Below are 144,179 nucleotides of genomic sequence, written 5' to 3'. Positions count from 1 at the left end.
TTTTGCTAGAGTAGAGCTGTGATTATCTAAAAGCTTTTAGTCTTGTTACTCTGCTCTTTTCCTGGTTTCATAGCTAGAGAGATCAGACTTTTCTTGGGGCATTTTTTTTTATTAGCCTACTTCTCCAGTTCCCAGTCTGGGACATGTGAAACAGAGAGAATACTCAGGGAACTCAAGGCCATATTTCTCCTTGGGTTCCAAGCTCCTTAACTGGTCTGCTTTCTTGCCACCTTTCAGATTCCTCTTATGTTTGTTATACCTAAAACGTCCAGGCTTTTCAGCAATACTTGGCAGGAAGAATAGGGAAAAGTATGACTACTGTATCTTTCCAGAAGCAGATTTCCATTTAAAAATTCATCTTTGATGCTATTTCAAAGGAAAAGAACGTCTCATTGGTATTCCTGGATGTCTTGCCAGGTTTTCATAAGTTCTTGGAGATAGTGTGCTTGTTGGGTTTTGGTTATTTTTTATTTTTTATAGTAAAAAGCAAGGAAAATTGGGGTAGGACCTTTTGCTTTGACAGGCTATAAAAATAATTTATATTTACTGGTGGGCTTGGGTGTGGGGATATAGTTATATATGTGTGTATGTGTATATATATATGTATATATATATATAATTTAATATATATTTTAGGATTGAAAGTTGCTCGGCAATAACACAAATACTATACACTACCATGTAAATGAAAATCTGGAAGCTAGTGCACAAATCAGTTCTTTACTTACTAATTGATGGAAGCAGTGGGAGTAACTTTAAAATCTCGATGCCATAAGCATTTCATTCAAAAGAAGCCATCTAATGTGTAATCTAAGTAACCCTCAAGACTAAAACATGTGCTGCTGAACTGAAACTACAGTTACGTTTGGCACATGACTAACTTTATGCTATAATGATTCATGCTCAAGACTGTTTTTAGCCTTTGTAGACAATAAAGAAACTAGTATTTTTCAGGACCAATAAAAAAGTATTTGGTAAAATGAAAAAAAATCTTAAATAATCCTGAAAAAATGTTTATACTTGCTATTACCTCACTTGCTGATGAGTTGGTTCAAACTAAAGTTGAAAATGTTTGCTGCTGAGAGATGTTCTGCAAATGGGATTTATGGAAAATGAATGTTAAATGATTCAAACAGACAACAAAAGATAACTCTCTCTTAAATTACTTTTTAGCATTTATGAGACCAGTACAAACAGCCCAAGAGGAAGATGCCTGCAGTTGCCGGTTTCCAGAAGAAGAGGAAGGAGTGTGTGAACTGTGAAGAGGAAATCCACAGATGTGTTGGAACTCTCTTGAGAAGAATCACAGGAGAAATATGAGGGATCCCACTACCGTACCTTTCAAATTTAAAAACTCCATACTGGATAATACCAATGGTTACCCTAACAAGTTTTTTTTTTTCTAAATGCTAACGACTTGGCCTTTCAAGATGTACCACTTTTAACAGAACAGAAAAATGGGACAGAAATGGTGGTAAAAGTGATATTTTCTAGATACTGCTTAAGAGGTTTGGGCTAGTTTTCTTGAAATCCAAAGAGAATTATATTTTAAATTTAATCATGTAGGCTAATCGTGCAGCTAAAATTATAATCAAAATCAATTATATATATTTTTTGGTGCTAATATGACATACAGCAATAGCCATAAGATGCAGGCACTATCCCCCATCAAATTTTCCATGGGTTCAATCATTCAACACAAGACATCCTCCATTGTCAGGGGAGAATGAGGACAGTCATCGTCATTGCCCAAGTTTGGGGTCAAGAGCAAAAAACTAAAAAATAACAGACCTTGGGACTTCCCTGGTGGTCCAGTGGTTAAGACACCTCACTCCCAGTGCAGGGGGCACAGGTTCGATCCCAGGTCAAGGAACTAAGAGCCTACATGCTGCACAATGTGGCCAAAACCAACCAAACAAACAAATGAACAAAAGAAGAAAAAGCAGACCTTGAGGAACAGTTTTGGAAAGAGTCAAATGTCCCTGCATATCTTTGGTCCTCTCCATCTTCCCATCTTCTGCCTTTGTCCTACTCCCCTCTGAGCCACAGCTTACTTTTTATTTTATTCTTAAAAACTTTAGCAGTAATATTTTATATACATAAACTAGTAAATGAAACAGGAGTGAAGACCCATGAACACATAGCCCAACCCGAGCGCTAGAGCAGGAGTTGCCAAACTCCCATGGGCCAAATCTGAGATGCCATGTGCCTTCATATAGTTTATGAGCTAAGGATGGTTTTACATGTTTAAATAATCAAAAACAAATCAGAATAATAATAATACCTCATGACGCATAAAATTATCTGAAATTCAAATTTCAGAGTCCATAAGTAGTTTTCCTGGAGCACACAAGGCACCCTCAGGTGGCCTTTGCATTGCAACAGCAGAGTTGAGTAGCTGTGACAGAGATTGTATGGCCCACAAAACCTAGAATATTTAATAACTGACCCTTTATAGGGTCAAAGTCAGGATCAGAGCATCCATCTGTGTGCTGCTTCCCTCCCTCATCTCCTGTCTACCTCCCCATGCCAACTCCAGGCAACTTCTCACAGGAATGTTGTCTCTCATTTCCTTGCTTAAAAGAAAACCATGTATCATATAATTATGTACCGCACAACTATTTTACTTAGTTTTGTTTGTTTTTGAGCTTTATGAACATGGTATTATGCTGTATGGAGACTTGTGCTTTAATCACTCAGAAGTATATTTGTAAGACATTCATGTTATTGTGTGTAGCTAGCTAGAATGCACTCATTTTGACTGCGGTACAGCTTTGCAAATATACCATTATTTATCAACCCACTCTGAATCAAAGGACACTTGGGTTGTTTCCAGGTTTTTTTTTTTCAATTATGGAAAATATTGCTATGAATGTTCTTTTATATGTTTTCTATTTGAGAGTGTCTCTAGGGAAACTTCCTTAAAGTAGAATTTCTGGATCTTAGGGCGTATGAATGTTCAACTTTATGAGCTAGTCCCATGTCAGTAAGGATATGCTAAATTATGCAGAAATGACAAATGAGCCCCCCCCCCAATCTTAACAGATTACAACCACACAACAGAGGTGCATTTCTGGATGTCATTACATGCCTGTTGAAGGCTGACTTTGACTCTGTCCCATGTTATTTCACTCCGGGATTTAGGTGGAGAGAGCAGCTTCTACTTGGGACATTGACCATCTTGTGGCAAAGGAACACACCCATATGTAGTTGGCTAGATTCTAACTTTAAGAAAAATTCCTGCAGCCAAGCTTGGCAATAATAGGGCAGAAAGTATAATCTTCACACAAGGAGGGGCAGCAAATATTTCTGAACAATAAAAAGTCTACTGCAGGGCTGAACTGCTTTTCAGCGTGGTTGTTCTAATTGGTGCTCCTGTCAGCTGTGTACAAGCATCCCACTGAGTCCCATCCTTGCCACCCTCAGGCATTTTCAGACTCAATTTTGCCAACCTAGTGGGTTTAGGGTGGCATCTCACCATAGTCTTATTTTGCATTTCTGTCACGTTTTTATATATTTTGTGTTTCTTTTTTGAGAAATGCTTGCTCGTGTTTTTTAAACCAATTTTAAAATTTGGTTATTTCTCTTTTTCTTATTGATTCATAAAAGTTCTTTATGTAGTCTAGATAATAATCCTTGGTTACTTATATGTGTTATAAATATATGTTTGCAATTTATTTTTTCTCTTTTTAACTGTGTCTCTCTTTTTCTTTGTGGTAATAAGAGGAAACGGTCTTAATTTAATATGGTTCAGTTTACAACTCTTTTCTTACATGGTTAACATTGTTTTTGGTGTACTGATTAAAGAAATGCTTCTCTGCCCCAATATCATAAAGATATTTCCTCACATTTTATTCTAAAAGTTTTGAGTTTTGTCTTTTGTATTTAATTCTAACCTATCAGGAATCATGTTTGTGTATGTCGTGAGTAATGATCCAATGTTGACTTTTGTTTGTGGATAACCACTAGTCCCAGTACCATTTATTCAATGCTCCCTTTTTTCCCTATGGATCTGCAATACACCTCTGTCATTTATCAAATTTCCATCTATCCACAGGCGGTTTCTAGGCTCTCTATTCTGTTCCATTTGTCAGTTTGTCTGTCCGTGTGCCAATATGCACTGTCTTTGTTACAGTAGCTTAATAATAGCTCTTGATACCTGGCAGGACAAATCTTTAATGTCCTTCAATAAAGTTTCATATAGTTTCTCCAGAAGTTGTACATCTTGAGTTAGATTTATCTCTAGGTTCATTGTTGTTGCTTCTTAAGCAGTTTCTTTTTGTTGTCGGAGTAGAGAGATGTCGTTGATTTGCATATATTGCTTTATAGCCTGCCTCTTTCCTAAGCTTCCTTTTATTTTCTAATAGTACGTATGTGGATTCTTTGGGGTTTTCTATATACACAATCATGGTATTTGTCATAATCATAGTTTCTTGCATTTCTAGTCTTTTGTCATTTATTTCTTTGGCTTGGGGTACTGCTTGACTTATTGTCAGGACCTCCAGTACAATGTGATAGTCTGTTTTTTATCCTATTTATAGAGGATAGTTTCAGGGTATTTTTTTGGTAAATATACTTGATCAGCTTAAGGAAGTTCCCTTCTATTCCTGGTTAGTGCAGAGGGCTAGTTTTTCATTTTGTAATCATGAAAGAGTGTTGAGTTATAGCAAATGATTTTTCTGGAAGAAAACAAAAGCATTTGATTACAGATGACAGTTAATTGTTCTATCACATTGACTTGGATCTACACTTCGGTCAGATTCCAAGAAAATTACTGCCGGAAAGAAATTTAATGCAATAACGAGTGTAATAATAGGTATTCCTCCCTCCCCCTTGAAGGAAGCTTTGGTGTATGATATAATAATGTGTTCAGAAACATTTTTTGTTTTAATTTAAATAGATGAAGTACCTCCATTTGGCTCTTTCTTTACTGTTTTGATAAGAGTTTTATTTATAGTAAAAGATGAAGGTAATATTTATGGAGGATTTTTTGAAACTTTCTAGCCAATCTCACCAAACACATGAAAAAGTACGAATGGGCATGATTACTTTTCCAGAACAAGAACATTTGAGATTTGACTTGAGCACTTTGACCTTCTCCGAATGGCTCATATGCGGTCTCTGGGTGGAGCCGGTTGATATTTTGGGAGCCTGACCAGGAGGTTTCAGGCAAAAATTCTGTTAACCTGGTATTCTGGTAAGAATAAGAGAACAGTCATTGGTGCTACAATCCTTTTAAAATAAGAGGCAAAGCAAAGCTGAGGGCGTTCACCAGTGCTGCTTCAGAACAGAGCTAGGTATAACTTTTTTCTCCCTTTTCCAAACTACAGCACTAAATTCCAACGTGGCTTTCGCTCTCAGCTTTGGACTTTTGATGTTTAATTCTCTGTTGTCCATTATCCACAAACACAAAGGGACCGGTCATGCCCCACAGGCTTGGGTCACCCAGGCTAATTCATTTGTCCCAGATTATAAACACAGAAAATCCACCATTTATTCTGCTTATCTGACAGAGGCTATGTTTATTACACAGACTGTACCATACTCTTGTCATAGTATATTTTGGTATAATGTCTAAATGTTATAAATGAAAAACACAGGAACTTGGGGGTATGAGTCACCTTTCCCCCTAAATGACAGTTAACAAAGAATGAAAATCAAGACAGAATTAAATGGTCCCCTTTGAGGATTAATTTAGGAAATCCAATAATTAAGTTTAATAGAAATGCATGGAAATTTCTCTGATCCAAATAAATGAACATATTTAGGGATGTACAAGTTGCAAACAGTTTTCTAAATGCTGCAAAACAAGCTTCAGTTACTTCTGAAGCAAATTTGGATTTTCGTCTTTGGTGGAAGGTATCACTCTGGTGGAAACTTTTGATACGAGGGGCCTATGGTGGCTGAAGTGGGTGTCTCCCTCCTCTGCAGAGCCGATCTTTCCACTGTGGGTGAGGTGTGCTCACGGACCACAGAGAGTGTGAGTTATGTGTGGTCTGTGTGTGGTAAGGCCAGAAGAGCAGTCATTACCTCTTTTTTTTTTTTTTTTTTGCGGTACGCGGGCGTCTCACTGCTGCGGCCTCTCCCGTTGCGGAGCACAGGCTCCGGACGCGCAGGCTCAGCGGCCATGGCTCACGGGCCCAGCCGCTCCGCGGCATGTGGGATCCTCCCGGACCGGGGCATGAACCCGAGTCCCCTGAATCGGCAGGCGGACTCTCAACCACTGTGCCACCAGGGAAGCCTTACCTCTCTTTTTAAAAAAACCTCTATAATAAAACACACATTGATCATTTCACAGAAAAAAAAGAATATCTAAGAAAAACGCTTATTTTTTAAAAAAGTTCTATTCCTGTTGCAATGTCAAATCATAAAGGCTAATTAATAGTGAAATAACGTGCTATTCTTTGTAAACGATGGAAACAGACTTTAGTGCCTAGGTACGAGAAAGATTTCAAGTCTGGGATTTCTTTGTCTCCCAACACCTGACTTTTTAGTCACATACAAACATGAATGCTGTTTATTATATCAATATTGATTCAGATAGCTGTATTTCAAATTGTCACTGAAGACTTTCAGTTAACACGTCTTTCACAAATTCATGGAAGAGGCTGATTCTGACAAACCCACTGAAGGGATGACTCTGAAATAGACCTCTTCATTGGACCGACATCCTCTGGATGCTCTGATCAGCCCCATGCTAAGACCCGAAGACAACGGACCCACCTCCCCCCTGAGGGCTTTGAGGCCAGGGGACTGATAAGAGACACAATGTTACCAGGACCTACTATGTGCCAGGAGTAGACTCGTGAAGTAGGAGGCAAGAGCGCTGATCTCCTGGAACTTCCAGCCTGGTAAAGAGACAGCAGTGCATTAGGGTGCCTGCGTGTTTGGTGGGGAAGGGGGAAAAGCACACACAGCAGGGGTGGAGGGAGGACTTCCTGGGGACGGTGAGGACAAATGGGAGGAGTAGGTGGTATCTACTCAGGCTGTGTGTTTTCCAGAAGAAACGAGGGTCCCAGGCAAATGGGAGTGAGCGTTGGGTTCAGGGAATGGAGGGGAGATGAAGGGAGCTGCAGGGTCAGCAGGGACCAAATCCTCAGAGTTTAGAAGCTAAATTTAGAAGCTCGGATTTTAAACTGTGGACACTGACTGGGGAGCCAGGGAAGGGATTTGATGTGATTTGCATTTTCAAAAGATCTCCCTGACTACAGTGAGGAAAATGGATTAAAGGGATGGGGGGTGTTCCAGGAGAGACACATCTGGGGATGGGGCACAAGGCCCTGGTTCCTGGCTTGGGCAGTTGGGAAGACAGTGGTACTGTCAGCAGAAGAAAGAAACCCTGGAGGAGGAAGGGGCAGGTCCAGTGTCAGCCCCAGACCCTGTGGTATACCCCAGCGGAGGGGCCACATGGTGCAGGGGGTTGGGCGGGGAGATGGGGGATGCGGAAAGGGGCATCGCAGAGGCCAGGGCGGGGTCTCCAGAATCCAGCAGATGACGGTAGAGTCAGGACCATTCAAGGCCACCAAGATGCCAGGAGAGTTGACAATAAAACAGATACTGGGTTTAGCTACAAGGTATTAACCTTAATGGGAACTCTTTCAGGGGAAAGCCAGGCCGTGGGAATGCATGGTAAGAGACAGCAGGCGAACTCAAACCTTTCAAAAGTTAGATGGTAAAAGAAAGGTGATGGCGTGGGAACCGGGGAGCCACCTGGGGTCCTGGGGTAGGGTTATCGAATAAAACACTGCACTCCCAGTTAAATTTGAACTTTAGAGAAGAAATGAATAATTTCTCAGTATAAATAGGTCCCATGCACTATTTGGGACATGCTTTTACTGAAAATTGTCTGTGGTTTATCTGAAATTCAAATTTACCTGGCGTCCTGTTTTGTTTTGCTTTTTTTTTTTGGCTGGGCCATATGGCCTGTGGGATTTTAGTTCCCTGACCAGGGATTGAAGCCGGAGCCCCTGCAGTGAGAGCTCAGCGTCCTAACCACTGGAACGAATTCCCATGGGCGACCTGTATTTTTATTTGCTAAATTTGGCAAACCTCGTTAAGGGGGAGTATTTGGTTCTCTTTTAATCAGAGAGACTTGAACAAGGTGAGATGCAGATGTTAAAGGGAGAGTCTAGGGACTTCCATGGTGGCGCAGTGGATAAGACTGCGCTCCTGATGTGGGGGGGCCTGGGTTCCATCCCTGGTGGGGGAACTAGATCCCACATGCATGCCGCAACTAAGGAGCTGGAAAGCCGCAACTAAGGAGCCCTGGAGCCGCAACTAAGACCCGATGCAACTAACTAACTAAATAAATAAATAAATGAGAGTCTATAACGAGAATCAGGTTGGGGGTTGGGGGTTGGGGGGTGGGCAGGCGGGCAGTGCCTGAGGGGTGGACAGGGTGTGGCTGGAGCGCAGGGAGTGAGGGTGGAAGTATCCATGGGGGCCAGACAAATGCAGGTGTTGGGCTAGATGGAGGGAGGGGGAGCTGCCTGACAGAAGGTTCTCTGGGATCCTCTGCCAGTGTGGAGGGTGTAGGGGAGGCTGAAGGATGGGAGATAAAGAACTCATTTCATTAGAGGGTTGGCGAGCTCCTTCCAGGTAAGAGCTTCACCCTGCAGGGGCGGTGGGTCCTGATCCATTAGGGCCGAGCTTCCTGCAAGGTCTCAGAAGACACTGAGTGAACTGCCCACCCCCACCCCCCCGCCCCTGGGGCCGGGGTTTTCCAGGAGGGAGTGACAGAGGTCAGCGGGAGAAGGAAGTTGAAGATATTGGCAAGAGAGTTGCAAAAAGATTCCAAGTTCAGATTTTACCCGCGAACTAGGTACTTTCTATAAAGGCCGTTATAATACATCATTCAATGTTTCTGAAGACAGGTTACCAAAAACACGTAAACTCACAGGGTAATGTTAGGGCTCCGGCAGCAGCATATAGCAAAACAGCCTCCTCTAGTGCATGAGAATTTCAAGGAAGAAATGGATGTCGGCAAGGGAAGGAAGCCAGCTGAAAAGTGCTGTCCTTCCTCTTTCCCCACTTTCAACCTCCCACTCCGCCCCCAGCCTGCATGGGATAAGAAGAGCTCAGAGCCTTTGGTACCAGAATATGGCTTTGACCATGACAAAGGCTGGGTGCACAGACTGTTGTATACATTGTGTACTGGAGAGAACTCACTGTAACCAGACATCATCCTCACCACCTAACATCACGTTGTATGTTTCTTTCTTCTTTATTGTCTGGCAACCACTGAATTTCTGCTGTGACCCTTGGAAAGTGCCGGTAACTGTTGGTTGAATGAACGAGTGAATGAATGAGATCAAGAAGGCACACTGAGAGCCACCCGCTTTTTGCATAATTTTCAAGAAAAAATTTCTGCAACACCAACTCCTTTCATTTATTGTAATAAGATCCCTCCAAATTCTCTTCTACCTTTTACCCAGTGAAGACGGAGGTTGGGTGAGTTGCTCTCTGTGGTTACTGAGAGCTTTAAGATTGATAGTGGTTTATTTTCTTCCAACTTTGGTCATGATTGCTGGTCTTAGCAGGGAGAAGGATTTGTAAGAAGGCTGAGCAACATATAAGTGTTCTTTTCCACTTTGGGGTGATTGGGGGAAAAGTTAAAGATTTTATCTTCCATTTGGGATGCATATCATTGCATCCTGATTTTGCTTCTATTCAGAGGATCTGAGATGGGATTTCATTTTCTGCTCTTGGTGTTGGCAAGATCCTGTGAAATAAACAATTTACCCCAGTGTGGAAGAGACAACCTGTCAAACACAGAGAGCTGAGATGAGGTGGCATTAGACCAGCACATGCTGGCATATATGAGAAATCCTGGGTTGCGCTTTTTCAAGATTTCTTTTCACTCTTATTCAAGTCACATAACAAGCCAGAATCTATTGAGAACTCTTCCATCTGATACACCTACTAAGACAGCTTGAGGTCATATAGTATTTGGGTTAAGTTCATGGGTGTTGGACTCAGCCAGTTTGAGGTTTGATGACTGCCGTCATCCCTTGTGGCTGAGTCAACGTATCCTCTGAGCCTCGGTTTCCTCCTTTGTAAAATGACATGGGGCAGTTGCTAAGATGACATAAATAAGGCCTGTGGCACCGTGTCCCTCACAAGCCAAGCACTCAAGAAGCCATCTTATCATATTCTTATTAAATAAGCATGTACAATTCTATGGAGCAATTTAACATTTCTGATTGCAACAAATGCTGTTAACTCAGTGTAATTATAATCACACATCCTGCAATTATGGTGTTTCCAAATATAGACACTGGCTGGTCTGGTTCTAAGAGGCCCCAAGAAATCAATCCTAGCACAGCTGTCCGATGTGGGGATGCCTGCTTACCTCCTGTGCAGTCTTGCAGTCTGATAACCATGGCTGTGTTCCAATTCTTCCTTCTTCACTGAAAAAAAATACAGGAAGTTGAAATAGCAGGGACTTCCATCTAAAGTAAAACATTCCATGTATTAAGCTTTACAAGTGAATTCTGTGTATATGTTTGACACTGGAACGATGTTCCCTTATTTTAAAAGACAAATTCCTTCATGGCTTATGTAATGTTAGTGAATAAATATGTTTGGTACATGAAATTACCCTACGCTGTGCTTATTCCCGTGTCACAAGAACACTTTTCAAAAATAGAATTCTTCTGGCCTATAGATCTCAAATATGAAGCATTCTTAAAATAAAATTAAATGCTCATAGAGAATACTATGGAAAAATACTGCTCTTTTAGAATTTTTAGGTATCAGTGCTTAGCCTTAATAATTTTTGAGATATAAATTTTAAATAAAGATATAGAATAAGAGCGTCAAAACTGCCTCAAATGATAAATGCTTAAATTGCTGCAAATAATTCGTAAAAACAAATTTGTTTTCCATGATGCATTTGCGATGATATTTTAAAATTAGGCCATACCACTCTACCGTGACTTATTAATTATTAAGTTGAATTTTTTTTGTGCTATTTCTTAATATATATTTATTTATTATCTTTTACTGTGTTGGGTCTTCGTTGCGGCCTGTGGGATCTTCGTTGAGGCATGCGGGATCTTTCATTGAGACGCATGGGCTCTTTGTTGTTTCACGCGGGTTTCTCTCTAGTTGTGGCGTGCGGGTTTTCTCTTCTCTAGTTGTGGCACGTGGGCTCTGTAGTTTTGCAGCCCGTGGGCGCTCTCGTTGAGGCGGGCGACCTCAGTAGTTGTGGCGTGCGACCTTAGTTGCCCCGTGGCATGTGGGATCTTAGTTCCCAGACCAGGGATCGAATCCACGTCCCCTGCATGCACGACAGATTCTTTACCACTGGACCACCAGGGAAGTCCCTAAGTTGAATGTTAATAGAGCAATGAATTTCTTCTTTCATGCTTATGAATAGAGCTCTGGAGGTGAACCTGCTGGACTATAGGGCATGTGAATTTAAAATGTCCATAAGTACTGCACAGCACAGGGAACTCTACTCAATACTCTGTAATGGGAGAAGGATCTAAAAAAGAGCGGATGTACGTATACGGATAACTGATTCACTTTGCGGTACAGCAGAAACTAACACAACATCGTGAATCAGCTATACTCCAACAAAAACTAAAAAACAGGGCTTCCCTGGTGGTGCAGTGGTTGAGAGTCCGCCTGCCGATGCAGGGGACACGGGTTCGTGCCCCAGTCCGGGAGGATCCCACATGCCGCGGAGCGGCTAGGCCCGTGAGCCATGGCCGCTGAGCCTATGCGTCCGGAGCCTGTGCTCTGCAACGGGAGAGGCCACAGCAGTGAGAGGCCCGCGTAACGCTTAAAAAAAAAAAAAAAAAAAAAAAACTAAAAAACAAAAATCATATAAAAGGTATGCAAGGTACACATATAGGGAAAAAAGTGAAGGAAAGCCATATTTTCTGATAAGAAAAAAGTAATATTTTAAAATATTTACCTGTAGATTCAATGAAATTCCATTCAACTTTCTACAATTTTGTGGTTTTCATGGTATTTAACAAAAATTTTCTGAAAGGTATTTAGAATACCAAATAACCTGGCATATCTAAATCATTACTTTCAGAGAGACCCTCTTCCATGTGCTATCCAGATTTATTATAAATATGGATGAATTGAGAGGAAATAGCTACTATTTGTTTTATATTTCAATACATGTTCCAAATTGATTAAGACAAAAATCAAAATATTTTGCATTTTAAAATGAAATAAAATAATATGTTTACAGGCGTTGCAAAATTGTCCTTTAACAGGGACTGGGGGTAAGGATGATGAAAAAGTTCAGGAAATAGTGGCAATGGTTACACAACATTGTGAATGTTCATTTTTTTCCCAAAGTTTTCTAATGACATGTTTATAATACAGTTTCTTGTAATTCAATCACTTCCTTTTTACTGAAATATAGTTGACATGCAAGTGTACTCCATAATGATCTGACATTTGCATACATTATAAAATGATTAGCACAATAATTCTAGTAACCATCTGTCCCCATACAAAGTTATTACAGTATTATGGACCATACTCTTTATGCTATATATTATGTCGCTGTTGCTTATTTATTATATAACTTGAGGTTTGTACCTCTTACTCTCCTTCACCTATTTTGCAACCCCACCAGTCGCCCCTTCTGGCAGCCAACTATTTGTTCTCTGCATCTGTGAGTCTGTTTTTGTTTTGTTTTTTAGATTCCATGTATAAGTGAGATCATACGGTATTTGTCTTTCTCTGTCTGACTTATTTCACTTAGCATAATATCCTCTAGATTCATCCATGTTGTTGCAAATGGCAAGATTTCTTCTTTCTCTTTTTTTTTGGGGGGGGCTGAGTAGTAGTCCATCGTACATATGCCACATCTTCATTATCCATTCATCTATTGATCGATGCTTGGGTTGCTTCTACATTTTGGCAATTGTAAATAATGCCGCAGTGAACATTGGGGTACAGATATCTTTTCAAATTAGTGTTTTTGTTTTCTTCAGGTAAATACCCAGAAGTGAAACTGCTGGATCACATGGCAGTTCTATTTTCAATTTTTTGAGAAACCTCCATGCTATTTTCCACAGTGGCTGCACCAATTTTCATTCCCATCAACAGTGCACAAGAGTTCCCTCTTCCCCACATCCTTGCCAACGCTTGGTATTTGTTCTTTTTAATGATGGCCATTCTGACACGTGTGGGGTGATATCTTATTGTGGTTCTGATTTGCATTTCCCCAATAATTAGTGATGTTGCACAGATTTTCATGTGTCTGTGAACATCTGTATGTCTTCTATAGAAAAATATCTATTCAAGTCCTCTGACTATTTTTTAATTGGGTTTTTTTGATGTTGAGTTGAATGAGTTCCTTGTATATTTTGGATATTAACCTCTTATCGGATATATTGTTTGCAAATATCTCCTCCCATTCAATATGCTACCTTTTCCTTTTGTTGATAGTTTCCTCTGCTGTGTAAAAGTTTTTTAGTTTGATGTAGTCTCATTTGTTTATATTTGCTTTTGTTTCCCTTGCCTGAGAGATAAAACAAAAAACATTGCCAAGAATGACGTCAAAGAGTGCTCTGCCTATGTTTTCTGCTAGGAGTTATATGGTTTCAGGTCTTAAATTTAAGTCTTTAATCCATTTTGAATTTATTTTTGTATATGGTAAGAGAAAGTAGTCCAGTTTGATTCTTTTGCATGTAGCTGTCCAGTTTTCGCAAAACCATTTATTGAAGAGTCTGTCTTTTCCTCATTGTATTTTCTTGCCTCTTTTGTTACAGATTAATTGCCCATATATGTATGGGTTTATTTCTGGGATCTCTATTCTGTTCCAATGATCTATGTGTCTGTTTTAGTGCCAATACCATACTGTTTTGATTACATTCACCTTGTAATATAGTTTGAAATCAGGGAGCATGATACCTCCAGCTTTGTTCTTCTTTCTCAAGATTGCTTTGGCTATTTGAGGTCTTTTTTTAAAAAATAATTTTATTTATTTATTTATTTTTGGCTGCGTTGGGTCTATGTTGCTGCATGAGGGCTTTTCTCTAGTTGTGGCAAGTGGGGGCTACTCTTCGTTGCCATGCACGGGCTTCTCACTGCGGTGGCTTCTCTTGTTGTGGAGCATGGGCTCTAGGTGCACGAGCTTCAGTAGTTGTGGCTCATGGGCTCTAGAGTGCAGGCTCAGTAGTTGTGGTGCACGGGCTTAGTTGCTCCACGGCATGTGGGATCTTCCCGGACCAGGGCTCAAACCCATGTCCCCTGCACTGGCAGGAGGATTCTCAACCATTGTGCCACCAGGGAAGCTCCTTTTTGAGGTCTTTTGTGTTTCCATACACACTTTGCTTTGAATTTATAGATTGCCTTGGGTAGTATGGTCATTTTAACAATATTAATTCTTCCAATCTATAAGAAAGGTATAACTTTCCATTTGTTTGTGTTGTCTTCAGTTTATTTCATCAATGTGTTATAGTCTTGCGAGTGCAAGTCTTTTACTTCCTTGGTTAAATTTATTCCCAGGTATTTTATTCTTTTTGATGCAGTTGTAAATGAGATTGCTTTCTTAATTTCTCTTTCTGATTGTTTTTGGTGTATAGAAATGCAACAGATTTCTGTATATTAATTTTATATCTTGCAACTTTAGTGAATTTGTTTATTCTAATAGTTTTTTTGTGGTGCCTTTAGGATTTTCTATATATAATATTTCATCATCTGCAAACAGTGACAGTTTTTCTTCTTCCTTTCCAACTTGATTACATTTTATTTCTTTTTCTTGTCTGATTTCTATGGCTAGGATTGTTGAATGAAACTGGCAAGATTGGGCATCCTTGCTTGTTCCTTGTCTTAGAGGAAATTCTTTCAGCTTTTCACATTTGAGTATGATGTTATCTGTAGGTTTATCATATATGACCCTTATTATGTTGAGGTATGTTCCCTCTATATCCACTTGTTGAGAGTTTTTATCATAAATGGATGTTGGATTTTGTCAAAAGCTTTTTCTGCATCTATAGAGATGATCATATGATTTTCATTCTTTGAAAATGAATTTGTTAATCAATTTGTAAATGTGATGTATCACTCTGATTGATTTGCAGATATTGAACCATCCTTGCATCTCTAGGATAAATTCCACTTGATCGTGGTGTGTGATCCTTTTAATGTATTATTGAATTTGGTTTGCTAATATTTTCTTAAGGAGTTTTGCATCTGTGTTCATCAGTGATATTGTCCTGTAATTTTTGTGTTTGTAGTGTTTTTGTCTGGTTTAGGTATCAAGGTGATGCTAGCTTTGAACACATTGGGAAGCATTTCTTCCTCTTCAATTTTTTGAGAACAACTTGAGAAAGAAAGGTGTTGTCTCTTCTTTAAGTGATTGGTAGAATTCATTTGTGAAACCATCTGGTCCTGAACTTTTGTTTATTAGGAGTTTTTAAAATTATTATTATTGATTCAATTTCATTACTGGTAATCAGTCTATTCATATTTTCTATTTCTTCCTGATTCAGTCTTGGGATACTGCACATTTCTAGGAATTTACCCAATACTCTAGATTGTTCATTTTATTGGTGTATGACAGTAATCTTTCATGATCCCTTGTATTTCTGTGATATCAGTTGTAATGTTTCGTCTTTTGTTTCTGAATTTATTTATTTAGACCTTGTTTTTTTCTTGATGAATCTGGCTAAAGGTTTATTAATTTTGCTTATATTTTAAAGAATCAGCTCTTAGTTTTATTAATCTTTTCTATTTTTTAGATGATATTTTATTGATCTGATCTTTATTTTTTTCCTTCTACTAACTTTGCATTTTTCTTCTTTTTCTATTTCTTTAGGCATAATGTTAGATTATTTATTCAAGATTTTTCTTGTTTGCTGAAGTAGGCTTGTATCACTATAAGTTTCCCTCCTAGAACTGCTTCTGCTGTGTGCCATAGATCTTGGATTGTTGTGTTTCCATTTTCATTGTTCTCTGGCATTTTTAATTAATTAATAATTTTAACATCTTTATTGGAGTATAATTCCTTTACAATGTTGTGTGAGGTCCTACTGTATAACAAAGTGAATCGACTGCATGCATACATATATACCCATATGTCCTCCCTCCTGCATCTCCCTCCCCCCCACCCTATCTCACCCCTCTAGTGCTCACAAAGCACCAAGCTGATCTCCCTGTGCTATGCAGCTGCTTCCCACTAGCCATCTATTTTACATTTGGTAGTGTGTATATGTCAATGCTACTCTCTCCATCCCAGCTTACCTTTCCCCCTCCCCATGTCCTCAAGTCCATTCTCTACGTCTGCATCTTTATTCCTGTCCTGCCCCTAGGTTCATCAGAACCAATTTTTTTATGTTCCATATATATGTGTTAGTATACGGTGTTTGTTTTTCCCTTTCTGACTTACTTCACTCTGTATGACAGACTATAGATCCATCCACCTCACTAAAAATGACTCAATTTCTTTTCTTTTTATGGCTGAATAATATTCCATTGTATATATGGGCCACATCTTCTTTATCCATTCATCTGTTGCTTCCATATCCTGGTTATTGTAAATAGTGCTGTAATGAACATTGTGTTACATGACTCTTTGAATTATGATTATCTCAGCGTATATGCCCGGTAGTGAGATTGCTGGGTCATATGGTAGTTCTATTTTTAGTTTTTTAAGGAACTTCCATACTGCTCTCCATAGTGGCTGTATCAATTTACACTCCATCAACAGTGCGAGAGGGTTCCCTTTTCTCCACACCCTCTCCAGCATTTATTGTTTGTAGATTTTTTGATGACGCCCACTCTGACTGGTGTGAGGTGATACCTCATTGTAGTTTTGATTTGCATTTCTCTAATGATTAGTGATGTTGAGCATCCTTTTGGCAATCTGTATATCTTCTTTGGAGAAATATCTGTTTAGATCTTCTGCCCATTTTTGGATTGAGCTGTTTGTTCTTTTTATATTGAGCTGCATGTGTTGCTTGGATAATTCAGAGATTAATCCATTGTCAATTGCTTCATTTGCAAATATTTTCTCCCATTCTGACGGTTGTCTTTTTGTCTTGTTTATGGTTTCCTTTGCTGTACAAAAGCTTTTAAGTTTCATTAGGTCCCACTTGTTTATTTTTGTTTTTATTTCCATTTCTCTAGGAGGTTGTTCAAAAAGGATCTTGCTGTAATGTATGTCATAGGGTGTTCTGCCTATGTTTTCCTCTATGAATTTTATAGTGTTTGGCCTTACATTTAGGTCTTTAACCCATTTTGAGTTTATTTTTGTGTATGGTGTTAGGAAGTGTTCTAATTTCATTCTTTTACGTGTAGCTGTCCAGTTTTCCCAGCACCACTTATTGAAGAGGTTATCTTTTCTCCGTTGTATACTCTTGCCTCCTTTATCAAAGATAGGGTGACCATATATGCATGGGTTTATCTCTGGGCTTTCTATCCTGTTCCATCGATCTATATTTCTGTTTTGTGCCAGTACCATACTGTCTTGATTACTGTAGCTTTGTAGTATAGTCTGAAGTCTGGGAGCCTGATTCCTCCAGCTCCGTTTTTCTTTCTCAAGATTGCTTTGGCTATATGGGATCTTTTGTGTTTCCATACAAATTGTGAAATTTTTTGTTCTAGTTCTGTGAAAAATGCCATTGGTAGTGTTATAGGGATTGCACTGAATCTGTAGATTGCTTTGGGTAGTATAGTCATTTTCACAATATTGATTCTTCTAATCCAAGAATATGATATATCTCTCCATATGTTTGTATCATTTTTAATTTCTTTCATCAGTGTCTTATAGTTTTCTGCATACAGGTCTTTTGTCTCCCTCGGTAGGTTTATTCCTAGGTATTTTATTCTTTTTGTTGCAATGGTAAATGGGAGTGTTTCCTTAATTTCACTTTCAGATTTTTCATCATTAGTGTATAAGAATGCAAGACATTTCTGTGCATTAATTTTGTATCCTGCTACTCTATCAAATTCACTGATTAGCTCTAGTAGTTTTCTGGTAGCATCTTTAGGATTCTCTATGTATAGTATCATGTGATCTGCAAACAGTGGCAGTTTTACTTCTTCTTTTCTGATTTGGGTTCCTTTTATTTCTTTTCCTTCTCTGATTGCTGTGGCTAAAACTTGCAAAACTATGTTGAATGATAGTGGTGAGAGTGGGCAACATTGTCTTGTTCCTGATCTTAGAAGAAATGGTTTTGGTTTTTCACCATTGAGAATGATATTTGCTGTGGGTTTGTCATATATGGCCTTTATTATGTTGAGGTAGGTTCCCTCTATGTCTACTTTCTAGAGAGTGTTTATCATAAATGGGTGTTGAATTTTGTTGAAAGGTTTTTCTGCATCTATTCAGATGATCATATGGTTTTTATCCTTCAGTTTGTTAATATGGTGCATCACATTGAATGATTTGCATATATTGAAGAATCCTTGCACTCCTGGCATATACCCCACTTGACCATGGTGTATAATCCTTTTCATGTGCTGTTGGATTCTGTTTGCTAGTATTTTGTTGAGGATTTTTGCATCTATATTCATCAGTGATATTGGCCTGTATTTTTCTCTTTTTTTGACGTCTTTGGTTTTGGTATCAGGGTGATGGTGGCCTCATAGGATGAGTTAGGGAGTGTTCCTCTCTCTGCTGTATTTTGGAAGAGTTTGAGAAGGAAAAGTGTTAGCTCTTCTCTAAATGTTTGATAGAATTCACCTGTGAAGCCATCTGGTCCTGAGCTTTTGTTTGTTGGAAAATTTTTAATCACAGTGTCAATTTCACTGCTTGTGATTGGTCTGTTTATATTTTCTATTTCTACCTGGTTCATTCTTGGAAGGTTGTACTTTTCTAAGGATTTGTCCATTTCTTCCAGGTTGTCCATTTTATTGGCATAGAGTTGCTTGTAGTAATCTCTCATGATCCTTTGTATTCCTGCAGTGTCAGTTGTTACTTCTTTTTCATTTCTAATTCTGTTGATTTGAGTCTTCTCCCTTTTTTTCTTGATGGGTCTGGCTAATGGTTTATCAATTTTGTTTATTTTCTCAAAGAACCAGCTTTTAGTTTTATTGATCTTTGTTATTTTCTTTTTCATTTATTTCTGCTCTGATCTTTATGATTTCTTTCCTTCTGCTAACTTTGGGGTTTTTTTTTTTGTTCTTCTTCCTCTAATTGCTTTAGGTGTAAGGATAGGTTGTTTATTTGAGATTTTTCTTGTTTCTTGAGGTAGGATTGTATTGCTATAAACTTCCCTCTTAGAACTGCTTTTGCTGCATCCCATAGGTTTTGGATCATCATGTTTTAGTTGTAATTTGTTTAGGTATTTTTTGATTTCCTCTTTGATTTCTTCAGTGATCTCTTGGTTATTTAGTAGTGTATTGTTTAGCCTCCATGTGTTTGTATTTTTTACAGTTTTTTTCTTGTAATTGATATCTAGTCACATAGCATTGTGGTTGGAAAAGATACCTGATAGGATTTCAATTTTCTTAAGTTTACCAAGGCTTGATTTGTGACCCAAGATATGGTCTATCCTGGAGAATGTTCCAAAAGAACTTGAGAAGAAAGTGTATTCTGTTGTTTTGGGATGGGATGTCCTATAAATATCAATTAAATCCATCTTGTTTAATATGTCATTTAAAGCTCATGTTTCCTTATTTATTTTCATTTTGGATGATCTGTCCATTGGTGAAAGTGGGGTGTTAAAGTCTCCTACTTTTATTGTGTTACTGTTGATTTCCCCTTTTATGGCTGTTAGCATTTGCCTTATGTATTGAGGTAATCCTAAGTTGGGTGCATAAATATTTACAATTGTTATATCTTCTTCTTGGATTGATCCTTTAATCATTATGTAGTGTCCTTCTTTGTCTCTTGTAATAGTCTTTATTTTAAAGTCTATTTTGTTTGATATGAGAATTTCTACTCCAGCTTTTTTTAAAATTTATTTTTATTTTTTATTTCTGGCTGTGTTGTGTCTTCATTGCTGTGCATGGGCTTTCTCTAGTTGCAGTGAGCAGGGGCTACTCCTCATTGTGGCATGCAGGCTTCTCATTGTGGTGGCTTCTCTAGTTGTGGAGCACGGGCTCTAAGTGTGTGGGCTTCGGTAATTGTGGCACATGGGCTTCAGTAGTTGTGGCTCGCAGGCTCTAGAGCACAGGTTCAGTAGTTGCGGCCCACAGACCTTGTTGCTCCATGGCACGTGGGATCTTCCCGAACCAGGGCCCAAACCTGTATCCCCTGCATTGGCAGATGGCTTCTTTTTTTTTAACCTCTTTATTGGAGTATAATTGCTTTACAATGGTGTGTTAGTTTCTGCTGTATATCAAAGTGAATCAGCTATACACATACATATATCCCCATATCTCCTCCCTCTTGTGTCTCCCTCCCACCTTCCCTATCCCACCCTTCTAGGTGGACACAAAGCACTGAGCTAATCTCCCTGTGCTATGTGGCTGTTTCCCACTAGCTATCTATTTTACATTTGGTAGTGTATATATGTCTAGGCCACTCCCACTTCACCCCAGCTTACACTTCCCCCTCTCCATGTCTTCAAGTCCATTCTTTATGTCTGCATCTTTATTACTGTCCTGCCCCTAGGTTCTTCAGAACCTTTTTTTATTTTAGATTTCATATATATGTGTTAGTGTATGGTATTTGTTTTTCTCTTTCTAACTTACTTCACTCTGTATGACAGTCTCTAGGTCCATCCACCTCACTACAAATAACTCAATTTCGTTTCTTTTTATGGCTGAGTAATATTCCATTGTATATATGTGCCACATCTTCTTTATCCATTCATCTGTCGATGGACATTTAAGTTGGCAGGTGGATTCTTAACCTCTGCGCCACCAGGGAAGCCCTTCTACTTCAGCTTTTTTTTGACTTCCATTTGCATGGAATATCTTTATCCATCCCTCACGTTCAGTCTGTATGTGTCCCTAGGTCTGAAGTGGGTCTCTTGTAGATAGCATATATATGGGTCTTGTTTTTGTATCCATTCAGCCAGTCTATGTCTTTTGGTTGGAGCATTTAATCCATTTACATTTAAGGTAATATCAATATGTATGTTCCTATTACCATTTTCTTAATTGTTTTGGGTTTGTTTTTGTGGGTCTTTTCCTTCTCTTGTGTTTCCTGCCTAGAGAAGTTCCTTTAGCATTTGTTGTAAGCTGGTTTGGTGGTGCTGAATTCTCTTAACTTTTGCTTTTCTGTAAAGGTTTTAATTTCTCTGTCCATTGAATCTGAATGAGATCTTTGCTGGGTAGAGTAATCTTGGTTGTAGGTTTTTCCCTTTCATCATTTTAAATATGTCCTGACACTCCCTCTGACTTGCAGAGTTTCTGCTGAAAGATCAGCTGTTAACCTTATGGGGATTCCCTTGTGTGTTATTTGTTGCTTTTCCTTTCCTGCTTTTAATATTTTTTCTTTGTATTTAATTTTTGATAGTTTGGTTAATATGTGTCTTGGCATGTTTCTCCTTGGATTTATCCTGTATGGGACTCTCTGCATTTCCTGGGCTTGATTGACTATCTTCTTTCCCATGTTAGGGAAGTTTTCAACTATAATCTTCTCAAATATTTTATCAGTCCCTTTCTTTTTCTCTTCTTCTTCTGGGACCCTTATAATTCGAATGTTGGTGTGTTTAATGTTGTCCCAGAGGACTCTGAGACAGTCCTGAATTCTTTTCATTCTTTTTTCTGCTCTGCTGTAGTTATTTCCACTGTTTTATCTTCCAGGTCACTTACTCATTCTTCTGCCTCAGTTATTCTGCTATTGATTCCTTCTAGAGAATTTTAAATTTCATTTATTGTGTTGTTCATCAGTGTTTATTTGCTCTTTAGTTCTTCTAGGTCCTTGTTAAATGTTTCTTTTATTTTCCCCATTCTATTGCCAAGATTTTGGATCATCTTTACTATCATTACTCTGAATTCTTTTTCAGGTAGACTGCCTATTTTCTCTTCATTTGTTTGGTCTGGTGGGTTTTTACCTTGCTCCTTCATCTGCTGCATACTTCTCTGTCTTCTCATTTTGCTTAACTTACTGTGTTTGGGGTCTCCTTTTTGCAGGCTGCACGTTCAAAGTTCCCGTTGTTTTTGGTGTCTGCCCCCAGTGGGTGAGGTTAGTTCAGTGGGTTGTGTAGGCTTCCTGGTGGAGGGGACTTGTGCCTGTATTCTAGTGGGTGGGGCTGTATCTTGTCTTTCTGGTGGGCAGGACTGTGACTGGTGGTGTGTTTTGGGGTATCTGTGAACTTATTGTGATTTTAGGTAGCCTCTCTGCTAATGGGTGGGGTTGTGTTCTGTTTTACTAGTTGTTTGCCATAGGACATCCAGCACTGGAGCTTGCTGGCTGTTGGGTGGAGCTGGGTCTTATCGTTGAGATGGAGATCTTTGGGAGAGCTCCTGCTGATTGATATTACGTTGGGCTGGGAGGTCTCTGGTGGTCCAACGTCCTGAACTTGACTCTCACACCTCAGAGGCTCAGGCCTGACACCCGGCTGGAGCACCAAGACACTGTCAGCCACACAGCTCAGAAGAAAAGGGAGAAAAAAAGAAAGAAAAAAATTTTAAAGTAATAATAAATAAAAACTTATTAAAATAAAGAAATAAAATAATGATTTTTAAAAGACAGCAACCAAACCAATAAACAAATCCACCAATGATAACAAGCACTAAAAACTATACTAAGATAAACATAAAAATCAGAAACAGATCAGTCACAGACAGCAAACCCCAAGTCTACAGTTGCTACCAAAGTCCACTGCCTCAATTTTGGGATGATTCATTGTCTATTCAAGTATTCCACAGATGCAGGTACATCATGTTGATTGTGAGAATTAAATCCGCTGCTTCTGAGGCTGCTGGGAGAGATTCTCCTTTCTCTTCTTTGTTCGCACAGCTCCTGAGGTTCAGCTTTGGATTCGGCCCTGCCTCTGCATGTAGGTTGCCTGAGGGTGTCTGTTCCCCACCTAGACAGGACGGGGTTAAAGCAACGGCTGATTAGGGGGCTCTGGCTCATTCAGGCCGGGGGGGGGGAGCAAGGGGTACAGTAGTTATAATTGGAATGCGGTGCGAGCCTGTGGCAGCAGAGGCTGGCGTGACGTTGCAACAGCCTGAGGCGCGCTGTGTGTTCTCCCTGGGAAGTTGTCCCTCGATCACAGGGCCCTGGCAGTGATGTGCTACACAGGCTCCCAGAAGGTGTGGATAGTGACCTGTGCTTGGACAACAGGATTCTCGGTGCCTGCAGGAGCAGCCTTAGCATTACATGCCCGTCTCTGGGTTTCGAGCTGATAGCTGGAGTTCACGCCCATCTCTGGAGCTCGTTTAGGTGGTGCTCTGCCTTCCATGGGCAGACAGGGAAGGAATCCCCTCTCCTCGTGCACCCCGAAAAAATGGTCTCTTGACAATTAGGCAGTTCCAGACTTTTTCCCGGACTCCCTCCTGGGTAGCTGTGGTGCACTAGCCCCCTTCAGGCTGTGTTTACACCACCAACCCCAGTCCTCTCCCTGGGATCTGACCTCCAAAGCCCGAGCCTCAGCTCCCAGCCCCCATAAGCCCCCATCAGCAGACAAGCCTGTCAGGCTGGTGAGTGCTGGTTGGCACTGTTCCTCTGTGTGGGAATCTCTCCACTTTGCCCTCTGCACCCCTGTTACTGTGCTCTACTCTGTGGCTCTGAAGCTCCCCCCCGCCACACTCAACCCCCATCTCCGCCAGTGAAAGGGCTCCCTAGTGTGTGGAAAATTTTCCTCCTTCACAGCTCCCTCCCAGATGTGCAGGTCCCGTCCTTATTCTTTTGTCTCTGTTTTTTCTTTTGCCCTACCCAGGTACGTGGGGGATTTTCTTGACTTTTGGGAAGTCTGAGGTCTTCTGCCAGTGTTCAGTAGGTGTTCTGTAGGAGCTGTCCCACATGTAGATGTATTTTTGATATATTTGTGGGGAGGAAGGTGATCTCCACATCTTACTCCTCTGCCGTCCTGAAGGTCCACTTCAAGAGAAAATTTTTGAAATCTCTATAACTCTGCCTAGTGCAGTTTTTGCTTTGATAATTCCTATCCACATGGAAAATGAGTTATGTCCCACAGGATTCCACTGGAGGTGCCACTCTCGCAAGTCACAGGTAGAGAGAGCTGGCTCATTGATCAGTGATCTTTGATGTTGCTATTGCAAAAAGATTATGACTTGCTGAAGGCTCAGATGATGGTTAGCATTTTTTTAGCAAGAAAGTTGTTTTTTTTTGGCCATGCCATGTGGCTTGTGAGATCTTAGTCCAGAGATTGAACCCAGGTCCTTGGCAGTGAAAGCTCAGAGTCCTAACCGCCGGACTGTTAGGAATTCCCAAGGAGGTATTTTTTTAAATTAAGGTATGTACATTATATTTTTAGACTACAGTATAAACATAACTTTTATATGCACTAGGAAACCAAAAAAATTTGTATGACTCACTTTATTTGGATATTCACTTTATTGCAGTGGTCTCGAACTGAACCTGCAATATCTCCAAGGTATGCCTGTAATATGGATTGACTCTATAAACTATAGAACTTGGTCATATAATAAGAGAATACTATGAAGAGCATTATACCAGTAAAGCCACTTGGATTCAGGGCTTAATTTGATGAAGTTTTTATCTCTGTTTTACTTAATTTGTCTAGAACTGATCTCTATGTTTGGTGTGAGGTAGGGATTCCATTTCATTCTTTCTTCTACATGGATTGTTGCCCAAACTTGCTTTCTGTTTACCAGTGCCAAGGAGAAATGTGGAGACAGTGTGCTGGGTGAAGTAGAAAAGAGTAGATTTATTGCTTTTCCAGGCAAAGGGGGCCACAGTGGGCTAGTACCCTCAAGACTGTGTGTCCCAGAAGTTCCCTGGTGGTCTAGTGGTTAGGATTTGGTGCTTTCACTGCTGTGGCCTGGGTTCAATTCCTGGTGGGGGAACTGAGATACCGCAAACTGTGCGGCACAGCAAAAATGTGCTTGGGGTCAGCATATAGTTAATCTCTTCCACCTGGTGGGAGTGTCAGTATCTGCAAAACAGCTTAAAGGACATGGCTTAGAATATTATCTGTAGTCCTTGAGGAAAAACTAAATGTTCTTGACTTGTTTAATGGCTAAGTTATTATTATTTTGTCTTGATTGACTGTTTCCCTTTTTTCATGCATTTTCTCACTTCTCTGATTAAATTTATTCTTTGGCTAAAGTTTTTCTACAGACAAAAGGCAGGCGGAGGACATGGGTGGGGGGGTCTATTCTGGGAAGGCCTCATAGGGTCCTGCTTGGTTCCTGGATGACTAACCTTTCCCTACTTAGCTGCAATGTCGCTTTCAAAAACTCAAGTATCTAATTACAGATGAAGTGGAAACACAGTTTGGGGGCTTAATTAACACATTAAAATTCAAATAAAGCCTAGAAAAACATTCCACTAAGCACTTGTTATATTTCCCTTAGAAGGGGTTTTCAGAATGAATTGAAATGAGGAAAGTGGCAGTCACTCCACCACCACCCCCACCACGTTTCTTGTCTGGATGGCAGAACACAGAATGTCATTTATCTCAAGCACTGATACAAAAATCTCTGTTGCCCTTGATATTTAGCATCTCAAACACTGGCCTGAAAAATGGAGAGAGCATCCTGCAATGTACATTCAACTCTTTTATTTCAGATACAAAATGAAATTCCTAAATGAACTCTAGTGATTCTTGAATAAGAAACGATGGTTGGGCAATTCATGCCCTTGTGTGACTCTTATTATGGAGGATTATTTCTCAGTTTTGATCGTGTCAGATGATAGTTGTCTTTAAATTAATCATTGACAACTTACTGATTCTAAGCAGCATTGCATTGCTCCTCACCTTCTTTTTTATAGCATTAAAAAATTTTAATGTCGATTTATATCACAATAAATTTTTAAAAAATTCACAATAAATAAAAATAACAAAAGGAACCTGTTTCATCAGTGTAACAGTCTGTTCCAGAATCATCCTCTATTTTAAAAAAAAATTTATTGGAGCATAGTTGCTTTACAATATTCTGTTAGTTTATACTGTACAGCAAAGTGAATCAGCTATATGTATACATATATCCCCTCTTTTTTGGATTTCCTTCTCATTTAGGTCACCACAGAGCACTGAGTAGGGTTCCCTGTGCTATATAGTAGGTTCTCACTAGTTATCTATTTTATGCATAGTATCAATAGGGTATATATGTCAATCCCAATCTCCCAATTCATCCCACCCCTTTCCCTTTCCCCCTTGGTATCCATACGTTTGTTCTCTACGTGTGTGTCTCTATTTCTCCTTTGTAAATAAGATCATCTATACCAATTTTTTCAGATTCCACATATATGCATTAATACTTGTTTTTCTCTTTCTGACTTACTTCACTCTGTATGACAGTCTCTAGGTCCATCCACATCTTTACAAATGATCCAGTTTCGTTCCTTCTTATGGCTGAGTAATATTCCATTGTATATATGTACCACATCTTCTTTATCCATTCCTCTGTTGATGGACATTTAGGTTGCTTTCATGTCCTGGCTGTTGTAAATAGTGCTGCAATGAACACTGGGGTGCATGTGTCGTTTTGAATTATGGTTTTCTCTGGGTATATGCCCAGTAATGGGATTGCTGGGTCATATGGTAGTTCTATTTTTAGTTTTTTGAGGAAACTCCATACTGTTCTCCATAGTGGCTGTATCAATTTACATTCCACCAACAGTGCAAGAGGGTTCCTTTTCTCCACAACCTCTCCAGCATTTATTGTGTGTAGATTTTTTTCATGATGCCCATTCTGACTGGTGTAAGGTGATACCTCATTGTAGTTTTGATTTGCATTTCTCTAATAATTAATGATGTTGAGCATCTTCTCATGTGTTTGTTGGCCATCTGTAAGTATTCTTTGGAGGAAATTCTATTTAGGTCTTCTGCCCATATTTTAATTGGGTTGTTTTTTTTTGATATTGAGCTTCATGAGCTGTTTGTATATTTTGGAGATTAATCCTTTGTCAGTTGCTTTGTTTGCAAATATTTTCTCCCATTCTGAGGCTTGTCTTTTCATCTTGTTTATGGGGTTTTTTGCTGTGCAAAAGCTTTTAAGTTTCATTAGGTCCCATTTGTTTATTTTTGGTTTTATTTCCATTGCTCTAGGAGGTGGGTCAAAAAAGATCTTGCTGTGATTTATGTCAAAGAGTGTTCTGCCTATGTTTTCATCTAAGAGTTTTATAGTGTCTGGCCTTATGTTTAGGTCTTTAATCCATTTGGAGTTTATTTTTGTTTATGGTGTTAGGGAGTGTTCTAATTTCATTCTTTTACATGTAGCTGTCCAGTTTCCCCAGCACCACTTATTGGAAAGGCTATCTTTGCTCCATTGTATATTCTGGCTTCCTTTGTCATAGATTAGGTGACCATAGGTGAGTGGATTTATCTCTGGGCTTTCTATCCTGTTCCACTGATCTGTATTTCTGTTTCTGTGCCAGTACCACACTTCCTTGATTAGTGTAACTTTGTAGTATAGTCTGAAGTCAGGGAGTCTGATTCCTCCAGCTCCGTTTTTGTTTCTCCAGGGTTGGGCAATTCACTCCCTTGTTTGACTCTTGTTATGGTGGACTATTTCTCAGTTTTGATCATGTCAGATGCTAGTTTTCTTTAAATTAATCATTGACAAGTTACTGATTCTAAACAGCACTGCATTGCTCCTCACCTCCTTTTGCCAACAGTGTCTGTTCTGTGAATTTCAGCAGCCGCTTCCCTGTTCCCAGACTTGAGCTTCTCTCAGGTGTGTTCTTCCTTCACGAGTACCTGGGGCTTGGAAGGTATATGGATCACGCAGGAAGGAAACACTTGGGGGGATCATTCACTGAACATCTTGTCAGAGCAAAACCAGCTATGGGGTCCCTGGACATCCATCTCTGGACTCACACAGGTAGATTTGGCACCAAACACTCAGTGTTCCACGTTGGTACACAGTGCTGTTCTCTCAATGAGCTATGCCCCATCAGTTTGCCTGTCATTCATTCCTAAAGTTGGTGTTGTAGAGGCAGCCAGAGCAGCGTGGTCAAGAACAAGATTCTGCTTGAGTTCAAACCCTTCTCCCTCCTTCATTGCTGAGTCCCGGACCTGCCCCCTCACCTCGCTGTGCCCATGTTCTCATCCATTGGATGAGATAAGAAGGTAGGGGCTGTCATGAGGATGCATGAGTTAACGTTTGCAAAGAGTTTGATGCACAGTGAGAGCCAGGTTCAATGTTTATTAAACACACAATTTTAACATTATCAAAATGTAAAGGAACATGAAATACAAATTTCAGATGGGTTCTCTGAGAGCTTTCAGATGGTCCTGAGCAGGCTCTGGTGTCCCAGTGTCTTTCCTTCGTCAATAGTTCTAGGTGAGCAGCGCATCCAAACCGCACTGCTGTTTGTCCCCTGGCATCCCTGGCAGAAGGACCAGTGAGCTGATTATCCACCAGCCTTTACACTAAGAAATCAGTGAAGAGGTGCAAACCCAGAGACCAGTCTCTAGGCGGGATTCAAATACCTCCTTTTATCTGGGCTGGCTGTGGGTAGAGGGCAGCCCTGTGATGCACTACAGAGAGCCTGTCACAGCAGCCAGACACCAATTTTATCTTTATCTCTGCCTCCAACTCACTCTACAGTTTTTTTTAGAGAAGGAAGAAGCCATCATTTCTAATTGTAGAATAGAGTGAATAATTGTGTTTTTTTCCCTTTCTTTTCAATGTGAAGGATAGCAGGATGGTCATGTTTTCGTAGGTTGTAAGTTAATATAAAAACTTCAATAAAATATACTTTTATCATGGAAGCAACCTAAGTGTTCATTGGCAGATGAGTGGATAAAGAAGATGTGGTACTTATATACAATAGAATATTACTCAGCCATAAAAAAATGAAATATTGCCATTTGCAGCAATATGGATGGATCTGGAGATTATCATACTAAGTAAAGTAAGTCGAAAGAAAAAGACAAATATTATATGATATCACATATATGGAATCTAAAAAATAATACAAATGAATCTATTTACAAAACAGAAACAGACTCACTGCCATAGAAAACAAACTTATGACTACCAAAGGGGAAAGGGATGAGGTGGGGGGATAAATTAGGAGTATGGGATTAACAGATACACACTACTATAAAATAGATAAACAACAAGGACCTACAGTATAGCACAGGGGACGATATTCAATATCTTGTAATAACTTATAATGGAAAATAATCTGAAAAAATATGTATGTATAACTGAATCAGTTTGCTGTACACCTGAAAATAACACAGTACTGTAAATCAACTATACTTCAATAAAAATATATATACTTCTTTTTTAATTTAAAATTTTTTTTAAGTTTTTAAATTGAAGTGTAGCTGATTTACAATATTGTGTTAATTACTATCATACAGAAAAGTGATTCATATATACACGTATATATAACTGAATATATATATGTGTGTGTGTGTGTGTGTGTATATATATATATATATATATATATATATATATATATACATTTATACATTATTTTAAAAATATTCTTTTCCATTAAGGTTTATCATAGAATATTGAATATTGTTCTCTGTGCTAAGACCTTACTGTTTATCCATTCTATATATAAAAATTTACATCTAGTAACCCCAACTTCCCACTCGATGCCTCCCCCAACCCCCCTCCCTTGGCAACCACCAGTCTGTTCTCTATGTCTGTGATTCTGTTTCATAGATAGGTTTATTTGTGTCATATTTTAGATTCCACATATAAGTGATATCATATGGTATTTGTCTTTCTCTTTCTGACTTACTTCACTTAGTATGATAATCTCTAGTTGCATCCATGTTGCTGAAAATGGCATTACTTCATTCTTTTTTATGGCTGAGTAATATTCCATTGTATATGTACCACATCTTTATCCATTCATCTGTCAATGATCATTTAGGTTGTTTCCATGTTTTGGCTATTGTGAATAGTGCTGCTATGAACATAGCGGTGCATGCATCTTTTTGAATTATAGTTTTGTCTGGATATATGCCCAGGACTGGGATTGCTGGATCATATGGTAATTCTATTTTTAGTTTTCTGATGAACCTCGGTACTGTTTTCTGCAGTGGCTGCACTTACATTTGGTGCATGGCTGAACTTACATTCCCATCAACAGTGTAGGAGGGTTCTCTTTTCTCCACATCCTCTTCAGCATTTGTTATTTGTAGACTTTTTACTGATGGTCATTCTGACTGGTATGAGGTGGTGCCTCGTTATAGTTTTGATTTGCATTTCTCTAATAATTAGCGATGTTGAGCATCTTTTCATATGGCTATTGCCATCTGTATGTCTTCTTTGGAGAAATGTTTATTTAGGTCTTCTGCCCATTTTTGGCTAAGGTTGTTTGATTTTTTTATTGTTGAGTTTTATAAGCTGTTTGTATATTTTGGAAATTAATCCCTTGTCAGCCGCATCATTTACAAATATTTTCTCCCAGTTTGTAAGTTGTCTTTTCGTTTTGTTTATGATTCCCTTTGCTGTACAAAAGCTTGTAAATTTGATTAGATCTCATTGTTTATTTTTGTTTTTATTTCTATTGCATTGGGAAACTGACCTAAGAAAACACTGGTATGATTTATGTCAGAGAATGTTTTGCCTATGCTCTCTTCTAGGAGTTTTATGGTGTCACATCTTATGTCTTTAAGCCACTTTGAGTTTATTTTTGTGTATAGTGTGAGGGAGTGTTCTAACTTCATTGATTTACACACGGCTGTCCAGCTTTCCCAACACCACTTGCTGAAGAGCCTGTCTTTTCTCCATTGTGTATTCTTGCCTCCTTTGTTGAAGATTAATTGGCCACAGGTCTATGGGTTTATCTCTGGGCTCTCTATTCTGTTCCAGTGATCCATATGTCTGTTTTTGTGCCAGTAACATGCTGTTTTAATTAGTGTAGCTCTCTAGTATTGTCTGAAGTCTAGGAGGGTTATGTCTCCTGCTTTGTTCTTTTTCTTCAGGATTGCTTTGGTGATTCTGGTCTTTTATGGTTTCATATGAATTTCAGGATTATTTGTTCTAGTTCTGTGAAAAATGTCATGGGTAATTTGATAGAGATCATATTAAATCTGTGGATTGCTTTGGGTAGTATGTACTTTTTTTGGGGGGGGGGGTCTGGCTTCTTTCACTCAGCAAAATGCTTTGGAGATTCATCTGTTTTGTAGCATATGTCCATAGACCATTCATTTTTTTAATGGCCAAATAATATTCTGTTGTGTGGATATACCACTATTTGCCCACTCACCTGTTGATGTACATTTGGGTTTTTCTCCAGCTTTTGGGTTTCACAAATAAACTAACATGAACATTTGCATGCAGATCTTTGTGTGGATATATGCTTTCTCTTTTTAAAATTTTTATTGGAGTGTAGTTGCTTTACAATGTCATGTTAGTTTCTACTGTACAGCAAAGTGAATCAACTATACATATACATATGTCCCCTCTTTTTTGGATTTCCTTCCCATTTAGGTCACCACAGAGCACTGAGTAGAGTTCCCTGCTCTATGTAGTAGCTTCTCATTAGTTATCTGTTTTATACATAGTATCAATAGTGTATAGATACATGTTTTCTCTTGAATAACTATCTACATGTAGAATGGTCTGATCACATAGTAGGTCTATTGTAACTTTTTGAGGTATACATAATATGATTTTTAAAAAATATATTATTGAAGTATAGTTGATCTACAATGTTGCGTTAGTTTATGGTGTACAGCAAAAATATTTCAAAAACAGTCTTTACTCAACGATAGGCTGTATCTTTCTATGTCAATATCTAATATACTTCACCATGTGAATGTTGCTAGAAACATCTTTGCAAATACGTTGCTGCATACCTTCTGATCACCTCTTTGGGATGTATTCCTTGAAGTGGAATTGTTGCATCATATATGATCTACTTTTTTTAATTAATTAACTTATTTTTTTGCCTCACCACGTAGCATGTGGGATCTTAGTTCCCTGACCAGGGATAGAACCCATGCCCCCTGCAGTGGAAGCGAGGAGTCCTAACCACTGGACTGCCAGGGAAGTCCCTCTGGAGCCTCTTTATAATCAAAAAACCCATTGCCACCACCATCATTATCACACCTAACACTTGTTAAGCACACTTCTGTATTAACACCTTTAATCCCCGCGCCAGCCCTAGAGGTGAGCACGGTTCTCATCCCCAATCTGCCGATGAAGGAACAGAGAAGCAGAAGGAAGTAACATGGCCAGAGACAGGGCAGGATTCCCGCCCTGATAGTCTGCCCTGAGCCGCATGGATGAAGCCTCAGAATGTTAGCAAATGGCCCCTCTGTCCCTTCAACCTTCCCACAGTTGTCAACTCAATTATTCCTCAATCCAAGAGGTGGTTTCCAGACACCCAGCCATCATCTGGACCCAGTTCGGTCAGTCAGAAGTTACGCCTAAATCCTACACTTTACACGTGGTCTGATGAGGCAGAAGCCCAGCCCTTTCTCCTCCATCATCTTGCACACCGTGTCTTGAATGAGATGCCAGGGCATTTGCAGTAGCCAAGTCCTCCTTTTGGCTCTGGCAGCAGATGGAAACCTTGGAATAGAGACAGCACTGAAAATGGAGAAGAGTAGAGACTTTTTGGGGGAAGAATTACCTCCACCTTGTTATTGAAAGAACAGAAGAGCAGTGACTCACAGATGATGCAGCAAAGATCAAGGCTGGTCGCTGTGGGTGGGGTTGGGGACAGGGAGACAGAGCCTGCCAAAGGGTGCAGAGGAGACAGCAGACACTGCTGGGTGCTCTCCTGGAATTGCTGTGTTTCAGGGTAAAGCGTCATTTATGTGAAAAAGAACTGTGTGCTAGAAACACATTTTAGGTGAAAAAAGGGATTAAAGAGAAAGCTATGGATCATACACATAGACGTACGAGCTAAAGATAAACTTTAAGGATAGCCTGACAAAGCAATGAACAAATCCAGGAGTTGGGGCTGTTCTGGTCTATTCATTGGATGGAGAGAAGCAACTGTTTAACATTTGAAGCCCTTAAATGTGCTCATTTCCTCACTGATCCCCTAAATTCCTAAGCCACTTATGCTTAAGCAAGAATTCTTAGCATCTTCTACACACTTTAGGCTGCTTCTGTGGAAGGTCATTTCTGCCTTTGAGCCTACCTGAACGTCAAGCTTACAGAACATTAATCTAAGTGACTTCATTTTTTAAAAAATGATCACCAATGAATATCCCGAGTTCACTTCTAATCTGTCTTAAATTTCAGGTATTTTTAAAATAATGCGTTTATTGCTGCAGATAGACTTAATGTTTCAACTTGTTGCTGTACGTGATCACATTTATTATTAGGAAGAAGAATTTCATCCTTCGGCTTCCTTAATCTCTGCTTTAGCAACCAGATTGTAAGTATGTCCTCAAGCCCAAATGTAATGTAGTAGTCCCTCTGGACACTGACACCCTGCTATGTGACACCCTGTGCTATGGAGTGAAACACACTATGGGGTGTTGTTGGCATGTAAGGCCACTGCAGGGCACCCCAAATGGAAAAGGCCACTCCAGCAAATTAATTCCATAATGGAATCTCATAAGAACTGGAAAAAAAAACCAGACTGATGATTTTTGTGATACTGTCACGGTCACGGTGACGGAATCCTACCACCTGCTTTTTGGCAGTCAAGAACAGGGACAGCACAGACAGAAAGAAATACAGGTTGACAGCCTGCGAGAGTGGCCAGATTTGAACTTTAAAGCCACAGAAGAGTTACTGTATAATATAATGGCTGTATTGATGTATTGAACTGAAGCCCAAAGTGAGAGAAGGGCAAGAAAAAATATGCTCTAAGGTTAATGCCAAAGTGTTGAAGATGTAATTCAGTCTTTGGTAGCTGAGTAGCTCCTTTGTGAGATGTCCGTTCTTCTGCCACCTGGCAGCACCTGCTCCTAAGTCCATCGTGAAGCTCTGCCTTTTAATAGAAACCTGAAACTCTACAACGACTGCTGATTTCTCCAGATCTTTTTTTTTTCTGTACGCGGGCCTCTCACTGTTGTGGCCTCTCCCATTGCGGAGCACAGGCTCTGGACGCGCAGGCTCAGCGGTATGGCTCACGGGCCCAGCCGCTCCGCGGCATGTGGGATCCTCCCGGACGGGGGCACGAACCCGTGTCCCCTGCATCGGCAGGCGGACTCCCAACCACTGCGCCACCAGGGAAGCCCCTCTCCAGATCTTTAAGAAAGTAAATGCTACTGCTTTTCTTTTCTCAAAGGTAGGATGTTCAGTAACTGCTTCTGTACTGTGTTCATGGTGGGACCAGCCCACCATGGCTGCAAGGTGGTTTCCTCAGGGTTCTCACACGTGTGATAATTCTATATGGGCTTTGGGACCCCTAGCGGTGGTGTGTGGATTTGTTAAAAAATAGAATGAAAAGAAAGTTAAACTGTTCTGGTTAAAAAACATTTCTTTAAACTACTTTTGAATTTAATAAAACTTGAGTCTGTCAGCAATATCCATCCCAAGCCTGTTGTGTGAAGGAAGCCAACCTAGGTTTTGTGAGATTTCCTCTCTATGGAGTGTAGAAGATAGAGCAGCCACTATGTTAGATGTAGTTATTCTGTAAATATTCAAAGGGACAAAGGAAAGTGCCAAAGGAGCAGATAAAGAGCTGGAGAAAATCCACGGAAAAAGCAACCTCTGGGCAATCACTGGAGGCTGAGTCTGTATGGAATGAAAATTGATCTGTTCTGGTTACTAATGCTGTGTAACAAACAGCCCCAAAATGTAATGGCATAAGATAATCGTTTTAATATATTCATGATTATGTGGGTGAGGAATTCAGACAGAGATGACTTGTCTCTACTCTACAAAGCCTTGACCTTTAGCTGGAGAGATTCCATGGCTGGACGTGACACAACAGCTGGGGCTGGGCTTATCCAGAATCATCTTCACTCACATGCCTGGCAGTTGATGCTCGTTGTCTGTGGAATCCCAGCTGGGGCTGTCAGTCAGAACACCTACGCATGGCTCTCCATGTGGCCTGGATTCCTTATAACACGGTGGCTTCAGGGTGGTAGCTTCTTACATAGTGACTCAAGTTTCCAAAGTTGAGTGTCCCAGTGAACAATGAAGAAGCTGCATCACCTTATATGATCCAGCCTCAGAAATCACACAGGGTCACTTCCCCACATTATGTTTGTTGCAAGTCACAGGGTGTAGTGGTTTTTTTTTTTTTTTTTTTTGTAGTGGTTTTAAATTATGCCCACACATTTTTTGATATGCCTCCTTTCCAAGGGTGGAGTCTAGTTCTTCTCCTGTTCAGAATGGCTATACCTGGTGACTCACTTATCATGAATAAAATATTGTTGATGTGATGGTATGTGACCTCCAAGACCAGGCAATAAAAAGGCAGTTCTCTCTTTCTCATCACTGAGTCCAGCTGCCATGTCATGAAGACACTCAGACAGCCTACAGAGAGTTCCTCATGGTGAGGAATGGAGGCCTCCTGCCAATAGCCCTGTGACCCAGCCATCTTGGAAATGGGTTACCATAGTCTCTTTGGCCTGCTATAACAAAAATACCATAGACCGGGTGGCTTAAACAACAATATTTACTTCACACTGTTCTAAAGGCTGGGAAGTCCAAGATCAAGGTGCTGGCAGATTTGATGTCTAGTGAGTCCTGTTTCCTTTCCTGGTTCATAAATGGTCATCTCACTGTGTCCTCATATGGAAGAAGGGGGTGAGAGAGATTGCTGGAGTCCTTTTTATAAAGGCACTAATCCTATTCATGATGGCTTCACTCTCACGACCTAATCACCTCCTAAAGGGCCCCACTTCCTAATACCACCACACTGGGGATTAGGTTTCAACATAGGAATTTGGGGCGGGGGAATAGAAACGTTCAGTCTACAGCATGGATCAAGACTCAGGTGACTACAGCCCCAGTGGACATCCTGAGCAACATGAGATCCTAAGCCAGATAAGACATTCTCAAATTCCTGATGCCCAGAAACTGAGATAATAAATGTCTGTTGTTTCAAGCTTCTAAATGTTAGGGTAACCTGTTACACAGCCATAGAAGACTGATACACAGGGTCAGCCCAGATTTAGGAGAAGACAGCACACACCCCATCTATTAGTGGGAAAAGTGTAAAAGAATTTGTGGACATGTTTGAAAACTGTCCTAATTCACAAGGAAACAATAAAGACTTATTTGCCCTCCCCCCATCAAAAAAAAGGAACCACTCTCTGGAAGCTTTCTAGCAAAGCCTGTCTCATTATTTGTTCTTCTTAATGTCATACCGGCAACATGTGTTAAGAACCTTGGATCCTGACCTGGTCAAAGAAAAGAGAGTTCCTGAAATTGGCCTTCCACCATTTACTTTATTGAAAATAAGATTCCTTTCTCCAGAAGCTCCTTGCACATATTGTGCTTGCATTGACCGTTGACGATGCTGGTCCTTACCCTCTCTTCCAATTCCCCTTAGTATGGAACTAACTCCTATTCATCCTTTATATCCCAGGCTAGGAATCCACCCTATCAAGGAATACAATCACCGAAAAAAGGCTGGGTGCCCACTGCTGCCTGTAACTTCCAGGCACTCCTGTCTCTTATGGCATTCACTACCCTGCCCTGTTCATGTGTCTGTCTTCCCCATCAGGATGTGCTACAGGGATTGTGTCTTATTCTGCACGTTGGTACCAGAGCACTGCCTGTCCCTAACAGTGATGATGGTGATTATGTGCACATCTGGAGGACAACACTAAGAGCTGACATTTGCCTGGTGCTCACTACATGGCATACATCATGCTAAGCACTTTTCTACGTCATCTCTTTTAATCCTCACAATGACAAGGACGACCACAATGAGAAAACTGTGGAACAGAGAGATTAAGAAATTGTCCACGTTACCCAGTTGGTGAGACTGTTACCGAACTCAGGGCTGGCTGCTTGCTGCTCAAAAATCAATATTTGAGAGGCAAGTGTTGGTAGAAATGGAAAACGTTGGTTTTAATCAGAAAGATGGCAATCTGGAGAAAAAGCAGACTCATGTCCCCAAACCAGCTTCAAAGATTCTGCTCAGCCATAGAAGTTTTTAAGGGAAAAGGGGAAGTAATCTCAGTTAATCTTTGAAATAGGGGATCAGACTGGTTGCCATCTCCCACTGTGTCTAGGCTTGCTGTCCAGTTTTCCCAGCACCAATTATCGAGGAGACTGTCTTTTCTCCATTGTATATCCTTGCCTCCTTTGTCCTAGTTTAGTTGACCATAGGTGCATGGGTTTATCTCTGGGCTTTCTATACTGTTCCATTGATCTATGTTTCTGTTTTTGTGCCAGTACCATACTGTCTTGATTACGGTAGCTTTGTAGTATAGTCCAAAGTCAGGGAGCCTGATTCTCCAGCTCTGTTTTTCTTTCTCAAGATTGCTTTGGCTATTCAGGGTCTTTTGTGTTTTCATACACATTGTGAATTTTTTTGTTCTAGTTCTGTGAAAAATGCCATTGGTAGTTTGATAAAGATTGCACTGAATCTGTAGATTGCTTTGGGTAGTATAGTCATTTTCACAATGTTGATTCTTCCAATCCAAGAACATGGTATATCTCTCCATCTGTTTGTATCATCTTTAATTTCTTTATCAGTGCCTTATAGTTTTCTGTGTACAGGTCTTTTGTCTCCTTAGGTAGGTTTACTCCTAGGTATTTTATTCTTTTTGTTGCAATGGTACACGGGAGTGTTTCCTTAATTTCTCTTTCAGATTTTTCATCTTAGTGTATAGGAATGCAAGAAATTTCTGTGCATTAATTTTGTATCCTGCAACTTTGCCAAATTCACTGGTTAGCTCTAGTAGTTTTCTGGTGGCATTTTTAGGATTCTCTATGTATAGTATCATGTCATCTGCAAACAGTGACAGTTTTACTTCTTTTCCAATCTGTATTCCTTTTATTTCTTTTTCTTCTCTGATTGCTGTGGCTAGGACTTCCAAAACTATGTTGAATAATAGTGGTGAGAGTGGACATCCTTGTCTTGTTCCTGATCTTAGAGGAAATGCTTTCAGTTTTTCACCATTGAGAATGATGTTTGCTGTGGGTTTGTCATATATGGCCTTTATTATGTTGAGGTAAGTTCCCTCTATGCCCACTTTCTGTAGGGTTTTTATGATAAATACATGTTGAATTTTGTCAAAAGCTTTCTCTGCATCTATTGAGATGGTCGTATGGTTTTTATTCTTCCATTTGTAATATGGTGTATCACATTGATTGATTTGCATATATTGAAGAATCCTTGAATCTCTGGGATAAATCCCACTTGGTCATGGTGTATGATCCTTTTAATGTGTTTTTGGATTCTGTTTGCTAGCATTTTGTTGAGGATTTTTCATATATATTCATCAGTGATATTGGTCTGTAATTTTCTTTTTTTGTAGTATCTTTGTCTGGTTTTGGTATCAGGGTGATGGTGGCCTCATAGAATGAGTTTGGGAGTGTTCCTTCCTCTGCAATTTTTGGGAAGAGTTTGAGAAGGATGGGTGTTAGCTCTTCTCTAAATGTTTGATAGAATTCACCTGTGAAGCCACCTGGTCCTGGACTTTTGTTTGTTGGAAGATTTTAAATCACATTTTCAAGTTCATTCCTTGTGATTGGTCTGTTCATATTTTCTCTTTCTCCCTGGTTCAGTCTTGGAAGGTTATATCTTTCTAAGAATTTGTCCATTTCTTCCAGGTTGTCCATTTTATTGGCATAGAGTTGCTTGTTGTAGTCTCTTAGGATGCTTTGTATTTCTGTGGTGTCTCTTGTAACTTCTCCTTTTTCATTTCTAATTTTATTGATTTGAGTCCTCTCCCTCTTTTTCTTGATGAGTCTGGCTAATGGTTTGTCAATTTTGCTTATCATCTCAAAGAACCAGCTTTTAGTTTTATTGATCTTTGCTATTGTTTTCTTTGTTTCTATTTCATTTATTTCTGCTCTGATCTTTATGATTTCTTTCCTTCTGCCAACTTTGGGTTTTGTTTGTTCTTCTTTCTCTAGTTACTTTAGGTGTAAGGTTAGATTGTTTATTTGAGAGTTTTCTTGTTTCTTGAGGTAGGTTTATATAGCTATAAACTTCCCTCTTAGAACTGCTTTTGCTGCATCTCATAGGTTTTGGATCATCGTGTTTTCGTTGTCATTTGTCTCTAGGTAATTTTTGATTTCCTCTTTGATTTCTTCAGTGATCTCTTGGTTATTTAATAACATATTGTTTAGCCTCCATGGGTTTGTGTTTTTTTCCCTGTAATTGATTCCTAATCTCATAGCGTTGTGGTCAGAAAGATGCTTGATATGATTTCAATTTTCTTAAGTTTACGGAGGCTTGATTTGTGACCCAAGATGTGATCTATCCTGGAGAATGTTCCATGCACACTTGAGAAGAAAGTGTAATCTGCTGTTTTTGAATGGAAAGCCCTATAAATATTAATTAAATCTATCTGGTCTATTGTGTCATTTAAAGCTTCTGTTTCCTTATTTATTTTCATTTTGGATGATCTGTCCATTGGTGTAAGTGAGATGTTAAAGTCCCCCACTATTATTGTGTTACTGTCGATTTCCTCTTTTATAGCTGTTAGCAGTTGCCTTATGTATTGAGGTGCTCCTATGTTGGGTGTATATATATGTATAATTGATATATCTTCTCCTTGGACTGATCCCTTGATCATTATGCAGTGTCCTTCCTTGTCTCTTGTAAGATTCTTTATCTTTTTTTATTTCTTTATTTTTTTCCGGTACACGGGCATCTCACTGCTGTGGCCTCTCCCATTGCTGAGCACAGGCTCCGGACATGCAGGCTCAGTGGCCATGGCTCACAGACCCAGCCGCTCTGTGGCATGTGGGATCTTCTCAGACTGGGGCACGAACCCGTGTCCCCTGCATCAGCAGGCGGACTCTCAACCACTGCACCACCAGGGAAGCCCAGATTCTTTATTTTAAAGTCTATTTTATCTGATATGAGTATTGCTATTCCAACTTTCTTTTGATATCCATTTGCATGGAATATCTTTTTCCATGCCCTCACTTTCAGTTTGTATGTGTCCCTAGGTCTGAAGTGGGTCTCTTGTAGACAGCATATATATAGGTCTTGTTTTTGTATCCATTCAATGAGCCTGTGTCTTTTGGTTGGAGCATTTAATCCATTCACATTTACGGTAATTATCTATATGTATGTTACTGTGACCATTTTCTTAATTGCTTTGGGTTTTTTTTTTTTTTTTTTTCTTTTTTTTTTGCGGTACGCGGGCCTCTCACTGTTGCGGCCTCTCCCGCTGCGGAGCACAGGCTCCAGACGCGCAGGCTCAGCGGCCGTGGCTCACGGGCCCAGCCGCTCCGCGGCATGTGGGATCTTCCCGGACCGGGGCACGAACCTGCGTCCCCTGCATCGGCAGGCGGACTCTCAACCACTGCGCCACCAGGGAAGCCCTGGGTTTGTTTTTGTAGGTCCTTTTCTTCTCCTGTGTTTCTCACTTAGAGAAGTTCCTTTAGCATTTGTTGTAGAGCTGGTTTGGTGGTGCTGAATTCTCTTAGCTTTTGGTTATCTGTAAAGCTTTTGATTTCTCCATCAAATCTGAATGAGATGCTTGCTGTGTAGAGAAATCTTGGTTGTAGTTTCTTCCCTTTCATCACTTTAAGTATATCATGCCACTCCCTTCTGGCTTGTAGAGTTTCTGCTGAGAAATCAGCTGTTAACCTTATGGGAGTGCCCTTGTATATTATTATTTGTTGTTTTTCCCTTGCTGCTTTCAATAATTTTTCTTTGTCTTTAATTTTTGCCAATTTGATTACTATGTGTGTCAGCTTGTTCCCCCTTGGGTTTATCCTGTATGGGACTTGCTGTCCTTCCTGGACTTAGGTGGCTATTTCCTTTCCCATGTTAGGGAAGTTTTCAACTATAATTTTTTGAAATATTTTCTTGGGTCCTTTTTCTCTCTTCTCCTTCTGGAACTCCTATAATGTTAATGTTGTTGAGTTTAATGTTGTCCCAGAGGTCTCTTAGTCTGTCTTCATTTCCTTTCATTCTTTTTTCTTTATTCTGTTCCACCACAGTGAATTCCACCATTCTGTCTTCCAGGTCACTTATCCATTCTTCTGCCTCAGTTATTTTACTATTGATTCCTTCTAGTGTAGCTTTCATTTCAGTTATTGTATTGTTCATCTCTGTTTGTTCTTTAATTCTTCTGGGTCTTTGTTAAACATTTCTTGCATCTTCTCGATCTTTGCCTCCATTCTTTTTCCGAGGTCCTGGATCATCTTCACTATCATTATTCTGAATTCTTTTTATGGAAGGTTGCCTATCTCCACTTCATTTAGCTGTTTTTCTGGGGTTTTATCTTTTTCCTTCATCTTGTACATAGCCCTCTGCCTTTTCATCCTATCTTTCTGTGAATGTGGTTTTTGTCCCACAGCCTGCAGGATTGCAGTTTTTCTTGCTTCTGCTGTCTGCCCTCTGGTGGATGAGGCTATCTAAGAGGCATGTAAGTTTCCTGATGGGAGGGACTGGTGGTGGGTAGAGCTGACTGTTGCTCTGATGGGCAGAGCTCAGTAAAACTTTAATCCACTTGACTGCTGATGAGTGGGGCTGGGTTCCCTCCCTGTTGGTTGTTTGGCCTGAGGCAACCCAACACTGGAGCCTACCTGGGCTCTTTGGTGGGGCTAACGGCAGACTCTGGGAGGGCTCACACCAAGGAGTACTTCCCAGAACTTATGAGGCCACTTGTCCCCACAGTGAGCTACAGCCACCCCATGCCTCTGCAGGAGACCTTTCAACACTAGCAGGTAAGTCTGGTTCAGTCTCCCCTGAGATCACTGCTCCTTCCCCTGGGTCCCAATGTGCACACTATTTTGTGTGTGCCCTCCAAGAGTGGAGTCTCTGTTTCCCCCAGTCCTGTCGAAGTCCTGCAATCAAATCCCACTAGGCTTCAAAGTCTGATTCTCTAGGATTTCCTCCTCTTGTTGCCACACCCGCAGGTTTGGAACCCTGACGTGGGGCTCAGAACCTTCACTCCAGTGGGTGGACTTCTGTGGTATAAGTGTTCTCCAGTCTGTGAATCACCCACTCAGCAGTTATGGGATTTGATTTTACTGTGATTGCACCCCTCCTACCATCTCATTGTGGCTTCTCCTTTGTCTTTGGATGTGGGGTACATTTTTTGGTGAGTTTCAGTGTCTTTCTGTCAATGATTGTCCAGCAGCTAGTTGTGCTTCTGGTATTCTCACAAGAGGGAGTGAGAGCACGTCCTTCTACTCCGCCATCTTGTTTCCTCCACCTAGGCCTGATTTTTAAAAAACTGTTCATGTAAGGAAAGTGTTTCCTTGAGTGCCCCTACTCAGAGGGGCTGAAGCTGGTCTACAAATTGGACAAAAGAGGTTGAGGTTGTGTGTCGTGTACTCATTTGTGTTTTGAATGCAGATGTTACTCTTTGAGGATTGGCAAAAAATGTGACATTGAGACATCTTTGAAAAAAAAAGGGAGGAAAAGCACAATTTTTAGCCTAACAGTGTTCTTATTTAGATAGAGTCTCAACTCCAGTGACTATTAAGTCCTCTTTAATAAGCAGCCCATCTTGAAGGGAAGAAATCAAAGTACGAGGAGCAACTATTTGAGACCTCTGAAAAGTAAATGATAGGAGATGGACTGGTAGGGAAATCAAACTTGAAGGAGGGGCAGGTGAGTTTCTGGTTGTTTTTCCCCATTTCTTTCCTGGCTTTGTCCTGAGGGAAACCCCAGTCATAGAACAGTGCAGCTCCTTTGTTTTTGTTTTTTTTTTGGAGCCAAAGAACCAAGAAAAGGGGCCTACACAAACCAGAGTGTGGAAGAATCCCTGATTTGTTTTTCCTTTCTTTTTTAAAAAATTTTTTGGTTGTGGAGCATGGACTTCTCAGGGTGGTGGCTTCTCTAGTTGTGGAGCATGGGTCCTAGGCACATGGGCTTCAGTAGTTGTGGTGCGTGGGCTCAGTAGTTGTGGCTTGAAAGATCTAGAGTGCAGGCTCAGTAGTTGTGGTGTATGGGCTTAGTTGCTCTGTGACATGTGGGATCCTCCCAGACCAGGGCTCGAACCCACGTCCCCTGCATTGGCAGGAGGATTCTTAACCGCTGTGCCACCAGGGAAGCCCCTGTTTTTCCTTTCTATCTCTCTCTTTTTTTTCTCTCCAGGCCTTGCTCTGAGAGAACCCACAGTTGCAAACCTACAAGGTGACAAGGAAACCAACTGCAACTTGGAGAGAAATTCTGGCTTTCTGGCCAGAGGACTGGGAAGCGGGTCTATGGGAATCATCACATAGAGGAGAGAACTGGAGAAGTGATCTCTTAAGTCTGTGTATGAATGGGTGTAAGTCCTCAGCTTGGTCTTTAGCTGTACACGGTCAGGACAAACCCAGAGCAACATGGCAAAGGTTCTGAGAACCACTGCCCATATCCCAGGCTAAGCTCTGGATGGTACATGCATGGGACAGACAAAAAAGAACACAGCAAAGATTTTAAAAACTGAAGTAACGTTGGAGCCATCACTCACAGAAGGAAAAACAGAACTTGTGGTATCAACTTAACCAGGTGGTTGCCTGCTAAACAACAACAACAATAACAATAGCAACAACAAATCAACATTCTCTAGAGGATTTTAACAGGACACAGAGTCTCACAAGAACATCACTAAAATGTCAAAAATTGTTCAGCCTACAAAGAACCAGGAAAACATGAACAATTCTCAAGGTAAAAGAAAATCAATAGATACTAACCCTGCATTCACCTAGATATTGGCTTTAACAAAGGCTTTAATTTGGCTATTATAACTATGCTCCATGGGGTAAAAGTAATACACTTCAAATGAATGGAAAGAAAAAAGTTCTCAGCAGAAAAAAAGATACTATAAAAAAGAAATGAGAACCAAATGGAAACTTCAGAACTGCAAAATACAACACCTGAAACAAAATAGTAACATGGATATGACAGAGGAATGAGTCAGTGAACTTGAAGATAAATCAAAGGAAATTATTTAATTTGAAGAACAGAGTGAAATATGATTAAAAAACAATTGAACAGAGCCTCAGGGACTTCTGGAGCAACATCAAAATGTCTAACATTTATGCCATTGGAGTCCCAGAAAGACAAGAGAAAGATTGGTGCAGAAAAATATTTGAAGAAATAGTGACCAAAAACTTCCCCAATTTGGTAAAAGATAAAAACCCACAGATTTGAGAACTGCAGTGAACCATCAAACAAATAGACTCAAAGAAAATCAGGCCCAGATACACCATAGTAAATGAGTGCAAACCAAAGAAAAAGGAAAGATCTTGAAAAGTGACCCATTGTATATAGAGGAATAATTGGAATGACTGTGAAATTCTCATCAGAAATCATGGAGGACAAAAGACAGTGAAACAACATTCTATATTGTGTTGTCATTGTCACAATAAAGACATTTTCAGATGAAGGAAAGCTAAGAGAATTTGTTGCCAGCACACTTGCTCAAAAAGAAATACTAAATGAAGCTCTGTAGGCTGAAGATAAGTGATACCAGAGAGAAACTTGGTATTTCAGGAATAAAGGAAGAGCAGTAGAAAAGGTATATATCTGACTAAAGATAATAGACTATTTTCTTTAAGTTCTTTAAAGTATATTTACTGCTGAAAGAAAAAATTATAGCATTGTCTGGAGGCACTTTCAATGAATATAGGTATAATACATAGGATCACAATAATATTATAAAGGAGAGGGTAAAAGAACTTACATGCTTATAAGATTTGTATATTTTACTTGAATTGGTAAAACATTAAACTTAAGTAGACTATGAAAAGTGAGCTATGTAAATTATAATCTCTAGAGCAACTACTATAAAATAATACTAAGATATGGGCCAAAAAATGGATAGATAAATTAAAATGAAGTACTAAAAGCATTCAAATAACCTAAAAGAGTATGGGAAAGGGGGAACAGAGGATCAAACAACGGTAGGAACAAACAAAAAAAACAAATTATAAAATGGGAGGCCTACGCATAGCACAGAGAGATCAGCTCGGTGCTTTGTGACCGCCTGCAGGGGTGCGATAGGGAGGGTGGGAGGGAGGGAGACGCAAGCGGGAAGAGATATGGGAACATATGTATATATATAACTGATTCATTTTGTTGTGAAGCTGAAACTAACATACCATTGTAAAGCAATTATACTCCAATAAAGATGTTAAAATGAAAAAAAAAAGGGAGGCCTAAATCCAACCATATCAATAACTACATTAAATGTAAATGGACTAAACACACAAATTAGAGGGGGAGGGATAAATTAGGAGTTTGGGATTAACATATACACACTCCTGTGTATAAAATAGATAAACAAGAAGGTCCTACTGTACAGCACAGGGAACTATACTCAATATTTTGTAATAACTTATAGGGGAAAATAATCTGAAAAAGAATATATATATATTAGAATATATATACATATATATCTGAATCACTTTGCTGTATACTTGAAACTAACACAACATTGTGAATCAACTATACTTCATTTAAAAGTAAATAAATAAATAAATGAATAAATAAACACACAAATTAAAAGAGATTGTCAGATTCGATTAAAAACACAAGCCCCAGGGAACTCCCTAGCTGTCCAGTGGTTAGGACTCAATGCTTTCACTGCCATGGCCTGGGTTTGATCCCTGGTCGGGGAACTGAGATCCTGCTAGCTGCATGGCATGGCCAAGAAAACAAAACAAAACAAAAACACAAGACCCAAGTATACATTATATTTAAAGAAACCCACTTTAAATATAATGACAGAGATAGGTTAAAAGCAGAAGGATGAAAATACTAGTTAAAAGAAAATGGAGTGGCATGGAAATATATAAAGTACCAAACATAAAATAGATAACTAGTGGGAAGCAGCTGCATGGCACAGGGAGATCAGCTCGGTGCTTTGTGACCACCTAGAGGGGTGGGATAGGGAGGGTGGGAGGGAGGGAGACGCAGAGGGAAGAGATATGGGAACATATGTGTATGTATAACTGATTCACTTTGTTATAAAGCAGAAACTAACACACCATTGTAAAGCAATTATACTCCAATAAAGATGCTTAAAAAAAAAGAAAGAAAAGAAAATGGAGTAGTTATATTAACATAGAATAGACTTCAGAACAAGAAATGTAACCAGGGATGAAAAAGGACATTACGTAATGATAAAAGCGTCAAATTACCAAGAAGACACACCATTTCTAAGTGAGCATGTATAGCAAAAGAGCTTCAAACTACATGAAGCAAAACATGATAGATGATGAATTGGGAGATTGGGATTGACATATATACACTAATGTGTATAAAATGGATAACTAATGAGAACCTGCTGTATAAAAATAAAATAAAATAAAATTCAAAAAACAACATGATAGAATTAAAAAGGCAAATTCATAATTATTCCTGGAGATTGCAACACTCCTCTCTCAAAACTCAACAATTGAAAAATGCAGAAAATCAGCAAAATCTACTTGGCTTGAACACTATAAATCAACTTGGTCTAACTGAGATTTACAAAACATTCCACCCACGAAATAGAATACACATTCTTTTCAAGTGCACATGGAACATTCATCAAAATAGAGCATAATTTGGGTTATTAAACAAACATTAACAAGCTTAAAAGAAAACTATGTGAAGTACATTTTCTGATCATAATGAAATTAAACTAGCAATCAATTCCAGAAAGATATCTGGAAAACATTAAAATATTTTGAAATAAAAATACACTTCTAAAGGCAAATATCATATGATATCACTTATATGTGGAATCTAAAAAAATGATACAAATGAACTTATTTACAAAACAGAAATAGATTCACAGACATAGAAACAAACTTACAATTACCAAAGGGGATAACGGGGCGGAGTGGGGGTAGATAAATTAGGAGTTGGGATTAATTTATACATGCTACCATATATAAAACAGGTAAACAACAAAAACCTACTGTATAGCACAGGGAACTTTACTCAATATCTTGTAATAACCTATAATGGAAAAGAATATGAGAAAGAATATATATATATTATATATATATAGCTGAATCACTTTTCTATACACTTGAAACTAACATAACATTGTACGTTAACTATACTTCAATTAAAAAAAAACACGTATCTACCTGGGGTGGAGGGGGAATACACTTCTAAACCTAAAAGTCAAGAAGTCACAAGGAAAATCAGAAAATATTTTGAACTGAATGAAAAAATATATAACATATCAAAGTTTGTGGATTCTAGCTAAAGCAGTACTTCGAAGGAATCTACAAGATAATTCTAGAACTAATAAGTAAATTTAGCCAGGTCACAGGACATGAAGTAGTATACAAAAATCAAATGTATTTTTATACGCTAGCAGTGAACAATTAGAAATAGAAATTACAAGGGAAGGGAAAAATTAGGAATTTGGGATTAACAGATACACACTACTATCTATAAAATAGATAAACAAGGACCCACTGTATAGCAGTGGGAACTGTAGTCAGTGTCTTGTGGTGACCTATGGTGGAAAAGAGACTGAAGAAGAATATATATATATATATATATATATATATATATATACACACACACACACACATATATACACACACACACACACACATAGCTGAGTCAGTTTGCTATACACCTGGAACAAGTACAGCATTGTAAATCAGCTATACTTCAATAAAAAAAAACCCAAAAAACAAGCAAACAAAAGAAATAGAAATCACATAGACAGAGCCATTAATAGCACCAAAAATATAATCATTCTCCCAAGTGAAAAAAAGTTTAGATCGACACAAAATTTGTATGCTGGCATTTATAGCGGTGTTATTCATAATTGCCAGAGACTGCCCTTCAAATGGTGAATGAAAAAACAGATTGTGCAACACAAGTAAGTGGAATACTACAAAGTAATAAAAAGGGCTGAAATATTGATTCCGATGAATCTCAAATGCTTTACGCTGGATGAAAGAAGCCAGACTCAAAAGGTTATGTACTACATGATTCCATCTAGATGATATTCACCCAAAGGCAAACTTTAGGGATGGGGAAAGGGATTTCAAGGATATGGGTGGGAGGAAGCATTGACCACAGGGGGTCAGCATGAAGGAATTCTGGAGTGTGGATGGAACTATTTTGTATCTTGATTGTGATGGTGTTTACACAACTATGAACTTGTCAAAACTCATAGAACTGTTTAGCAAAGAGTGTACACTTCACTGCATGCTAATTTAAAATTAGATAAGTGAGAAACTAACACACCATTGTAAAGCAATTATACCCCAACAAAGATGTTTAAAACAACAACAACAACAAAAATTAGATAAGTGAAAAATTTTTAAATAAAGAAATCCACTTTCATCTGAGTCCAATCTGAGCTATCAGTCCAGTTTCAGAAGATGGTGGGATTGCAAAGGAAAAGTTCTTAATCAACAAGGACACGAGAGGAAATTCACGTTCGTTGTTGTTTTATTCTGATAAAATAGAATAAAGAAGGGAAATAAATGTGCTGTATCATGTTATTAAAATAACAACATAGCCAACAACTGTCAGTGAATTTTTTTAAATAGGAGGATATTTCCCTTCAGAAGAAACATATTGATGCGGTCCATAAAGTGACATCAGGCTTCCTTATATGACATTTGCATAATCAATTTCTTCCTCCAGAATGTTCTCACCTTTGGATTATTCTCCCTATTTTTTGTTTCTTCCAGGAGGGCTACTGAAATCCCTACCTTCATTCCTTGTGCCTGAAATAAAAATATAAAAAGTAAAATGTAGGTCAAATGCAGAAATAAGATTTCCATATTGTCAGACAACTCCATCTTCAGCAGGCTATGACAGTCACGTCAAAGCATATTTCACTTTTTTTCTTTGAATGCCACACTGTTGTTAGATTATCATTTATTTTGGAAACAAATTCGATGTGAATTTGTTCAGAGGAGTGTCATGTACCTAAGGCTTCCCAGCAGGGATGACCATTAATTGGTCTGCAGCAGTGTCCAATTTTGCGTGAAAAAATAAGTCCATCAAATGGCACAGAACATTAAGAACAAATATTTCTCAGGACTTTGTAAATGGGAATACTTGCAAATACTGGTTTTTTGTTGTTGCTGTTTTTGTTGTTTTGTGGTACGCGGGCCTCTCACTGTTGTGGCCTCTCCTGTTGCGGAGCACAGGCTCCGGACGCGCAGGCTCAGCGGCCATGGCTCACGGGCCCAGCCGCTCCGCGGCATGTGGGATCTTCCCGGACCAGGGCACGAACCCGTGTCCCCTGCATCGGCAGGCGGACTCTCAACCACTGCGCCACCAGGGAAGCCCAATACTGTATATTTTAAAAATTATGTTATAACAGTGCCTTTTACCAAAAAGCAAAACCATAAAATTTTCTTTAGCAGTTTCTCAAAAAGAATTTTTATTTCCATGTTGTGACTCAAAAATGTTACTTAGGTGCAAAAATACAACTAAATATCAAGTATAAAAATTCTTTAATAAGGCAAAAATACATCCTTCTGTAATTCTGACTGTGAAATTAATCCATTTTAATTTACCTTCAATTATAGGAGCCATAGAGTACAATTATGACCATATTTAACTTCTATTATAAAATCCAGAAATGGGCTTCAGAATTAACTTTCTAAATAATATTGGTTTAATTCCTTTCAAAACGTTTATTTACGATAAAACTATGGTGTTGGTTAAAATCTGATATAAGGAAGCCCTATTAGAACACATTTCTTTTATTTTGTGTATTCCGGTATATGACACGTCATTTCACAGCCCTAAATCTGATCTAGTATTGACTGATCCAGCATGGGTTTGCATCCTATGAATTAACATAGAATGAAAATAATTTTTGTTACATTTATTTAAAATTAACACTAGCTTGAAACCATGTTGAGCATCCCCGTCTGAGTTGGATAGGGCTACCTAGAGATGGTAAAATCTTTCTTTGTTCCAGTTTGATAAATATTAGTCATTTGCGTCACTTGGGGCCAATTGCCATCTGTTTCCTCAGCCTGGGCAGAGATGCGTTTGGAGCGAGCGATCTGGACGGCAGGAAAGGGCAGAGGCCTGAAAGCCTCTGAGGTCCCAGGGACCCGACGTGGGCAAGGAGCACTTCGTGTCAGACCTGCGCGAGGAGAGCGCAGGCCCACAGGGACAGAGACTTACATCTGTGCATCCGGGATACCTTATACCTTGGAACAGGTGCCGAGCCGGTGACTCCTGATGGGCTCGAGAGACTAGATCCCTTGATCTCAGGGTTGGAGCAAGAAACTGGGGCCCATCTAGCCCCACCAGTCAGGGGCTGAGATTCCACACCTCCCGGGGCTCTGGCCCCCTGAGCTCCTATCCCAGGTGTCTGGCTCTGCCCACACAGTCCTGGGAGGCCTTGTCCAGCCTTGACTTGGTGCACCTAGCTCCGCACCACAGCTCCGCACCACCCACCAAGGCCTTGACCCTAGCCGCGCCCCTTTCCCCCCCGTCCCTGCATTGGCCCGCCTCTTCCACCCGGGCCACTCCCCGATCCTGCAGAGCCTTGGCTCCGCTTCTTCTCTTCCATCTCCTCCCGACCACTCCCGACGCCGCCTGGACTTGGCCGCGCCTCGCCGGGCTCCGACACGCCCACACACATCGACACACCCCCCCGGACACGCCCACCCCAGGCCGTGCCCCACCCTGGCCTAAGAGAACCCGCGTCGGGGGCGTGTGATGGATTGGCGGGTGGTGTAGGAGGTGGCGCCCCCTTGCGGACCCCGAGTCTACCCTCCGAGCCCTGCCCCCGAGGTCGCCCTATGCCGGGTCTTCTCCTGCACTTCCAGGGCAGCAGGACCTCGTACTTAACGAGGCCGGAGTGAAGCCCGGTCTCAGACCACCAGGGTCCGCTTCCCAAACCCAACGGCCCAGCCCAGGTGTTAGCCAAGCACCTGACAAAGCAGCACTATGGACACACAGGGACTGCCCAGGACGAGGACACACGGACAAGGAAGAAACAAGAAAGGAGAACTTACCTTTGGGAAACTTTCCAAAGATGTTCACTTTCTGAGTAAGAATGATGTACAAACCCCTAAAAGCTATAAGTAGATGGATGGATGGATGGGTGTGTCAATCTTAAATTAAAAAATTAAAAAATGTATATTAATAATATTTTATTAATATAAAATTATAAAAGCAGAGTCGAATTTAATTGGGAATAGCGGAGGAATTACAATTCGGGACAAAAAAGCTGTTGGAGAGCCATAGGCCAGTCCGGAGAGGCAAAGGGAAGGTTAGCTTTTATTAGGTTTTAGGAGGGAATAGTGGAGGGTTGCTTTGAACAAAAGTTCACTGGAGAAGAACAAGAGTTGTGACGGTTTCTCATTGGCTGCAATTGGGCAGGGAGGGATCTCCCTTCCTTCTCTTTAACAGGAGATGAAATTCCTATGTGAAACATGTCCTTCCTGGTCAAAATAACTTATCTTCTGTCTTCCTTTTGGTTATGTAGTTTTCCATGAGTGTACTTGCATGAGAGCTCCCCATTCAGGGCTTCCTGACTCCATTTTAAATGAGGTTTCTTTTATTTTCACAGATGGATGGGGTGCAGATGGATGAATGGATGGTTGACCGTTGGGTGGGTAGATGGATGGGTGCATAGATAGATGGGGGGGATGAATGGATGGTGGATGAAGAGAGGGTGGATGGATGGGTGGGTGGAAGATGGATGAAGAATGGATGGGTGAGGGGATGGATGGGTGGCTGGGTGGGTGGATAGATGGATAGGTGGTGGGTGGGTGGATTGATGGATGGGTGGGTAGGTGGGTGGATGGATGGCAGATGGATGGGTGAAGTGTGGGTAAATGGTTGGATGTTTCGATGAGTGGATGGATGATGGATGGTTGGTGGGTGGGCAGATGGAACTACTCGTAACTGTCTTTTGAAGAGTGGCCCCAGGGATCAGGACTTTGGAACATTCCACTAGAAAAAAAAAAAACAGGTGTGCTTTGGCCAGGCATGCATTTATCATACAGATATGTTCTTTAACTAATGGGCAACAAGTATTTAGCGACCACTTGCTGTGTTCCAGGCAGTGAGGATACAGGAAGGAACAAAATAGACAGCCCTGCCCTTATGGAGCTTACAGACCCCAAATAAACCAGAGGTAAGTATCCCCACAGCATGTTGGAGGGCTGTGGAGAAAAGCCATTGCAGGGTGAGGGGCATGGGAGGTGAGGGAGCATTTGATGAAATGAGTTCCTGCTTGTAAATCACAGAGAGAGGAAACGTATTCCATATTTGAGGAAACTAGTACCTGGATGAATGGCAGGAGGAAATGGACAGTGGGGTGGCCTGGGCCTTAGTGTCCTTCTGCTGAACATCTATGATTTCACGGAACACCATCAGACAGGGCATCCTGCGTCCATGCTGGACCAAGACAAAAACAGGAGCACCCCGAGGTCACCTCTGCTCAGACAAAAGCAAGAACATTGTGAGAACCACAAAAGTGATCCAACACCCTGTATCCTGGCTAATATGATAGACGGCTGCTTCTTTTCCAATTACGGGTTTAGCCTCCTGACCTTCCGGATAAGAATTAGGATATCCAAGCATAGACTCATCCCTGCTTCCTGACAGCATCCAATCCAGAGCAAAGCCTTGCTTCCTTGGACAGCCACCCGCCCCCCCAACCCCGTCACCCAACTCAAATCCTTAAAGCCCTTTCCAATCTCTTGTGGTTCTCATGGTGTAGGGTTCTATGAAACGAATCAAAAAATGCAACGTTTTCTGGCCGCAGGTGTATTTTTGGTGGTTGTTAGCAAGAAGACGTTTACAATAAAGAAGTAATCAAAATGAAATTATTTGAACTGGAACAATAATTTGATATTCTGTGGTTTTTGAAACTTGAGGAGAGATCTTCTCCCCCTTTCTTTACCCAGGAGGACTCGTGTAAACTAAATTCTGATCTCAGAAAAGGCTAAAGGAGAACTTTGGAAATCAAAGCTTAGTTACTGTTCCGGGGGACAAGAGGGTTTTCTTGCCTGAAAAACCCAGTACTTCTGTGAATCGGGGACTCTGAGGCATGTGCAGAATTTGGTTTTGATGATTAGATTTGAAATGCAATGGAAGGGACTTCCCTGGTGGTCCAGTGGGTAAGACTCTGTGCTCCCAATGCAGGGGTCCCGGGTTCGATCCCTGGTCGGGGAACTAGATCCCGCATGCATGCAGCCACTAAGAGCCCACATGCCACAGCAAAGATCCCGAGTACCACAGCTAAGACCTGGCACAGCCAAAATAAATAAATAATAAATAAATAATTAAGTTTTAAAAATGAAATGCATTGGAAGTATCAAGAGTATAGCCTGCCTTCCATTACATATGAGTTAACGATGGAAAGTAGAAATAATAATCATTAAGTGAAGTCACCCAGTTGGTTCAGTTCATCTCAGCACCGATTCTCCTCATCGACCTATCCCCTGCGGATCTTTTCACTTCCACTTAACTTCACACCGAGCTCTCAGTCGCGATTAATATCCTCTAGCTGAAAGTCTCCTCTAATATCAGAAATATGACAAAAATGCTGGCTGAAGACCTTTGGGCATCATTCAGGAGACACTTGAGTCATTCTCTTGAACCTCTCCTAAACAAGCTTCCTGTGTAATTGGATGAATCAAATCAATAAATAGAGTGTATCTTTATCCATCACCCTTCCTCTTCCGCCATCACTCGTGGGCCGTGACGCATGCCCTAGTGTGTTAAATCCAGACCCAGAGCGTCATTACTTTGGCAGCTCATCCTTCTTTGAGAAGTGGTTTTCTAGGTCACAAGGATGGAGATGGACGTCTTTGCTAGAAAAATGATGCCTGAAAGAGAAGCATCAGCCCATCTGTTGCTGCCCACAAGGTCCCATAGAAATGTGTCATTTTTAAGGCAAACGTATGGACTTGTTTCTCAAAGTGCTTTATAAAAAATCTAGGCCCACTGAATTGTGCTCTGATCTTTGGGAATGTAGCCATTTTCTCTTGTGGTCAACCCCATTTCAGGGCAGGAGTGGGCAAGCCACACTGGTCCAATTCCACAAAACCTGTCCCCCTGGCATCCTGCAGCGGAGGGACCCCTGAGTACCCAGGCCTCTCCTCGAAAGGGATTGGCTACATACCCCCCACTTCCAACAATGTCAGGGGTGAGACATTCAAGGGATGTCAAATACAGCAAGATAGCCCAGCCAGACCTGGGTCCCCCTGGCAGTCTCAGTGTTGACCAGCTGTGGGAACTTGGGCAGCCTCACTTCCATCATCTGAAAAGCAGGGATGCCACTGTGGCTGTGTACCTCCCTCCCGGACACTTGGGCATATGCTGTCCACAATGCACAGAGCCTGGGACACCTGCATAAATCTTGCCATCAACATTATTATTTTTCCATTTAGAGAGAAAGTGCCAAGCCTCCCTAGGCTGTCTCCAGAGATGTGAGCTTGTCGACTCGCACTGGGGCAGACAGGCCTGTGGACTTTGCTGGGCTGGATGGGCCCTGGCTGCCACCAGAGCAATGTCCAAACTGCCAGATGTGATGGGGCCGGGCACTCACATGCTTGTCTCAACAGATGTTGGTGGAAGAACTGTAAAATTGCCAACTCTGAGTCTGAAGGGAAATTAGATCTAAAAAGTTCAAGATAATCCTTCTGCAACTGGATGGGGCTTCATCCCTGGGCTTGACAAAACGTGTGCCTTCGAGGGAGAGCCAGCTTCCCATTTGCAGTAAATTAGTTGGGGGTGTTAACATAATGACTCTGCTGTTAAAGCAGAGATGGGTACACGTTAGGAGGTGCTTATTCTGGAAGACCCCTTCATTAATAGGCCTGCTGGAATGCAGAAGAGCACAAGGAAAACTTTTCCTAGGAGACTTGCTGGAGTTTGTTTCCAGATTGTGGAAGCTATTATGCTGGGAAGAAGAAAAATTTTGAACAGTTGGGTTATTTTGTGTTAATTTCTCTTCTAAATTTTTTTTTCTGGGTCTGATCTAATACATCTTTCCTGTAATCAACAAACATCTACTTGTGTTGAGTTCTTCATATTTTGAGGGTCTCCCCTTTTTTTCTCACAGCAGGAATTGATAATGCATTTGAACTTCAGCTGATCATTGTTAACAGAGACCCTGCTCTGTGCCTACCACCGTGGTCAGCCCTGGGAGATGAAGGCGATTTGTGGGATTTGATGGGATGACACATGAACACTCTGGTATGGTGCCTGGCATGGTGCCTGGCATGGTTGGCCAACACCTTCCATACAAGTCTAGAATGCCCTGGAGTGGGTTGTTTAAATAACCTACACTTAGTTCTCACAGTTCTGGTGGCTGGAAGTTTAAGATCAGGGTGCCAGCATGGTTGGGTTCTGGTGAGGGCTCTCTTCCTTGTTTGCAGGCAGCCACCTTCTTGCTGTGTCTTTACTTGGTGGTGAGAGATCATCTCTCTCGTGTTTCTTTCTTCTTTTTGTTGTTGAATTTTTGAATTTTATTTTATTTATTTTTTTATACAGCAGGTTCTTATTAGTTACCCATTTTATACATATTAGTGTGTATATGTCAATCCCAATCTCTCAATTCATCACACCACCACCACCACCCCCTGCCACTTTCCCCCCTTGGTGTCCATACGTTTGTTCTCTACATCTGTGTCTCAATTTCTGCCCTGCAAACCGGTTCACCTGTACCATTTTTCTAGGTACCACATATATGCGTTAATATATGATATTTGTTTTTCTCTTTCTGACTTCACTGTGTATGACAGTCTCTAGATCCACCCACATCTCTACAAATGAGCCAATTTTGTTCCTTTTTATGGCTAATATTCCACTGTATATATGTACCACATCTTCTTTATCCATTCATCTGTCGATGGGCATTTAGGTTGCTTCCGTGACCTGGCTATTGTAAATAGTGCTGCAATGAACATTGGGGTGCATCTCATGTTTCTTTTCATAAGGGTGCTAATCACATTCATAAGGGCTCCACCCTCATGACCTAATCACCCCCCTCCCCAAAGACCCCACCTCCCAACACCATCACCTTGAGGGTTGGGGCTTCACCATACGAATTTGGGAGGCACAAACACTCAGTCCACAGCAACGGAGGAGAGAGGTGGGTGCACCACTTGATAAGTCTTCTTCCCATGGGCTCCCCTAGGAGGGGGCAAGCACAGGGTGCCTTCGGGCTAGGTCTTAAGGATGAGGTTGATTTCTACAAGGCAAACAGCATCATAAGCAAAGAAGGAACTGTAGAGGCAGGAGACAGGTGTCCAGCCAGAGGCAGTCCTGAGAGCTGGACCAAAACCAGAGTAGGACAGGGCTGGAGACTCCTTTGGAAGGGAGGGCGTGGACTTTCTCCTGAGGGCCCTGCCTCATGAGAATTTGGCTTTCTGATTTTGTTTCGTCACCCTCTGCCCTCCACGCTGACCTGAAGTCCCTGCAGGGGTGTTGAACAGAAGCACTTCCAAACCAGCCCCAGGTCTGACTTCCTGTCCACTCTGAGCTGAGAAGAGGCTCTGGAAGCAGACGTCTTCTATGTTGTGCAAGTGGACAGTGGCCAGCTTGCTAAGTGGGTAGATTGCAATAGTTCCTCCACCAAGAAATGGGGTTTCTCTCCCCCCTTGTTACGGGCTGAATTGTGTCGCCCCCAGATTCATATGTTGAAGTCCTAAACCCGGTACCTTAGAGTGTGACTGTATTTGGAGTCGGGGCCTTTAAAAAGATGGTTAAAGTTAAATGAGCTCAAATGGGTGGGCTCTAATCCAATGGGCCTTGTGTCCTTACAAGAAGAGGAGATTAGGACACAGACCCACACAAAGGAAAGACCATGTGAGGACACAGGGAGAAGGTGGCCATCTACACGCCAAGGAGGGAGACCTCAGAAGTAACCAACTCTGCCAACAACTTGCTCTTGAACTTCCAGCCTCCAGGACTGTGAGACAATAATTCTGTTGTTTAAGTACCCCAGAAAACTAATACAGCACCCCTTGAATGTAGGCTGGCATGAGGACTTGCTTTGATGAATGGAATGCAGTAGAAGTGACCTTGAGGGTTTCTGAGCTGGGGTCTCAAGAGCCCTGCAGCTTCCATGCTTGCCCTTGTGCTGCCCTGAGATGCCATGTGAAGGCTCCAGGACCAGTCTCCTGGGGGATGAGTGACCAGGTGGAGAGGGAGGTCTGGCTGCCAGCCAGCAGCAGCCTCCAGCCAGGCAAGTGAGGTCCTCTTAGAAGCCAGGGCCATGTGAATGACCCAAACAACAGCAGCAGACTCTTTACCTCCTATGAACAACCCAGTCCAAATTTCTGACCCACAGAATCAGGAGCCAATAAAATTGTTGTTGTCTTAAGCCACTAGATTTTGGGGTAGTTTCTTACACAGCACTAAATGACTGAGACAATAAGCTTCAGCTGGAAAAAAAAAAAACACAGGCTAAAAGGATTTCCAAAAATTCACTCATCCAACAAATAGTGTTTGAGACCCACCATGCGCCAGCCACTCTTCAAGGCACTTGGGATACATCAGTGAGCAAAACAGAGTCCCTGCCTTCATAATAACCCCAATAAACATATTAAGTAAATAAAACATGTTAAATGAAAACATTTAAAATAGGCTGCGTAAGGGGGTGGGAAATACAAGGGGGAGGAATGGGCAGCATGTGATTTTTAAATAAGCGTTGGCAGGCAGAGACTCAAAGTTGATGAACGAGTTGGCCGTGTAGATATTTGGGGTTAGCATTCCAGGCAGAAGGGGCAACCAGTACAAAGGCCCTGAGGTGGAAGCATGCCTGGAGGGGAGTGAGCAAGGTGGAGAACCGTAAGAGATGAGGTGTGGCCCACTAAGCCACTATAAAGACTTTTCTCAGAATGAAGAGCTTTTTTGTAATAAAGCAGTATTTGGTCAATTGGCACCCAGGGGAATCCTGAAGTTCAGAACCTGGTTACCACCAAAAAGATCTGTGAACAGCTGTGCTTGCTGTTGCACGTTCTTCACACTCACAGACCTGCTGGGAGCCGTGCACAACCATGTCCTTGGGTCCACTTGCTTCTACCCCGGCCCCTGGGAAGTGGGCTCTGTGCAGCCGGTGGAGGTGGGACAGGGGAGTGGTTCAGGCACCAGGCACTCAGCTTGGCCACATAGGTCACCACGTGAGGGCGCCACGTGCAAAAGGCAGATGTGGTCGTGCCTACAGCCAGAAGACCACCTGTGACATGGCCCTTCTCTAACCACCTCTGTCCTGACGCCGGGTCCTCAGCAGCTGCTGCTCCCATTTCTCTGCACCCCTTCACAACAAGACTCCCTAAAAGAGTTTTCTGTTCATGGTCTCTACTTCCTTTTTCCCCATTCTCTCTCTTTAAAAAAAAAAAAAGTATTTATTTATTTTGGCAACGCCGTGTCTTAGTTGCGGCATGTGGTATCTTTAGTCGTGGCATGAGGGCTTCTTTAGTTGAAGCATGCGGCATGTGAACTCCTAGGTGCGGCATGCATGTGGGATCTAATTCCGTGACCAGGGATCGAACCCGGGCCCCCTGCATTGGGAGCACGGAGTCTTACCCACTGGGTCACCAGGGAAGTCCCCATTCTGTCTCGAACCCACTCCAATCAGCCTTTCAACTCTCTATGCCACCAGAACTGCTCTGGTCGAAGTTGCGAGACCCTTTGTGTTGCTACCTGGATCCCCACCCCCCCCGCCCCCAGTTATTCCTCGTCTGCAACCTTTGACGTGGACCCTCCCTCCCTCCTTCTAGAAACGCTGTCTTCATTGGGCCTCTTCCTCGGTTCTTGTCTCCCTCACTGGCCCCCCGGTGGCCCCTTTGCTGGCTCCTCCATGTCTCCTCATGGGGCTCTTGGGCCCGCACCCTCCTCTCTTCTCTCCACCTTCACTTCCTTGGTGATTCATGCACCGATGCCTTTAGATACTGTCTGATGACTCCCAAGTTTTGTCTGCAGCCCAGGTCTTCCTCCTGGACCCTGCATGCATTCAGTGGCCCTCTTGACCTCTCCCCTGGGTGTCTAACAGGCAGCCCCATATAACGTGTCCAAACCACTCTGGACATCCCTTGCAGACCTGCTCCTGCACTTTAGTCACAGGTGACGCTACCCTTCCAGGTTCTCAGGCCAATAACTTTGGGGTCATCCTCGATGTATCTTTCACCTTCAATTCACCAGCAAATTCCGCTGGCTGTTCCTTCAAAATAGTTGCAGAATCTGTCCCTTCTCACCACCTCTAGTTCTCATCTCCAGAGGGTGGTCCCCCTGCTTTTGCCCTGTCCCCCTTGAAGTATCCTTCCCACACAGTGGCCAGAGTGAGCTTTTTAAAACATAATTCACACAGTCATACTAATGCTCCAAATGGGCTTCCTATCCTACTCATTTTAAAGCTGTTTTAAGTCCTTAGAAACCTAGATCTGTCCTTCTACCATCTCTCTGTTCTCAACTTCCACGTTTCCCCCCTTGATCACTCTGCTTGAGCCACGCTGACCTCCTGGGTGTTGCTCAAACAGGCATAGCCCAATCCTACCCCAGGGCCTTTGCACTTGCTATTCCCACTGCCTGGAATGCTCTTGTTCTCAGATGGCCGTATGGCACCCTCCTCACTTCCTTCTATGCTGACCCCCTATATAGAATAGCCCCTCCATCATCACCCTCCTATGCCTACTTAGTTCTTCGTGGCATTGGGAGTAAACTCTGAGGCTTTGTTTATTTTTGTATCCTTAGTATCTCGAACGGTACCTGGCACCTGCTAGGTGCTCAATAAGTATTTTTGAATGAGCAAGTGAATGACATGACTCCCTCGTTGAGAACCCCTCCTTGTCTCCTCACGGCTATTAAAGGACGGCCCAAATTTCTTGACTTGGTGATGCGATCGGTCCTGCCAACCCCTCTGGTCTTTGTTAGCTGTGTCCAGCCTTCTGCAAACTTGTGGGACACGCCCTCTAGGCCTTGGTTTAGGCTGTTCCCTCCCCTGTCCCTTGCCTGCCTCTCCCGCAAAGCCCTCCTGATTCTGCGGAGAAGCTTCAAGTCCCACAGTTTATTGCTGTCATGCAACCGACAAGGCAGGCATTCAGTAACCGTTTACACAAAATGGTTACCTGAGATATAATCTAATACAAATTAAGGCTGTAACTCATATAGATGAGGGCAAATTTAGAATTTTTTTTTTTTTTTTTTTGCTTTGCTTGCCAATAACTAATTGCATAGTTTCCTTGTTTTTGTTTTTACCACTACCAGTCAGGTTTTGTTGGAATTTTTTTTTTAATTTTTTTTATTTTTTTAACATCTTTATTGGGGTATAATTGCTTTACAATGGTGTGTTAGTTTCTGATTTATAACAAAGTGAATATACATTAAATCTATATCTGAGAGCCTATAACCTCTGATTTTTACACGAACAGAAATAAGAGTGGACCCCATGCCATCTGAAACAAACTCAACATCAGCTGAACATCTGATTCTGAACTTCCACAGTCCAGGGTCGGCCTAAAAGAATGGCTACTGAAATGCTCTTGCAATATTTGAAGGGCACAAGCCCGTTCCTGACGGTTCATCCTGAATTAGGAGAGTTACTCATCACCAAGAATGTACCGAACAGGCTTCAAACACTTGCCAAAGTCACTTCCCATCAATTTCTCCTCAAGGAGCCCTCACAAGCGGGGACAATCAATGTAAATACTATATTCAAAAGTTCTGCCCATGTTATGAAGGGGTAAATATGGCAGCAGAGCAGGTGAACTTAGATTAATTTCAACACAAGGACTAAAAAGAAGTTTGTGACTTTTGTACTTATATCCAGTAGGTACCGTTGCTCCATGGGCACAAGTCACCCAAAACATGTCCTATTAATGGTTTGCTTCTATGCGGCACAAAAAACACCCCTCCGGTTGACAAAGGTAAGTTGCGACTAGTGAAAGGAATCCCACCTCTTAAAAAGGTGGTCGCTGTTCATACAGGTTCATGAATGTGAAGTCCTATTGCTCTGCTGGAGGACTGTTAGGATCGAGTGACGTGCTCAGGACATTTCTGGGACAAGGTGACATTGTCCTTGACGGTCTGTTGAAGGAAAGAAGCTAATTTTCTTTTAAGCTGAAGCTTGAGTCGTAACTTAATTAGGCCATGCTATAAAATCACCACTAATAACTGTCAGGAGTACCCCTGAGTCACCAGAGAATGACAAAGCTTGGCCGACTGCCCCTTCCACAGGGGAGGGAGCAGTCTGGCGCTCGCCCCGCCTCTCTGAACTTCCTCGAGGGGCACCAACAAACTCCCAGTCTCAGCCTGCCTGCTCCCCCACCTCTTGGCAGGACTTTACTTCATGAGTGCTTACACATACACACGCATGCATGCATGCACACACACGTAATACATATATGTTATATATGCTACATATACTTTTACATATATATTTTATATGTATGTGCAAAATAGCATTTTAAGAAAAGAAAAAAATCCTTTACCCTCACAGAACTATTTTCAATTTTATATTACGTATTATTATGTTACATAACAGTTCTTGTCCACAGTCCCCTTTTTCACACAGTGTCGATCATCTTATGTTCTAATTCGTTAACATTATTCTATTGCCCAAGTTCCTATCATCTTTTAGCTACTATGTTAATGATTACTAAAATTACACGTTGATAACCTCTATACTAACTCAATCAATTATGTTGGGCATTTGGGCCAGAATTGGGTGCATGTAGGTTGAGTTATGCTGTGTGGATGTGTTTGCTTTAAAACACATAGTGCTAGCTAGGACTTTCTTGTAGCTGTTGTTTTTTAAAATTTTTAATTAGTTGCCAAGGAAATCATGGATAACCCTTAGATTCAGATTTATAAACTTCAAGCTTGGCAGCTGCAATCCATCCACCTTTGGAGAGAGCATATGTCCTCCACTTTGCTACAGACCCCACTACTCCCTATTGTCATTCTCCAAGCCTGCCTCCCTCATTTACATTATCACCTCTTGATTTCTATATGCACTTGAGTTTGCAACCTTTGATTTAATGTCTTCTCCACTCTAGGTAAGGCTTCAGATGATGCCTTCAGGTAATTTTTTACTTCTGTGGTATTATTAGCTTAAGGTATATTTCTGAAAGCAAGCTTCCTGGGTATAAATATATTTTAGCTCTTGCCATAATGTGTTCCATTTGGGATGTCTGTTGAGGCCACAGTCCTCTCCTTTGCAAATAGCTGTCCTAGGTATTCTGCTGCAAGGGGGTTTATCAAAAGCCCAGCTTTTTTTTTTTTTTTTTTTCCAATAGAGCCCCAATGGGACTCTGGGTACTGCTACTGCACTGTTCTTCAGATCCTGGAAGATATCCCGTGACTTTCCAATACATTTTGTTTTCTTGAGCTGGATCTAAGTGGTTTCTGGTTTCTGGCCCCATTCCTCCTATCAGGTTCTTGAGGGTCATCTCTGTCCTCTTGGGCCACAACTGTGTCCCCCCCCCACCCAGCAGTGCTGGCACGTGGTAGGTGCTGAGGTGTCGGCTGAATGAGGAGATAAGCCTGAAATAAGACTACCACATTCCACCTCACCAGACAGGTTGTGTGAAATTGCCCTGTCGTTGCCCTGTTGAAACACTAGTGACCCCCATGCAGCCCGTATCAGGGCCCCGAGCTGGACAGTGTCCCAGCCTGTCAGCAGCGTGGCCCCCACTCCCCCACTAGCACTGAGACTCTTCTTTTATTTTTATTTATTTATAAAATTTATTTATTTTTTTTTGGGTGTGTTGGGTCTTCGTTTCTGTATGAGGGCTTTCTCAAGTTGCGGCGAGCAGGGGCCACTCTTCATCGCGGTGCGCGGGCCTCTCACTGTCGCGGCCTCTCTTGTTGCGGAGCACAGGCTCCAGACGCGCAGGCTCAGTAGTTGTGGCTCGCGGGCTCTAGAGTGCAGGCTCAGTAGTTGTGGCTCACGGGCCTAGTTGCTCCGAGGCATGTGGGATCCTCCCAGACCAGGGCTTGAACCTGTATCCCCTGCATTGGCAGGCAGACTCTCAACCACTGTGCCACCAGGGAAGCCTGGGACTCTTCTTTTAGTGCTCCTCCTGCTTCCCTGATCACCCCTCCTCGATTTCCTATGCAGGAGCCTCCAAACTTATCACTCCCGCACTTCATTTGGGCGTCTGTCCCTTCCCAGGGGCCTCCTGGATGCCCCGTATAAAACAACATCTTCCCCAACCACCTGCCCTACAGCTGCATCTCTACACTAGGCTTTATGCCTCTTCATGGTAATAAAAAATAATCATGATATCTATCTGTTGTGTTGTCTGTCTCCTCTGGTTAGGAAGGTCATAAGAGTAGAAACTTCTTTTCCTCTTGTTCACTGCTCTTTACCCTCAACAAGGCCTGACCTGTGGTTGGCACCCCATTCACGGATTCGACAAATATGTATTGAGTGCCTACTTTGTATAATAACTATATAAATATGTAATGTGCTGGAGGGGGCTTAGTGCCTTGGAAAAAACAGAGCAAGGCAAGAGTGATGAGGAATGCTGGGGGTGGGTTCATTGCAAGTTTTAAATAGCAGGGCTGGGGGATTCCTCACGTAGGAGGTGATGTTCTAGCAAACACTTGAAGGAGGTGAGGAAGAGAGCCAGGCACCACATCTGGGGAAAGAGCAATCCAGGGGAGGGAGAAGCAGCAGTTGCAAATGCCCTGAGGCAGGGGCACGTTCAGGGAGTAGTAAGGCGGAAGCATGGCTGGAGTGGAGTTGTCAGGGGAGGGCGGTATTGGAAGAAGTGAAACTGAAGTCAGGAGACCGTGGTTTTAAATCTTTAAAACCAATCAGCCTTACGTAGGTATCACTTACATACGATAAAACGTGCCCATTTTAAGTGCACAGTTTGATGACTTTTAAATTTTATTTTTGGTTGCGTTGGGTCTTCGTTGCTGCACGTGGGCTTTCTCTAGTTGCGGCGAGCGGGGACTACTCTTCGTTGCGGTGCGTGGTTTTCTCATTGCGGTGGCTTCTCTTGTTGCGCACAGGCTGTAGGCACGTGGGCATCAGTAGTTGCAGCACGCAGGCTCTAGGGTGCACGGGCTTCAGTAGTTGTGGCTCGCGGGCTCTGTAGTTGTGGCACACGGGCTTAGTTGCTCTGCGGCATGTGGGATCTTCCCAGACCAGGGCTCGAACCCGTGTCCCCTGCATTGGCAGGTGGATTCTTAACCACTGCGCCACCAGGGAAGTCCCAGTTTGATGAGTTTTGACCAAGGAAACCACTGCCTTGATAAGGTTAGAACATTTTCATTACCCCCAAAAGTTCTTTGTCTCCCCACCGTCAACCCTCCAGCTCTCACTGAACTGTTTTTTGATGCCACGGATTCATTTTGCCTGTTCTAGAACTTCATTTAAATGGACTCATGCAATATGTACTCTTCTGGGTCTGGCTCATTTCACTCAGCATAAAGTTTTTGAGATTTGTCCATGTTGCGTTTATCAGTAGTTCCTTTGCATTGCTGGGTGGAATTCCACTGTGTGATGTAGCAGAGCTTGTTTATCCAGTCCCCTGTTGATGGACACCTGGGTCCTTTAGTTATTTACAGCTATGGACATTTGTGTACAGGTGTTTGTTGGATGTATGTTTTCATGTCAAACCTTTTGCTCATTCTTTTAATTGGGTTGCTGACTTATTGAGTTGGGATTCTTTATACATATACTGGAGAAGTCTTTAGTCTGGCACTGGTTTTGTGAATATTTTCTCACAGCTGTGGTTGGCATTTTCATTTTCTTAACAGTATCTTTCAAGGAGCAGATGTTTCTAATCTTGATGAAGTCCAGTTTATCCATTCTTTTCTTATATGGTTGGTGTCATGTCTAAGAAATATTTGCCTACCCTCAGGTTGTGAAGGTGTTCATTTATTTATTTATTTTCCTAGAAATTCTTTAGTTTTAACTTTTACGTTCGGGTCCAGTACAGGGTTTTGAGCAAAGCGCCGATGTGACCTAACTTAACGTGCTAATAGCATCACTGTGCTGTTTTGAGATGAGACTGGTGGGCAGAGTGCAGCCTTGAGGATGTTTGCAAGGAGGCTACTGCAACAATCCAGGCTGGGAGCCGCCGGGCAGAGTGGAAGCGGAAGAGCAGTGACATTTTGGAAATACTTACCGGCCAGGTTTTCAGGCTTGTTTTTCATCCTCCTTAATGAGTAATGTCCAACTTTCAGGAAAGTTATTTCCCTTCTCTGAAGACCCTTATACTCGCAGTTTTACCTGAGGCCTAGTGTATGTACACAACTTGCCTCGAGCCTGAATGTTCGCTATGCATTTAACTTATCTTCACTTTTTAAAAACAAATAACTGGTTTTGAGTTTTATTCCACACACTGTCATTCTTCAGGCATGGCAGCCCCGAAAACAATATGACAATTCATCTATTCATCCACAAAAGATTAAAAAAAAGGAAAGCAACACATTTCTTGCCATGCTCCACAATACTTCTGCTGGGTAGGACTCATAAATCCATGTCTCTGCCTTGGCCACTCCAACTCATGTCTTATCCTTTCTTTAACTCATGATTTATTGCTCTCAGTTACTCCTTTTGCCAGATTTATAAACGTAACTGTTCTTTATTTAATACCTATTTTGTACACTAGGCAACAAGACAGTAAATTTATTGTCTATGAGTTGCTACTTTGAAAAATTACATCAATGCAAAGTGATTGTCTTTCCGCCTTCACAGCCAATAAATTTATTTATTTTTTTTTTGTAGGGGATGATATGAGGTCATAGGATAATATATATAATCGCTGATCACAGAATGAGAAGGAACAAGTTGCAGGCAAATGCTCTACCACTGAGCTATATCCCCGAGAAGAAGCAAGTTGAGAGTTCTGACAAACAGAAGCTGAGAAGGAAGACTTCGGTCTCCTGCCAATCATGTATAAGCTGGTCTCCTGCTGTTTGCTTTTCATAGGATGCTTAAATCCTCTCTGGTCTCTTCCTGTCCTTGACTCCAGGGAAGAGCCCCTGCAGCTCTCAGGTAAAATGATTTCTTTCCCTTATGTCAGTCTTGAAAGAGTCTTCAAGGGTCTTAAATGCAATGTTAGAGATAAGAATGAATATTCTTTCTTAAAGGAGTCTTGTGAAATTAATAGTCCCAGCTATGAAAAGAATTCTGAGGGTCCTTACAACACATCTCAGAGTCAGTAATGGATACGGTTTTTTTTTCCTTCCTAAAATGTAAAAGTAGAAGGGTAACATTGCTTATTTAATGTCACTTCTATATTTCTAAGTTATTTTGATCAGCTGTTTCTTTTTTTTTTTTCAATTTTGAAAATGGCACTAAATTTAAAACATCATTGCTTTTCGTTTCTATTTTAAATGAACTGGATGAATGCAGAATTGGTTGTTCCAATTATAGGGTAAAATATTTTTATTGTATCTTATTTTAAGCTAAAAAGTAATCATCTGACACATGTTATATGAAACAAAAATGTTTATTAAAAAATAAAGAAGTGACTAGCTGGGGCTAGGGATGACACAGATTTCCAAGTACATTTATGTTTTCCTTTTGATTCACGTTTCATTCAGTTCAATTCTGAGTTGAATTCTCTTAAAGTGTATCAGTCAAGCAGATACTTACTGTGCTGTCAGCTCTTAATTTAGTTTAAGAAACGAAAAGGTTGGTGCTTGGGTACTAGGTTAATAAGCATTTTAACTTGTCTTTAATTGTGGTACTTTAGACATTTTTTTTTAATAAAGGAAAAAATCTCTTCTAAGCCATTGATTTTATAATTTCTACTCTCTAAAGTTTCTCTCAAGCAGCTTTCTGATAATTGTCAAGCTCTAATTCATGCACTATCAGTCAACTTCCACAGTCACTGAACTCGTAAGTGGCAGTCATCTTAATGGCTAAATCGGGCATTTTTATTGAATCTCTGCTATTTAAAATAAAGAACAGTGAAAAGCATAAGATGAAACCAAGAAGGAACATTCAGATATTACTGTCATCCTCAAAAAATTACATATCATGATTATGATTTTTCCAAACTTAGATGAGTATAGTATCTCACTTAAATTTTTTTTTTTGCGGTATGCGGGCCTCTCACTGCTGCGGCCTCTCCCGTTGCGGAGCACAGGCTCCGGACGCGCAGGCTCAGCGGCCATGGCTCACGGGCCCAGCCACTCAGCGGCATGTGGGATCTTCCCGGACCGGGGCACGAACCCGTGTCCCCTGCATCGGCAGGCGGACTCTCAACCACTGCGCCACCAGGGAAGCCCCTCACTTAAATTCTTAACAAGTGGCAGCTTACATTAGCGTTTTTACCTGAAATTTTTTCCCACTTACTTGTTTCTCCATAAATGATCCTTCATCACATAAACATTGATGTGTGGCCAAATTTTATAGATTTCTCATTAATATTCTTCAGAAGTACTGTGAATGTGCCCAGAAGCCTTCACAACGGCTTGCTCTTTGTTTTCCAATCAAGGTTGTAGCTGAGGATTTGGAAGCCTTAGTGAAGCAAGTGGATAGTACAGGACTCCCCAGAAGCTCCGATCTCCCCACTGCAGCACCTGGCCAAGATTGCTCTGCCAGGGTCCAGAGTCCGCTCACCAGACCTCACACTCACTTCCCACACACCTTGCACACACTTACCATGCATCTTCTATGCCACTAAGCTGACCAAATTTCACCCTGAAATTGTTGCTATCGACTTCTTTAAAGAGTATTTTAAAGCTGACTCTTTCCTGACAATTGTGCCTAAATCTTGGAGGCCAGGCAGATAAGAGGTGATGCCATCCTATTTGCTTTACAGGAAGAACCTTAACAATCCCGTCTTTTAGAAAACCACTCCTTCATTTTTCCTTTCACTCCAATTTCGCCACCCATATGTCTAAAAGCAAAAGGCAAAAGGCAGCAGTAGGTAAATAGAAATGAGGAAGAATCACTTTGTAAGTGGAAGTGCTTTTTCACTGACCCTGTGGCTCAGCCCTACCCTCTTATTCAAGGCAGTGAGCGGCCTGGCAAGGCCACACAGGCAGGAGGAATCAGAATGAGAGTCACACGCTTGATTTCCTGTTCTGCTGGCTTGTGAACTGGACTGTAGCATTTCTACTTCTTGGTTAAAATACTACTGGCGACAAACCCGGAATTTAGCATTTGAAGTTTTTCTAGTGTTATCTCCTTGTCCCTGGTACCCCCGAAAAGGCAATAGGAGCAGAAGTGATTGAAGAATCAGCTGAGTTGCTAATATCTATTTCTACTCTGTGTAGCACCTGAAGATGTCGAATCAACTCTGGATGAGCTGGAAAGAGCTTCCCTTCTGCAGATGCTGCCAGAGATGTCAGGTGCAGAGACAGGAGATGGTCTTAGGAAAGCAGGTAAAATGATTGTGTTTACAGCCTGATTTTATTTGGTTTTATTTTTTTGCGGTACGCGGGCCTCTCACTGCTGTGGCCTCGCCCGTTGCGGAGCACAGGCTCCGGACGCGCAGGCTCAGCGGCCATGGCTCATGGGCCCAGCCGCTCCGCGGCATGTGGGATCTTCCCAGACCGGGGCACGAACCCGCGTCCCCTGCATCGGCAGGCGGACTCCCAACCGCTGCGCCACCGGGGAAACCCCCAGCCTGTCTGATTTTTTTTGCCACTGAATTTACTCCCTGTGCTCATGAATCAGATGAGGTAAAATCCTATTTTGGACTATAAAGATCAGCTATATAAAATGAGTTAGTTACCCAACGCTCTCCCCTCCGGGCATAAAGACTTCCTCTGACATCTTCTGTTTTCTTTTTCTCAGCAACTCCTTCCAAGCATCCTTCTCTGTTTGGCCCCTCAGTATATCTGTTCTCTGTATGGACTTTTATTTTGGGGGGAAGGAGGGCATTATCCCAGTTTTCAATAAGTGAAATTTACAATCCTGGTTTCCCACTTACTCAAGTCTTAAGCCGATTACTTAATCTACCTGTACCTCAGTTTCTTAAACCAGTAAACGGAATGATAACAATGCCCATCTCATGGGGTTACTGTGAAGTTCAGTCAATGAGAAAATGCAGGTAAAATGTCCAGCACAGTGGCACACAAAGTAATCCATGACATGGCAGCTTTCACCACTTTCTCTGTCACGGTATTCCTCCCAGCACTGATAGAAATGCTCAGGACGTTCTGGAAACAAAATGGGGTCTTTTAATAGACCTTGTTTAGTAGAAAGAATTTCACTTGTTATAAAATATTTTTGATAAACTACTGAACTGCTAACTCAGGAAAATGCAGTGCCCTTTGTGAATTCCGGAAGCGGGAAAGAACCAGGTGCCTGCCTATCTTCCTTCAGGTAAATATCACCGTGGCGTGAAAAAAAGGAAAATCAGAAACTAGACGTGATTTAGGAATATTCTATTTTGTGCGTTTTAAATAAGACAAGTGTAAAATGGAAATAATAGATCTGATGACGAATGGTTTCAAAATACTGTTTTCCAGATCTCGGTACCAACATTTTTTACCCAAGACGAAGTGTGAGAAAGGTAAGTAGCTCCACCATGAGAATCACGTTACAAAAGTGAGCATGCTATGCCGTGACTTTGGAGGAGCCTCAATTCATGAACCAGTCGAGCATTTTCGGTAGAAATCACACCTTAGAATAACTGGTCAGTCAGTATTACTTCAAAGCATGTTCCAAAGTTTGATCCATATAAATGTGGACGCAACAAGAACTTATCCAGTGTCCATTTTGGATAAATTATTGTAATGAGCTTAAGATGCCCTCAAGTTTGTCATCCACTTGTGCTGTGTCATTGATCATCTTCGCGTGGTCCGAGGGCCAGCAGTACTGGTGTCATGTGGAAGCTTGTGAGAAATGCAGGCTCTCAGCCCCCACCCCCCAGCACCCACTGAATCAAAAGCTGCATCTCACCAAGATTCCCCAGGTGATTCTTACGCACGTTAAATAAAGTATGACAAGCACTGCCAGATGATGTCTAAATAGAAGAAAGACACGGTCAAAACCCTGAGATGTCATATGTGTGATAGAGCAGAATGTGAAAGAAATCGTTTTGGGTGCAGAAGACAGACTGTGATTGGGACTGATGAACGACAATATTAAATGGTTAGAAATGGTGCACAGTTAATGGAGGACCTTAAACACTAAAAGAAAAATCTGTATTTCATCATTATCAACCCCTCAAACTCTACATTAGTGTCTCCTAAAGGGCTTTCCAGGTATACCAGTCCCACGAGCCAGCCTACAGTGATGCCCTGGGTTCTGGCCCCTCTCCCGTCCTGGTAATATCTTTATGTACATTATTAGCATGTTAAAGCCTCCAGGAAATGAGATAAGCGTATTTAATTTTAACCAAGCATTTCCCAAATATTTTGACTGGAGACACCTTTTTTTGGTGTAACACCCATTACCATCCTTATAAAAATATACTCTGGAATCCCTCAATTCTGAAGATGGCATACATCACCTGAGGCCCCAGGGCAGGTAAACCATCCAGAAGGGGACGGGGATGGCTTCTACATTCAACGTTATCATTCAGATGTTTATATTGTTCCGAATAGAAGGGTTATGATGAAAGACTCTAAAATCACAAAGGTGATTAGTACGTGCTCATGAAATCCCAGAAAAAAAAAAAAGTAAGGGTCCATGCTTAAAGAAGTTAATTTCAAGGCAAATAAAAGGCCTCCTTTACAGAGAAGACAGTAAATGGACAGAACACGTCACGGACAGATTTAAACAGAAATAGGCCAGTGAGGGTTTAGGAAAATTCACGGCCATCACAGGGCTAAACAGACTGGATGCACCACAGGTAGGGCACAAGGAGACCTTCCAGAACCTACACGCTGGGCGATCACCACAATCCTATCCAATAAAACAGCAAGAAAACACTTTTTAAAGGAACTAAGGCTCCTATTAGTGTGTGTAGGACTCGATTCATTGATAACCTGTTTTTTATTTGGATTGTTTTAATTTCAGGCTTTTTCAGGACAAGATCCTAACATCTTACTGAGTCACCTTTTAGCCAGAATCAGGAAGCCACACAAGAAACGTGGAACTCCCTCTGAGTGCTTCTGGAAATACTGTGTCTGAAGTGACATGAGCATCTACTAGGCAACTCAAAACCAACCGCCTTAGAAAAAGTAAATAAAAAACGCTTGATTTGAAAGCAGTAGAGATGAAAAACTAGGCAAGCTATACCCTGTTCATTATTATTTGGAAAATAAATCCTCTATGTTTTACAAATATCATGAGTGTTTCTTTTACTTATAAAGATATCCTGAAAATCTATCCATCAATTTATCTTTAAAGAATTATCTAAAAGTTTAAAAGTAAACAAATAAATGAAAAGCAAATACTAAGAAGAAAAAAATCATAAAAGTAAATTTTAGTTAAAACAGTAAAACTACATATCATTTAACCTACATTATCTTAGTGATGATGTCCTCTCAACCCTTAAAAATAACGTGAGTTATTACTTAAAAAAAAAAAATCAGTATCTTAGCTTGGAAAAGCGTCCAAAGTGAAGGATGCCTAAAGATGAGGGCTGGGAACAGTCTGAATTCTCCTCTGTTTTTGAAGGAGGGCGTCCACACACTCCGATCCCCTCTCCCTTAGTTAACCTAAGTACTGAACACTTGAAAACTTTAATCTCTTAACACTGAAGCTTGTTTGATGTCAGTTTCTGTGAGCTCAAGGAGCACAGTACTAGAAAAATAACTTCATCTGTTTCTTAGAGAAGAAACTTGAGGTGGGATTTAAGATTGTGGAATGGAAATATAGCCTGGTTTGTTAATTTTTAAACAGCATGTGCGTGTGTGCACATACTAACTTATCCTCTTAATACATCTATACCATCGTAGCTTATCTATGTATAGAGAGTATGGAGCTGAGACCCGCGAGCTCCACGCAGCTCCCAGTACGGCCCATGCCCGCGGGACAGCACTTCTCATGGGAACACCAGGCTCCCCTTCTCGGCTCTGTAGCCAATCACACCCCCAACTCAGGAGGAATGAAGGGTCAGGTCTGCACCAAACAGCCACATAATCGGTATTGATCTTGTCAACAACGATCCAAAATCTCTTTAGAGCGCAGGTCTGATAAACCTTCCGTTTCCTTGTCTAAGACATCAAGAACCAATCTGTAGGCAAGTTGTTTCTAGCTTGAAGGATGGATGCGTCATCTCAGGAACATGCTGACGTGTGGCCGTGAGGATGCTGTGGCATCGCTCGCTGCTGAAATTCAACTGAATCCAGTTCCCTAACACAGGACTCTGGCCGCACGAGTGCCGGTACGTTTATGACACCAGCAAGAGCTTAGGGTGGATTCCATCGCCGTAGAATCCCAAATCCCTCCCGCTTTGTGATACTAGGCAGCTGCTCTTACAGCCGGGGCTCTGGCGTCAAGTCATTGCTCCCACCCAGCTGTGAGCCCCCAGCCAGGCCATCCAGCGCTCTCCACCCCCGTGTCCTTCTCTGGAAAATGAGGGCAGCGACGCTGCTCATTTCGTGGTTGTATTAAATGAGATCATTCATGGGAGGTACCGGAACGGTCCCTGTGGGAGGAGTACACGTCCCGTCTACACTGAGCTCTCCTCCCTTCTTGGCTTGCTGTTGTTTTAAACGACAGGTGTAACATTTAGCAAGTCCTGTTGGCTTCAGGATCCCGATTCATATTTTAATTCCAAGATTCTGTTGCTGCCAGTTCCACAGTCAGACTTTGTGAAACACAGGTTCACTCTACAGAATCTGAAAGAGTAATCTTGATAACTAAATTTTGCAAACGAGGCATTAAAATTAGTATTAAAGGGACTTCCCTTGTGGCGCAGTGGTTAAGAATCCACCTGCCAACGCAGGGGACATGGGTTCGAGCCCTGGTCTGGGAAGATCCCACATGCCGCGGAGCAACTAAGCCCGTGCGCCACAACTACTGAGCCTGCGCTCTAGAGCCCGCAAGCCACAACTACCGAGCCTGTGCTCTAGAGCCCGCGAGCCACAACTACTGAAGCTGCATGCCCAGAGCCCACAATCCGCTACAAGAGAAGCCACTGCAATGAGAAGCCTGTGCACCGCAACGAAGAGTAGCCCCCACTCACCGCAACTAGAGAAACAAAGACTCAACACAGTCAAAAATAAAAAAATTGGTAGTAAAAAACATGTACATTTGCTCAGAACCCAATAAGCTCCTCCCAGTGCTTAAGTGAGGACTAAATGCTGTGTTGTCACCGAGCAGGACCTTGAACGCAGAGATGACAGAGACCCAGACACAGAGTGACCCTAACGTGAGCACCCTGCAGTGTCTCTCAATGTCAGCAGATGTTCCTCAATGATATAAAATACACATTCAGGGCAAACGTTTGTTGATGTACTGCAAGAAATTTCTCAAGTTTTACATGTATACCGTTTACTGTTTTTGCTTAACAAGGATACCCGATTAAAATATTAATAACCATTAAAAACAAGTAAATTCACAGTTAATTATAAACTCAGTTAAAAGAAAATTTCTATTTGGATTAAATTTACCTTGTGAGTTATGATGAAGTTGCACTCAATTGTAAAACGATTCCGTTCGCACAGCATTCTGTTGTTCCTAAATCCTGACCTCTCATCCAAGAAAATACAGCTTTTTGGTAACATTTCTGTAAACACTGAAGCCTATAGTATACATTTTTATTACCAATTTCTATAGTTATCGATACAAAAAGTCAATAAACTTGAACTGTTTAAACTTGGGGGGAGCCCCCCCGGGGGGCGGCAGCCGCTCTGCTGAACCTTGTCTGCTCACCCTCAGCAGCAGAAGCATCATGGTCCAAACTCCAAACGTGATAATTCGGCGACTTATCAAAGTATCAAAACTACAAATGGTTGTATAGATCTGCTTACAACAAGCACCAATTTTAAATTGACCCTAAACGTGTAGTAAGGCAAAGAAATAAGCAAATGTCGATAAAACAAACGTCCAGAAAGAATCGAAAAGAGGGCTTATATTAGAGAAGGTCAGGTTTAAAAAACATGTTCACAAATGCAGAACAGTCCTCTGATTGCTCCATGTCATTTTTGATTTAAACAAATTAAAAAGGTTATCACTACAGAAGGTCACGGCGATTCTACTGATGGACAATATCCAGGCTGGTTCATTTTTTAAAATTTGATTTTTCACCAAGGGCAAAAATACCACACAACTGGACCAACACAACAAGGGCTTCAGAGATCATTTAACAATCGAGATGGAGCAGGAATATGGGCATGGAACAGCTTAAAGTGAGAAAATTCCAGGAAATGTCATGGGCATCATTTGAAAATGGTTCTGACACCTGAAGAAAGATTTACCTTCTAGGAAGCTAGAGTTGGCCCCCCGTATTCCTGGTGGGGAGAATCGGGGAGGGGTGTAGAATCCTGGGTGTGGATCCGCGGGTACAGAGGGCTGACTGTACCACCGTGTTATAGAAGTGGCTTGAGCATCCATGGATTTTAGCATCTGTGAGGGGGTCCTGGAACCAATCCCCTGCAGATTCGAGAGCTGTCTGTTCCACTTTAGAAAGTAAATCTAAGCTACGAGGCTTGAAAATCAGAGTCCAGCAGCATTGCAGATAGAAAGGGTGATTCTCAAAATTGTGATCAGGATGCATTTTATAAAAAACTATAAAACTTGAAAGGAAGAAGTGTTTTCCTAAAACAAAAAAAAACAACAAAAATAAACAACAACAAAAGAAAAGTAAGTTAGTTTGTTGCATGTTATATAAAAGAGAAAAGGTTATTCCAGCCTTCATTTTCTTCTGTTCCTGCTTCTGATCTACATGGGTGTGAACTACACATCATTCCAAGTTTGAGAAGGAAACATCACTTCTCTAAGAAGAGGGGGCTCACTTATCATGTAAACAACTCACTCACTTCTTAAAAGACACAACTTCAGCAGGCCCAGGAAGCCCTCATTTGTGGCAGATTCTGCAACCCTCTTGGCTAGGGACCTCCCGTAGGCCCCTTACCCCTATTTAAGGTCAACACTTACCCCTATTTAAGGACAAAAAGAAGGCAGTGCCAATCAGACCTCTGGCAGGGATTGAGAGACATTCTTTTGTGTAAATTGGTTGGAAAGAAAGAGTTAACTGTTAGTTTTGATAAGACAACATTTAAACACATATGCATAGAAGAACAACATTAACTCTTACATGACTTTAAAAACTTTTTGCAACCATTATTTAAAAATTTCGAAGAGTCAGAAGCTGGTGGAGCTAGAAGCTCTTTTGTTTTAACATTACACGTGCAAAAGCTAATTTAAACCCTGCAAAGAATAAGCTCACTGTTAAGCTGATCCATTTTTAACTAAGACTTTGAGAATTTCAGTGGAAGGTAGAAAATCAAAAGGAAAAGCGCCTACAAAAATGAAGGTCAAAATTCAACTCCAAAAGCTAGGAATTTCCGGTACACCAATGGACAATACATTTTCATACTGGTCAATGCTGAAGTGATCTGTGTTGCGTTGTGAGAAAACTGGAATGTCAGACCCTAACTGTGGAGGGATGTGTCACCGTGCAAAGACCAGGTGAGGGCACTGTACTTATGGACACTGTTAGGAAAGGTACATGGCCCATAGCGGGGATTTCTTGAAGTCTCTAACAGGGGGAAATGATTCATGTAACAACAGAACAAAATCAATGAGGCTGAGGTTTGGGGCTCTTTCTAGCTATACTTTGGTTTTTTTAAATAAATTTAATTTATTTTATTTTTGGCTGTGTTGGGTCTTCGTTGCTGCACGCGGGCTTTCTCTAGTTGTGGCGAGCAGGGGCTACTCTTCGTTGTGGTGCGCGGGCTTCTCATTGCGGTGGCTTCTCTTGTTGCAGAGCACGGGTTCTAGGTGCGTGGGCTTCAATAGTTGTGGTGCATGGGCTCAGTAGTTGTGGCTCACGGGCTCTAGAGCGCAGGCTCAGTAGTTGTGGCGCATGGGCTTAGCTGCTCTGCGGCATGTGGGATCTTCCCAGACCAGGGATCGAACCCGTGTCCCCTGCATTGGCAGGCAGATTCTTAACCACTGCACCACCAGGGAAGTCCTCTAGCTATACTTCTAACTGTAATTTATTTGGGGTGACATCTGAAATAAAGTTTGACTATACACATACCTCTTTAGAGGTCATCCAATCTCATTAGAGGACAGCTAAACTAGAAAAAGAGTCTATTTGACAGTTTAAATACATTGGGGAAAAAGACAAGGAAAAGAGTCTATATACAATGTCTGCTTCAGGAAAATGATGTCTGTTAAAAACTCAGGAAGGAAAAAGCTTAATATTCAATGATAACTTCATGGTCATTTAAGACCCAGGGGTTTATGGAGAATCACAAGGAGGTCTAGCTGTCCCACAGGCCTGGAGAGGGAGCACAGGTGCATCTTCAGAGTCACTCAACTGCTGCTTCTGCTGGATCCAGACCACAGGATTCTGCAGCATCACCGGCCGAGTCTCTGTTTTCCAAGTGACACAGCCCTCCAGAAAGGAACAAGAGCAGGCAGGTTATTTGATGTGAAGTCACCTGAAAAGTGTTTAAACCAGTGAGATGCCGGCCAAGCAACCTGTGTCTCATTCTCCCACTTATTCACATCTAAGACTATCCATTATCATTCATCCCTTATTATTAGAAGGGAAATGACAGCAACTGTTTAAATACTTTTGCTTAAATTGTTTTGGGGCTCGTTCTTCATATACTCTTCCCACAGAAATGCCTGCTCGGCATGAATCCTAAATCCTAAATCCTAAATCCTCTGGTGTGAATCTTACATCTTGAGATTCAACTCTTTTCAAACATACACTCATATTTGACATGCAAATCTTATACTCTCCTCCCCAGTCAATCAAATATGAAAGCAGGTGTCTTTACTCCTAACTGCCCCGTAACATTCCAACTGGTGGAAGAAAAAAAACACTTGGAGCCAGAAAGACCTGTATTCAAAATCTGAAGAACTGAGCCCTTACACAGTTGTCCTTCAGTTTGTGCAGAGGGCTTGGTTCCTGAACCCCCTGAGGATACAAAAATCTATGGATGTTCAAGTCCTTATATAAATGACTTGGTACAGTCAGCCCTCTGCACTCGAGGGTTCCGCATCCTTGGATTCAACCAACTACAGATTGAAATTTGAACCGTGGATATAGAGGGCTGAGGGTACAAATTATTGAGTAGCTGTATACATCACTTTGTTGTTATTGGTAAAGCAGGGATAATAACACCTACCACAGAAGCAATTGTGAAGATTAAGATTTTCAGCGGGATCATGCAATGCACAGTTGGCCCTCTCTGTTGGTTCCACATCCACAGACTCAACCAACCATAGATCGAAAATATTTGGGGAAAAAAATTCCAGAAAGTTCCAAAAAGCAAAACTTAAATTTGCAGTGCACCAGCAACTATTTACATAGAACGTACGCTGAATTTACAACTGTTTAAATAGCATTTACATTGTATTAGGTATTATAAGTAATCTGGAGATGATTTAAGGTATACGGGAGGCCATGCATAGGCTACATGCAAATACTACACCATTTTACATGAGGGACTTGAGCATCCGCAGATTTTGGTACCCCAGGGGGTCCTGGAACTAGTCCCCTGCAGAAAACGAGGGATGACTGTACACTAAGCGCCCAGAACACTGCCTGGCAGAGAAACAGCAACACATGACAGCTGTTATTACTGGGCTTACCTGGACGTCTATTTCCTGAGGGATCGTCTGGCTCTGAATCCAGGAACGCACACTGGCCAGCTCCTCCCTTTGTCCGTGAGAAAACTGCGGCTGTCGCCGCCTCACGCTTTCCAGGTGTTCTAGGTCTTCTTTCAGTACAATTTCTTTAACCCTGAAAACAAACGAACGAACAAACAAACAAAACCTTCACAGTCCTAAATAAGGGAGAGGGTCTTTATCTTGTGATCTAAGAACAGCACTTCTTTTTACTTTGTAATCTACTTTATATTTCTTGTTAGCATGTGACGTACACATCAAAAATATAACAACTGACTCATTTCTTTGTCAGATTGGTAAAGCTAGGCCTCTTTCTCTTGATGGAAAATACCTGTATAGTGTTTTAATGAGTCATATGGAAGAAACAGATTTCCTTTAGGTCTTCTCTTCTTTTAGAATGAGAGAAAAAAGTCCAGGCTCTAAAAAACATTCTCGTACCTGTGGGCTGTCTTGGAAAGCACTGCCTCTCTGTTTTCTTGTCTCAGGACACATAACATATTTATATTGTCACTATCACTACAACCATTGTTTTAAGAAATCATTTGTCTTTTGACTTCAAATGAATGAATTTGAAAATACATTTCTCTAAGGATATGTATAAAAACATTAAACATCACTTCGTATTAAAAAACACACTTAAGAAACCATAAAACACTTATATAAAGGTGGGTCTTCTAACATGCTTTCTTACCTCTCAGGCACCTGATACGTCATCAGAATGCACTCAGGGGTTTGTTCTATCATTCTCCAGACGGACTCTTCAGCTAAGTTGGGAAATGTTTCTTTTTTCTGTACATCCTGAGATTGCTGCCCATTTTGAAAGATTTCAGAAGAATAATCACTAGTGGCAAAGTTTATACTGCTGCCACGGCTTCCTATCAAAAATCAACAACAAAAGAATTTGAAAATACCTGTCAGGGGCTGATTTGCCAAACTGGCCCTCATTCTTCAAAGACTTTGGCAACTAGCTGGTAGGGTCCTTCACCACCCAGCGCAGCCACCATCCCAGGTCACCTCAGCCTTCCAGTTCCTCGATCTTCCCAAGATCTCCTTCTCAGTCTTCCTGAACTAGCCTCCTCCCAAGGCCATTCCTTGTTTGTTCTCATCACCCACAACTGCTCCATCTCCAGCTTCGTCTCCAAAATCACCAACCTCTCAGCTTCAATTTCTTGTTTGCTTGTTCTACTGTTCCAACTACAAATTTGGAACAGCGCCTTAGCCATTCCGCTTAGAGCCCAAAGCCCATCATTCATTCAGTAGCACTCTGCAATACCTGAGACTTCTTTTTCCCTTTAATTTTCCACAACTATCAAAATGTAACTCTGATAAAGCCACTTATCAATTCTGTTCTTATCTAAGCCCAAGTAGCCAAAGGCATAGAGGAAGTCACGTATAACAGGGTGCACTGGTTCTACAGTAAATTCATCACCACCAGAGGGCCATCACAAAGCCCGTAATCCTGGTACAGTTCTGTGGTCAGCACGCTAGTCTATCCCCAGCAGGATTATCTTCTACTCCTCTATTTCCTCCCTCACTCTCACCTATTTTTTAAGAAAAAAAAAGGAAGCCACTGGAAAGAAAATTCATCATCCTGATACCAAACATAAACTTACTCGTATCTACATTCTCTCCTCACTGCCCTCCTGTTACGATAGAGAAGCCATCCATCCATCCCAAGGCCCATCGCTTTATGGCTGTTATGGAGCCTCATGGATCATTCCTTTCCTATCTTGCATGTGACCCTTCAAGGTCCTTCTCATTGACTTTGGAACAATTAAAACAAAACAAAACAAAGTACCTCTCTAATTTTTTAAAAAAGGGTATGGGTAAACATAAAAGACATTTTTCCTCATTAGAAAAATCTCATTAAAAGGTAATTGTTTAAGGCAAAAACAGTAAAACTTCTATTGTGGGGTTTATAATACATGCTGAAGTAAAGTGTATGACAGAAATGGCACAAAAGAGGGAAAATGGAAGTACTCTGTTTTAAGGTTCTTAGACATAAAGTGACAGAATAGGCATAATATGTGAAGGTAAACTGGGATAAGTAAAAGATGCATGTGTAAATCCTAGAGCAATGACTAAAAAAAAAAAAAGGAAAAAAAAAAGAATAGCTGGGAGGCCAATAATGGATAGAAAACGGAATCATTAAAAATACACAATTAACCCAAAAGGAGGAGGGGAAGAGAAAAAAGGAAGAAAGAGCAAATGAGACAAACATAAAACAAGTAGCAAGATGGAAGATTTAATTTAAACCTGATAATATCAATAATCATATTAAATGTAAATGGTCTAAGTACTCCAATTAAAAGTCAGAGACTGTCACATAGATAAAGAAGCAATACCCAACCATACACTGGTTACCAGAAATCAACTTTAAATATAAAGACACAGATAAAAGTAAAAAGATGGAAAAAAATATGCCATGTAAACACTATCAAAATAAAGCTGGAGGAGCTACATTGATATCAGACAAAGTGGACATCAAGAAAGGTACATTTCATAATAGAGAAACCAATTCATCTAAAGCACATAATCTTAAATGTGTATGCAACTAATAAAAGAGTTTCAAAATACATGAAGCAAAATCTGATTGAACAGCAAGAAAAAAATAGACAAATTCACAATTATAGGTGGACGTGTTAACAGCCCTATCTTAATAAATGAGAAAACAAGTAGATAGAAAATCAGTTAGGATGTAGAAGGCTGAATCAACATTATCAGCCAACTTGACCAAATTTACATTTACAGAAGATGCTACTCAACAACTGCAGAACACACATTCTTTCCAAGTGCATATGAAACATTTATCAAAACAGAACAAATTCTAGACTATTAAACAAGCCTCAGTAAATTAAAAAAAAATACAAAGAATGTTGTCTGACTGCAATTAAGTTAGAAACCAATAAAATACCTGGAAAATCCCCAAATATTAGGAAATAAATACACATCTAATAACCCATGGTCAAAGAAGAAAACATAAGGGAAATTATAAAATATTTTGGACTGAATGAAAACAAAAACACTCATACAAAAATTTGAGGGATGCAGCTAAAGCTGTGCTTAGAGGGAAATATAAGACCCTAAATGTTTATATTAGGTGGGGAAAAAAGGGTCTCAAATCAATGCTCTAAGTTTCCACCTTAAGAAATTAGAAAAAGAGTGAATAAAATCCAAAGTAAACACATGAAATAATAAAGATTAGAGCAGAAGCCAATAAAATACAAGACCAAAAAAAAAATAGCAAATAAACCCAATGAGATCAAAAATTGCTTCCTTGAAAAGTTAATAAAAGTGGTAAACATAGAGCCAGAATGATAAGGAAAAAGTAATAATATCAGCAAATAGAGAGGAGACATTAGTATAAATTCTAAAGACATTAAAAGGATAGGGACTATTATAAATAACTTTATGCCAACAACTTAGATGAAATGGACAATGGATTTGTATCATCTTGAATGATACAAATTACCAAAGATCATTCTTTGGAAGAAATAGATAACCTGAGTCTATTAACCATGTCTATTAAAAAAAATCAAATTTGTTTTTAAAAACCCTTTCATAAAGAAAACTTCAGGCCCAGATAGCTTCACTGGTGAATTCTACCAACCATACTAAGGAAGATATAATATCAATTCAATACAAACTCTTCCAGAAAATAGAAGAGGAGGGAACAGTGCCCAACTCATTTCTTTTGTTAGGCCAGTATTATCCTGATACCAAAACCAGATAAAGACATCATAAGAAAAGAAAACAATGGACCAATATTTCTCATAATAGGTGCAAGAATCCTTAAAATATTAGGATATAGAATCCGGTAATATATAAAAAGGATAAAATAGCATGACCAAATACAAGATTAATTTAATATTTGAAAATTAGTTAATGTAATTCACCATATTAACAGAACAAGGGAGAAAAACCATATGGTTAATCTCAGTAGAGGCAGAAGGGCTTCCCTGGTGGCAGGGGTTAAGAATTCACCTGCCAAGGCAGGGGACACAGGTTCGAGCCCTGATCTGGGAAGATGCCACATGCCACAGAGCAACTAAGCCCGTGTGCCACAACTACTGAGCCTGAGCTCTAAAGCCCGCGAGTCACAACTACTGAGCCCACGTGCCACAACTACTGAAGCCCTCGTGCCTAGAGCCCATGCTCCACAACAGGAGAAGCCACCGCAACGAGAAGCCCGCGCACTGCAACGAAGAGTAGCCCCTGCTCACCACAACTAAAGAAAGCCACGTGCAGCAACGAAGACCCAATGCAGCCAAAAATAAACAAATAAATACATTTATTTTAAAAAATAGATGCAGAAAAAGCATCTCTGTAAATCTGCAGCAGAAAGGAACTTCCTCAATCTTACTGAAGGCCGTTTAAGGAAAACCTACATTTAACATCATACTTACTGAAACTGTGACAGATTTCCCCCTAAGACAATGAACAAGGCAAGAACGTCTGTCTAACCACTTCTATTCAATACAGTAAGTCCCCTACATACGAACGAGTTCCGTTCTGAAAGCACGTTCCTAAGTCCAATTTGTTTGTAAGTCCAACAAAGTTAGCGAGGTACCCAACTAACAAAATCGGCTATATAGTACTGTGCTGTAATAGGTTTATAATACTTTTCACACAAATAATGCATAAAAAACAAACACAAAAAATAAAGAAAACATTTTTAATCTTACAGTACAGTCCCTTGAAAAGTACAGTAGTCCAGTACAACAGCTGGCATACAGGGGCTGGCATCGAGTGAACAGGCAAGAAGAGCTACTGACTGAAGGAGGGAGAGGAGGTGGGAGATGGCAGAGCTGAAGGGCCGTCAGCAGTAGGAGACGGAGGGCAAGCTACAATGTCACTCATGCCTGATGCTGACGGAACGCACATTCCCACCTTTGAAAATTCGCAACTTGAAGGTTCATATGTAGGGGACTTACTGTACTGTATTGGGGGTCCTAGCCAGTCCAAAAAGGAAAGACAAATAAATTAAGGTATACAGATCAGAAAAGAAAAAGTAAAACTACGGCAAGTTTTGAGAATACAAGTGCGAAACACAAAATTTGATTGGCTTTCTATATGCTAACAACAAGCAATTGGAAATTGAAAATTTAAAATGCCATTTACAATAGCATCAAAATTACGAAATCCTTAGTGATAAATTTAGCAAAGTAAGTGTAACCTGTACACTGAAAACTACAAAACACTGCTGAGAAAAATTAAAGACCTACATAAATAAAGAAACAGATCACACTCGTGGATCAGAGGACTCAATACTGTTAGGATAATAATTCCTCCCACATTGGTCAGTAGATTCAACATGATGTCAATCAAAATCTCGGCAGGCTTTTGTGTAGGAATTAAGAAACTAATTCTACAACTTATTTATTTTTAAATCTTTTTTTTTTTATCGAGGTAGCATTGGTTTATGACATTTTTAAGTTTCATGTGTACATTGTTATTTCTACTTCTGTATACACTACAGCGTGCTCATCACCAAAAATGTAGATTCCATTACCATACATTTGACCTCCTTTACCCACTTAGCATCCCCCTTTCCCTCTGGTAACCACTATTCTGTTCTCTGTACCTACAGAGTATTTGTTTTTGTGTTTTTCTTCATTTTTTCGGTCTGTTTGTTTTTTATATTCTACACGAGTGAAATCATACAGTATTTGTCTTTCTCCTCTGCTTTATTTCACCTAGCATAATACCCTCGAAGTCTATCCATCTTGTTGCAAATGGCAAGGTTTCCTCTTTTTTATGGCTTAATAGTACTCCATTGTGTGTACTGTATATAGATGTATTTTAAAATTTTAAAAAATGTTTAATATACATCACTTCTTTATTCATTCATCCATTGATGGGCACTTACATTGTTTCCATATCTTGACTACTGTAACTAATGCTGTGATGAACAGAGGGATGCACATATCTTTTTGAATTAGTGTTTTCATTTTCTTTGGCTAAATACCCAGAAGCGGAATAGCTGGATCATATGCAGTTCTATTAATTTTTTGAGGAGTCTCTATATGTTTTCCATAGCAGCAACACCAATTTACGTTCCCACCCACAGTGTATGAAGGTTTTCTTTTCTTCCCGTCCTTACCAATACTTGTTATTTCTTGCCTTTTTGATAACAGCCATTCTAATGGATATGAGGTGATAATCTCTTTGTGGTTTTGAACTGCAGTTCCTAATAATTAGTGATGTTAAACATCCTTTCATGTGCTTGTTGGCCAACTACATGTCTTCTTTGGAAAAATGTCTATTCAGCTCCTCTGCCCGTTTTTTAATCGGGTTGTGTTTTTTTGTTGTTGAGTTGTATGAGTTCTTTATATATTTTGGATAATAACCCCTTATGACTTGCAAATATCTTCTCGCATACAGTAGGTTTCTTTTCATTTTGTTAATGGTTTTCTTTGCTGTGCAGAAGCTTTTGTTTCCACTGAGGAGATATATTAGCAGAAAGATATTGCTAAGACTGATGTCAGAGAGTGTACTGCCTATGTTTTCATCTAGTTTCGGGTCTTACATTCAAGTCTTTAATTCATTTTGAGTTAATTTTTGTGCATGCTGTGAGACAGGGGTCTAGTTTCCTTTTTTTGTATGTAGCTGTCCAGTTTCCCCAATGGCATTTACTTAAGAGATTATCCTTTCTCCATTGTATGTTCTTTGCTCCTATGTCATAAATTAATTGTCCATATATGTGTGGGTTTATTTCTGGGCTCTCAATTCTGTTCCACTGAGCTATGTATCTGTTTTTCTGCCAATACCATGCTGTTTTGATTACTATAGTTTTGTGATACAGCTTGAACTCAGGGAGTGTGATACCTCCAGCTTTGTTCTTTCTTCTCAGGATTACTTTGGCTATTTGAGGTCTTTTGTGGTTCCATATACATTTTATAATTTTTTGTTCTATTTCTGTGAAAAATGCCCTTGGGATTTTGATAGGGATTGTATTGAATCTGTAGATTGCTTTAGGTAGTATGTACATTTTAACAATGTTATCTCTTCTAATCCTTGAGCATGGAACATCTTTTCATTTATTTCCGTCTTCTTCAATTTCTTATATTTTTCAGTATACAGGTCTTTCACCTCTTTTTGTTAAATTCATTCCTAGATATTTTATTCTTTTTGTTGTGATTGTGGGATTTTCTTAATTTCTCTTTCTGCTAGTTCATTTTTAGTGTATAGAAACACAATAGGTTTTTGTACCCTGCAAATTTATTATATTCATTTATTATTTCTAGTAGTTTTTTTTTTGTGGAGTCTTTTAGGGTTTTCTACACATGAAATCATATAATCCGCAAATCGTGTTAGTTTTCCTTCTTCTTTTACAATTTGGATGCCTTCTGTTTCTTTTTCTTGCCTAACTGCTCTGCCTAGGACTTCCAATACTACGTTGAGTAAGAGTGGTGAGAGTTGGCATCCTTGTCTTCTTCCTGATCTTAGAAGGATAGCTTTCAGCTTTTCACCACTGAGTATGATGTTAGTTGTGGGTCTGTCATACATAGTCTTTACTATGTTGAGGTATGTTCCTACTATACCCATTTTATAGAGTTTTTAAAAATTATAAATAGATATTGAATCTTGTCAAATGTTTTTTCCGCATCTCTTGAGATGACCATCTGATTTTTATCCTTCTTTCTGTTAATCACAGTGTTTCACACTGACTGATCTGTGGATGCTGAACCATCCTTGCATCCCTGGAATAAATCCCACTTGATCATGATGTATGATCCTTTAAATGTATTTGCTAACCTTTTCTGAGGATTTTTACATTTAGGTTCATCAGAGATATTGGCCTGTAATTTTCTTTTTTTGTGTGCTGTCCTTGTCCGGTTTTGGCACCAGGCAATGATGGCCTTGTAAAATGAGTTGGAAAGTGTTTCCGCCTCTTCAGTTTTTTGGAAGAGTTTTGAAAAGCATAGGTATTAAGCTTTCTTTGAATGTTTGGGAGAATTCACCTGTGAAGTTGTCTGGTCCTTGACTTCTGTTTTTTTGGGATGTCTTTGATTAGTGTTTCATTCTCTTTACTACAATCAATCTATCAAGATTTTCCATTTCTTCATGATTCAGTCTTAGAAAGCTGTATGATTCTAAGAATTTGTCATTTTCTTCTAGGTTGTCCAGGTAGTTGGCATGTAGCTGTTCACAATACTCTTCTAATCCTCTGTATTTCTATGGTATCGTATTTCTCCTCTTTCACTTCTGGTTTTCTTTATCAGAGCTTTATCCCTTTGTTTCTTAGTGAGTCTAGCTAAAGGTCTGTCAATTTTGTGTCTATTTCATTTCTTCTGACTCTGATCTTTATGTCCTTCCTTCTACTGACTTTGGGCTTCGTTTGTTCTTCTTTTTCTAGTTCCTTTGGGTGTAAAGTTAGACTGTTTGATATTTTTCTTGTTTCTTGAGGTAGGCCTGGATTGCTATAAACTTTCTTCTTAGTATTGTTTTTGCTGCATCCCATAGGCTTTGTCATGTTGTATTGTCATTTGTCTTCAGGTAGTTTTTGATTTCTCCTTTGATTTCTTCATTGACTCAATAGTTGTTCAGTAGCATGTTGTTCAGTCTCTACATATTTGTGAGTTTTCCAGCTTTCTTCTCATAGTTGATTTGTAGTTTCACACCACTGTGATTAGAAAAAATGCATGATATGATTTCCATCTTCTTAAATGCACTGAGACTTGTTTTGTGTGCCAACAGAGATGATCTATCCCTGAGAAAGTTCTATGTGGACTTGAGAAGAATGTGTATTCTGCTGCATTTGAATTGACTATACAAATCCATGAATCCATCTGGTCTAATGTTTCATTTAAGACCACTGTTTCCTTGTTCAAAGGACATCTATTCATTGATGTAAGAGGAGTTTTAAAGTCCCCTACTGTTATTGTGTTGCTGCAAATTTCTCTTTTTAGGTCTGTTAATAATTGCTTTGTATATTTTAATGCTCCTATGCTAGGTGCATAAATATTAATAACTGTTATATCTTCCTGATGACTTGTCCCCTTCATCATTATATAATGTCCATCTTGTCTCGTTACCTTTTTTGGCTTGAAGTCTATTTTGTCTGATATATGTATGGCTATACCACTTTCTTTTGGCTGCCATCTGCTTGGAGTATCATCTTCCATCCCTTCTTTTGTGTCTATATTTGTCTGTTGAGCTGAGATGGGTCTCCTGGAGGCAGTGTATAGTTGGGTCTTGTTTTGTAATCCATCCAGCCACTCTGTGTCTTTTGACTGATGAATTCAATTCACTTACACTTATGGTGATTATTGGCAAATGAGGACTTAGTACTACTGCCTTTTAATCTTTTGTTTTCTGGTTGCTCTATTTCCCCATTGTTTCTTTTCCTTGTGTTTCTGTCTGCCATTTTGGTTTGGTGGTTTTGTATGATGTTTTTCTCAGTTTTTTTTTTTTATGTTTCGTGTCTCTGCTCTAGATTTATGTTTTGTGGTTACCATGAGGTTTGCATAAAATATCTCATAGATAAAATAGTCCTTTTTATGCTGAGAGCACCTTATCTTCAGGTGCTGTCCTTTTCATCTTCCCCTTTTATGCTCTAGTTGTCATAAATTATCCCTTTTTAAGTTGTGAGTTTGTTACCAAATTGAAGTAGCTATAGTTATTTTTACTGCTTTCCTTCTTTTTAACTTTTATGCTGTAATAATGTGTTTAAAAACCTATTCTGACTGAGTTGTGATTTTTCTGATTCTATTTTACCTAACTCAAGGTTTTGTGTACTTTTGTCTTTTCATTTCAGGCAGAAGAGATCCTTTGAACATTTCTTGTAAGGCAGGTCTAGTGGTGATGAACTTCCTCAGCTTTTGTTTGTCTGCGAAAGCCTTTACTTCTCTTTCATATCTGAAGGGTAACTTTGCTGGATAGAGTATTCTTAGCTGACAGATTTTATATTTCAGTATTTTGAGAATGTCATTCCACTCCCTCTTGGCCTAGTGTTTCTGTTGAGAAAACTGCTGATAGCCTAATGGGGGTTCCTTTGCAGGTTATCATCCTTTTTCCCCTGGCTGCCTTTAAAATTCTTTCTTTGCCATTGACTTTTGACAGTTTTAATATGATGTGTCTTGGGGAAGAAGGTCTTTTTGTGTTGAGGTAATTAGGTGTTCTCTTAGCTTCATGGACTTGTATATCCAGTTCCTTCCCCATGCTTGGGAAGTTCCCACTTATTATTTCTTTATAGTCTCTATTTATCCTTAATTTTTGCCATCTGAATTGCAATGTGCCTCGTGTGGTCCTCTTTGGGATTATCTGTTCTTCTTGGATTTGGATATGTTTCCTTTCCCAGGTTAGGGATATATTCAGCTATTATATCTTCAAATATGTTCTCTGCCCCTTTCTCTCTCTCTTCTCTTTCTGGAACCTCAAAAATGTGAATGTTAGTATGCCTGGTGTTGTGCCAGATGTCTCAAACTGTCCTCAAATCTTTTTATTCTTTTTCCTGTTCATCTTCAGTGATTTCCACTACTCTGTCTTCCACCTCACTGGTCCATTCCTCTGTACCATTTTGTCTACTGTTGATTCCTTCTAGTGTATTTTTCATTTCAATGATTGTATTCTTCACCTCTGTTTGGTTGTTCTTTATATTTTCTAACTGCTAAAAACTTCTAATTTCTCTCTCTGTTCATCCATTCTTCTTCTGAGTTCTCTAATCATCTTTACAATCATTACCTTGAACTCTTTCTTGGGTAGATGGACTATCTCCACTTCACTTAGCTCTTCTGGGGTTTAAATCTTATTCCTTTGCTTGGAACATGTTCCTCTGTTGCCTCATTTTGCTTAACTTGCTGTTTTTATTTCTGTGTATCTGGTAGGTTGGTTGCTGGTGTGCAGGCTAGGTCCACAGGCTACGGGGCTGTGGTTGTCCTGGGGTTGGTGTTCGCCCACTGTTGGGTGAGGCTGGTTCCAAGGCTAGAACAGGCTCATTGGTGGCTGGGATAGGGGATTCTGGGTCTGGTGCGTGCCCTCTGGTAGGTGGAGCTAGGTCCCAGGGTGTCTGCGTGCAGGGCCCTGGGTGTCCCAGATCTAGTGCCTGCCCAGTGGTGTGTAGAGCCTGGTCCTTGGCCCTCTGGTGGGCAGGGCTGTGTCCCGGGGAAGGTGTGGGCTCAGGGGGTCTTAAGGCTGACTGTCTGCTGTTGGGTGGGGCTGTGTCCCTGCCCAGTTAGTTGCTTGGCCTGAGGCGTCCCAGTCCTGGTGCCTTAGGGCTGGGGGGTGGGGTGGGGCTGGGTCCTGTGGCTAATAAGCTACAACAAGGATTCCCAAATGGCGCTTGCCAGCAACAGAGTCCATGGGGCAGAACGAGCTCCCAGAAATGGCTGCCACCATGCCTATGTCCCCAGGGGTGAGCTCCAATTAATTGCTTCCTGCCTCTTGGGGAGACTCTCCAAGATCAGCATGCGGGTCTGACCCAGGCCCCTTTCAGATTACTGCTTCTGCCCTGGGTCCTGGAGCAGGTGAGATTCTGTGTGAGCCTTTTAAGAGTGGAGTCTCTATTTTCCACAGCCCTCTGGCGCTCCCAAAAGTAAGCACCGCTGGGCTTCAAAGCCAAAAGTTCTTGGGGCTCATCTTCCTGGAGTAGAACCCCCAGGCTGGGGGGCCCAATGTGGGACTCAGACTTTTTGCTCCTTGGGGAGAACCTTGCAATTGTAATTATTCTTCCATATGTGGGTCACCCACCCAGTGTATGGGTCTTGCCTATACTGCGACTCCCCACCACCTACCCATCTCGTGGTTCCTTCTTTAAATCTTTAGTTGTAGAAGACCTTTTGCAGTAGGTTCTGGTCCTTTTCATCGACAAATGTTCCGTAAATAGTGGCAATTCTGGTGTGCCTATGAGAGGAGGTGAGCTCACACCATATATAAGAAGTAACTAAAAACGGATCACAGACTTAGCTATATAGAAGCTTAATCTCTAAAATTTCCAAAACAGGAGACTATCTTAGTGACTTCTAGTTAGGCAAGGACTTCTTTAAAAAGGACATAAAAGGCACAACTTACAAAAGAAAAAACTGATAAACTGAACTTCATCAAAATTTAAAAACATCTGCTCTTCAAAACGAAGATAAAAATAAAAGATCAAAAAAAAGGGCAAGGCACACAACAGGGAAGAAATTTTTGCAAAACAAGTATTTGATAACAGACTTATATCCAGAATGTAAACAGAACTCTTACTACTCAATAAGAAAACTAACAAACCACCCCCACAAAACAAGCAACAGATGTGAACACATATGAATGGCAAATAAGTACACAAGAAGACAGCCATCACCATTAATCAACAGTCAATAAAACCACAATGAGGTATCACTGTGTATACACTGGAATGGCTAAAATTTAGATGATGGACAATACCCAGTGTTGGCCAGGATGCACTGCAATTGGAGTTCTCATATGTGGCTGATAGGAATGCAAACGGTACAGCCACTTTGGAAAACAGCTGGCAGTTCCCTATAAAGTTAACCGTATACTTACCATGTGACCTAGCAATTTCACTCTGAGGTATTTACCCAAGAAAAATGAAAACATATGTCCACAAAAAGACTCATACACTAATGTTCACAGCAGCATTATTCATAATAGCCCCAAACTGGGAACAACCGAATAACCATCAACTGATGAATTGTTATCCATACAATGTAATTCCACTTGGCCATAAAAAGGAACAAATTACTGATATACACAAAAAGGATGAATCTCAACAGCACTATGCTGACACAAAAGACTGCAAACTGGATGAGTCGATCTATATGAAGTTACAGAAAGAGCAGCATTAAAGTGACAGAAAGCAGACCAGTGCTTGCCAGGAGGTGGAGGATCAGGGCGGCAGACAGACCGCGAACGGTCAGAGTCTGGAAACGTTCTATATGGTGACGGTGGCGGCGGTTACACGAATGTAGACAATCTGTGAGAATTCTTGATTTGTACCCCTAAATTTGGTGAATTTATTGTATGTAAATATACCCCAATAAAGCTTACAAAAAGAAAAAAAATACTTTACTTTCACGCCAGGACCAAAACCAGACAGCCTGTTACCTAGTCACCTCCTGACCACAGAGTGTGAAGGATGTGTCATGTTGATCCACTACCTGCTGCTGCAGAACCAGCTCCTGGCGGAGAAGCCTCATGCAGTGACACTGTAGACAGTCCACTGGCAATAAAATGATTGTTCTTATTCTCACTGCTGAGACTGACAGGCTGCTAGAAAGTAAGGACACAAGAAAAGATCTGAACATCTCAAGCATCCTGTTACAAAATAACTGGCAGATCTTCAACGTCACATGTTAAACAGAAAAAAAGGTATATACATAACCGAGAAGTAAAACGTTTTCAGCCTGCCCCCAGGAATGTGGTCAAAGTTCCTTTATATAATAATTTATGTTTATAAATTATATATATATAAATATAATTATATTTATAATATATATATAATATGTATTTATTATATATATAATATATATATCATATATATATAATATAGGTATATATATATAATATATAGGTATTATATATATATAATATATAGGTATATATATATATAGGTATATATACTCTATATTATATTATATATATAAATATAATTATATTTATAATTTATATATATATTTATAATTTATATTTATAATTTATATTTATTAAAGATACTACTGCTTTTTGAGCACCTATTACATTCCAGGAACCATACAGGTATGTGCTTTGTTATTATTTTTTGTCATTCAGAACACATATATTGAACACTTTATATGTTCTAAGAATTGTTCAAAACGCTAGTAATATAATAGTGAACAAAACCATGTTCCAGCTATCCTGAGCTTATACTGCATGGGGAGAAGGGCCATATAAATATTACTTAATTTAGTCCTCAGAAAAAGCCATGAAGTCTTAATCTTTCCATTTTTCAAATAAGAAAACAAAGGCATGGAAAGGTTAAATATCTTGTGTAAGCTAAGCCACCTAACCTGTGGCAGAGCCGGGATTGGAAGCCAGGTCTGATTCCGTAGCCCAGGCTTTGCCTTAGGTTTCTAGCAAGTGTACTAGTATCAGGCTTTCAAAATCGAGCATACTTTCTTGATTTGGATCATCAGATTCTGAACATTTGTTTAAAATCATTATTATACCTTGAAGGGAAGACTGAAGAAAAACTTTGCGTAAATATTCACGTTGTCTTGGATCCTATACCTACGTATAGGAAAGTCTTATCCCAAAGTGTAACCTGACAAGTAAATCTGAGAATGCCATTTTAGGTAAAGAGATGAAAAGTTAAAGGAAAGTGACCAAAAATTTTTCGTTTTAAAAAATGACATGTGTTAAGTATAAAACTATATAAACTGACTACTTTACTGATAATTAATGACAAAAATGAGCTCCTACCCACTCCATACAGACCTGGTGTCCTACAACTGTGTCTGAAAAAGTAAAATTGCTAAATTCATGTCTTATCAGTATGGCCTGTTCCTGTCTAACTAGCCCATAACCCCAGTTGTAAGTAAGAAAACACATTTTATAGGCAATGCACACTTAAGTTTAATACCTGGATATCAAATTTTAAAGCAGAGGGGAAATCCAGTTCACAAAGAAAATCTGAAAGATAGCACTTTGGGGAAAACCTCGCAAAGCATGTAAGAACTCAGGACACAGCAGATTCTTTCACTGCAGCTTTTTAAATGGAGTCTGAAGGATATACTGCATGTTTCTGCAGAACAAAGTCTCAACCTCAGCTGTAATACAGTTACCCATCTAGGCCATTAGTCTTGAGCTTCAGTGCAAAAACCTTAATTTTAATAAGAGGACGCACATTTATTTTCTCTCTTGTGTGTTGAAAGTTAGTGTCACTTACATACTCAGCTTCTGGGGATGCACAGGATCTGGGCCTGTCCTCCTGCGGCAGGTCGAGCTGGAGCGGGGAGCTGCTCTTTGAGTTAATGAGGGGGTGCCCTTCATTCTGGGTCCCCCACTTTCCCTCACCGCTCCTTTGGCTGATGGCTGAAGATGGTGGGCCTGGATTTGGAGGCACTGCTGATACCGAGGCAGGTATTTCAGAAGAGCCTGCTGCTCCCAAGAATGGATATGGGGAGAATGGTGGTAACAAGAGAGGACAGATAGGGGGTTCATGCAGGAAGATGTTCATAAAAGTATCTAAGCAAGCAGAGGGCAGAGCTGGGAAAGACTGCAAGCCATTGGGGAAAGGCGGCTCAGGCAGACTCTGCAACACAGTTTCTGAGGCTGCACGTTCTCTCCCCAGGGAGGTCATGGTTGGGAGGGGAAGGGCTTGGACGAGGCAAGGTGCCTGGCTGGGAACCACCACTGCAGCCTGGAGCAATGGGCCAGAGGCATAAGGAGAGGAGGTGGAGGAAGGGCACCAGGGCTGTCCATCCTGGGCCTCTCCTACAAGGTGGGGACAGAAGTCATCCTTAATGCCCTTGCTGTCCGACCACATGAGCAGCTTCTTACGCTTGTGCTTCCCCTTCCTGCAACCAGTGGATCGGGTAGGCTTGGAAGCAGAATCTCCTGAAGGGTAAAGAGGAAGGTGTGTTACAGAAAACTAAGCCAGAACAGAAGAGAAGGACAATGTTGACAGATAATTCTAAGTAGATTTTACAAGGAATAAACATTGGCCGATAGTAACTATGTCCACTGCAGGGATGACAGAAAATAGCTCTGAAAAGATGAACAAGATCCTGGGTAAAAGCTGTTGCTATAAAATAAACTTATTTCAGTATCTCTCAATCAGTTTCTTACAAGCAAAACTCCTATACTCCACTCCGTATCTCCCAGTACTCACGTATGATTTATAAATTTGACAACTATGTTGATAAAGGGAATATATTTTTAAAAATTTAACTACCTTGAACATCTGAATATGTAGCTTTGCTTCTGCTTTCTTGCTGAAGATAGGAGCCGTAGGGCGATGACAGAATCCTGTCCCGGAACTGATCCACATAACTCTGCTCTTCCTTCTGCGTGTGGGCTGACAGCACAGCTTTTGTGAGCCCTGTGTGTTTAAACTGTTCTGAGGCCAGTGGAGCTGGGTGTGTGCTGAGGGTCCAGGGCTCACAGGGCAGGGTGCCAAGCTCTGCTGGACTCAATTCTGATGAAGTGAAGGAAGACAGATTTAATTTTAACTCCTACCAGTTATTTTGCATTTATTTACTTTCACTAATTTAGTTATCTTTCAAGAAATGTTTACAATCATTAAAACAGCTGGAACATAAAACCTTCATCAATCTAGCAGATAAATTTTTAATTTTTCTGCCTTTCTTTATACTCTTTGTACACTTGTATATATGTTTTAGAGTTGTAATACTCAATGTACATACTTATTTAAATCTTGCTTTCATTGTAAATATTCTTCTATCTCCCTCAATTCTCCAAGAAATTGTTATGTTTGGATTTATTTTTCTTAACATGTAATATATCCACGTGGTTCAAAAATCAGCATGTATTAGAAAGACATTTACTAGCTTCTCCCTATCCCTGTACACAATCTGCCTAGTTCTCATTTATTCTCCCCACAGAAAACCATTTCTTTTATTTCCTTATATATCTGTCTACTTTCTTTACACATCTATAAGTAAGCATGAATACAGACTCTTATTCTTCACCTCCGTGTTTACCCAAACGGCATATAATCTTGTACACTAGCCTGCAATGTGTTTTTTCATTTAACAATATCCCTTTTATCAGTGCATCACAGATGATGTATTTATGACTTTTTACTAAAGTAAGCATCTGTAGGTGGATGCTGAGTTGCTTCTAAACATTACTTCTTCCAGGTACAAAAGACTTCATGGTGGACACTGGTGGGTTCTCCCAGTGTCCATTCCACCTCTCCCCTGCTGTGTGGTACTGAGGTGTGGGTGGGCATGCCCCCATTCCGCTTCCAGAAACAGGCACTGACTAGTGTAAGTCAACACAGCGGAAGGACTTCGGATTTTGGCCAAGATGGAGGAACAGGGACTAGACTGACCTTCCCACCTGAAACAACCAGGAAGGGACTAAATATATGAAACAATAAGTTCCAAGACACTGAACATCAGGTAACAAAGGAGAGTGACTCTTAAGGGATGGAAAACAAGGTGAGCCCCATATCTGCCCGGCTTACTGCCTTGAGAGTTTCTGAGGAGCAAGGTGGGGAAACCAGGTGAGCCTTGTGGGATCCCTGAGAGCAGAGGCAGAGCTGAGAGTCTGGGGAGGCCACGGTGGCTGGAGTTTTCAGGAAGAGAAGTGTAGAGGACAGCTGCACAGAGAGGACTCCAGACAGCTGCAGGGACCCCAGAGTCCTCACCAGTGCACAGATGGGAGGAAAAAAATCACCTGAAAGGATCAGACCAAAGCTCACACCACCTGGAGAACAGGGCTCACTCCCAACAGCCAGACTAGAAAAATCTCATAATCCATGGGCATTGGGTAGAATGCTCTGAAGGGTCTTGCCTCAGTAGCAGAGAAGAATCAGGCCTACCCTACACTGCTCTGGTCCAGCCTAACCAATTTTAAAAGCAAAGCCTGAAAAGACCAATCTGTTTCCACATTGCTTAACTGGGTCCCAGAATAAAGCTCAACGGTGCTCACAGCAATACAGAAATATTCAGCACCCAGTCACAGTACCTGGCATCCAATCAAGGACTAGGCATGCAAAGAAGCAGGGAAATACAACCCACAATAAGGAGAAAAATTAATCAAATAAAACCGACCCTGGGCTGGCAGAGATGTTAGAATCGGCAGATAGAACGTTAATAGTTATTATACTGTATTCCATACAGCCACAGGGAAGATTAAATATGTTATATAAAGACATGGAAGATATATTAAAAAACATCCAAACAGAACTTCTGCAATGAAAACTAAAATATGTGAGTTGGAAAATATACTGAATGGAAATAACAACAGATTAGATATTGTAATAGAAAATACTAGTGAACCTGAAGACATAGCAACAGAGACTGTCCCAAAATGAAACAAAGACCTAAAAAATTAAAAAAGACTTAAATGAACAGAGCATCAGTGGATTGTGAGACAACTTCAAGCAGCCTATATACCTGTAACTTGAGTCCCAGAAAAAGGGGAAACAGAAAAAATATTTTAAAAATAATGGAAAACATTTTTTTCTATTTGATGGAAACTCTAAACCTACAAATCCAAGAAGCTCAATGAACTCCAAGCACAAAAAACATGAAGAACACTACATCATGGACATCACAATCAAATTCTTTTTTAAAAAATTAATTAATTAATTAATTTTTGGCTGTGTTGGGTCTTCGTTGCTGTGCGTGGGCTTTCTCTAGTTGTGGTGAGCGGGGGGCTACTCTTCACCGCAGCGCGCGGGCTTCTCATTGAGGTGGCTTCTCTTGTTGCGGAGCACGGGCTCTAGGTGCGCGGGCTTCAGCAGCTGTGGCACGTGGGCTTCAGTAGTTGTGGCATGCGGGCTCAGTAGTTGTGGCTCATGGGCTCTAGAGCGCAGGTTCAGTAGTTATGGCGCACAGGCTTAGCTGCTCCATGGCACGTGGGATCTTCCTGGACCAGGGATCAAACCCATGTCCCCTGCACTGGCAGGCAGATTCTTAACCACTGCACCATGAGGGAAGTCCCTCAAATTCTTGAAATTAATGATGAGGAGAAAATCTTACAAGTAGCCAGAAAAAAGACATGCAAACAGCACATATGACAGCAGCCTTCCTGCAAATGAGAAGACAGTGGAGCAGCATCTTTAAGGTACTGAAAGATAAACACTGTCAACCTAGAATTCTACACTCTGATAAAATGTCTTTAAAACAAGAAGGTGAAATAAAGACATTTTCAGACACACAAAAATGGGAAGAATTCATCATCAGTAGACCTGTACTACAAGAGATAGAAAAGGAATACCCTCAGGCAGAAGGAGAGTGATATCAGATGAATCTACGTAAAGGAATGAAAAGCACTGGAAGAGATACCTACAGGGGTAAACATTTAAACCTCTTTCAAAGATAATAACTATGTAAGTAAGCATAATAACAATGTAGTGTGGGATTTCTAACATATGTAGAAATATATGCCAATAGACAAAGGCCAAAGGGGGAACTGGAAGTATAGTACTTTAAGGTTCTTATACTGTGCATTAAGTGGTATAATATCTCTAGAAGGTAGACTGGCAAAAATTAAATATACACATCATAAACTCTAAGCAACCACTAAAATAAAGCCCACGTTAAATACCAAGATATACATAGGTTAAAAGTAAAGGGTGGAAAAAGATATAACATGTTAACACTAATCAAAAGAAAAAAAAAGAACGCTGGAGTGAATATAGTAACATAAGACAAAGTATATTTTAGAGCAAAGAATAGACAAGGGATAAGAAGGTCATTTCACAATGATAAAAGGATAAATTCATCAAAAGGACACAGCAATTCTAAACATGTATGCACAAAGTAAGAAAGCTTCAAAATGCATGAAGCAAAAACTGATAAAATGGCAAGGAGAAACAGACAAGCCCACAATTACAGCCAGAGACTTCAACACTCCTCCTGAGGTACAGCAAGGACTCAGAACACTGGGGGATAGAGAAGACTTGAACAAGACTATCAACCACCCTGACCTAGTTCACACAGTGGGCAGAATAAACATCCTTTCCAAGTGCATACAGAACATTTACCAAGATAGACCACATACAGACCATAAAACAAGCCCCAGTACATTTAAAAGAATTCAAATTTTGTATTTTCTCTGACCAAAATGAGATTAAATTAGAAATCAATAACATAAAGAGGTCTGGAAAATCTCTAAATATGCTTTCTAAATAATATATGATGATATATTTATATATGACATTTGTGATAATGTAAATGATTTCAAAGAAGATATAAAAAGGGATATTAGGCAGCATTTGAACATGATGAAAATGAAATGAAATACATCAAAATGTGTGAAATGCAGCTGGGAGTAAAAGGAAAATTTACACTAAAATCCACTAGGGAAGAAATAACTGAAATCAATGACTTCAGCTTCCATCTTAAGAAACTGGAAAAACAAGAGCAAGGTAAAACAAAAGTAAGCAGAAGGAAGGAAATAAGAAAGATCAGAGTAAAAATCTGTTAAGTATTGTAGAAAACAGAAAAATAATAAAGAGAGAAAATCAATAAAATTTTAAGCTGGCTCTTTGCAGAGAGCAGTAAAATTGATTAAACTCTGGCAAGACTGATGAGGAAAAAAAGAGCAGATGTAAGTTACCAATTTCAGAAATGATAGAGGAAACATCACTAGAGACCCTCCTATCACTAGACATCAAAAGAATAATAAGGGAACATTATAAACAACTTTTTCCAATAAACTTGACAACTTAGACAAAATCGACCAGTTCTTTGGGACATACACACTAACAAAGATCACTCAACAAGAGGTAGAAAACCTGAATAGCCCCAAATCTACTTAAAAAATTGAATTTGTAGTTAAAAACTTCTCCACCAAGAAAACTTCAAGCCCAGATGGCTTTACTGGTGAGTTTGAGCAAACATTTAAGGAAGAAAAAATACCAATTCTACATAAAGTCTTCTAGAAAACTGAAGAGAACAAAACACTTCCCAGCTCATGCTATGAGGCCAGGAGTATCCTGATACCAAAATCAAAGTCATTAAAACAAAAGCAAACGAAATGACAGACCAATAGCTCTCATAAACATAGATCTCAAAATTCTTATGAAAATTTTAGCAAAATGAATCCAATGTATAAAAAAGGAAATACATCATGACCAAGTGGGGTTTAACCCAGGAATGCAAAGATATTTTAACATTTAAAATTGAAGAAGACACAAATACATGGAAGGATATTTCGTGCAGATGGATTGGAAGAATCAATATTGTTAAAATGTCCATGCTACTCAAAGCAATATACAAATTCAAGGCAATCTCTATCAAAATTCCAATAGCGTTTTTCAGAGAAACAGAACAAACAGTCGAAAAATTTGCATGGAAACATCGAAGACCCTGAATAGCCAAAGCAATCTTGAGAAAGAAGAACAAAACTTTTGCCCAGCAAAGGAAATGATCAACAAAATGAAAAGGCAACCAACTGAATGGGAGAAAGTATTTGCAAATCATATACCTGGTAAGTGGCTAATATCCAAAATATATAAAGAACTCATACAATTCAACAGCCAAAAAAACAAAAAAATAAGCAATCTGATTTAAAAATGGGCAGAAAACCTAAAAAGACATTTCTCCAAAAAACACATACATATGGCCAAGAAGCACATGAAAAGATGCTCAACGTCACTGATTATTAGAGAAATGAAATTCAGAACTACAATGAGATGTCACCTCACACTGGTGAGAATGGCCATCATCAAAAGGTCTACAAATAATAAATGCTGGAGAGGGTGTGGAGAAAAGGGAACCCTCCTACACTGTTGGTGGGAATGTAAATTGATACAGCCACGGTGGAGGACAGTATGGAGGTTCTTTAAAAACTGAGTTGCCATATGATCCTGCAATCCCACTCCTGGGCATATATCCAGAAAAGACAAAAACTGCAAAAAGATACATGCACAGCAGTGTTCACAGCAGCAGTATTCACAATAGCCAAGACATGGAAGCAACCTAAATGTCCATCAACAGAGGAATGGATAAAGAAGATGTGGTATATATACACAATGGAATATTAGTCATAAAAAAGAATGAAATAATGCCATTTGCAGCAACATGGATGGACCTAGAGATGATCATACTAACTGAAGTAAGTCAGACAGAGAAAGACAAATATCTTATGATGTCCCTGACATGTGGACTCTAAAAAAATGATAAAATGAATTTATTTACAAAACAGAAACAGACTCACAGACTTAGAACACAAGCTTATGGTTACCAAATGGGAAAGGTGGGGGAGGAGGAGGGATAAATTAGGAGGTTGGGATTAACATATACAAACTACTATATATAAAATAGATAATCAACAAGGACCTATGTATGGCACAGGGAACTCTACTCAATACTCTGTAATAACTTATATGGAAAAAGAATCTGAAAAAGAATAGATATATGCATATGTACAATTAAATCACTTTGCTGTAGTACACCTGAAACTAACACAACATTGTAAATCAACTACACTCCAATATAAAATTAAAAAATTAAAAAAAATAAGATAAAAGAAGACTGGTCAAAAGCCAAAGTAATAATAATAATGTGTTTGTAAGGATGTGGAGAAAAGGGAACCCTTGTGCACTGTTGGTGGGAATGTAAACTGCTGCAGCCACTTTATAAAACCGTTCGGAGGTTCCTCAAAAAATTAGAACTATCATATGAACCAGCAATTTCACTACTGGGTATTTATCTGAAGAAAACAAAAACACTAATTTGAAAAGATAAATGCACCTCCACGTTCACTGGAGCACTATTTACAACAGCCAACACATGGAAACCACCTAAATATCCATCAATGGATGTACAGAGAACCTCTGGTCTACACACACACGCACACATACATACAGGAATATTATCCGGCTATAAAAAAGGATGAAATCTTGCCATTTAAACAACACAGATGGACCTTGGTGGCATTATGCTAAGTAAAATAAGTCAGACAGCGAAAGACAAATATCATATGATCTCTCTTATATATGGAATCTAAAAATAAATTACTTAAAAAAGTCAAGCTCACAGATACAGAGAACAGACTGGTGGTTGCCAGAGGCGGGGGGTGGGTGAAATGGGTGAACTGGTTTTTTTTTTTCAGTTTAAATAAACTGAATGAAATAAAAATAGTTAATTCATCATATTAACAAACTGAAAAAGAAACTAAAAAAGAAAAATCTTATGATCATCTCAACAGATGGAGAGATTTGACAAAATCCAACATCCATTTCTGATAAAAAAAATTCTGAGGATATTAGGAATAGAAGGGAACGTCCTCAATTTGATAAAGTACATTTATGAAAAACCTAGGACTAACATAATTAATGTTTTTTCTCCAAGATCAGGAAAAACATAAGAATAGTTGCTCTTGCAACTTTTATTCAATATTTATTAGAGGTTCTAGCCAGTTCAAGAAGGCAAAAAACAAACAAACAAAAGATTAAAAAGAAGATTGGAAAAGAAGTAAAACTGACTTTCATAGACATGATCATACATGTAGAAAATCCTATGGAATCGACAAAAAGTTTCTAGAACTAATAAGTGAGTTTAGCAAGCCTGTAGAATAAAAGATTAATATACAAAAATCAGTTATATTTCTAAATACTAGCAACAAACAATTGGAAACTGACATTAAAAATAATCCTATTTATAATATGAAATACTTGAGGTTAAAACTGACAAAAGATATGCAAGATCTGTACACTGAAAACTGTAAGATATTACTGTGAGGAATTTAAGAATACCTAAATAAAGGAACAGATATACCAGGTTCATGGATTAGAGGACTCTACATTTTTAAGATATCAATTCTCCCCAAGTTGATACATAGATTCAAAATATCAATTCAAATCCCTGCAGGGCGTTTTTTTTTTTAATTAAAAAAATTTTTATTTACTTAATTTATTTATTTTTGGCTGCGTTGGGTCTTCGTTGCTGTGTGTGGGCTTTCTCTAGTTGCGGTGAGCGGACGCTACTCTTCCTTTTGGTGTGCGGGCTTCTCATTGTTGTGGCTTCTCTTGTTGTGGAGCACAGACTCTAGGCACGCAGGCTTCAGTAGCTGTGGCTCGTGGGCTCAGTAGTTGTGGCTCGTGGGCTCTAGAGCGCAGGCTCAGTAGCTGTGGCACTTGGGCTTAGCTGCTCCATGGTATGTGGGATCTTCCCGGACCAGGGATTGAACCCGTGTCCCCTGTGTTGGCAGGCGGATTCTTAACCGCTGCACCACAAGGGAAGCCCCGCTGCAGGACTTTTTGAATTAGAATATTCAAAGCAATCTTGAAAATGAACAAAGTTGGAGGATTTACACTACCTGATTTCAAGACTTACTATAAAACTATAGGAATCAAAACTGTGTGGTACTTGGCATAAAGGGTTTATCAATTTTTGTTCATTTTCAGAGAAGCAACTTTGAGCTTTAATTTTCTGTACTGTCTGTTTTTTACTTTGTTGATTTCTGCTTTTATCTCTATTACTTCCCTCCTTCTACCTGGGTTTATTGTGTTTTGGGTTGATTTATTTTTGGCTAGCTTCTTAAAGTGGAACTTTAGATCCCTGATTTGAGACTTTTCTTCTCCAACATTGGCATTTCAAGTTATTAATCTCTTTATAAATATCTTACTTTTACTGACTTCTAATTGAATTAACTCTAGCCAAAGAGTGTAGTTTGTAAAACATCAATCATTTCAAATTTGAGACTTGTATTACACCCCAACCTATTTTATATCTCAGTGAACATATCATGTGCACTTGAAAAGAATATGTATAACGCAGTTATTGTGTGTTGTGCTCTCTAGATATCAACTAGGTCAAGTGGCTGACCGCACTGTTCAGATCATCTATTTTGTTAAGATGTTTTAACATTTGCAGAAAAGGGGTGTTAAGTTCTTCCACTCTGATTCTGGAAAGACTTTCTCTGACTCATTCAATTTTTGCTTCCTATCTTTAAAGGTCTGTTATGAGTGAAAACACTTCCGTGTTTGTTACGTCTTCTTGACGAACTGGCTGCTTTGTCACAACGGAACGTCTCTGGCGAGACTCCCTCCTGAAGTCTGCCATTAATACAGGCACTCAGCCTTCTGGGGCCTGTTGTTTGGATTGTGCATCTTCCCCATCCAATTGTTCTCAGCCCATTTGTGGATTTATATTGTTTGGGTCTTGACTTATTTTTATCTGTTCTGACAATTTCTGCCATTTTATGTAATTATAGACTTAGTTGGATTTAGAGCTATTATTTTCTTGGTTTGATAGGTTCCCTGGTTTTATTGTTGTTGTTGCCCTAATCGTCCTTTCCTGTCCTTCTTTTGGATTATTTGTTTTTAAAGATTACATTTTAGTTTATCTCTTGGCTTTTTAGCTAATTTTTGTATCTCATACTCCATCAACCCTGCTATAGATTTTAAAAATATCTGTAATGGCAATGGTTTCTGGAGACTAATTGTCAGTGTTGGATTCTCTACTCTGCCACTCGTTTGCTGTGTGACTTTGGGCAAGTTGTTACTTAACCTGTTCGTGCCTTAATTGTTCCATATATAAAACAGAAGTAATAACTTGCAGAGAAATGCATTTGGGGTCATGGTCCTCAGACCCAACTCGTTATTAGCATAAGGTATAAACTCCAGGAGTATGGGCTTTCCAGAAAGCAAAAGACAGATGCAGTTCAAGAACATCTGGGCTCTGATTCTGCTTTCTCTCCTTAGAATAAAGATGAGCACCTGTAGATGCTGAGACTGGTTTAAGGTCAGGAGAAATGATTATCAGTAAATATCCCTTATTCTTTAAATGAAAGCATGTAGACTGTAGTATAGATTCTTTCAAAACAGTAATATAAAACCAGAGTATACAAAGTATAGTGGCACAGTCAAAAAAAGAGCTTTCCATGTTGGGTGAGGCCCTACCTTGCATGGACTGTGTCGCTGACAGCTACACGTCCACATAGGAATCCAAAGTATTTAAGAACAGGTACACTAAAAACACGCATCTGCTTCTCTCCTGAGGGACTAGCTCAACTCCAAAACAACTCTATCTGTGGCTAATTAGAAATAATAGAAATAATAGAATAAGATATACGGAAATCATCTAATAGTATAATATCAATAATATAATAGAAAAACAAACAGAAATAATCTAATCTCACAACAGCTGTCGATCTGGCCTTTTCCCACCAATCCACAATCCACCTAGTAACATAACGTCCTCCACCTCAAAGGGTGGTTGTGAGGATTAAATGAATTAATTTATATGAAGAACTAGGGGAAGGGAATGGTACACAGTCACAGCTCAGCATATGGTAACTTATATACCACTGAAGACTAGCAAAGGTGTTAGACATAATCCAAAAACCTGATTGAACACGTTTGTCACCATTTCCTCATCCACCAAATCCTTATGAATAATGCAAAAGTGAAAAAGGATAGGAGACAGTAAAAAGGAATAAAAAGAAGACATCAGAATAGTTCACCAAATCATTATGTTAAAGGAAAAGCATTTCAAACATACTGTCCTCATTGTTACCCAACAAAATCTGAATGTATATATGACCCATCTAGTCACAACTACAGTCCAAGTTTGAATTGGACACTTTCTTTCAAGGTCAGCAACAAAGTGACCCAAGACAGTCCCATCAACAATTGAGGGCTTATTATTATGTATCAGGTACTATTCTAGGTGCCTTACGTGTGTCAAGAGTTGACTGGCAAAGGACATAACTAAGAAATACAGTCCTAAGTATGTAACCAACATAAACGTGATGATATTTCCAAAAATACTGTAACTGAATTAAAGAAAAAAGTATTTATAATTTAGATGTCATTGCTAAGTAAATGGCATTAATGACTTGTTTTCTCACGATGGTGTATTTAACGTTGAGTGGATTTTAAAATAGAAGGTACCGTGGTACCTGACTCCAGTGGTGGCATGTGAACAACGGTGCTGCTGTAGCTGCACTGCCTCACGTCCAGGCTCAGAGCCTCCTCGGTCAGGGCCTGTGGAGTTCCTCCTTCAGCATCTGTGGATCGTCCATTAGCTGGCATTTCTGATGTAGGTACGGCTGGGATCTGAGGAACAGCTGGTGATGTAAGAGCAACTGACAATGAAAAGAAAAATTCCCAACTAGAAATTCATTATTAAAGACCCAAACAATTTACACCCACTTATAACTGACAAGTTAAAACCTACTGGCCATAAAGAGGCAATGTGGATTCTTTGTGATTACAATGAAATAATTAAAGTCAAAAGATTAGAGAGAAAACAGAGAGGGGTGGCTTTGTAATAACTCTCTTGATCTAACTATGAAAGGCATTCCTGTCACCTTGCAGTGCTTGGACATCATCTGCTCTGTGGCTTTGTCCATCTTCTTCCGAGGATGAGGAAGTCCTATTTGTACAGGAGATACACTTTCTCTTCAAAGCTGGAATGGTGTAGCTCTTCAGGTACCTGCAACAAGGTAATTCGGTTGCGTATTCCTACCTGCTCCCAACTTTGCCATCCTCCACCTTTCTGCTTTTCTCACTCCACCTCTGTTTGGGGTATTTCACATTCTTTTTTTTTTGGCCACGCTGCACGCCATGTGGGATCTTAGTTTCCCGAACAGGGATCGAACCCTGTGCCCCTGCAGTGGGAGCGCAGTCTTTACCACTGGACCACCAGGGAAGTCCCTCACTTTCTTCCTGGGTGAAGGCTTCCCTGACCATCCTGGCCTACATCACGGGGTTGTTACATTTCCCTGACTATGGTCTTGAACTGATCTTCAAATCTTAATTTTTATGAGTGTAGGTCTTGTCTTCTCAACTATATTCAAAGAAGGGATGCATCTTCTAATTTTTTGCATCCCCCAAAAAGTTCAATTTATTATGAGTTGTTAGTAGTAGATATCCATTGATTTATAGTGAAAAATAAACAGCTGATATAGGGGCTTCCCTGGTGGCGCAGTGGTTGAGAGTCTGCCTGCTGATGCAGGGGACACGGGTTCGCGCCCCGGTCCGGGAAGAGTTCACATGCCGCGGAGCAGCTGGGCCCGTGAGCCATGGCCACTGAGCCTGTGCGTCCGGAGCCTGTGCTCCGCAACGGGAGAGGCCACAACAGTGAGAGGCTCGTGTACCGCAAAAAAAAAAAAAAAAAAAAAAAATGATATAAAGGCCCCATAGTGACAACATATGCTTCTGGAAAAACTAACATGTTATCAAAACTTGTGTCTCATACCTGATAACACTATCAATACAGTTTAATTGCTGATAGGATGGGCTATGCTGATACCTTCTCAAATCCTCACAAGACTCGGTGTACATGCTATTATTTTTTAATGTCTGGAAGGAAGAAAAGGCCTTCTGCTCATCTGAAAGAGAATGAAAGGACGCACAATTTAAAATATCACATGCAAAAAACAAACAACCCAATCCAAAAATGGGCAGAAGACCTAAATAGACATTTCTCCAAAGAAGATATACAGACTGCCAACAAACACATGAAAGAATGCTCAACATCATTAATCATTAGAGAAATGCAAATCAAAACTACAATGAGATATTATCTCACACCAGTCAGAATGGCCATCATCAAAAAATCTACAAACAATAAATGCTGGAGAGGGTGTGGAGAAAAGGGAACACTCTTGCACTGCTGGTGGGAATGTGAATTGGTTCAGCCACTATGGAGAACAGTATGGAGGTTCCTTAAAAAACTAAAAATAGAGCTACCATACGACCCAGCAATCCCACTCCTGGGCATATACCCAGAGAAAACCATAATTCAAAAAGAGTCATGTACCAAAATGTTCATTGCAGCTCTATTTACAATAGCCCGGAGATGGAAACAACCTAAGTGCCCATCATTGGATGAATGGATAAAGAAGATGTGGCACATATATACAATGGAATATTACTCAGCCATAAAAAGAAATGAAACTGAGCTATTTGTAATGAGGTGGATAGACCTAGAGTCTGTCATACAGTGTGAAGTAAGTCAGAAAGAAAAAGACAAATACCGTATGCTAACACATATATATGGAATTTAAGAAAAAAAATGTCATGAAGAACCTAGGGGTAAGACAGGAATAAAGACACAGACCTACTGGAGAACGGACTTGAGGATATGGGGAGGGGGAAGGGTGAGCTGTGACAGGGCGAGAGAGAGGCATGGACATATATACACTACCAAACGTAAGGTAGATAGCTAGTGGGAAGCAGCCGCATGGCACAGGGATATCGGCTCGGTGCTTTGTGACCGCCTGGAGGGGTGGGATAGGGAGGGTGGGAGGGAGGGAGATGCAAGAGGGAAGAGATATGGGAACATATGTATATGTATAATTGATTCACTTTGTTATAAAGCAGAAACTAACACACCATTGTAAAGCAATTATACCCCAATAAAGATGCTAACAATAAATAAATAAATAAAATATCACATGCTTGAGAATATGTACTTATTCAGCAAAATTAAATAGTACTTTGGGATATACATGATATTTTAGGACATATACAATCAATATTATGTAGTTATTAAAAATGAGCTCAGATTTAAATGCACTGATATAGAAAGGTATCACCTAGAACAATTACATGAATAATTTCATACGTATCTTTTTTAAAAAGGAGTAAAACAACTGCTTCAGGCAAAGATTACCAAGGAATAAAACCAAAGGTGAAAGGTTGACGGGGACCTTCACAATGTTACTACCTGTACAACTGACTGATCTTGGCATCACTAAGGGGGATGACAGACATAGTGCCTTGCTTATGTGTTGCAATGGAGAGTACACAGCACTGCCTGTGTTGAACTGGTGTCCAACAGAATGTTCTACAATGACGGAATTGTCCTTTATCTGTGCTGTCCAACCTGGTAGCCACTAACACCAGACCCAGCGACTAGCATTTGAAGTGTGGCTACAGCAACTGAGGAACTAAATTTCACATTTTATTTATTTGTAATTAATTTGAATTTATATTGCAAAATGTGGTTAGTGGCTACCGTACCAGATAGCAGAGGTATAGAGAGAGGAAAAAAGACCTCAGTCTGGAGCGCTGAACTTGAATTTTCAGTAGAGAATAAGCCAGAAGGAGACTTATCCAGGAAGAGACAGATCCTGCAAGGTCTGGTGTCATGGAAACCAAGAGGGGAAACTATTTCAAGGAAGAAGAGTAAAGAATTATGCAAATGCTGTTGAGAGACTAAGAAATATTAGCTACTGTTGATACTACTAATAAAGGTTAGTTTAGCTGCTTGGAAGAGGCTTCTCTATTTTCAGAGGGAATCATGGAAAACTGCTTCACTTTCACTCATTAATTTTACTTTTTTTTTTTCCTTTGCGGTACGCGGGGCTCTCACTGTTGTGGCCTCTTCCGTTGCGGAGCACAGGCTCTGGACGCGCAGGCTCAGCGGCCATGGCTCACGGACCCAGCCGCTCCGCGGCATGTGGGATCTTCCCAGACCCGGGCACGAACCCCTGTCCCCTGCATCGGCAGGCGGACTCTCAACCACTGCGCCACCAGGGAAGCCCTAATTTTACTTTTAATTTTTTAAATAATTTTCAACTTGAAGGTTTCAAAGGGTTACAAAAATGGTAGAGAGTTCCCATATACCATTCACCCAGCTTCCACTAATGTCACACCTCACATAACCATAGGAAAATGAATGATACTAGGAAATTAACAGCGGCATACTGAGCTACAGTCCATTTGGATTTCACCTGTTTTCCCACTAAGCGTCACTTTTCTGGTCCAGAAGTCCAACCAGGGTGTCACAAATGAATTTAGTTGTCAAATGCCTCCTTAGTCTTTCCTTGTCTTTCATGATCCTGACACTTTTGAAGAGTACGGGGCAGGAATTTTTTAGAAATGCCCCTCCATTTGTGTTTCTCTGGTGTTTTCTTATGATTAGGTTGAGGTCATGCATCTTGGGGAAAATTGCCACAGAAGTGCAGTTCATGATGGTGATGTTTTATTACTGACACATTAACCTTGATCATTGGTTAAGGTGATGCCTGCCAGGTTTCTCTTATGTAAAGTTACTATTTTACAAGGTAATAAAAGATGTAAGCAATAAATGTTCTGGAGGAATACTTTGAAGCCATGCAAATATCCTGTTTCTTTTATACTTTCACCTATTGCTTGCACAACACTGTGAATATATTTAATGCCACCAAACTGTACATTTAAAAATAGGAAATTACATACCTAAAACCTCAATTTTAAAAAACCTTTCATCTAATTTTAGCACTCACTGGAGGATATGCCCTGCAACAGTTACTACTGTGGAATTCTTTCTTTATTCTCTAAGTCTTATTGAAATATAATTGACATACAGTAGTAAGTTTAAGGCGTACAGCATAATGACTACTGTGGCATTCTAATAGCAATTCCTATTTTTTTAACTCCTACATTAATCAAGCTTTTTCTATTAGGAAGAGTTTCCCTTCTCCCCTTTCCCTTTTATTTATTCATCCAATCATTTATCAGCAGGGACTCCTGGATACTCATTTGCTGTGTTATAATCCAATACTATCATTATTTATTTTGTTGCTCAAATTGTTCCAGTTTTGGCATTACGTGCTCTTTCAAGTTGTCTCCTGTGTCCCTCGGACATGCCATTTTCTCCCTTTTTTCTTGAGCACTTCCTTACTTCCTTACTTCTCTGGTTTCTTTTATGGGAAAAACACATAGGAACTAAGACCTGGGTACTGGGTGTGCTCATTGGTAAATGTGTCCCTCCTTGTAGGTCCCCTCAATGGACAAAACAAATATATATCTGTATGTATATCAACTCTTGTCTGTCCATCCGTCCATCCATCCATTAAGCAAAAAGGCATGAGTCCATGCTGATACCTTTAACTGCAATCCAGCACCAGAGTTCACGCTAGCATTCCCTCTGCTCATTTGCTATGTCCCTCTCCAGTGGCGAGGAATCTCATTATCTGCAATGTGTTTGCCTACTTGCTCAGTTCTACTGTTTATGTAAAGTAGCTTCAGAATTGCTAGCCTGCACTATGGTGAGAAATCAGTTTCCTGAATACTGTGTTTGTGTACATTTATGTTTTGGATTTAGTGCTGGGGTGTCCAGCGAAGACACCGATTTGCAAAGCTACTCAGCAACTTTCTTCCCCACCTCCTTCAGGATGTTTATGCCATTAGTTTGTAACTTGGTTAGGGTCACTTGTCACAGCCTATACCTCATCTTGGGTTCCCTCTACATTCTGGGGCGGGGTGAGGCACAACAGATCTATGAGTTTTAACAAATGCACAGCCAGTTGTGATTCCACCACCAGAGTAACAAAAAGAACGTTTCTCTCACTCAAACACTTCCCTCCAGCTGCCTCTTTGCAGTCAACACATCCCGCAACCTTAGCAAATACTGATCTGTTTTCCGGACCTACCGTGTTCCAGAAGTAATGCCTTCCCAGAACAGAACCACACAACATGCAACCTTTTAGCTCTGGCTTCTTTAACTTAGCAAAATGCATTTAAGATCCATCTGCATTGCTGCGTGAATCAAGTTCATTTTTTTTTTTCTTTTCTCTTTTTTTTTTTTTTTTTTGCGGTACGCGGGCCTCTCACTGTTGGGGCCTCTCCTGTTGCGGAGCACAGGCTCCGGACGCACAGGCTCAACGGCCATGGCTCATGGGCCCAGCTGCTCCTCGGCATGTGGGATCTTCCCGGACCGGGGCACGAACCTGTGTCCCCTGCATCGGCAGGCGGACTCTCAACCACTGCGCCACCAGGGAAGCCCAAGTTCATTTTTCTTTATTGCTGAGTGGTATTCCATTGGGTGGATGTATCACAGTTTATCTACTCACCTGCTGAATGACATGGAAGTTGTTTCCAATTTTGGGTGAGTGTGAATAAAGTGTCATAAACATTTTCAGACAGGATTTTGTGTGAACTTGCTTCTTTTTTTCACTTGGGTAAATAACTAAGAATGGAATTGCTGAGTAATATGGTAAGATTATAAGATATTTAACTTTATAATAAATTACCGCATTTTCCAAAGTGGCTGCACAATTTTACATTACCCTCAGCAACGTGTGACAGCTCCAGTTACTCTGCATTCTTGCCAGAACTTAGTATTGTCAGTTTTCGTTCTTTTAATTTTAGCCATTTTAACGGGTGTGTGATGTGTTTTTAACTTCCTAATGACCAATGAGATTGAGTGTTGTTTCATATGCTATTTGCCATCTATACATCTTCACTGGAAAAGTGTTTAGATCTCTTGACCATTTTAAAATTGGGATGTTTAACTTCTTATTGTTAAATTTTGAGAGTTCTTTATGTATTCTGGATACAGCTCTTTATATATAATTTGCAAATATTTTGTCTTTTCATTGTCTTACCAATGTCTTACCAGCGTCTTTCAAAGAAACAGTTTTAATTTCAATAAAGTCTAATTTATCAATTTCTTTCTTTTATGGATCATGCTTTTGATGTCATATCTAAAACCTCTTTCCAAACCCAATATTACAAAGATTTTCTCTCTAGAAATTTATATTTTAAAAATTGAAGTATAATCGACAGGTAACATTCTATCAGCCTCAAGTGTACAACATAATGCATCAACATTTGTATACACTGCAAAATGATCACAATAATCTAGTTACCATTTGTCACCATATAAAGTTAAAGAATGTTTTTCTTGTGATAAGAGCAACTTTCAAATCTGCAGTACAATATCACTGACTATAGCCCCCAAGCTGCACGTTACATCCCTATGATTTATTTGTTTTATAGATGGAAATTTGTACCTTCTGATCCCCTTCACCCATTTTGCCCACCTCCCAACCCCCTTCCCCTCTGGCAACCACCGATATATTCTCTGTATCTAGGAGTTCTGGTTTGTAATTTTAGATTCCACATACAAGTGAAATCATACGCTACTTGTCCTTCTCTGACTTATTTCATGTAGCATAATACTCCTGAGGGCCATCCATGTTGCCACAAGGAAGACGTCATTCTTTTTTTGTAGCCATATAGTATTCCATTCTCTCTCTATACCAGTTTCTTTATCCAATCATCCACGGATGCACACTTAGGTTGTTTCCATATCTTGGTTATTGTAAATAATTCCGCAGTGAACATAGTGGCCCACATATTTTCTCAAATTAGTGTGTTCGTTTTCTTCAGATAAATACTCATAAATGGGACTGCTGGATCATATGGTAGTTCTATTTTTAATTTTTTGAGGAAGCCCCATACTGTTTTCCATAGAGGCTGCACCAACTTACATTCCCACCAACAGTGTAAATGGGCTCCCTTTCCTCCTCGTTCTCACCAACACTTGCTATTTCTTGCCCTTTTGACGATGGCCATTCTGACAGGTGTGAGCTGATATCTCATCGTGGTTTTGATTTGCTGCAGTCCCCGACTATTGCTGTGGATTTGTTTATTTCTCCTTGAAGTTTTTATCAGTTTTTGCTTCGTGTATTTTGAAGCTCTGATGTTAGGTGCCTAAACAGGATTGTTTTATATTCTCAGAGAATCATCCCCCTTGTCTTTATGCAATATCTCTCTGAAGCCCTTGTTCTAAAGTCTACTATGTCTGACCTTAATATAGCTTTCCAGTTTTCCTTTGATTCCTGTTAGCATGATATATCTTTTCTAACCTTTTACTTTTAACCTATGTCTTTAATTTTCATAATGGGTTTTTGTAGATAGTAGGTAGCTGCATCTTGTTTTTTCATCCAATTTCACAATTTCTAAGTCTTTTCACTGATATACTGAGATAATTCACATTTAATGTGATTGATGTAGCTGGATTAAAATGTACCTCTTGCTGTTTTCCATTTGTTCCATCTGGGTTTTTTGTTTCTTTTTCCTTCCTTTTCTACCTCATTTTGGGTTAAGTGTTTTAAATTACATTTTAACACCTCTACTGACATTATTTACACTTCTTTAAAAACTTTTACTAATAATTGTCCTAAAGTTTACAATATACATCTTTAAGTACTCAGTTTCTATCTCCAAATAGCATACTCCAAATACTATAATATGGGAAGAATTTACACAGTATATTCCTAATACCTCACTCCCATCCTTTGCAGTATTTTTACATATGTTATACGTGCAGAATACTATTGTTGCTTTAGTTAGTTATGTTTTACGGTAATTAAAAATAAGTAAAAAATAAAATCTATTTTATCTTCATTTATTCCACTTCCAGTGCTCTTCATTTCTTTGTGCAGATCCAAGTGTTATGTCTGACATCATGTTCCTTCTACTTTTACAAATTCCTTTAGGATTCTTATAGAACAGATCTGCTGGCAATACATTCCCATAGTTTTTGTCTGAGAAAAATCTTTGTATCTCCTTCATTTCTGAAAGATACTTCCCACTGCGTGTACCATTCTACGCTGATGGTTTCTTTCCTTTGAAGATGTTACTCTATTGTGTTCTAACGTTCACAGTCTCTGAAGAAATGTCTCCTGTAATTCTTATTTTTATCTTTGTTTTTCTGTAATCTATCATTTTCCTCTGGTTGCCTTCAAGATATTCTCTTTGGTTTTATTTTAGTTTGAACATGATATGCCCAAGTGTGTGGTGTTTTTCTTTTTTTGTATTTATGCTACTTGATGTTCTTTGAATCTGGAAAATCAGCCATCATTTCGAGTATTTTTCCCAGGATTCCAATTACTCATATGTTGGATCATTCAATCTTGTCCCCAAATTCTTAAAAGGCTCTATCTTGTATGTTCCTTTCTCTTTGTGTTTCAGCTGTGTAATTTCTATTTATCTATCTTCAAGTTTACTGATTCTTTTCTTGGTTGAGTGCACACCAAAGGCATATATTCATCTCCAGCATTTCTAACATTTCCATCTGATCCTCTCTTTCGTGTTCCATCTTGATGCTGTGATTACTTCGGCAGTTTCTGCATGTTACCTACTTTGTCCATTAGAGCCTTTAATGTATTTATTATTCAGAGTTATTTCCAACATCTGTGTCCTACCCGACTCTTGTTCTTGTTCGGATGACTGCTTTGTCTCCTAGGAGGTTTTTTTCCTTGCTTTGCATATGCTTCATAATTTGCTGAAAAGTGAACATGTATAAGACAGTAGGGACTGAGCATGGCTTTCCTTCCACTAGGTCTGTGTTCCGGTTAATCTAATTAAACTTTAGGCCAGGTCTGAGGTTTGTTGTTGCTATGGTTTCACTCACTGTTTAACAGCTTTCAGATCCCTCTAGTGACACTCTGTGCTTCAGGTGGAGGCTGCTTTCCTGAGAGCTCTTTTTTCCAACATCTGCTCCACTTCCAGGCTTTGGTCTTCCCTGCACTGTGCCTCAGAGAAGGTCTGTCTCTTGTAGGTGACTTGAATCAGTCAGTCACAGGATCCAGCACTTATCTCACTTCTCCTTGCAAGTATGTGCCTCTCCTCAGATGTCAGGCCTGCTGGCTGCCCTGTAACCTCAGCACTCTGACAGGTTCAAGAAAGAACACGAACTTGCTGCCCGTCTGGCTTTTTTCCTCATAAGTTTGGAATGATGCTCTTTCCAGCTCTCCCCAAGCAGAAACCAAAGCACTCTCACTCTTGAGTTAGCTCAGTGTATGAATCATCTTTCACTTGGGCTTTGCATCACCCTTGCAGTAGAACGTTCAGTTTTCCCCAATTTCCCCAATTACTTCTCTGGCAGCTGGCGTCGGTCTGTATGGCTGAGGAAGGGACTTTACATCTCTTTGTTGTTCCTTGCCCTTCCCTAATAAGTTTAAAAGTTTCCCTTCTTTTTAAAAAAAAAAATTTATTTATTTTATTTATTTATTTTTGGCTGCATTGGGTCTTCGTTGCTGCACGTGGGCTTTCTCTAGTTGTGGCGAGCAGGGGCTACTCTTCGTTGCGGTGCACGGGCTTCTCATTGCGGTGGCCTCTCTTGCTGTGGAGCATGAACTCCAGGTGTATGGGCTTCAGTAGCTGCGGCACGCAGGCTCAGTAGTTGTGGTTCATGGACTCTAGAGTGCAGGCTCAGTAGTTGTATCTCACAGGCTTAGTTGCTCCGCAGCATGTGGGATCCTCCCGGACCAGAGATCGAACCCGTGTCCCCTGCACTGGCAGGTGGACTCTTAACCACTGCACCACCAGGGAAACCCAAAAGTTTCCCTTCTTATTCTATTCTAAAGCATAACCTGCCTTTATAAGAAAGGTAAACATACATACTTAAAACCTTACGTTCTTGTGTGCTCCAGCACCTTGTATATAATAAAATATATATACAATGACCATTTAGTATTTTCCTTTTCATTGGTGTATATCTCTACTCAATTTCTAATATTCTAATTACAACGTTTTCTATCTTTAAGTCACCTTCTTGTTTCTTTTCAGTAAAGAGTAATAAAGATTTTTTTACTAGCTCTTTAAACTTGTAGGTCTTAAGCTGTTAATAAAAACAAGACGCCCAAATAACATTAGTTCTCCAAAGTTATTCCAAATGGCATAACTTCCCCACAAAGTGGCATCCTATGTGTATTAGTCAAATATAGCACATAGCTAAGTAGTAAGAAAATTTCAGTTTCTAAAATAGCAGCCTAAGTACACACGGTTAGGTAAAGTTTAAATTTTATAAAATGTTGAATGATTGAATATGGATGATGCTTAAATATATAGCCTTCAAAACAACAGTACTGATGGTATTACTAGACCAATGCAATGACAAGTGATAAGAAACGGAATAAAGCAGGAGGTTAGAAAGGATTTCTACCCTGAGAAGAAATTCCAGAGGTCAGGATGTAAGATTGTGGCACTAACATGAGGTCGTAGGCCAAGGCAGCAGCAAGTAGCACTGACTGGATCAGACAATGAAGAAAACATCTAGAAATTTTAGATTAAAATCTCCTCAAAGAATTTTCTCTGGCAGGATATGGAATAATGATACACAACAAGAAAGGTATTTAAGATAAATTCTTTTGTGGGGGAGATCTGATGGTTTCACGGGACCAAAAAAGGTTGTCATTTCTTCCTTGTGCCCTTACGTCTACAGCAAAAGAAACAAACAGAACTTGAAACCTCCTGCCAAGATGAATAAGAACCCAAAAAACTAAAGGACGGGACTTGCTGTATCTGGAGGGTGTCCTACGGGCTCCCAGTGATATCACCTGTAGGAGCAGTAGTTTGATATTTTTCTTGTGGCAATCATATCAAGTCCTGAAAAGTACAGCTACTATTATTATTATTGACTTAAGAGAAGAATTTTCACCCTACTGTGTAGAACACCCACATTTGACAGTGGTAGGGACCATCAAGGACATTTAGGTGGCCAAAATCTATAACGACTTCCCAAATTATATTGATATTAACATTCAAGGAGAAAAATTAAGAGAAAGTTATCTAAGTTAAGTAGTTAGCATAATTTGATCTCTATATTATAAAACTTTATATATACAGAACTATATAATTCTGTATATAGAAGCACGCAGGTTAGCTTCTCAAAATAACATCAACCATCACAACTGATCCAATTCCTCTGGGGTACTCCCTACCTCATATTTGAGAAAAGTAAACATGTAATCAAGAAAAAGCCCAAGTTTTTCATTCAATTTAGGTCACAAACATTCTCCATTTGTTTGAAATGAAAGGGAGGGATTATCATTTTAATATACTTATTATCTGAAATGTATTCTAAAGTTACCTCTTTTGGTTTACAGATAGCTCATATGGAGGGAATCTACGAATTGGGTGGAGTTAGCAGAAAAGTCAATTCTTTAGTAGAAGTATACTGTGAATACGTTCTAATACCATTTAGCTTTCGGGACAGTATCTGCTGCTGCCGTTGTTATTGTTAGTAGTAGTACTGTTACTTTTGTTATCTGGGCACGTAAACCTGAACAGCAGCAGCCCAGAGTCGTGGCTTCGTGAGGGCCGCTCTGGGAGGGGGGCGGGGCGACCCTGCTGACTCACCACCACGCTGTCCCGGGCCGGTCTCCATCACTTGCTTCTTTGGTGATTTGGCCCTTGACTCGACGTACAGCTGCTGGCCTAGATTCTTGATTTTGTTTACACTGGCATAGACCTGCTGCAAAGTCAACTTAGGGAAAAGAATGATAACCAATGTTTCGAAGATGACAAAAATGTGCATTAAAAGATACATACACGAAATACATTTAACTTTTCGTTCTCTGTAGACAGAATGACTGAAAGCACAGTAATAGCATTAATTCAGTCTCCCGCTGCACCACAACACACGAGGAGCAGTGAAGCTTTACAGCAATCTGTCCACAACATGCTAATTTTTAGGAAGCACACAATTGACCCAAATATCACCTTCTAAAGGTGATATTTTCTTTTTAGAGACATTTTCCCAAACCGGAATGCATCAGAATGTCTATTACCAGATGAGATCTTCCAGACGAGGACTAAGAAGCCACACGTGTCGAGGTACAGAACCAGCACCGACACGTTACGGTTAACAACACAGGAAGAAAAGGACACGTGCTCAGAAGCACACGTGTGCTCGCTCACCGGTGCCTTCTGCACCTCCTCCGCGCAGCGCTCGCTGGACTCACTGGAGGATGCGATGCTGAGGTGATGCTCCTGAGACCCGCTGCTCCCCAGGCTCCCATAGCCACTGGATGCGCTCCCGTAAACGGGCTGCAAGAGAGAGGGGCCCGTCGCAGCCCCGGGTGATGTGGCCGTCGGAGGAGAGACACAGCATTACCTACCTCTGAGCTTACCTACAGTCATCACAAAATTAAGATTAAAATTTCTGAAATCCTAAATGAGGTGTGTGAAGGATGATGCTGACATGAAAGACATTCCTCTCTCATCTTGGTAATTCTCAAGGGCAGAACCTACTTTTCTAGTCTAGGTGGGTATTTCTAGAACAAACGTTTTAAAAGCCACAGTAAATAAATTTAACAAAACACGAAAATAAACTCTAACTCTTTATGCTGAGTTTGGAATAGACAGAACAAATTAAATATATACTGTACTTTTCCCCAAGAACCTCAGAGATACTTTATGAACTCTAGAGACTGTATGAAAGACATTTTGAACACTACTGGGTAACAGTTTTAGTGACACCATCAGTAAATGCTTGACAAGTTTACTGATTGACTCTCTAGTAGAAAGCATTTTGGTATTTGTTTTCAACAAGCAGTTCTTCCTACTTTGGCTCATAATGACTAGAGATACAGAGACCTGCCACCTGTCTCCCCACCTTTAAAACTGTAATTATTTTAAAAAAAAACAGTGAAGCCAAAACACTGGCAGCGTCTGGAATACAAGAATGATTCTCTCATTTAGAAATAACTTCTCTATCTCATTGCTTCCTATGACTCTGCTTGTCGTCTTAAATTGGATTCTTGGGCTTCCCTGGTGGCGCAGTGGTTGGGAGTCCGCCTGCCGATGCGGGGGACGCGGGCTCGTGCCCCGGTCCGGGAGGGTCCCGCATGCCGCGGAGCGGCTGGGCCCGTGAGCCATGGCCGCTGAGCCTGCGCGTCCGGAGCCTGTGCTCCGCAACGGGAGAGGCCGCAGCGGTGAGAGGCCCGCGTACCGCAAAAAAAAAAAAAAAAAAAAAAAATTGGATTCTTACAAAAAGTCCTGTGTATTTAACACAGAAAAAGGGAAAACAAAATTAATGAAATTTAATTTGAAAACAAAAAGAGGAAGATAAAAATTTCCGGAATGTACAGGGTAAGGATTTCTCTCTCCTCACGGTTTATTTCTGTGAAGTGACTTTACTGAGTGTTAAAATTAAAGACAATTATGGGAATATTATGTTTGTTTTTTTAAAATCTCTCACTTTACCTGTAAGAGAAGTCTGTGAATTTGTTCTTGTAATTCTGTTATGTCTTTGTCATTACTGTTCATCTTTTTTATTCCGGTGGCAAAAACATTCTCATTTAGTGGACTCCTACAAAATGCCAAGTGAAAGATTGACTCAGACAATTTCAAGTTCATTTACAACGAAGGCTAAAGTGATTCTTAATAGAAAATTCAAACAATAAACCTATGCTTTTACAAAGCAGCTCTTCAAGTCCAAATATAGAAAATATGAAGCTCAAACTCTATTCATAGAGGTAGAGAGAATCCTAGGAAACAAATGAGGTATTAACCGTCTTCTTTAGTTTCTCTGCAGCTGTAATCATTCTACTGCATCTGTATAAATTTAAAATCAGTGGTAGGTATACGCCTAGCTACTAAAATACCTTTAACAGCTACTGGTCTCAGAATTTAACAGGAACTGAGTAACCTACTGGCTATGAGAAATTTTCGGACCTTAAGTTTGGCAAACACACTGAATGCTTAATGCACTTAATCACTCAAGCTACCTAGTAAAGACGATTCTGCAGCCCACCCGCGTGGTGAACGTGTGGTTGCCACAAAATCTTCAGTCTTATTTATACCCCAATTCTAGAGCATCTGAAATCTACCACCAGAATACAGTGAGAGGCAGACACGTCAGCAGAAAGAGCAGCAAAGACAAGCGACTGACATTCACTTAGGCCCCTCTACGCGACAGGAAGTGCTGTTTTATAACACACATCGAGAATAAGTGACATTTTCTACCCCCTTACGACGTGCCGGGCGCTGTGCCAGCCGCTCCACCAGGCACCCCCTCCTCGCTTCCCTGGGCCAGACCCCGGCTCAGGTCCCCCGCTGTCAGGTCTGCCAGGTGCTCCCGGGGCCCAGAGTCCCGGCTCCAGGCCGCACGCTCTCGGCCACCACACCATCCGGCCTCTCGGCACCCCGGTCGCACTAGTGCTGCTAATAGCGGACGTGCCGCGGGCCAGGCACGTCACCTCCTGAGTCCTCGCGACCCTGGGAGGTAGGAATCAACCCGGCAGAGCTGAAGAAACTTGCCAAGTCGCCGTGGCCAGGCAGCCGGGGCGCGTCTGAAGCCACACGCCCGACCCCCGAGCCGGCTCTCCCTCCTTTTCCTGTTACGCGTCCTGCACGCTGCCTCTCACACCTCAGACACGCGGCAACACTTCCCCAAAGACAGAAACTCCTAGCAGGAACGGCGGGACGCCAGCGGGGTCACGGGAGGCGTCAGGAAGAGGCCGCGTCCCCGGCACAGGCCCCCCGCCCCCGCCCAGACCCTGGGAGGCACCAGGCCCTGTCCGGGGGCACCGGCTCTGCGATGCGGGACGCGGAGGGCCGGCTGCACCTGGACGACAGCCTGACACTGGCACGTCTCAGGTCTCAGGTGCCCCTCCTCTCCTCCTCCCCCTGCCCCCGCCCTCCCCCACCCGCCGCTGGGCGCCAGGCTCCTCCCACGCTCCGTTAGCTCCTCTGGCGCCTCCCACGGCCCGGCATGTAAAAGCGTGGCTGCGTCCAAGAAGGGCCCCTGGGGGCTAAAGTGCATCCCCGTGTGCTGCGAGCCTGAATGTCTTCCAGGGGCGTCTGGGCTGCTGTTCAAGTGCAATGCTGAGTGGAAACAGAACGTTCTGCTTTGTGCTATGAGATGTGGACGTTCCCAGGGGTGACCCTTCCGACAAAACCAAGTTGGGCTTTTAATCACCAATTACAGAACTCAAAGGATTCGCCGCCTTCATCAAATGGTGTCAAGCTCGGCATGAAGCGTTGGCGGCGGCGGACGTCAGGAAACGGGTCTAGGAGTAAAGAAGGAAATCTGGGTCCGTCTCCACTTTGCAACGTCCTGCCTCAATGATCGCCGGGAAAGTGCCTGTTTCACAGAATGCGGGTTTGTTTGTTTTGTAAAATCAGAGGTAACTGCAACTAGCCTCCCTTCCCACAGAGCCGCTGGGAAGGACCTGGAGAGAGCCGGACACTCACACAGCCCCCTCCCTACGTCAACTGTCACACTTTCCCAAACTCTGCTCAGCGCGTCACAGTGCCATTGCTGTTCTCCGTTCTCCCATACGCGGTGGGCAGCAAAGGGAACGTCCGTTCTGTTTATAACCTCAGCCTCAGCCTAGCACAACGCCTGACTCAGCAGGTGGCCGTAAACACTTACTGAAGGAATAAATGCATTAAAATAATTTTATAAGCCTAATAGATAATTACTGTTCGATGAGAGAAATTAATACCTACTAGCCTCTAAACTCTTTCCCTCACATAATCCTGGATCTTGAGATGCAATTATTGGTGTAATTTTAAAAAACACTGAAAACATTGGGAGTACTAATATGTCGGTTTATTCCATATATTTTTAATCAAAGAACTGAAAGGATGGCTTGGAGAATGATCTAGGATGCACCTCTAGCACTGACAGGGAGGTACTTAGACTGGTCAACAGACACCCAGATGGACGTCTCGTCAGAGGAACTGTACTTGCTTTGGGGTTTCCTATATTCATCCTAAGCAACCATCTGATTTTTAAAAAATATTTATTTATTTGGCCGTGCCGGGTCTTAATTGTGGCACGCGGGACCTTTTTTGAGTTACGGCATGCGGGATCTAGTTCCCGGACCAGGGATCGAACCTGGGCCCCCTGCATTAGGAGGGCAGAGTCTAAGCCACTGGACCACGAGGGAAGTCCCCAACCATCTGATTTTATTTTCATTTCCCAAGAGGTCTCCCTACTGGGAAAAAAAAAAGCCCTTTCCGAGCAGCACGAATAGCACTTCCTTGGCAGTCATGTTCGTTACCTCAATTATCCAGTTAGTTTTCTACCACAAATCAGCCTCATGAGTCAGGGCAGCAAGGAGCCCGATTCTTCCATTAAAGTGGCAGAACTGCTCTGCTGAGAGGCCAAACCCTGGAGCACAACAAGGTCAGAGCAACCTGAGGCCTATCTCACCGTGGCCAAAACATCACTCTATCACGATATAATACGTGATAAAATACTCTTACTGGGAGATGTACTGTTCTGTACACAGAAGTTTTATTCTTCTGTGTACAAAGTTGTATAACAAAATACAAAAGACAGAGTTGCTCAATTTCAGCATGACACTGAAGAGTTAAGTATAATTTCCACTCTTAAAAGAAACAGACATCAAAAGGAAACTTATGGGATGGGCCAGCTAAGAAACCTATAGGTCAACTTTAAATGGACCACGAAGTCCAGGGACTATAGGAGTATCTCAGATTACAAGAACCGTGGTCCAGGTTGCTCTGAATCCATTTTGCAAGGTTGTTGTATGGGCAGGTAACAACAGTCAAGCAGGCTTGGGTCAGCCATGCTGGCAGGAGAATAAATATGAAAGAATTTAAATATTAAAAATAAAGATTTAGGGACTTCACTGGTGGTCCAGTGGTTAAAGACTTTGCCTTCCAAGGCAGGGGGCGCAGGTTCAACCCCTGGTGGGGGAGCTAAGATCCCACATGCCTCGAGGCCAAGAAAAACAAAACATAAAACAGAAGCAATACTGTAGCAAATTCATGAAGACTTTAAAAATGGTCCACATCAAAAAAAAAAAGATTTAATAAAATCGACACAAATAAGTGGAATTTGACAGCAGAAGGCTGATATAAAAACTTTTACATGCTCACTGAAGAGAACCTTAAAATTCAGAAAAGGAAAAAAAACAAAACTTCACCCAAAGTCCCACTATCCACACATAACCAAAATGTATTTTCTTTCCTTCTAATCTTCTTTTTCCTATTTCATAGTGTTCGTGTTTTAAACATAATTATAATCATACTGTATAAAAACTTCTGTATGCTGCTTTTTACATCATCTAATATATCAATTTCCCACACTCGCTGTAAAAATTTTTATTGACCAATATAATAACATGTCAAGTAGATATTTCAGAATCTACTTAATGATAGACATTTAAGCTATTACAATTTTAAAATGCTGCAAAATCTGTCTTTTCTTTATAAGGCTTTCTGTATTTCGGCTTCTTTGGAATATTCCAATAAGGGAATCGTTAGGCCAAGGAGGTAGAAATCTTATAAAGCCCTTGATACTTATTGCCAAACTGTCTTCCAGAAGCACTGAAAAAAACCTGTCCTTCGTTTAGTTCACGTGTTAGTTGATTCAAAGGGGAATCAATGGGCCAAAGAACATTATTTGGAAAAAGATTTTTTAGAAAATACGCAAACTGATCGACTTACGTTCGCACTTTATGCCGACCGATGATGAAAGAAACCTTCCGGCTCCATGGGTTCACAAAGCTGGACCAACTGGAATCCAATACAATGTAATCCCCATTTTGAGAACAAAATCTAATGGGTGAATGTTCAAAGGGAAGATGGCCTGCATACTTCAGGACTATACAAAATAGTAAGACAAAATTAGAATTTATTTAACACGGATATTGATTACAAATGTCTTTTGTTAAGGCATTTATTTGTAACTGTTTTAGAATGTCAAAATAGAAAAAAAAATTGTTTCAGCAGTTCCAATACATTGCTTACCTGGTTAAAGGTTAAGCTCTAATGATTAGAGCTTGTGAGACCCTCTAGTGAGAAATGAAATGACAAACTTAAAAAGATCAATGAAAAAAAAATGTCCTCCTATAAAGAAGTAGGTCCTTACCTTTTTGGTGTATGGCGACCATCAGAGAACGATCTTCTGGGTGCAGGTATGCCAGGATGGATGTTCCAATCAGATCCTGAGGTAGGTAACCCAGCAAAGGCACTGCTCTGAGCACAGACACAGCACAGGCAGCATGTCACATGCACCAAGTAACTCATACCTTATATACTTTCAACCGTACTTTTCAGCTAAACTCTAAATATGACAAAGGGTATGCAAAAGATGTTCATTACAGCATTTATAAATGCTACAAACAACCCAAGTGCCTACATTGTGGGGAAGTAGATACACAATCTAAGAAGTGTTGGTCATTTGACATATTGCATCACCTGTGAAACTTCTAAAAAACAGATTTGCAGGCTCACCACAAGCTTACTAAATCAGAATTTCTGTGGTAAGACTAGGAGTCTATATTGTTAACAAGTTCCTCAGAGGTCTCTGATGCCCTCCATTTCGCTGCCTTTTAAAAAGTCTACAAAGATCACATTATAACATAGAAAAATGCTTATGATGTTAAATGAATAAAGCAGGCTACAAATTTATACAGAATAATTAAAATTATACAAAAACAATGTCTCCCAAAAGGTGATATCAAATAGACAACCAGTCACAAAGCCATTTGTAGGATAAAGGTTCATGGGAAAATTCTGATGTACAGACACTCAAGATGACTTAGACAAAACTGACTCCAGAAACATTTTCTATGTGTACAAATTCACAAATACTTTCTATTGCAATAAACTTAAGCTGTTTTCAGAATAACTTCAGCTAAAATTATCTTACCTTCTACAGATTATATTATACAAAGTATCTCACTAATTACTGTTTAGTTTCAGGGTAACTAAACGGTAATAAACCCATTTCCAGATGTTAAAAAAAATTTTTTAAAGCTTTTTTTTTTTTTTTGGCCACATCACTCGGCTTGTGGGATCTTAGTTCCCCGACCAGGGATTGAACCTGGGCCCTCGGCAGTGAAAGCACGGCATCCTAACCACTGGACCGCCAGGGAATTCCCTGTATGTTAAAATTTTTTAAAAACCAAAATTAAGGGCTTCCCTGGTGGCGCAGTGGTTGAGAGTCTGCCTGCCGATGCAGGGGACACGGGTTCGTGCCCTGGTCCGGGAAGATCCCACATGCCGCGGAGCGGCTGGGCCCGTGAGCCATGGCCGCTGCACCTGCGCGTCCGGAGCCTGTGCTCCGCAACGGGAGAGGCCACAACAGTGAGAGGCCCGCGTACTGCAAAAAAAAAAAACCAAAACAAAAAAACAAACCAAAATTAATAACTATCATAACTGTGCCAGGTTTTTTGACATTTTTGCTTATGCTTATCTGTGGTACAGTACATTGGTTCTCAGATTTTCAGATTTCACAAAGTAAAATTTTTAAGTAAATGCAGGTGGAAATGGAGGGTACGAACAGGGGATAACAATGTTTTATTTTTCCAAATAAAGGTATCAAAAAAACAACAATAAGCAACAACTATTATGTACTGTCACTAACTCTTTAAATAAGAAAGACTATTTTAATAACCAAAAAAGAGGCAGGAAGGACGCTAAGTTCAAAATAAGTAACAGTTCTTCACACACACAAAAAATCTGCCTTATTTTTCTTTCTCTTTTCCCCCACTTCAGACTAATAAAAATTCATTATAAACTGTTTGGGAAACACCTGCCTAGTGGAAATAACACTGGAATAGGACTTGGAGGCCAGAGTCGTGGTCTCATTTGGACCACAGTCATCTAATACCATGTGGCCCACGTTCATTGTCCTCTTGTGCAAACTGGAAAAATAATTTCTGACTTTCCTAAAGCTTTGAAATAAATATGATAATGTGTAAATCTTAGCACTATAACATGCAAGATATTTACATTAAAAATTTACACAACACGGGACTTCCCTGGTGGTCCAGTGGTAAAGAATCCACCTTCCAATGCAGGGGACACAGGTTTGAGCCCTGGTCCGGGAATAAGATCCTACACGCCGCGGGGCAACTAAGCCCGCGCGCCACAACTACTGAGCTCGTGCATCTCAGTGAGACAGCTTGCATGCCACAAACTACAAAGCCCACGCGCTCTGGAACCCGCACGCTGCAACTAGAGAGAAGACCACGCGCTGCAACGAAGAGATCCTGCGTGCCTCAACAAAGACCCCGTGTGCTGCAACTAAGACCCGACGCAGTCAAAAATATATATATATAAGGAAAATAAATAAATATTAAAAAAAATTTACACAACACAAATTTCAAACTACCAAAACTCAAATACGCAAATGAATAGATTCAGCTCTATCATGTTACGTTTAACATGTTAAACGTTATGTAAACTTTTAAATATTTTTATTTATTTTCAGAAACAAATTTCTTTTAGGCTTAAAGAAGTACTTACCTTTCATCTATTTCAAGAAAAACACACCCGGGGGTGTGTGTTGTGGTAAAAATTCTTTTATCCACTGGGATTCGAGGAGCTATGGAAACCAGAAAGACTGGTTTAAAGGCAAATACCTAATTAACTATCCACTTAACATATTAAAGAGGGAACAAACTCTATAGGCCATGGCAGAAATCTCACCTAGGGACCTGGCCTTTGAGCAGCCAAAGCTAATAACTTTCATTATTAACCACATTTTAATTAGGTCAAAACGTGATGCCTACTACAGTTAATTTTAAACAGACAGAAAGTCTGTGTACATCGAATAGCTTACCCATCACAATCTAACAGTCAAAGACGGGGTCATTTAGAGTTCAGGACAAAAATGTTTCATCATATTTAGTGGTTGAATACAACTAGGCAAATAGGATGTGAAACGTCAGTACAATAGGGACATATTTAATCTGTAATAAAATTGGCAAGGTCAGTGCCGCTACCGTCTGCTTTGACAATGTAGTGATTAGCACATCGGGGAACAATTTGAGCATGACACTAACTCCGCATTTGCTTACGCACGATTTCATTTCCAAGAAGCACGAGGTGAATGCAGAAAAGAGCAGCTAGTTGAATGGAGTCACTGAGGAACATGAAGAAACATGCACACACCTGAAACATCCACCTGCAGCCTCTGTTCACCAGGTGTGCTCTGAGCCACGCCCGTCCAACCTGGTGATGGAACTTTCCCTCTGATTTCAGTCCGCCTTCCCCTCACTCCTCACAGTAATGCACAAGCTGCAGCCCTTCCAACACCCACGTCCACAGCAAACCGCAGGGCTTTTCCGCTGTGGCGAGCCGCATTTACCGCATCACTTGTGCATTTCTTCATCACTGAATGTGTAACACCGTGTTACCATTTTATGAGATTCCCGTCTTATTTTTAATGTATGGTTACTTGAGTGTTGTGCCCCTAAACTCATTTTTCCCATAAGCCCTGTGGTTTGTGTGAATTTTTCTGCACAGGATGGTAAGTTTTAGGAAAGCATATGTCACATTACAGCAGAACCAACTGTAATTTCGAATGATAAATGGAAGCTGCTTCTGTTTTGATATAAGAATTTAACAATGCTGTTCTGCCACTGGAAGACATAAATTATACTTGTCACGCAGGGGGCTTTCAAAACACTTAAAAATATAAATTCATTCTTGTAACCTCTGTACGCAACAATTTCAATGCTCTTCTGTCACGCAAGACAGAAGCCAAAGGCCACAGGATGGTCACCAGTAGAGAAAGGATTAGAAGACTGCGCATCTGTGGCCAAGTCTATGCTCAGACCCCTGGGCCATGCTGTCCTTAAAGGAGATGAGCACACAGGAAGTCAAGGTCAGCAAACAGAGACGTCAGGGAAGATCAGCTCAGGGCCAAGCTGAAGACAGTGGCTGCAGTAAACAGGCTTTCACGTGCTTCTTTCTGATGTGCTGACACGTCACATCTGACCTAAACGCAGACGCTCCTGACCTACCTTCGTAACCAGAATGAATCTTCTCCACCAGCATGAGACAGCAGGGCTCAGGCTCTGGGCGGGCCGAGTTGTGCACATGAATCAAATAGGGGATAATCCGGAACGGGCAGTAAGGCTGCCCCAGCTCCCGGGCTTCACCTCCACTGAAGAGAAGAAAAATGGTTTAGTACCAGTCCTGACTTGTTCACTTAGTCCAACGTGAAACAAGGCGGGGGAAAATGTTTTGTTGGTAATTTCTAAGAGAGACGTGTCTGAATCTAAAATGTTTAGACATATTTATTTATTTATTTTGGCTGTGTTGGGTCTTCGTTGCTGCATGTGGGCTTTCTCTAGTTGCGCTGAGCGGGGGCTACTCTTCGTTGCAGCGCGCGGGCTTCTCATTGCAGTGGCTTCTCTTGTGGAGCACGGGCTCTAGGTGCGCGGGCTTCAGTAGCTGTGGCTCACGGGCTCAGTAGTTGTGGCTCGTGGGCTCAGTAGTTGTGGCTCATGGGCTTAGTTGCTCCGCGGCACGTGGGATCTTCCCGGACCAGGGCTCAAGCCCGTGTCCCCTGCACTGGCAGGCGGATTCTTAACCACTGCGCCACCAGGGAAGTCCAAAACATATTTATTTTTAAAAGGAGGGACACGTTAGTTTGAATTTTCAATAGCCACAGGCAATGATACTCGTTTGTTACTGGATGAGTAGGAGGCTTTCTGGAGAGGCGGCTCACCAAGGTGAGTGTGAACCGCTCACTAATTTCAGCGTGACTTTCTGTTCCTGCTGGGAAGAGGGGCAGGCACAGCCACCTGTCTTGCCTCGTGTATCTAAACCAAGTACCACATGGTGGAAAACAAGGCCCTCTGGGATCACGCCCCTAAGCCGGCCCTCCGTCAGCCCTTCCTACGCCCTCGTTCAAATGACCGATTCAGTCCCACGGCTTCAGCCGCTCCGCTGCCCGGCGCAGACCTGGTGTACGGCTCAGCATCACCCACCGTGCCTAGCTACAGGGAGACGGTGGGGCTGGACCCTCTGGGCCAACCGGCGCGGAGGCTGCTCGCTCCCTCCCAGGAGGCTCCCGGGGGCGAGGGGTCTGCAACGAGCACACAGATGTCCATCCTGTTTCATCAGCCTGGCTGCCTGGAAGACGTTTCCACTTGGATCTGCCCGAACGTCCCAACCTGTATTTCACGCTCCCCCGTTTCTGCCCATCGCACCTCTCCTTGCCAACCATCACGAGCGTGGATGTTCGGGGGTCTCTGGCCGCCCTCCCCGCTCTCTTCTCTCCTCTAACTCCAGCATCTCCTGTCACTTCTCCACTCTCAGCTGTGACCCTGCTTCCTACGTCACCGCTCAGAAGAGCACCTTCTCCTGGCACTCACCTGCGAGCATCTGTACTTGTGCTAGTGGCTCCCCTCCCATTTCTGTGCGTGCTTTCTCCAGGCTCATCCCGTCCTGAGCTTCTCAGTGCCATCTATACGCCGATGACCTGCACATCTGTCTCTAGGCCGGCCTCCTCCCCTGAACCCCGGGCTCCTGGACCAACACCTCGTCAACATCACGAGGCAGATTTCTACTCGACACTGCACACTCACCTAAAACTAAGGCACACGCTCTCCCCTCTGCTCTCCAGACAGCTGCTTGTCCTACAGTTTCCTCCTCCCCAATACATGGCACCTTGAGCCAAGACTCCCACGTCACCTGACTACTCTTTCTATCTCGCACCCGAAACTATCCCACCAGTATATGCTGCTAGGTCTCCCCTGGCTCAGGAAAGGCACCTGAAAACATTTACCAACATAAGAAACACACAGAGCGCTTACTACGCGGCAGGCACTGCTCTCAGATCTTCATAACCAACAACTCACCTGCGAGTGACAGAAAGAACCGACATGGCCCTCCCCACACACGCACACCTTTCCAGGTTATCCCTCCCCAAGCATTCAAATACTCTTAGCGCGAGTCCCCCTCAGTTCCATGGAGTGTCTGAATGATCCATTACAAGGATTTCTCTTCCCCGCAAATCAAGAGCATTTAGTAACCTCAATACTACTGTTGGTGATCATGACGTCATTTAAAACCATTTTTTCTTTTTACTTTGAAAGTAACATTAACATATCAAAGTAAATTTGGAAGAGAAAAAAAAAATGACTAATAAATCCTACCAGAAATCAACTACTATTAAAATTTTGATCTCTTTTCTTCTAGTTCCCTGTCACTGGACCTTTTAAGTCCTCATAAATATACCTATCTTGCTTTCTTTCAGGTTGTTCAAAATTTCAAAAATTAAGTTTCAATGTGACTGAAAAACAAAAACTAAAGAGCTCCAAAAAACTGTCATCTGAAAGTATATTTCATGTCCAGTAACCCTCACGTGCCCCTGGGTTAAGAATGATCTTTCTGGTCTCTTCCCCTATTGCATCATTAGCTACTTTTCTCATAAGTACATGTATCTTCTCCTCAATCAAAGCACAAACATGTATCTTCTCCTCAATCAAAGCACAGACAAGAACCAAGTCTTGTCTTTTGTATCCACAACAGACCTAGCTGAATAAGGCATCAAAATACGTGCCAAATAAAATCAGAGGGATGAGTTTGGGATTTGGGATTAACAGATAAGGACTACTATATATAAAACACATAAACAAGGACCTACTTTATAGGTCCTCATAGCATATATAAATATAGTTCCCTGTCCTTATAGCACAGGGAACTATATTTAATATCTTGTAATAACCAATAATGGGAAAGAACCTGAAAAAGAATATATATATGTATGTATATATGTGTATATAATTATATATATATACACACACACACACATGTATAACTGAACCACTTTGCTGTACAGCTGAAACATTGTAAATCAACTATACAGTCAGTTAAAAAAAAATAAATGAATAAAAAATAAAGTAAACCCAGAGCCCACTCCACCGCTCCTGGCCTCCAGGAGCTCCCACACTCACCGCATCCTGCAGAAAAAGGATTTCACCGGAGCGAATTCATAGCATGAGGCTGCTGGAAACAAACACATGTGTCAGTGTCCCGCCCGCATGCAGCTCCTCCCCAAACTGTCACTGCACAAAGGGGAGACTCTTTTCAGGGACAGAGCTGCTCTTGATTAAAATAGGACTCTCCTCCCTCTCTAAGATCTAGTTCCATCCAGTATTTTCCCAGGGCTTTTTCGTGTTGAATAGTAACCCTCAGGTGAGGCCCCGAGAGCACCTGACGGAGGCCTCTCTCCCTGTCACCCCCTGCAGTCCTGTCTGCATTTCTGCTCCTGCCTGGACTCACTGCTTCAAATGTCAACATAATCACCCTGCGACACAGTTATTTCGCTGGTAATACTCTATTCCCCTGTAATAGTTCGGACACGTCTCAAAAACTGGGAATTCCGATTACTTAGAGCTTTCAGGTAGAGGATACATACATTTCTTTCCTTGGACAAATTCCCCAGAGCTGTGTTCCTAGATTAGATGATATCATTTCATGACTCTCATCATATATTGGCAAACTTAGCTCCAGCAGATGGTACCAATTCAGGGTCATTAATAACACTTTCTCACACCCCTCATGCCAAAGGTTTTGCTTCAGTTTTATTGACTTTGCGTTTATTTTATTGATGTGTGAGGTGGTAATTCAGAAACATTTAAATTTGCCCATCTTAGGAAACTGAACTTATTTCCAAATGTCTGTTGATTACTTTATTTCGTCTGGTAGAACTCCCTGAATATACATCTTTTGGGCATTTATTCACTGGAGTGAAAAGTTTTCAGTTATAGAAACCAAGGAAATGTTTACAACCAAGGAGACGTTTTTAAAAAAATATACACTGAAGGAGCACCTTCAATGAGGATTCTGAAGAACCAAAATACTGAACATGGTCCAGGTGTTTGTACTCCTAAGGAAAGGATCATAGGAAGAATAAGAAAATGGGCTTTTGAGTGATCAAGAAAAATGTTCACAATTAAAGAAAAGCCCTCCAGTTTAAAAGTAAAGGGACCAGTGACCAAACTCCTGTAATTCATGAAACTATGAAAGTTACAGACCCAGAATTCTGAAGCCAGAAGTTCTTACAGAATGTCTGGGAGAAATAACAGAAAGAACTTGACAAAGTAAGCTAAAGAAATTAACTACTCTAAGATATGCTATCATCTTAACACAGAAACTGTTTCTGGAGTTTCTGTGGAGGAATTAAGGCAAGATAAAGCTTTTTCAAAACTATCCTTGATTTTCTGAGCTGATTCTCGTGGCGGGGGAACCGTCCCTCAGTGACACTTTCAAATGCTCGCCTTTGGCTGAGGACAGTTCTCCTGCTTTAAGGCGCAGTCCCAGCAGCCGTGGGGTCAGACGGGCTCTGGATGCACGCTGCCAAGGTGAAGGCCGGCTCCATACTTGCAGGCAGTGTGACCTTGGCATCTCTGTGACCATGGCAGCTAAGAAATGGCACAGTTGCTGGCTCTGAGGGACCCGACTGTTGCCTGAGCCCTGCTTCCCGCGGGCTGCCCCCGGCCCGTGCCCGTACACGGAGCAGGCAACGAGGCAGGACCATTCCATGGAGACGCCGGGCTCCTCCAGCGGGTGGACCCCCTCTGGCTGCCTGGCCCAGAAGCTCTCTGGACTGCGCTGTGGCCCGAGGCTTCTGCTGCCCAGCCCTCCCCCTGCCTCGCTCCTTCCAGCGATGCCAGCGATGCGGGCTGAGGGCTCCTCTCACCACCTTCCACCCGCTCCCCCAGTCAGCGTCCCACTTCTGGGCAAACCCGAACTAATACAGTTACTGTGTCCGTCTACCGGGGAGAATGACAGTACCTACACCTCACAAGGTCTTTGTGAAGATTAACTCAGTCGATCCACGAAAGCAAAGAGAAGGGTCCCTGGCAAATAGTAACCGTTCAACAGATGACAACAGTTGAGATGAGCCTTTATGCTGCGGACGCTCCAAATATCTCCAAGCCTTCCCCAACCTACAGCTTGCTGGGCTCTCACAGAAACCCTGTATTAACAGGCACGTCAGAAACTATGATTCTCATTTTACAACGAGAAGCCAAGTGGCCTCCAAGGTTCACGAAGGGACAGAATGCAATTTGAAACTCAGACCTTCAGATTCTGAGCTTAACATTCTTTGCACATAAAAAAATACTGCAACTCTGTTGCAAGGTGAACTCACCTACACTACTTCTACATTGTAGCAGGCACCTGACTTCAACTGCCCTCTGCCCCCAGAGTCCTGTACCACAGAGAGCCAGCCTACCGGATCTCAAAAACAGTAGGTGGGGGCCCGCTGTCACTTCCACACCTGGGCTGGAACGTGCGAATTCTTGTTTCTGGAAGTGTGTTCTAAAGAAACAGCGGTCAGATCCTTCTGAGAGGTCTGTACAACAAGCCTAAGGGGAAAGGTGCTCTAACACAGGGCCAGGGCTGACAACTGCTGAGTTTAGAGCCTCCCGGGTCCTCTTAATGTCCTATGAGCTCAAAGGAAGGGACAGAAAGAGGTAACACGAGCACAGCCCAGAAATGGTGTGGAGCTAAACAACGGCCCTCAAGGAGGGCGTGGATCCTTGGGGTTCCTAAAGCGAAAGTATAGTGTGAGAAGTAAACTAAATGGCCATCATCTTTATGGAGCAAGTAAATGTTTAGGTCCAAGAGACAACACTTTTAGGGACTATTATGTTTTTACAAGTAGGGGAAATACCATTAAGTAATTAGCAAAGATAAGGAAGTGAAAAGATCAAGGAATTCCCTAGTGGTCCAGTGGTTGGGACTCCGCACTTCCACTGCAGGCACATAGGTCTGATCCCTGGTCGGGGAACTAAGATCCCGCAAGCCTTGCAGCACAGCCAAAAAAAGACAAGTGAAAAGATCAGACAGAGACTATAGGGCAATACCGAAGGGAAAATGGGAAAGACCTGGTGAACTGTAGTATTACATGTCAGTTCTGTTCACTGTTGTACCTTAGCACCTAGAACAGCTCCTGGCCCACAGACACTGCTACATAATGTCTACGGAATGAATAAACGATGAACAAAAGCAGAGAAACAAACGTGGACAATTAAAGGTTGAAAACGCATGTTTCGGAAAGAGGAAGAAAAATGAAGTCAGTGTTTTTGAATGAAGGCAAAAGGAGAGAGGGAGCTGGAAGAAAGCAAGGGTGACAGGTGTCTTTTCTGAAGCTTATATAAAACGTGCACAGAGAATGGGGCAAGGGTCTGGGATTGAAAAAAGAAGGCTGTAACACTGTTCTTAACTGGACTGAGAACTGGATTAAAAACCAGAATGAGTACAGAGCTCTAGATTTGCAGGATGAAGTTCTGAGGATCTGTCTCACAGCACTGTGAATGTACTTAATGCAGCTGGACTGTACACTTGAAAATGGTCACGATGGTAAATTTTGTGAGTGTGTTTTTTACCATAATAAAAATAATCAAAATTTTTTTAAAATGAGAGAAAAGGGTTTGGGATCAAAAAGGAAGCTGATCTTTACTAAGTTCTTTAAGAGACATTTCACAAAAAATATGAAATAGGGAATAAAGGGTGACTTAAGAAAGAATGAATGGGACTTTCCTGGTGGTGGAGCGGTGAAGATTCTGCCCTCCCAACGCAGGGGACCCAGGTTCGATCCCTGGTCAGGGAACTAGATCCCACATGCATGCCGCAACTAAGAGCTCGCATGCCTCAACTAAGGAGCCCGTGAGCCACAAGTAAGGAGCCTTCAAGCCACAACTAAAGAGCCCACGTGCTGCATCTAAGGAGCTGGAGAGCTGCAACTAAGGAGCTCGCCTGCCGCAACAAAGACCCGGCACAACCAAATAAATAAATAAATATTTTTTTAAAAAAAAAGAATGAATGAATGAATGAAAGATTACATGGGATTGAATAACACAAAGAAAACTGTGAGTGGGAACCCACTCCCCACCCCCAGTTCAGGAAAAGCAGGCTTTCAGAAGGAAAACAAAATGATGAGATTCATAACTTTTGGGGAGAAGAAAAGCTGGAAAGGGATCTAACTTTGAGAAGCTTACCTCCAGAGCAAAGCAGAGAAATAATGAAGTCAGTATAAGAGGAAAAACATTTAATTTTATTAACAACAGACACTTTGTAGCAATTAACCTGCTATACATGATGCTGTAACACACCATATCTATGGCATATAGTCTGTGAAACTAACTTGATTAAATGAAAACAAATTTATTGGATCTTTATGTTATTAGCAGCATTTAAAATGCTATTTTCCTCACATTCTGACTTTTAAAATGAAGAAATAAGAAAAACTATATATTTGCATGTTCTGAATAAGGCATTCATTTGTGTACTATTTCTGGAAGAATGAAACTGATCTTTACCAGGCAAGATAAACATCTGAATATTGGTCCATTACCTCTTTGGGTCCAGTTGTTCCAGAAAGGAAGCTGAGCGTGGGCAGTGTGTGTGTAGAACGCCCTCACGTCTTGAGCGGCGAGCAGTTCAACGAAACGAGAGGACTCTAAGAACTCTTTCTTACAGTGCAGGATCGAAGGAGCCTGTTCAGAAACGTGCACTAACCTTCCAGACAGAAATGAAAAAACTGCCACGAAGGTATCCTACGAAAAATATTTAAAATAAATGCAAAATATTGAGATACATACTGGCAATATTCCCTGAATAATTTTCGTCTAGACGTCTACCACGAACAATAGCTTAATACCACGATCAGTAGCTTAAAACACACACACACACACACACCCCTGCAAAGGCAATAAATCGCTGTAAAACCTGCATTGTTCCCTCTGAAGGTTTAAGTTCTGCCAAACAATGCACCAGCTCATTCTACACGGACTAAACACAGTGTATACACTGTATACACTTCTGATTCCTTCTCCTTTGCAAACTGTACCTGGAAGGACTGCCTTCTCTTCACCCATAAGCATACTCCAGGCTTCAAGACCAAGCTCAAGATTCACGTGCTCCAAGACGTTGTCTTTGACAAACCTCATTACATAAGAATCATTTCTCTAATGTGTTCCATTAGACATAAACATAGCTTATTTATAATCGGCCACTGTTTGTACCTGCTAGCAAGTGGCGTACGTTTTCCTCTCTAGATTTACTTTGAAGATCTTAAAGGGAAAATGTTTTCCTTAAACTTTTTTTCCCTTAAATCTCCACAGCACCTACTACAGTATTATAAACACATCAGTTAGTAAAATAAGCGCTGTAACATTAGGGATAGCTCGTGCTCCGATATTATAAAATCTTTAAGTTACAATTATGTTGAGGTCTACACGTAAATTAAGTAATCTCCATCATATCAGCAGAACATGAGGCTCAATTATTCTGTCAACATGAAGAGATTCAAAAAAGATATACTAAATACCTCTTCCAAAATTTTACAAAAAATGACAGCATCTCAACTCACCTGTTCTATAAAATCCAGTTGTTACAACTTGAAGTAGTAGGTATTGGAACTAAGAATGATATAAATAGAAATTAACAATTCGGAGATTAGAATAAGATGCAGGAAATCACTCTGCAGTGTTATTTTTTTCTTCATTTGAGAGAACTCAGGGATGCTAAGGAGAGAGAGGCACCTCATGACGGAAGCAAAGCCAACTACTACTTATGTGTTGCTTCCTGTTTTTAGATGTTTTCTCTGGCAAGGGCAGGAGAAACTCCACAAGGCCTCTTTAGCAGTTTTCTCCTATGCTTGACCTCAAATTGTAGTCACTGAAATGCTCAGTTATTATTTAAAAAAATCTACATCTAGATAAGATCGTTAGGAAAAATCACCCAGGTTGATATGGCAAAATTTGTGAATTCTTACTGTGTTTTTGGAAGTGTGCTCTGAAGCAATAGTGGCCAGCTCCTCAAGACTGTACATGGTCACGTCTGCTTGAGGCGCTCCATTCTGATTGAGAATCTGGAAAAACTCACTGTTTGCTAAGAAACACAGGAAAATAAACAGGTAGTCCAGTGACAACAGTATCTTTAGGAGATCATTTTTTATCAGTATAAAAGCAGGCTTGTTTTTTAGGATGAGGACACGTCAGCATGTTTTCCTTGACACCAGATCATTTTCTTCTTTCAACTAAAATACTGATAGTTGTACAAACTTAAGATTTTGAATTTTATGAATTCTGCATGTTCCAGATCACAAGGAATGAGACACACTGAAGGTACCAAAACAAGGTACTGAAACCCAAAATTCCAAATACACACACAGGAAATCTGTATGGCAGAAACATTATTCCAGGATTCAGGAACTATATACCATCTATGAAGCCACAGAGGTTTGTGCTACAGAATGTGTATTTTTAAAATCCCTTGAGAAGAAGTCTGAAAAGCCATAAAAAGAAAAAAATGTTTACAACCATTCGTTTTCAATTTGGTAAATTCCTGATACACCATGACTGTATTTTAAAAGTATGTCTATGGCAGGGAAATGTAAATGTATTCAATCAAGTGTATTTTTCCCCTAATAGTCACAGAAGACAATATTCTTTTAAAAAGGGAATCTTCAAAATGTGCTTATACCGAGCTCTACTCTCCTGAAACAAATCAGCAAAATACCGCACAGTTACTAAGCTATGACACAAATAAGGTTCTCCGAGTGCTCACGTGAAAAACTAAGATGCTAATGCCATCAGCGTAGATTTGCACATCTCACATAAAGCACCATAAAAAGCTCAAAACATTTCTGTGCCTAAAACCAGGCAGACAACTGCTCTGGCCCGGCTGCTGTTTACGAGCAGTGGTGTCCGTGCACGACTGCATTCCCTCTCCAGCCCGTTTACCTTGCACGCTGTGTACACAGCGAAGGGCATAGTTGAGAGCATCCAGGGTGCTTGGTTTACTCTGTCTCTCTGACGGAAAGTATTTTTTCATTTCTTGGACAACCGTTATAAGGTCTTTGGAAACTCTGTTTTGATCTTGTGGTTCACTGTAAGGTAAAAAAGATTCTAAATTCACACTTTCGATTATAATAAGTCAACTTTTACTGAACAGCGTATTTCATGCCAGGCCCGCTTTCTAAGCCCTTAACATGGATCAGCTCATTTAGTTCACAGATTTATTATCCACCACTTTTTTTTTTTTTTTTTTTACAGGTGGAGAATCCCAGGCAAAGAAATTGGTAAACATCAAGCATTTTCCACTCTCTTATTCCCACTTCAGCCTACGGTCAGCTAAATTCCTCAACCACTTTTTACCTTTTGGTTAATTTCCTTCAGTTTCTCCAGGGTATTTCATTCTAAGTTGTCTGAGTCTCTTTAAACTTTTTCGTAGGCTTACAAACAAAATATAGAAAGATGTAAGCCCGCCTTTCCCCTCTACTACCCCAGCAGAGAACAACAAACACATCAGGTTATTTCACCTGTTGCTGGTCTGCACGTATTTGCTCCGCAGCTGGTATTTCCGGCTCCACATCTCAGCAGAGTCCTTCCCCAGCGCCTCAGGACCGCTGGCCTGTGGTCCTTCAAGTTCATGAGGCTGCCTCCGCCTAGAGTCCTGAGATTTACCACCGGACACTTCCAGATCTTCACAGGGATCCATCGCTCGCCCGGCAGTCCTCAGCCTGTCGCCTGCTACTTTACTACTTTGCGATCGGCGACGGAAATGTACTTCTCATTTGGGTCCAGGCCATCGTCTCAGAGAAAATGTCAGTCATCACAAGCCGGCAAGTAGAGGTACTCTTTCTGCTCCTCCGGGAGCACTTTTCTCCCCAGTATTTGCCTGCAGTCTTGGACGTCTCCGCTCACGGGAGGTCCACCGTGGAGGGGGACGGTGGAAACAAAGGTGACAAGTGTCAAGAGAAACACAATCTGATGCTGGAAGCTCGGCTGTGGCTCGCGGGCTGGGCAGCCTCAGGGGGATCCCGGCTCCGGCCGCCCCGAGAGTCGGCGTGCACCCAGGACCCGCACCCGGCAAGGGGCAACTTGAAGCACAAAGTTCCCACAGCGCAGGACAGGCTCGGGGCGACCGCGCCCGGCGGGCCCCGAGGCCTCCCCGCCCGGGCCGAGCCCTCACCCGCCGCCGCCGCCTCCCGCGGACCCGCGCGCCGCCGCTAGCCTAGCTGACCCGGCCCCACGCAGTCTCGAGGCCAGCAGCGTGCCGGGCGGTCGCGGGCGCCGCACCCCCCGCGCACCACGTGACGCGGTCCCGCCCCCGGGTCGCGCGATTGGCTGCCGCTGCCGGCCCTGCGGGACCCCATTGGCCTGGGGGCGGGACCCGCGCAGGGGCGTCCCCGTTACATAAGCGGAGGCGAGTGAGCGGGGCAAAGGTCCCGGAGCTCTTTACGTAACGCCGGGGGTCGGCCCGAGGACGGCGCTCGGCCAATCCCGGCCGGCTGGCACGTAAGGAGGGGGCGGAGGGGCCCTGAGGAGGCTCCAGTCCCCGCCCCGCTCCTGGCCCCGGGGGATGGGCCCCGGGGGCCGCTGGAGCGAGCGCGGCAGTGATTAGGGCGCTGGAGCCGCCAGTCATGAGGGGGCGGGCCCCGGGCGGCGGGGTGGGCGGGGCCTGCACGGCCTCCACGTGAGCGGCCGCGGCTACCCCAGCTCTAGAGTTGGGGAGAGCTGCGCAGCGCTGCGGGCGGATCGGGACCACGCTTGGCAGACGTCCCAGCGCTTTCCCTGCGTCTTCTCGGGTTCCCGTCGTTTCCATTTTTCTTAACGACCTTCTTGCTCTCGCTCCCGCGGACTCTTAAGTGAGGGGCTCTGAGGACCCGGCAGTGTAGCAGCCCTGGAAAGATCAAACCCGGTTTTTAGAAGCGGAATTCTGACAGTGAAACTTAAAACATTTCCCTGGTCTTCCTAAAGTTAAAGATTCACTTAGCAACTGGAGGAAGACAAGTGTCTGTAAAAGACATTATTTTGGGAAAGGAAGGTGTAGAGAAGGTCTTTAAAGAACACCGTCGGAAGACTCTTTTTATTTGTGTCTCGACTCCTCCGAAATGGAAGGTGCCTTGTAGAACTCCGCCCCTCTCCGGTGCCTGGTACATCAGAAATCTTAAGTATTGGTTGGATGAATGAAAGGAATTGTAAATAAGAGGAGGGGAAAGTGAAGTGTGGTAACTGTTCATATTAGGTATTGGATAAACCACCTTATTTCTCCAAATGATGCTTACTCTCTTCTGAATATTTTGTTAAACTGCATTCATTCAGCAAATATTTACTGAGTGCTGGTCTGGGGATGGCAGGTTTTGATGAAGAGAGAACAGAGAACTGTTTTCCACATGCCATGTTTGAGATGTGCACTAAACATCCAAGTGGAGTGAGTGGTCAGGTAGGCAATTGGATCTCCCAGCTGGGAACTTAGGGGAGAAGCCGGGGGTGGAGGTACAGCTTACATTTGGCAGTCGTCGGGGTCTCTATGGAGTTTACAGTGATGGGTGAAATGGTGTCAGTGAGAGAGTGCCGACAGAGAGAAAAGGGCCAAAGACCAAGATTTGGGGCACACAGAGATTCAGAGGTCAGGCAGAGAACCAAGCAAAGAATAAGGAGCCATAGATGAGGCTGAAAGAAAACCAGAGGAGTGTGGGGTCCTGGAAGCTTGATAACGAAGCATTTCAAGGAGAGAGCTGGCAACTTTACCAAATGCTGGTGATAAGCAGAGTGAGACAAAGGCTGAGAATTTCCTGTTGGGCTTCGGCAAGATGGTGACCTTGGTTAAAGACGTCTCAGTGGTGTGGATTGAAGAAAAGTAGGATGTGAGGCAATGACTACAGGAAGACATAGGGAGGAATTTTGCTGTGACGAGCTATAGACAAGTATTTGTTGGCTGGAGGGAGGGATGTGGGCATCACTATTAAGTGATGGGGTGATCCAATAAGAAGGGAGAAGTGAATGACGCAGGAGGGAAGGGCTGCAGACAAGAGGCAGTTGCCAGAGAGAAGTCCTTCATGAGGCTGGGGATCCAGAGCCTTGGCCAGAGGCAGGCACTTCTCCCAACAGGGGATTGTCCGTCTTGGCGGTATAAAGCCAAGTAGAAGATTTCTAAATGCACTTAGCTTGCTATTTAAAAGATGAGAAAAAAAAATTATTTTCTAATAATTATGCCATAATTGGTTTATTTAGTAAATTCTACTTTTACAGATTGAATTTTCTGCTACTATGAAAAGCAGCTCAGTTGGAAATAAGTTTGCTTATTTTTAAATGCACTAAGCAGTCTGGTCAATTTTATTTTATCTTATTTTTAAGGTATTATTTATTTATTTATTTATTTTTGGCTGCATTGGGTCTTTGTTGCTGTGTGCCAGCTTTCTCTAGTTGAGGCGAGCGGGGGCTACTCTTTGTTGCGGTGTGCAGGCTTCTCATTGCTTCTCTTGTTGCGGAGCACGGGCTCTAGGCGCACGGGCTTCAGTAGTTGTGGCATGCGGGCTCAGCAGTTGTGGCTCACGAGCTCTAGAGCACAGGCTCAGTAGTTGTGGCCCACGGGCTTAGCTGCTCCGCGGCATGTGGGATCTTCCCGGACCAGGGCTGGAACCCGTGTCCCCTGCACGGGCAGGTGGATTCTTAACCACTGCGCCACCAGCGAAGCCCGAGTCTGGTCAATTTTAAAGCAAATAATGAATCATCATTCAGAACCAATAAAAAAGTTACCATACCTTAAGAAACATTTTATTGGTGATGCAAATCTAGAATTATCGTGTAAGAGACACGAGTCATTAGAAAATACAAGACACGGGGAATTTGCCCCCATTCTTTGACTGAAGTTGTTGACACAAAGGAAGATGTTCACAAACATTCCATTTCTCCTCTGGGTGACCGACAGGACTCCCCCCCACCTCTGAGGTGAGCCATGGTCACCTGACCTGCTTTGGCCAATGAAACGTGAGCAGAGCTGCCGGCTCCACTTCCAGGCGCAGGCGATGAGAGCCAGTGCACAATTCCTGCCGGTCCCTTCCTTTCCTTCCGCAGTGATAACCGGAAACGAATGTTTACAGGAAGTCCCCTCACCCCACCCCCCAGGGACTGACGAGAGAGCCTTCCTCCTGACTGGCGTGGGACACAGAGCACGAGCAAGGAAAAAACTTTGAGCCGTGGCGATTTGGGAGGCGTCTGGTACATAGCACGCCTCCAGCGTATCCTGAGTGATGTAGATGGTGACCAAAAAGAGCAGCAGGTCCAGTGGATTTGGCTAGTGTGGTCACTGGGTAGGTGATGGCGCCATTTCTGGAACAGACACTGTGAGTGATCGGAGGAGGGGCACGGGGCAGGGGATGTTTCCTTCCGTCTGGTGAACGCTGCGTGTGAGAGGCTTACGGCCAATAGGCCAGGCCTCATCCGCAGATGAATGAATAGCGGGATCGTGAAAACAGGTAAGATTGCGTGGGGAGGGCAAGTAGAATGGAAACAGAAGCCCCTAAGGAACCCTGACATTTAAGGGAGAAGCAGAGAAAGAGGAACCGCTTTAGGGTAGATCCTCCTTTGAAAATGGCACCGAAAGTTCATACGCATTTCATTGTATCATGCTCCCGAACAATAGGCACGATTCCACACTTAGTACTTTCCCAGGGACACCATCGCACGCCAGACAAGGAAAGCAGTGACTGTCTATCCGAGGCAATGGAAAAACGTCAACCTGCTTAAGCAGGATTCAACTGAAAACTGGCATTTTATTGTGAACATACGCAAGTCTCCTTCCACCCATAGTACATTGTTCCCTAGGGCTCGCAGAGTAAGAGTGGAAGTACATTCAAGGGGAAAGATACGCAGGATGAAAACAAGAGGCGTCCCTCTCCCACCCAAGTCATCTTCCCACGGCCCACGTGGGCAGCGACCTGGTCCAGCACGTACCGGCCGGCTCTATACTAGTCACTTCTGAAAGACCGTATATTTAAGAAACTCAAAAGCCAAATTCTGAACGTTTTAGGAATCATAAGAAAGCCAGTTTCCCACTCATCTCCTCTACTGAAAAGCACTTTTCACATGGGGAGTGGTATGCAAGGAACTCAGAGTCCTCAGGGAGGGGACTGGTTAGAGAGCAAGAGAGAGGAAGGGGACTCGGGGTCTGTAAGGGCGACGGGGGTTGAGCAGCAACCCTACAAGCAACACAAGCACTGAGTTATGTTTATAAACACTTTATTCAGTTTGTTATAGTGGGCGACTTCCCAGCTAAATGCACAGATATAGGCGAAGTATTCCTGGGTTAACGCAGCAGCCGGTGGGTTACGTGGGACTGAGCATCGAGGCCAAGGAGAGAGCACCGAGGATTCAGAGTCGACCCGGCCGGAGACCTGAGCCGAGGGTGGGCCAACGTCCCAACACTGACAGCTGCTCCCTCCTTCCCAGGTGGGCACACTGCAAGGCATAATTTCAACTTCACACCATTACACTGATATCAGGGGAACAGATATTACAGAAATGGAACCTGGGTCCTGGTGCACCTTAACTGTCGCTTTGTAAGTCACAAACTAGTGTGTGAACAAAGCATTTTAGAATATTCCGCTAACGGTGAGCCACAGGGCGGTAAGACTCCTTTCCCCTCAGTGCCTCGTCTGTTTTCATTCCTACCTGAATTCCTGTCCTTAAGCCACACACCCTGACGTCCAAAGTCTCACGTACACAACAAAAGCCTCTCAGATGACAACAGCTATTCCCAAAGCAGCATCTTATGCAGACAGTCTGTGACATCAAAGAAAGAAAGTGTCTCTGGTTAGCTATCCTCTGTAAAAACTCGTTCCCCCTGACCAATGCCTAATCGAGAGCATAATTTAGAAGGCAGATTTAGGAAGTGGACTACGGATCAAAATAGGAAACAAACGCCAAAAAGCTATCGTCCGTGGGAACTGGACCAGAAAATGACCAGTTCACAGATGGTCTCACTTGAAGACTACAGAACTGTTGGTCACATAATTATTAGAAACATATCGGAGTCTACAGCTGATAATCTGCAAATGGCTGGGTAAAACTCTGTCTACAGGAATGAGATGGTCAGTCGAGCTCAAACCTTCTCTAACCCCCAGGAAAAATGCTGGGTCGGAAGGAGAGTCGCAAGACCTACAGCCTTTCAAGGGCAAGAAAGGCCTGCCAGGATGTCAGAGGTTCACACACAATCTTACAATTTTAATTCTGAAGGGCACCTTGAGTCCCACTGGTCACTTTTCTGAACTTATCTACCAGGAACAGACTTGACATCTGACTGGGATTTAACTTTTTGGCAAAACAGAAACTTTGGTCACAGCCACAGTTCTATAAAAATGTTTTAACGAGGTTATTATTTCTGATTAAAACAATATTTTTAGCAAGTGATACATAACAGTAACAAGAAAGTAAACATCTTCATATCTAAGGCAGGAGCAAAAGCTCTTTACCAGCATCTTGTTTTAAATACAGCCAAAGAGTCAGCAGTGTTTATAAACAGTAGAGAGTTCTCTTAAAGGGAATCAGAAAAATAGCAAAATAAGGCACAGTCTGTATTTGTGTTAGGCAGTAGTGTTCTTTCTGGAAGGCACAAATTGGAATCTGACTACCCAAAGGTTTGAAATGAGGGTAATGTCATATGACTAGGACAGCTAACTTGGAACAAATTTCCTTAACTGGAATCACTGGCAGTTAATCAGACAACATTACTGCTAGGTTATTACACTCTGCAACTTAAGAAGTCCTCTTCATCAGCCCATATGTAAATTTGAAAAGGCACTGTGCAAAATGGGGGCTGGGCTGACTACACCTCTAGTTTGGAGTGCATATTACAAAACGAAGGCACATTTCCTAGAAAACGAACTTTACAGTCACGAAAAGAAAATAATCATTTTAGATATAACAGTAGGTAAGCTTGATAATATAGCAGGTTCTAAATCAAAACTCTTGAAGAGGTTTCTTGAACAGCAGGCTGGAGTTTCACTGGTTCTTCAGGAAGAAACACTCCACACTAATAAGCAGGGGAGATGCAAAAAAGTGGAAAAACAACAGTTTAGTCGTTCAGTGCAAATACAGAATAAACATCAAACACTGCAGTCTAAGTGTGAAAAGAAATTCAATTTCTGTCCAATTTCCTATTAGTGGCTTTTCTACATTTTTTGGAGGGCTAGAGGAGGCTGTCTAAAAAAGGATCCAAGATATATTTCTTTAAATAGTTCTCACGTACTGGGCTATGAATGGCAATGGGCTGTTCCAGTATTGTACACGGTAGCAGTAGAAATGATCATAATAATAATAATGATAGTTGCGTGTATATATATTTCTTTATATAACTATTATTATTATATGCCAGGCACCATCCTAAGCACCTTTTATATATTAACAGCTTTGTCCTCATAACAAACATATGAGGTAGGTACTATTATTATCCCCATTTTATAAATGAGGAAACTGAGGTTCAGAGATATTAAATTACTTGCCCAAGGCCACACAACTGGATGGTGGAGCTAGGGTGGATCACAGGTAGCCCACGCTTTTAATCGCTAGACTACACTATTTCTCATAAAAGGAAACCTCTGATGAAAATATATTCAGAGAGAAAACTTACTTCCACTCATTCAGTGGAAATGAGTACATTTTCTCTAACTTCAAAGGATTACTGTTTATATTGGAAAATCTCAGACTCAGCACCCAAGTACTTAAAACACTTAATAACGAAAACAAAAACCTTTGGGATAAACTAACATCTCCAAGGAACTTTTATGTGGAGTTCTTGTATATGCAGTCAATTGTGAGCAGAGGAGACTTCTGCAAGGAGCCTGGGGCAGGAGAACTCACCGATGATGATGACGATGATGATGATGACAACGCTGATCCCGATTGCCCACATCTGTAATGACACACACGTCCATTTCATATTCAAAACTAGAG

The 144,179-nt window shown here is 41.3% G+C and overlaps 4 protein-coding genes across 4 annotated transcripts in view; 2 read left to right on the top strand and 2 right to left on the bottom strand.

The window, feature by feature from the left end:
* Nucleotides 1–1,262, top strand: part of TNFRSF9 (TNF receptor superfamily member 9) — a 21,636-nt gene extending 20,374 nt beyond the window's left edge. The window contains exon 7 of the mRNA XM_065895726.1: nucleotides 1,174–1,262. Within this exon, the coding sequence (XP_065751798.1) occupies nucleotides 1,174–1,262 (89 nt within the window). The remainder of the gene's footprint in view (nucleotides 1–1,173) is intronic.
* Nucleotides 1,263–65,815: 64,553 nt separating this feature from the next.
* UTS2 (urotensin 2) lies at nucleotides 65,816–70,961 on the top strand. The gene is made up of 4 exons (XM_065894254.1): nucleotides 65,816–65,918; nucleotides 68,153–68,260; nucleotides 69,353–69,394; nucleotides 70,840–70,961. The coding sequence occupies exons 1-4, from the start codon at nucleotides 65,816–65,818 to the stop codon at nucleotides 70,959–70,961; spliced, it is 375 nt and encodes a 124-aa protein (XP_065750326.1).
* Nucleotides 70,962–76,258: 5,297 nt separating this feature from the next.
* Nucleotides 76,259–136,941, bottom strand: PER3 (period circadian regulator 3). Its single transcript, XM_065891372.1, is given in 22 exon segments — nucleotides 76,259–76,332; nucleotides 76,335–76,344; nucleotides 77,553–77,703; nucleotides 78,280–78,463; nucleotides 90,652–90,709; nucleotides 92,437–93,107; nucleotides 93,445–93,675; nucleotides 104,097–104,264; nucleotides 104,508–104,632; nucleotides 105,398–105,530; nucleotides 116,041–116,188; nucleotides 116,623–116,751; nucleotides 117,910–118,015; nucleotides 122,131–122,287; nucleotides 122,555–122,661; nucleotides 124,939–125,017; nucleotides 126,441–126,583; nucleotides 129,384–129,435; nucleotides 133,793–133,994; nucleotides 135,215–135,330; nucleotides 136,185–136,330; nucleotides 136,763–136,941. Coding segments are annotated over 22 exon segments (3,369 nt in total).
* Nucleotides 136,942–141,453: 4,512 nt separating this feature from the next.
* Nucleotides 141,454–144,179, bottom strand: part of VAMP3 (vesicle associated membrane protein 3) — an 8,880-nt gene continuing 6,154 nt past the window's right edge. Inside the window, exons 4-5 of the mRNA XM_065886511.1 lie at nucleotides 144,087–144,138; nucleotides 141,454–143,259 (exon numbers count right to left, since the gene is read on the bottom strand). Coding sequence (XP_065742583.1) covers nucleotides 143,240–143,259; nucleotides 144,087–144,138 — 72 coding nt within the window. The 3' untranslated portion in view covers nucleotides 141,454–143,239. The remainder of the gene's footprint in view (nucleotides 143,260–144,086; nucleotides 144,139–144,179) is intronic.

This window comes from Phocoena phocoena, chromosome 1 (assembly GCF_963924675.1).
Source record: "Phocoena phocoena chromosome 1, mPhoPho1.1, whole genome shotgun sequence".
Taxonomy (NCBI): domain Eukaryota; kingdom Metazoa; phylum Chordata; class Mammalia; order Artiodactyla; family Phocoenidae; genus Phocoena; species Phocoena phocoena.
Note: the sequence above shows the minus strand (reverse complement) of the source record. Positions and strands in the feature narration are given on the sequence as shown.

Coding starts and splice junctions, on each gene's coding strand:
- UTS2 (XM_065894254.1), top strand. CDS start 65,816: ATGTATAAGCTGGTCTCCTGCTGTTTGCTTTTCATAGGATGCTTAAAT. Junction 68,261..69,352: donor AGATGGTCTTAGGAAAGCAG/GTAAAATGATTG, acceptor ACTGTTTTCCAG/ATCTCGGTACCAACATTTTT. Junction 69,395..70,839: donor CCCAAGACGAAGTGTGAGAA/AGGTAAGTAGCT, acceptor TTGGATTGTTTT/AATTTCAGGCTTTTTCAGGA.